General features: G+C 36.7%; 4 protein-coding genes and 1 pseudogene across 14 annotated transcripts; 3 read left to right on the top strand and 2 right to left on the bottom strand.

The window, feature by feature from the left end:
• Positions 1-4,017: 4,017 nt before the first annotated feature.
• LOC121314162 (V-type proton ATPase subunit d 2-like) lies at positions 4,018-13,817 on the top strand. The gene is made up of 8 exons (XM_041247166.1): positions 4,018-4,254; positions 6,452-6,623; positions 7,840-8,018; positions 9,611-9,690; positions 10,162-10,239; positions 10,604-10,780; positions 11,145-11,222; positions 12,857-13,817. The coding sequence occupies exons 1-8, from the start codon at positions 4,125-4,127 to the stop codon at positions 13,016-13,018; spliced, it is 1,056 nt and encodes a 351-aa protein (XP_041103100.1). The 5' UTR covers positions 4,018-4,124; the 3' UTR covers positions 13,019-13,817.
• A 2,200-nt stretch (positions 13,818-16,017) lies between these two features.
• On the top strand, positions 16,018-61,196 carry LOC121314160 (NEDD4-like E3 ubiquitin-protein ligase WWP1). Of its 9 annotated transcripts, XM_041247158.1 has the most exons (26): positions 16,018-16,135; positions 25,848-25,905; positions 31,610-31,700; positions 36,423-36,561; positions 37,653-37,777; positions 40,754-40,891; positions 40,948-41,035; positions 41,783-41,946; positions 43,056-43,139; positions 43,866-44,193; positions 50,990-51,085; positions 51,460-51,634; positions 52,243-52,297; positions 52,386-52,470; positions 52,862-52,990; positions 53,100-53,172; positions 53,275-53,346; positions 53,596-53,684; positions 54,989-55,148; positions 55,658-55,791; positions 55,911-56,051; positions 56,212-56,332; positions 57,668-57,772; positions 57,865-57,961; positions 58,440-58,512; positions 59,150-61,196. In XM_041247158.1, exons 3-26 carry the CDS (start codon positions 31,631-31,633, stop codon positions 59,247-59,249), a joined length of 2,841 nt encoding a protein of 946 aa, XP_041103092.1. In that variant the 5' UTR covers positions 16,018-16,135; positions 25,848-25,905; positions 31,610-31,630; the 3' UTR covers positions 59,250-61,196. The 9 variants fall into 9 exon arrangements, with proteins under 9 accessions (XP_041103092.1, XP_041103097.1, XP_041103096.1 ...); XM_041247163.1 differs by lacking the exon at positions 25,848-25,905 and having other exon boundaries at positions 40,972-41,035; positions 41,786-41,946; XM_041247162.1 differs by lacking the exon at positions 25,848-25,905 and having other exon boundaries at positions 40,972-41,035.
• Positions 61,197-70,401: 9,205 nt separating this feature from the next.
• Positions 70,402-79,278, bottom strand: rmdn1 (regulator of microtubule dynamics 1). Its single transcript, XM_041247156.1, has 11 exons — positions 79,062-79,278; positions 78,192-78,339; positions 77,617-77,725; positions 76,143-76,230; positions 74,207-74,366; positions 73,521-73,610; positions 73,323-73,378; positions 72,767-72,854; positions 72,153-72,183; positions 71,570-71,703; positions 70,402-71,134 (listed from the first exon to the last, which is right to left on the bottom strand). Exons 2-11 carry the CDS (start codon positions 78,324-78,326, stop codon positions 71,090-71,092), a joined length of 936 nt encoding a protein of 311 aa, XP_041103090.1. The 5' UTR covers positions 78,327-78,339; positions 79,062-79,278; the 3' UTR covers positions 70,402-71,089.
• A 219-nt stretch (positions 79,279-79,497) lies between these two features.
• LOC121314158 (copine-3-like) lies at positions 79,498-95,342 on the top strand. Of its 3 annotated transcripts, none has more exons than XM_041247155.1 (17): positions 79,498-79,638; positions 85,027-85,164; positions 85,419-85,598; positions 86,554-86,628; positions 86,808-86,879; positions 87,408-87,488; positions 87,998-88,087; positions 90,817-90,915; positions 91,609-91,695; positions 92,238-92,297; positions 92,502-92,635; positions 92,986-93,040; positions 93,133-93,184; positions 93,493-93,638; positions 93,973-94,209; positions 94,815-94,926; positions 95,096-95,131. In XM_041247155.1, the coding sequence occupies exons 2-16, from the start codon at positions 85,033-85,035 to the stop codon at positions 94,923-94,925; spliced, it is 1,611 nt and encodes a 536-aa protein (XP_041103089.1). In that variant the 5' UTR covers positions 79,498-79,638; positions 85,027-85,032; the 3' UTR covers position 94,926; positions 95,096-95,131. The 3 variants fall into 3 exon arrangements, with proteins under 3 accessions (XP_041103089.1, XP_041103088.1, XP_041103086.1); XM_041247154.1 differs by lacking the exon at positions 94,815-94,926 and adding an exon at positions 84,636-84,723 and having other exon boundaries at positions 79,500-79,638; positions 95,096-95,342; XM_041247152.1 differs by lacking the exon at positions 94,815-94,926 and having other exon boundaries at positions 79,500-79,638; positions 95,096-95,342.
• A 37-nt stretch (positions 95,343-95,379) lies between these two features.
• LOC121313760 lies at positions 95,380-106,159 on the bottom strand (annotated as a pseudogene).
• Positions 106,160-121,176: the final 15,017 nt, after the last annotated feature.

The following is a 121,176-nucleotide window of genomic DNA, read 5'->3' as shown; positions in this document are numbered from 1 at the left end:
GATGACAAGTTGCCTAGCCCTGATCCAATACAGTTACGAATCTCACAATCACTGAGTTATTTTTTATTTGTCACCATATAAATCGGTAAAGATTCTTAAGTTAGTTCTTAAGTCAAGGTTCTGCCTATAGAAAAAAAATTACCTGAATGCCGTTCTGGCACGTTCCGGCTCGACTACACCAGTGCTGCCCACACACTACCCCCTAGGAGCTCTCAGGCTCTCCTTAAGTAGCCCCTAGCTCAACATTACAACAATATATCACATTTTCCCACTCACAATGCCCCAACCCTTGTTTCAGTCCAGGTGTACCCCTAGCGAGGGGTCACCGCTGGTGCAAAGTTGCACCAGTGACTGTGAGGTCAACTGTTTATTGCAGTAATTTATTGCTTTGTTCCAAAATTTAAATTAATGCAACAGTAAATGCCCTTCCCTGATGTTTATACATTCCAGCCTTGAAAAGAGACAGACAGGGTCATTTGTATCTACACAAGAGAAAAGACTCTGAGTTTGTGGAAAGACTGTAAGAGGCTGTTTGATATCACATTTTAAAAGGGGTTGTGAACAGAGTGCTTGCTGTTTGTGTTGTTTATTAGAACTGTTGTGACAGGATTTCTGCCTTCAAGGCAGCTTCACAAGTTTTTTCTGTGGTTAGTTAAAATAGCTCAAGAATGGTCTGTATCGATGTGACAGAGACCGAATGATTCTTGGTGATAAATCTCCCCACCAGCAGTGCTCTTCCTGGACAAACCACGTGCATGCGGGACAGATGTCCCAGGGCTCCTCCCCCTCTTACTGTGGGTGACACGATTGTAGTTGCCGTGGTGGTTGTTATGGCTGCCGATGCTGCTGCCGACTACCCTTTTTCGCCATTTGTTTTTTAGTTTTGTTTTGTTTTTAAACCTACTCACCTTTGGATCTATCAGGCTTGCTCTCTCCTGCTTCTGACACCAAATGTGACAGTCTCAGAGGCAAAATAGAATGTTTTTAGCTGTATTGGTTTTATTTATAACAAAACAAACAATAACACGGCTCACAACACTCTCCTCAAACAGTGCACCTTCCTCCCTTATATATTAGTGATGGACACACACCACTACAGTATATTGCAAACTGGCCCCCATAGTCAGAGATAGACCCATTATTATTGCTAAAATCAGTCAAATATATGAAGAAGCTCAGTGCTGCTCTGTCTCTTGTTCACTGCTCTTTGTTTATCCACATCTTCAAACCCTTAATCCCTGGTTATAACTTCTCTTCTACATCAACAGATAGCTGATCACTGACTCCCCCTGGTGGTGTTGCAAAGTAGGAATGAGCAATTTAAAGCCATGCACTCAATAGAAAGGTTTATCTTCTCATACCGGTAGTAAAATGCTGATGGCGGATGAGATACAGATGGACACAGCAACACAGAGAAAACTGATTTCCAGTGATACCTACTGTATATATTTGACAGATTTCTATATATCGTAAATTCTTCTGTGTATTGAAACTGACAAAGGCTCTAAAAAAACAAATACATGTATTATTATACATAGGTATTATACTAGTGATAGTTTTAAGCAAGTGTTGAAGTTATTATTATTATTATTATTATTATTATTATTATTATTATTATTATTATTATTATTATTACACTATGTAACACAATTTTTGTTCCTGGGTAGTAAGTGTTATTTCCTAATTGCTTATGCCTCAAAAGTATAGAAAATGGCAATTATTCCCCACAAACTTAGCTTTTGTGACCAGGACAGTGATATTTCAAAATATCACTATTTCCAATGGGAAAACGGGCAAATGTGTGTCTTTTCGTTCACATAAAGTCAGAAAAAAACAACATATGAATCCAAATTAACATGTATTTATACTAAAGTAATACAAAAATGACTACAAAAGATTTAGAAGTGAGTAGTTTTTCGAGATTTACGATTACACTGTAAATACAAAAAAAAAAAAAAAAAAAAAAATTGTTACACTGTGTTATTACTCCTACAATAAGCCATGGATTGTGACTATCTTGACTACAACCACTGTTTTGTATTGATTTTGTGAATTAAAGGGTCCTGAAGCAGGGGTGTTCTGTTACAGTGTCAATTTGTCCCAATACTCCCCCTCATTGGATGTTCATCACTAAAAGATTGAACCTGATTCCAGTGCCTTATAATTAGTCATTTTCTCCTTACTCTTAGTGGCATTTCTCCTGTCGTTACTTGCAAAGTCTCAATTGGTGATGATCTTGTTGCTCCTGTATATATTCTTAATGCCAGTGCCTCAATTGCTTCTCAACTCTTTAATTGACTCTTACTTGCTGCCTCTGTAACTTGGCTTCATAATCTATTACACTTCTTATTGTATCTTTATATATCATTAAAAGACTCATTTGATCTGCTCTCAGCAAATGTAATCTTCCTTTACACTTGTCTGTTATAATTTTGATATGTTTATGCCACATCATTTTTTAAAAATCTAAATAAACCCCATAAATATCTGGCCTCATCCACTTCTTTAATTATATGTTGTCCATATTTTATGAACAAAGAAACTGGCTTTTCAGCCTTTTTTTAAAGGTGTGTGGACAGGGTTAATTGATGATCAATTATTCAATTAACACCTGATGCACATTATATCAGTCACACACTTTGTTTTACAAAATTTAAACAAATGTTATTTTTAAACAAAACAAACCCATATTTTCTTTATCAACCCCATCAGCTGTGCATTATTTATAAGGGCAGGCCTCAATCCTGCCACAGGTCCCTAAAAGAAAAGGATGTTTCTTAAAATATTCCCATTTAAACCTTTTTGCAATAACACTAATAGAGATCTGTCCCAAAATATTTCACATGTACAAAATCAGCCAGGTTTGCAGAAAGCCATATAAAGATATTAATCTATATAAGGAGCCATGTTCTATACTCAGAAAAGGTCAGCCCTGTAAAGATAAGGTGACCATATGGCTTCGTGTTCAGCGGGACTGTGGCAGAAGCTCTGCCCTTTTTAAATTATAAATTCCCCTTCAGGTGGCTGGGGTTCAACTCACATTACCAGCGCCCTGCCACCTGATATAAAAGGTGCCTCTGCTTCTGTTTTACCTGGAGCTGAGCCTACAGGTTGGTTTTTTTTTAAGAGGTTCCTTTAGGAAGTTTGAGTTCAGAATGCATTGCTTTTTATCTTTTTGTGTTTAAATTGCTTTGTTTTTGTGCCCTTTCATTTTTATATAAGGAGCCATGTTCCTATATACTCAGAAAAGGTCTTGGCCCCGTAAAGATAAGGTGACCATATGGCTTCGTGTTCAGCGGGACTGTTTGGGATAATTCAGGCTTTTTTTCAACTCACAACCCAATGCCTCTAGTACGTTTTACCCCTGTCAGTGTACCTGTCAGTCCATATAGAGAAGCAGGAACTACTCTTACCAGAATGCAATGGTTGAAAGTTGAAAAGTCTGTCTTGTCAACATGATACATAATTATATATATATATATATATATATATATATATATATATATATATATATATAGATATATATAATATTAATATATATATCTATATATATATCAGATGGCTGGACCCTGGGATGGTTGGTTTTGACAGATTTTATGTTAAAAAAATGTATCCACAGATATTGTTTTGCATGTGATGTCAGAGTGTTAAGAGCTGTCCAGAAAATGATATGAATGATGTTAAAATAACTGGGCTAGCTGTGGCAGTGCTCTAGATTTCCTATAAAGCTTGGTCCTGTATAGGTAATCCCAATTGTTTTTCTCCATCCTTTATTCGATCTTGGATGAAGTTGTGACCCCAGTGTAGTATTCTGCACTCATCTGAGCTATATTTTGTCAATTTATGGTGAAAAAAAATACTTATCTAGAAACATGGTTCACATAACAGTCACAGTTTGGAGTTTAAATACCATAACATGAAAATCTCTCAGTTTACTCAAACAGCAGCTCTGAGTTACATGAATGGGTGGAGACTGTGAGAGTGAGTAAGAAAAGGAGGAGCTGCAATCAGCTGATCTGTCTGTACTGTCTGCGTAATCTTGTGTGATAGGAAAGGGTTCTAAAATCCAGGCAGAGCAAGAGACAAAAACCAGCAGGTGCTGTAGGTAAAGAGGTCACTGCAAGATGACAGGGTACTCAGAATTGTACTTCAATGTGGACAGTGGCTACTTGGAGGGTCTTGTTAGGGGTTTTAAGGCTGGCATCCTCAAACAGATTGACTATCAGAACCTGGTACAGTGTGAAACAATAGAAGGTAAGGAGCTGCTCTTTAAGCTTTCTGTTGTATTGTGTGGGAATAATAAGCACCAAGTCTGTTTTTCTATTTATTGCTACCACAGGGTTATTTTTAACAAAATATAGTGAGCATAATGAACAAGAGTTTTGCAAAAACTGTGGGCGAGTTTTTATGGGATGTTATTTGGATGTTCAAATGCTTTGTGTCAATTGTCTGATCGTTTCAACACATAAATGACTCATATAGTGTTGCTTAAAATGTGTGCAGACAACTAAACAATTGCAACTGAAGGTCACACTATTAGAATTAAAGAAGTGAAACTGTGGGGGGAGGAAACAGCTTTTTCCAACTTGAAACTGGTAAAGGCTGGGGAGATTTAGACTCAGGCAGCACAGTCATACATACACTTTGTACAGTTGAAAAGATAATTAAAGAATTATTGTTCTCAATAGATTTATTATTTAATGTGACAGATAAATCAGAAAATAAATGAAATTAACAAATACCTGTGCTGGGTTGCCACATCTGTTGAAAAGGGTAAAAAAAACAAAAACAAAAAACAATAGCAGCCAGGAACCAAGGGAGTGTATTTTCCAAAATAATCTAATGAAAGAAACCTTTCGTGACTAAATTAAATGATGTCAGCCATTGGTTCATTGGAACACATGTTGAATACTGGAACTGGAACCATGGCAGACCATCTTTAATTACTATATTTCACATGGGGTTCTTTGTCATATTTGCATGTGCTTGGATCTGCAGATGACTAAGTAAGCAAAAAAGAAAGTCGTATTTTTCTGTAATGTGTCTTGAGGACTATAGACTATCAACCAAAATGGAGTACTTTGTATATGGCAATCTAAATCCCTCAGTTACCAGTGTAGCTTTGGCATTGTCTAACTTGTACTATATACTAAACAAGACGTGCTCCGTTTGTTTGCATAAAACATATTTACTCTCATTTGAAACAATTGAAACTGACCATTCTTAGTTCTGGTAAGAGAAATGCAGACTAGCATTAGTCAGTTCAGGTTTTACCCAGTTTCACTCCTGCACCAGAGTAAGTCCTTATGTTTGTATCTGCACATTATGTTATGGGTCAGGTAAAATCAGTGTTTTAGTATACAGACTGTTACATTCTATGCATAATAAACATCGGCTCCAAGAACTGAAATATGCTGTTTAAATGCACGGTGGGACATTTATTGTAATAACAATAGATAGGTTGTAGTTAAAACACTATGGGCAGCAAAGCATTTGCTCCTAAGCAATCATTCTTCATGCTTTGATGGACACTACAAAATGCATTCTAGTCATGTCTTGGGTCACATGCTTATATTATGTAATTTTCCAATTCTAACTACATATAACACATTAAATGATTTACTAAAACTACAGAGCAGGTCTGTGACAGAATTAAGTATGACTTCTGAACGGGGCAGTACATGTTTAGTGAGCTCATCTAGACTTCAGTATCCATGGACCAATGGAGGAGAGAGCTGCTGCTCACCATTGTAGCTGGAAACCAGACTAAACACATTGAATACTACTACACTTTGAGTACATTTCTGATGCTAGATATTTACATCTGTGTTCACTTTGAACATAAATACTTGCCAACATTTGGAAACTGTTCAGCTGGACGCTCATATGGGAGGGGTCATACGTAAAAACCCCTCATTATCATATAATAGATAATAGACGTATCCCCCCAACTCAACACCACAGAACCATCATGGTAGTAAAAATAAACATCATGAAGGGTTTTTAACTTTGTAAAAATTAGTGATCAGCAGATGTGTCAGCCACACGAAGAGCACAGCATGTGTGGTTTTCACTAACTGCTGTGGAGAATAAATGTTTTTTTTTGTCTTCAGGACTTTCTTCCTATGCATCGGGATGCGGGACATTTGCTAGGAAATTGGGACTGTCCCGACCATATAGTGACTGTTGGCATGTATGAGTTATGTTCTCTTGTGACCGCATCTGGAATACATTTTATAGTGCTGTGTATACTGTACAGGTGTAAGAGGATCTAGCTGGCTTTGAACATCATAACACTAAATCCAGGAACATATTGCAGAAGGTACAGTTTCAGTGCTCTTACTTTCTCAAGTTGCTTGGGTAGTGGAGAATTGGTTAATTATGGACTGTGCCAAGTGAAGTTAACTTTAAAAGATATCATTACAAGAACATCTACTATTTATTTTTTCAGATCTGAAGCTACACCTCCAGAGTACAGATTATGGCAACTTTTTAGCAAATGAAACTGGTCCACTTACAGTGACGACAATTGATGACAAGCTGAAGGAGAAACTATTAACTGAGTTTCGATACTTCAGAAACCATTCCTTGGAACCACTGACAACTTTCCTCAACTTTATCACGTAAGTTGAATGAATGCCCTGATTGAATTAAACTGTCTACTTTAACAGTTCGCTTAAGTACTAAACATTTGGAAAAAGTAAGCAGGCTTATTCATGGTCTGATTTTAGTAAGGGTAGGAAAATATTCCTTACAGGGCTAAACAAGTGCGATCAGCTGACATGAGTCATGTGATTAGGTACAGTGTGACATGATTATTCATGTCTCATGACCCTGTATAATTACTGGGCAGCACTTCTGTCCCATAGTCACTGCTTTTCCAGTTGTGATATATAACTTTGAAACTATAGAGGAATTATTTACCATTGAAAAGCTTGCTTAATGTCATGCTTCCTGCTTTGTGGTTTCCAAATATGTTTGTTAACTACTGTTATCTATTCAAAGTGATTTCTCCTGTTTGTTGTGCAATGCATGCATTTACAAAACTGCTGGGGAACCACGAAATTGCCACATTATGTACATTTTTTCAAATCAGTTTTGAGCCAAAAAAACAATTGCAAATGGTTAGATTTTAGAAACACAATTTGCCAGAATAGTAACCTTTAAGCAGCTCTAAATCCTCTATGTATAGAAGTCTTAAGGCCTCTACACACCGGATGCCACATCATACCACGCCATGACAAAAAAAAACTCAAACGTATGCAGTTCACACTGGCTGCGATGCGACGGGCGGCACTGAAGTGACACTAAAGAGATGCGACAAAAAATAGGATTGGTGTCTATTTGTGCGATTTTGGTGGCTAGGGAACTGACCAATGACGATCAGCTTCCCTTGTGCGCCTTCAGTAAACAATGGGGGAAGCATCTGGTGTAAAAAGTAGTGTTGCAGCGAAAGTACTGTTTTGTCACAGAACAAATTGCATTGCGTCGGGTATGTGGAGACGTTTATACGAGCCACACTAATTGTTTTGTCTTTCAACATCTCTTTAACTGTTTGTTAGTTTTTTAATTGGTTTGTTATTAGTATTAACACCAAGCACTCCAATTCACTTAAGCCTTGTTTATCTTTAAGGGAAATCATTTTTATGAATTGACCTACCCTAAATATATAAATGATAATAACGCAATATGTGAGAAACCTAGAACCACTCAAAATGACTGCGTACCATACAATAGTAAGGAGAATGTTTTTGTTTTGTTTTTTTAAAAGAAAAAAACAATAAAAATGACATCTGAAGCTACTGCCTTTAACACGTTGTTTGTTGTGGTTTGTTTTAGCTTCAGTTACATGATTGACAATGTGATTCTGCTGATCACGGGCACTCTGCGACAGCGGCCCATAGCTGAGCTGGTTCCAAAATGTCACCCTTTGGGAAGCTTTGACCAGATGGAAGCTGTCAGTATTGCTCAGACTCCTGCTGAGCTCTATAATGCCATACTTGTCGACACACCTCTAGGTAAATATATATATATATATATATATATATATATATATATATATATATATATATATATATATATATATATATACACAGAAACGCAACAGCTGTATCGTGGTGTTTCGACAGCTATCCTATCTTGTGGAGGTAACAAAGAAACCCATACCAATAGAAATAATATGCAATGTGGTTTTCCACCACATACAATAAAAGTAAGATGTGGTTGACTCAAGCTTCTTGTGCCTTTATGGAAAATGTATGACCAAGATCACGTGAGTGAATTTGACTTTCACCTTGAAGATGACGTTCTGGAATCAGAATATTTGAATATTGAGTATTTGAGTGTGAGCACTGTGATGGGCCAAATGTTCTTATGTTCTTATGATGAGCCTGTGTGGCCACTAGGTGCCACTGTTTCTCCAAAGTTGAACCCAAATAGGTTTAGCACATCATTGGATTTAAATGGTTCACCCATTCTTTTAAAGTCAGGATATATATATATATATATATATATATATATATATATATATATATATATATATATATATATATATATATATAATCTTAGATTAGTTTTTACAACAACAGTGGCACAGCCTGATAGACAGGCTAGATAGATAGATAACAATAATCACACTATAATAAATTAAAACGGTTTATCAATTCATCAAATTGCAGTTAAATAAAATATAATAAACACTCACCCTTGGAATAGATTTTAATTCTGACACTGCTATTCTTATTGTGGCTTTTATAAAGTACAGAATCATGTAACTCTGTGCTATTACTGTGTGCTGGTGACTGTAGCTAACAGAACAATGGATTCCATTTTTCTGCCATGCACGTCCATTCACCATAAAGGTCTCAAATGTCAAATGGGAAGCTTTGAATGAAACACATATTTTAGTAAACGTGTCATTTCAAATGAAAACATGCTATCTGGTACATCACTATTATAGGCTTCATGTCTGTTTGCAAGCCATGCTTTCAGATTATCTTGCATTTACCAGGTCAATTAACCTGGAGATCGCATAAATCCCAACTCCTTCAGGGAGCTGCTTCCAACCAGCTGCTTCCCCTAATGACTGACATGCTTTGCAGCCAGTAAGATCATTTAACCACAAAGCCGTCCAGGAAATATAGCAGTAACAGACTTCCTGGAAGGTAATGCAAGAAATCTGACAACTTTCCTTCACATTGAGTAATACCAGCTGTGATGTTTTAAAATGAAAATAAACAGCTCCACATTTGACAGCGACACAGTCAGGACTTATCAAATGATGTTACTGTTGCAGCTGCTTTAATGAGAACACTGCAGAACATGCCAAAGAAAGCACCAGTTATCATCATCAGAGCTGTTATTTGTTTTGTTATTTGGTTCTTTTAAAAGCCACTTTAAGGGTATTGATGCCATAATACACAAATAGTCACCCCTTAATCATGCATTACGAAGTATGAATCTATTTACTGAAACAAATGTCTTTGTTCTGGTATGTAAATGCGTTTATTGTATTGAATATGTTGGGGTTGACAATCATGCACCCACAATGTCACTTGTGGATATGTGAGTAATAGATGAAACCCCCAGAATTGACTGGTTTTCATTTTAGCTCAGTTTTTCCAAGACTGTTTATCTGAGACTGACATGGATGAAATGAATGTTGAGATCATGAGAAATAAGTTGTATAAGGTATGTTGGTGTCTGTTTACTACATCCTTCCATAGCTGAGCTTTTACTCTTCTTTATCAGATAGGAGATCCAGTCATGCCGTCCCCAAAGGTAGTTAAAGAGCCACTATCACTATTTAACCTTCAGTGTTGTACATGGATTATTTTTCCATTACAAACTATTTTACCTTACACTACCACTCAAGCAGACCTGGGGAACTGTTTGTTTTTCTCAGAATGGTGTTCCTGTTGACAGCATTTTCTCAGTATAAAAGGTGGTATGTGTCCATCAGTGTAATCTACTTGTCTTTCAGTACACCTTTCTTGGGCTGTATGAGAATTGTATCAATGTCATTTAAACTTAAACAGTAATAAGACAATTATTGCTTCATATGATATCATACATGATGTATTTTAATTTACTGTATGGTGAACACCACAGTAACATTGACATTAGTAGCATGCAAAATGAAAGTTTTTTTTTTTTTTTTAGTCTTATATAGAATCCTTCCATAAATTCTGTAAAGAACAGGGAGGCGCGACAGAGGAAACAATGTGCCCCATTCTTGAGGTAAGTATAAAGTTTAGTAATGAAGGCAACAGGGCTGGTTTTCAAAGTGTTTATTCCAGCCTGGGATTTACTACTGGTTCTCATTTTGGTACATGAAGATGGATTTATGTCCTTTCAAAAAACAGATTTAATTTACCGACGAGTGCAAGTGCAAACACTTAACTAAAGAGACCTACAATACACGTTTGCAGATTTATAAGGTATAGAGATGACTTTGTTGTTCGCTGTGGCCAGAAGGATATCAAAGGTTCACAGAAAGTAGGGAGCTCTTTCAACACTACAGACAGGTACATTGAAAAAGTCTAGGAAAGATAACATACTTCTTTCAATATCATATTTTCTCTAATCTCTATTGTTAACACAGTTTGAAGCAGACCGACGTGCCTTCATAATCACAGTGAACTCTTTCGGTACGGAACTGAAAAGGGAAGACAGGCAGATGCTCTTCCCAGCTTGTGGAAAGCTTTACCCAGAAGGTTTACGTAGGCTGGCCAATGCAGAAGACTATGAGCATGTGAAGGCCACTGCTGATTACTATGCTGTAAGTCATGTGATTGGCTGCTGTTTGCAGAGATAACTGTAAGAATCAGTAAAAAAAAAAAAAAAAAAAAAAAAAAAATTATACAGTCAGTTTTAAAGAGGTAAAAATCCAGACACTCAGTAGTAGTCTTTCTAATGTTTACCCCAGGAGTGGTTTAGTAAATTCATCAATACAATAAAAACACAGTGAAAAGATGAGCGACTGAGTAGCCTGCCCACTGTCGAGATATTTAACTGACAAAAATCAGGTTCAGTTTACCAAACAAATATTATTAACGGATATTATTAAAAGCATGACGAGGGTCATTTCATGCTATTTATTTATTTTTTTTTATGACTTGATTAAGTTCTGTATTTCCCCACAGGAATACAAATTTCTCTTTGAAGGATCAGGACGAGGTCCTGATGAAAAGACACTAGAAGATAAATTCTTTGAACGTGAGGTAAGCAATGGATATATATATATATATATATATATATATATATATATATATATATATATATATATATATTATCCTTAATATATATATATTCAAGATTCTTGTTAAGTACCATTGCAAGATTCTTCTTGTTAGTTCCTTGCAAGTGCTTTTTGCAGCTTCAATGTGAGACTAAAGAGACTAATTTAATGATTATTCTAACCTTCAACACCTGTGCCACAAAAAACAAAACCCAAACAAGAATTGGAAACCAAATACCATGAATGATATATGGGTGAGAGAATGTACACACTATTTATTTTCTTTTTAACCATCACAAATCAGGGCCAATTAATAGTATGAGGATGGCAACAACAAGGTAATAGTACAGCACATATTTATGATGTTAAACATCTATACAGCATACAGTAAACATGTATACTGTGAAAAACTAAACAGGGTCAAGCACTGATTTAGTTCTTATATTTCTGTTTTCAATCTAAAAGCAGCATGTGTAAAACCGAGAGCTGAGCTACTTGAGAGCCAATGAGAAACATTTTATAAATCAAAGTCGTGCAAAACAAAAAGGATAAGGCTCCTTGAAAAAAAGAGTCTGTATCTCATGGGGCTAAACTGGTGAACAAAATGAAATAACAAATAATAAATGACTAAGCTACAATGACACATGCTTTTACCATATTGTTTTGTCAGATAGTTCCCTCTCAGAGTCCATTTATAACAGAAAAGACTAAATAATTGCATACTAGACTTTTTCCAGTTCAGTGCACTTGTCTTTTCCACTTAAAATGCTTAGACACCATAGATATGCTTCCTCAAAGCACTGACCCAACAGCAAGGCTTGGGTATTGTGGTACATTGAAGTTGTATACATCATACACTCTGCAAAACATATGAGAAATACAAGTGTCTTTGTTATACAGTATATTGGTATTTGTCACAGGGCTACCTCTTACTGATTTAAGAGGACTGTCGCATGCATTCTTTGATGGTAAAGCCTACAAGAACAAAGACAGCAATCTTAAAGGATAAGAGGTTGCCCAGCAACACATATAAACAAATTAAGTTGTGTTGCTGCAAATAGAATTGCTTTTATTTTTTTATTTTATTTTACTGCTGTATGTTCAAATCCATCTATGTCTGAAATTCGACTGTATTGAATCACAGTGCTAATTGAGAACATACAATGATAGAAACATACTGTAAAGAACAGTAAAGGTACTAACACTTGTGTAGAGAATTACCTAAATGAGTGCCACTATAATTGTATTTGTAACTTAAGATAGTGTGACCAAAATGCTCTAGTGCTTTTCCTCAAAACATTCTTATCATAGTAAAAGCATAGCAAAGTTTATTAAAGCATAAAAGCATACTATAACCATGTAGAAACTGCAAAATCACTGTGTAAGTTTGTCATGGTAAACTTTTCTAGGGAAGATGTTGAGTATGGGCTGAAGTGAATGCACACAGTTGGTAATGTTGGGAATGGAGGCATGCTCTTTGTTGTATGTGAGTTCTATCATCGGAACACAGGCTAGGGAAGTGATTGTTGCACATCGGTGAGGAAAATGGGTTTTAAAATTGCTAGCATGCATTTAAAATGGCATTGGTAAATGACCTGTTTCCACTGTCTCTGTCAGGTCAAGCTGAACACTCTAGCCTTCATGAACCAGTTCCACTTCGGAGTGTTCTATGCCTACATCAAGCTGAAGGAGCAAGAGTGCAGGAACATTGTCTGGATTGCTGAATGCATCGCTCAGAGGCACAGAGCCAGGATTGATCATTACATTCCTATTTTCTAGATCAGAAAATCAACGAGCAGAACATCTGGCATGTTAATTTTCATGTGAAATATTTCTAATGAAATAAATATTCATTTAAATACTAATATGGTAACACAAGGAACCTGTGTGTTGTGATCTAGCAGTATAATATTTTGTATTAGCCCTGTGCTTTTATATATGTGGCCAGGTTAAAGTGGCAGTCAGTCATCCAATTTAACCTGGCCACATTCCGTACATGGTTTTCATTCCCCTCTAGTTAGGTCAGGCCTTCCATTGAACGATACACATTTTCACATGTTTGGTTGGCCTGTCCAAATGGAGAAAAACTAAACAGCAACTCACATAGGCACAGGCTTTCCCCCAGCCTGGGCCATCAAAACACATGACAGAAACCACTCACCTTGCCGCACCAATGTTTGTTGGTTCTTTGCTTGTATTCTTTTTTATGTCAATGTGGAATATGTAGAGATTTCAAAGACTGAAATCAGACCATGTGACCAACTGCAATGTTACCAGAGAGCATGGCTTTATCTATAGCATTGTACAATACATTAAATATTTGTATATCCTCAATGTCAAAAAAGAGTAAATCAACATATTCTCAGCATTTGTACAGACAAAACAGACAAAAAAAGATCTTAACCTTTATTGTTATTATCATTATTATTACTTTTACAGTTTGACTATTGACACGTTTCCTATTAAAAGATAATCTATAGCATCTTTCCACTGCTCAAACCCTGTTTTGGAAACAATTGCTAAATAAAACGGAATATCAATCTACAAGTTACTCTATAAATAAACTGGTTGCACATCCTATGTGTTCCTATTGTGCAGATTCTTTATCTTGTATTTTGACTCAGAAGGTCTGGCTGTCCTGGCGGAAGACAGAATAACTGTACTGGCCAGCTGAGTGACACATCTCATCACATGAGCACCAGCATATACAATACTGTAGTGATTCTGCTGTAACAGGTGACCTGGATTGATGTGAAAAGACTCAGTGGACTTTACCCAAGGCAATCCAATAAACACAGAACATAAAACTATAGGGTCTTTCAGGCGATTGCTGATTAAATATACAGTAAATGTACAATCATTGCTACTATGTCACCATGTGATCTAAATGTGCATGATCATGTAAACACTTGTAGCAGTAAGTGCTTAAAAGTACATCTTAAAGCTCTCCCTTATATCACAGGAAAAAGAAACACAAGAGGTGTTTGTGCTATATGATAACTGAGCTGTTACTTTCAAAATGGTTATTATTATGTTAAAATATGGTACAACAAATGTAAAACTTAAAAAAAAAAACTTACAAGAAACTATAACTTTACAGATGCAAAAAAAAAAAAAGCTTACAAACAAACAACACAAATTGATCTTTATACCTTACGAAAACCACATATGACAGAAGATGCAAACATCAGACATTTGAGGATTTTTCAAACTGTGGAGTGAAACAATGTCAGAGCTTTTCTGTTCAGTATATTGGGCTTGTTGGCTGCTATTATAACCACACCAACATTTAATCCCAATGCAGTCGCTAAGGTAGAAACAAACTTATTAGAACTGCAATAGATATTATACAGCAAACAAGGTTTTGTATCATAAGCCAATCAAAGCTACAATGCCAGCTTAAAACAAGCCTTTTTGCATGAAGTTGACCTTATACCATTCTATTCTTACTAATCTTGGCAACAAATTATATATCCTGTCCTAAATGCTTGACACCCCAAATACTCTTGACGGTGTTGCCTGCAACTGGTATTGCAGTGCCTAGTTCAGAAAGTGCAGTTTTTTACATCACTGAACAGAATCTTGAGAGGAACTGTGCCTCGAGCCAACATTGAAATATGATGAACTTTGCTAGTAGCCAGAAGTGTTGAGATTGTGATTCGTGCTTGTATTTAACTGACTGATGTTTTCATATGTTAACATTTTATTAATCTAAACTAATTTAGAAACACAAAATGCTGTAGAAGCTAAAAGCCACACTTTTGCATTTAGAAATGCAAAGAGTGATCTGACTCATACTTTGGCTGCACTAAAACTTTGTGCAAACATGTGATGTTACACAATGAACAAACACTTAAATCTTGAATTATCAATACCGTATATGAAATAATATTAGAAAATGCAAAACACTCAAGTTAGCGACACAGTTAGTTGGCCCATCATAAAAATGTAAGTTGGTTGCCTGGTTATATTGGTGTCAAACCCTAAATGAACCCTGGAAATATATGCTGTAATTATATTTTCTAAACACCTCTCATGGTAGGACACGTTTTGGATATTTAGAACATACATAAAATAGAAATGTCAACATTTCAAATGATGTGCAATACTTATAGTTAAAATTAAACCTGTACTCCTAGTTTGGGAGAATTTATTTAATGTGGATGTAATGTGACTTTTTGGTGCTGCATTGAACTGCTGGGAGCGGATCTGCTTGTAAACAGTTGTATGCTGTGTTCACTTTTATGCTATGTTGTGCATCTGTCTGTCTGTGTAGCTGCTGCAGACTGGTTCCAACCAGGTCCTCTATCCCCCTCCTGATGACTAAATAAGCTGCAGTCTGCTTGTTGTTGAGGGGAGTGTGCTGAGAGTGACAGCAGCAAGATTTAAGGTTATTTGCGAGCTAAAACAATGACACTTACAAGCTCAAATCCAATTCAGCAATAAAAAAGCTGCAGCCACACTATAAATTATAGTTTTTGTTACTACACATTTATCTTCAACACAACTCACCTCGATAATCTCCAACATCACTAATAAAATATTTGTATATATGACAGGAACATCTTATTGTATATGTAACACTTTAAACATCACACTGCAAATGATTTATGTTTGTGTTTTAAACAAAATATAATTTAAATAATCAAATAAATAAATATAACCCTAAGAATGTGACTTTGGTACCAACTGGGCGTGATGACGTCTCCCAGCTGAGCTCTCTGTCTGCTACGTACGGTTCGCTGCGGCGTGCGTCTGCTGCATGTGTGAGATGGCATTCAGAGCTAGAGGCCGCGTTTGTAACTGAGAGAAGCGGGCGGTGAGAGTGCTGCTGTGAGAGTAGCCTCAGACACAGCTAGGGAAAGATCCGCTGGGGGGCTACGGCTGCACACTACGGTAAGGGCCAGGAGACTCCATAAATCACGGGACTAGTCACAATTTAATATTGGTGTAATGTCGATGATCTGAGTTGCATGAGCGCAGATTTTTTTGTGTGTGTTTTACGCTGTCGAACCGGATAATAAGATGGCGGGTGTACTATACTGGTCACTGTTCTGTACACGGCACATTGTTAGCCGTCTCCCGTGTTTATAAGGTTGTTTTTCAGCCTAGGTTTTATACAGTTTGTCCCGAAGCGAATTGTAATAGAATTTTTAGGTGAGAGTTGGATTTGTTTAGTCTTGTCTTGTTAAATTACAGCCTGACAGCTGCCATATCCCATGTGTTTACAAATATTTTATTTTACAAAGTGAACTTTATGACCTGGCTTGCCTCCTCAGCATAGTTGCGGTGCATGCGTTATTGACAGTAATGCATAGCTGTAGGGAACACCGCATGCTTGGTCACTTTAACGTGATTTCACAGTCTGAAAAAGAGTGATTTTGAAGGCGTATAGGTATTTGATACAGAAGTGTCTTAAACATACGCATATTTCTGACATTGCAGAGACGCACCTCGCTTTTACTTAAGCAGTGTGCGTAATGGTTGCCCTAAGGAAGACAAACTTGTTCATTTTGACAAAGCAGGGTTGTAGAGCACATAATTGTTCGTCCGTTGCTTATATCTATATATATATATATATATATATATATATATATATATATATATATATATATATATATATTTATAATAAAATATTAATTTTTTTTCTACATCAGGTAACTTCTTACTGCATTCTGATGCATGATGCGAGAACGAGAGTTCAAACTCTTAATGTGTTTTTGTTGATTTAAACATGCATACCGTTTAATACTGGTGGTGGCAGAGCGATGCAGCTAACAGGGGAATTAGGTATGTATCAGTGTGGTTTTATGCTATTAAGTGCAATCTTTGCAGCACTCAGTAGTCGATTAGTGAACAACAACAGCGTTTGAAGCTCATGTTGGAGATGGATGGCTTTATCATGATGCTGTAAATACAATACTTCGCCCCAGTCAGAGCTCCATATCGCAAAGAATTGTATGGGCAAAAACGGTTACAATTTACCAATTTTTTGCATAATTGTGTGATGACGACCTGGCGTATCGCATTGCAGGAAGTATAATATACAGTAACGCTTTTCGGATCATTACTTTAGTAGTTATCGCATGTTCAATATGCTGTACACTTAAGTAGAAGCCATTTATTGAATCAAATACAATACAAATACAGGGCCTGTTTCACAAACGTCTTGCGATGAGGTTGTCAGGACTCAGAGGTCGGCGCTGCGTGCGTTTCATTAGCACAAGTGCTATTGGTTGCGCTCACTCCTTTGCGATCAGCGATGTGTGAAATAGCAGTTTTTTAAAGGGGAAAAATGATACAGTTATTAAAATTCCTGGTCGACACAAATCTATTCTATATGGCAAGTTTTCTGGAAGTCTTAGTCGCGAAAAAAGTTTCAGATGATCACTGATGCAGTAAACACTATTGGGGAGGAGCAAAGAACAGCAGCCGAAATAAGAAAGAAATGGATAGACCTAGCGAACAGAACGAAAGAAGGGGGGTGAAAAAGCTGTGAAGTTGATTGAGGAAAACCAAAATACCTCACTGTCGACAAGACGTCCGTAGAAAAAGACAGGCTGTACTTTGACGTTCTATACTTACAAAAGGAAAGCGCTGCTGTGTAGGAAAAAATGTCAACGTTGTGCACCAAACGTATTTAAAGAAAAAAAAAAAAGTACTGATCTGTGTTTGCTTTTCTTTCTACACAGCTGAAAATTGGCTTTTTGGACAAAACTTACACAGCTAGCTAAGCACACTCGCTACCTTGACACGGTCTTTAGGGGCATGCCTGATAATCAAGCTGCTTTTAGCCTCATTATTTAATCGTGTGGGGCAGGTAATAACATGGTGGCTGCTGTGCAACAAAGCTGTGTTATTGCTGTGGTGAACTGTAGCCAAGAGGAATTGATGAATTTGTTTGTATTATTGTTGTTGTTGTTGTTATTCACGTAATATTGTGGACGACATTGTCACCGGTTTAAAGCAAGTCATCCTGCCCAATATTGCTATTATCATACTGAATAAATCGGGCCTTTTCTTATATGATTGCATTTAATAAATAAACCGTGTTTATTTTTACAACTTGGCCATGCTTCAGTTAGTTATTTTTCATCCGCATAACTTTGGGTTACATGCCATTTAAATAAAACATTTTGTATATATCCAAATAAATAAATAAATCGTATACGGCTGTTATACCTTTGATTTCAGCCATATATATATATATATATATATATATATATATATATATATATATATATATATATATATATATATATATATATAGATAGAGAGAGAGAGAGAGAGAGAGAGAGAGAGAGAGAGAGAGATTCATATTGTCATCAGAATGTTTTACCTGAGAAATCCGTTCGATAAAGTGTACCGTTCCACAGTGAGCTAGTCAAAAGATCAAATGTTGCTTGTGAGTGACATTTAATGTGTGTTTTATAGTATTCATATATTGTGAAACTGTTTCTGTTAACAGGAAAAAAAAACAAAACACGGTGCGTCAGTGGCGACTGACGAGTCTTCGAAGGTTCAAATCCCTGGCTAGCGAACGGACCTTCAAACACAGTCCTAGTCATTTCATGACAAATCAGGACACTTCAGGGTCATTTTAACACAATTCTGTCACCAGACTGTAGTGAAACTTGTTACCTATGATCCTTTTTTTTTTTTTTAAATCCATCTCAGAATTTTTAGGAGTGCTAAAGAACCTGACTTTTTTTTTGATCAGTCTGCTTGAGTGGTATTTCACAGAGCAAATCCTTACACCTTTGGGTGATGAGTGTCGAAACCGGTGTTCAGGAGTAGGAGAATAAAGTGAATAACTTTAAAATAGGATCATTCACATTCCTGTGTAGAGTACAGTGCCTATAGAAAGTCTACACCCCCTTGAACTTTTTTTCACATGAGGATCTTTTTCCACTTACCTACACACCATACTCCACACTGTTAAGGGGAAAAAAGTTTTTATTGAGAAAAAAAAATATATATTTAAAAATACAAAACTGCAAGGTCATAATTGGATAAGTCTCCACCACCCTGAGTTAATACTTGGTGGAAGCACCTTTGGCAGCAATTACAGCTGTGAGTCTGTTGGGATAGGTCTCTACCAACTTTGCACACCTAGATTTGGCAATATTTGACCATTCTTTACAAAACTGTTCAAGCTCTGTCAAGTTCCTTGGGGAGCGTTGATGGACAGCAATCTTCAAGTCATGCCACACATTTTCAATTGGATTTAGGTCAGGGCTGTGACAGGGCCCCTCAAGGAAATTTACCTTTTTGTTCCTTGGCCACTCCAGTGTAGCTTTGGCTGTGTACTTTGGATCATTGTCATGCTGAAAGGTGAACTTCCATCCCAGTTTCAGCTTTCTTGCAGAGGGCAGCAGGTTTTCCTCAAGGACTTCTCTGTACTTTGCTCCATTCATTTTCCCTTCTAACCTGACAAGTGCCCCAGCCGATAAGAAACATCCCCATAACAAGATGCTGCCACCATCATGCTTCACAGTAGGGATGGTGTTCTTTGGGTGATGCGCTGTGTTAGATTTGCGCTAAACATAACGCTTTGCATTTAGGCCAAAAAGTTCCATTTTAGTTTCGTCAGACCACAAAACTTTTTGCCACGTGGCTACAGAATCTCCTGAATATTTGTTGGCATACTTCAAATGGGATTCAGGGTAGGCTTTCTTGAGTTAAATACAGGGCAGATTTGTGGAGTTTTTATTTTTAATTAATTTTCTACAAATTTCTAGAATGTTCTTTTCACTTGGAAGTTGTGGGGTAGGATGTGAAGATAAATGAAAAAAAACAAAAAAAACTGTTGGAATGCATTTCAATTCCAGGCTATAAGGCAACAAAAGGTGAAAATTTTGAAAGGGGATGTAGACTTTCTGTAGGCACTGTATATGACAGTCATTTGTGATTTGGACTGATTGAGAAGTCAAATTTGCTGATTTCCTCATCAGATTCGTGCACCCCAGTGGAATATCATCCCAGCTTTACTGACCAGAGGATGATGGATGCTGGGTCCCAATGTGACCTCATCATCTACCAGGAAATACAATGTCAGTCAAGCAGACTGATTGAAAACAGTCAGGACAGACAATTCTGAGATGGGTTTGAACCTTTATCATTTTCCGCTGAAGTAATAAAGCAAATTGTGTCTCTAAAAGTGTGTTATTCTTTAGTTAATATGTTCAGCTTTGCTCAGATCGTTTAAAGGTGGGGAATTTAAAGTTTGTTCGGGTTAAAGGCCATTCACTTTCAATGTCATCAATGCTGTATTTTAATTAATAACTTAACTGACCAAGCAATTTCCAACTAAAACCATGTCTGTATCGCAAACAGATCCTGATACAGCAATTTGAATGCCAGTAAGTCTGTTGAAAAAATCAAACTAGGACCCTGTATAACTTTTGAATAGAAAAAGGGGGGGGGGGGTCCCGCCACCAAAAACAAATTTTGGGGATTTGCAGAGGTCTAAAACTGCATATCCTGTTCCTAAATATGTGACTTGCTAGGGACCCAAAATTCAAAATAAGTGTATAACTTTGTTAATTTTTTTTTTTTTTTTTTTTTTTTTTTTTAATTTTAGACGTGGAGATTTAAAGAGCAAATAAAATTTGCTTTTATGTGTCTATTAAAAGTAATTAGAAAGACATTTTTATTAGACTTTTAAAACCACAAACTTGTCTTAGCACACGTAACATTTCAAACTAAGTGAAGTCAACGTATCTGGTTTTTCAGTAATTTATTACACACAGAAAAAAAATTGGTGAAAGAAAGACTAGGGCTGTGTCCGAAGGTTCATTCGCTAGGATTCAAAGATTGTTTTAAACCTTCGAAGGTTCGTCAGACGGGTTCACGCTCAATTCACAGAAACGGTTTGACAATGTGTGAATACTGTAAACCACACATTACATATCACTCACATGCAAAATTTCGATCGTTTGATTTGTGTAATGCATATTACGTGAACAAAAGTTGTAATAAAATCCGCTACCAAATCGTTATACATTAAATACAAATGGAGCAGGGTATAGTATCCAAACCAAAAAACCTCTAGTGGCTGTATTGCTTCAGTAAAATATGTACTGAATACCTAATGTACAAGACAGTGTAAGATGTGTTATGGTAGACTTTGTTTGAAACAAACAAAATATACAATAACACAAATGATTTTAATTTCGAAAACTAAGCACCGTCCATCCCTCCCCCCTCCAGCTCGTGTTATCAGGAGACAAACCTTTAATTTCTTCATTCACCATCTAGACAGCAAAGCACTGTATAGTGTAAGCTACATTTAAAATAATGTCTCGAAACCCCTCTGCTGTTTGGGATTGTATTTGTTAAATGCCCAGACGACCAAAAAGAAAGTTGAGTGCAAACTGTTAATGTCTTGTATCATGGAGGCATAACCAATCTCTGGGGTCACTTGACAAGCGGAGGTTCATATTATTGTTAGTATTATTAATATTTTTAGCAGTAGTAAAATGAGGCTGATAACCTGCTTGGAATGGTGACTGTGAAATAAAACTTTGTCCGCTGCAGTGCTGGTGCAATGCAAGCTTACTGTATAGATCACAAGCAGCATCAATCACGTGTAAATAAGTAACATGGTGATGTCACCAATATATTATGCAAAGGATTACTATTCTATATAATGTATTTTTAAAATCCATTTTGATGTTTTATTCCATTTACATGGCTTACCTGTAAAAATAACAGATTTTCAATAAATATAAAGAAGTAGCTATGGTGATGTCACCAATACATTATGCAAATGAGCACCATCGAAGGTCGAACCTTCCTTCGGTAAGATGCTGAGTATACATACTTCCCCATGGCACCATTTCTCATTAACTACAGAGTCCGAGAATGCGCCATAAAGAAATAAATAATACATTCTAAAAAATGCGCTTGTGAGAACTGCGATTTGGAACACTGTTGATTATACAGTTTTCAGAAGTTCATTTCTGTTGCATTTTCTGTAAACATTAATGCGATTTCTACAGTAAGTTGTATTTATATTTTCTTTCATTTTTTAATCTTTTTTTTTTTTTTATTCTGTTAACTGTTGCTTGATTAAAATAAATACAAATAACATTAAATAATATATTGGCAATTACTTAAACAACGTAGCTTGAAAGTAAATGTCCAGTACATAAATATCAAGTTCAAGGTATATGAAATGGAAACTACTTCAAATGGAAAAGAGTGATGTTGAAACGGAAAATCACTTTGGTCAACAAATTACATTTATACAAATTGTTTTGGATATTTCTTATTAATTTTTATTAGTACAGATTAGCACAAACCAACGTACCACTTCCTTAGGAGATCAGTATGAGCTGCTATAGGAAGTCTGGAGCAGCTTCCCTGTTTGGCTGGTGCTTGCAGTCTGCCACAAAACACTGCAATACACGGATAACTAGCTTTAATTTGTATTAAACTAAAGTACGACTACTTACTGTAGAAATCACATTGATGCTTATGTAGGACCCTGGAAAAGGGTAAAAGTTATTAACGTAGATTATATACACTCTGTTTAAGACTTTCAGTGTTCTACTGTTGCAGCTCAATTTTGCCTGAATGTGTCGCCACAAGAGGCACTCGGATCGATGAGTCGACTGTACAGCTGGTGAGTGCGTAGGGGTAAAAAGTTTCAAAGTGAAAGCAAACGCAGTGTTAACCCCTTCATTAATGCCTACAGTTATTACCCACCCCCACTGTTGCTCTTGCCTAATATAGAATTAAAATCTGTCTGTGTTTTGGGATGTATGGCAAAGTGGTTCGTAGTGCACAGGTGTAGAGGTGATGCAGTGCTTAATAACAATAGTCCAAGAACAGTTCAGTGGTGAAAATGAAGCTTTATTAATTGCTTCTAAGTAATAAGACTGATTATACACAGCTGTAGTGACTTTGGTATACAATATATTTATATATAAATTAGTCCCTAGGCGCACTGTTTAAGAATGACCAAATGTTGATAACTGAGACATACCATAATGGTTCGGTAATATCATGTAGAACTCAGATTCCCTTGACAACAATTGACATCCACACAACGTGTCATAAATATAAAACAATCGTTTATAAGGAAAAAAGGGGTGGACAGCTAGTCTAATATTACAGAAAGGAAAGGCTATTGGTTAGAGATGTGCGTGAATAGTAATATGCAGTTCATTGATTCCATAGTCAATCGATTACAACGACCATAACATCATTAGCATACATGCTTAATATACTTATACTGAATGTGTCTTATCAGACAAAGTGTCTACTTTGCATTAGTATTTTCAATACCCATTTCTCGTTGTAATCAATCATGTAAATATGCACAAGAATTGAATTAAACTTCCCATTCAAAACGGAATCCAACATTCCAGTACCTAATTTAGCAATTTAGTTTAGACATGATGTACCAAACTAATAACATGTTATCAACCTCAGTTGATTATATATTCAAATATGGCAATGATGAAATTCTCTGCATTTACGAGGCAACTCCTTTTGAACTGCACATTTCAAACAAACATAATACATTTCTTACACACTCTAAAACAGGAAGTTATATTCTACTTCTAGAAGAGTTTACACTTAACTTGATAGCATTTGCTTTAGTTACTTTCTTGAGTCATAAAATATTTAACATTAGACTTGTTGAATTTCCATATACAGACGTCAATCTGTGTCTGAATACTGCAGCTTTCCAGATCTGCAGTTCCAATGTAGACGGTATTTTGCAGTATGCATTGTATTGTGTAAGCTCGCAATACAAGTAGTTATTTTCAAATGAAGATCAGCTTGTTGCTCTCCAAGGCTTGCAACATTGTTTTTATTGTTGGCAGTTTTCCCACTGGGAATAGTTCCGTTGATCAGACGGAACTCAGTTCAGCTAATGCGTTGCAATTGAAAAGTTATATCATTTGTAAGTCTTCTTGTGGCGATTCTGTCTGAATCTTCCAAAAACATAACTGACGGCTTTGCTTCAGTTCGTTTCGTGCAGATACATGGAAGCAAAGATCCGCTTTCCGATTAATGCAGGATCCCGCTTACTGATCCAGTCTCGTAGGACAGACGGCAGGGCCCTTCCTCAGAAGATGATTCTAGCCATTATTCAGAACATTGGATCTTCCTTGCCTTCTGTGAATTCGAGCATGTATGCTGCCATGACTGCAACTTTGTTCAGAGCAGTGTAGCATCCATTTCATCCCTCTGAACTTCAAGACAACTCTAGCGGGAGGAAACTACTTGTGCACACTTCCTTTGCGGTCAGCACACATGTCTGGGCGCAGCAGCTCGACTGGAAGCAGCAGCACGCAGCAGAAGCTCGCTCCACTTCGAAAGTCAGCAGGTTTTGTGATTCGCTCTTCAACCCTGTGATTGGCTAGTCAGGTTATTTTGAGCAGTGCCTGAGTCCACGTGAAGTGTCATTCATTGGTTGTTCTTGTATCGATGTCGCCTTGTTCTCCATTGGTCCGCTACTTCGCCCCCTGTCGGCTGGATTTACGACAAGGACTGTTTCTCGTCTTAGTGTCAAGGTACTCAGAATTGTCTGGAAGTTGCCCTCAGCAAAATAAACAAATAATGAACTGTCAAACAATAAACGAACTGTCGAACCATCCAGTCTGGGGCACACTGTTCCTGTTACACCATGCCCTCACTTTGTGTTGTAATGTTGGCAAGTTATAGTACATTGCATGCCTTTATTTTTGTATGTTTGGCTGGATGTTGATTTAGGAAATCAGGGAAAACAACATTTCTGGAACTGTGTCGCTGACAGAAAAAAAGATGTTGCTGATGTACAGGTTAAGTAACTGAGAGATTGGTTAAAACAAAAACCAGCAGCCACAGTAGCTCTCCAGGACCAGGGTTGGAGACCCCTGATCTACACGAATCAGGTTATTGCTGATAACAATGGACATGTGAAATTCGTTAAACATTGTGCACTAAACGTCATATTTTTTAAATTGTTTGGCGAACCATCAGAAACCTTGTCGCTTTCCATATTTGGTTGCGCCTCCCACTTTGGAAACGTTGCTCTAGATTTCATAAGGCCAAGCAAAATAAATGTTGTGGTTCTGGTAACTGTGGACAAAAAGGGTAGATAGGGCCAAAACCTCTTCTGAAAATGGAATACAAAAACTAGGTGAAGCAGGTAACATTAATATTGTTTTAATTATTTAAAAAAAAAATGTGTGGTGGGTTTTTTCTGATTGACTTAAAACTTCACCATACAAGTAACTGAATGAAAAAAAAAAAATCTGTCATTGTGAAACCGTATAATAAAGTGATTTACCTTTTGTTTATAAAGGAACATGAATGTCAGGTTTATTGCACTGTAAATATATATTTCATGTATTGGAATGGTTTTATAATGTTCCGACTGGAAATATTGTTTTTCAGGTGTTAATATTGTGCTGTTAACTAATGGAAAGCTGTTTAGAGTTATTTTCACTATAGTGTCATTGTCATGCAGCTAGTGTTCTTAAGATGAAAGTATAGGAATCCATAAATGGATAATGAACTTATCAGCCCCCCCCCCCATCCTCCCCCACCCCCAAAAGCTAAGGCCTGTTGGAGTGAAACCTCTGATTTTTGTTTAATCTGTTTACAGTAAAATCATGGGCCACAGTGTTGGACTGGGATCATAAAGGCTTTGTAAACACACAATTGTAAGTAACCCTCATGTACATTAATGTACAGTAGTATCACTGGCTTTGTAGAGCCATTACACTATGTAACACGATTTTTGTTCCTGGGTAGTAAGTGTTATTTCCTAATTGCTTATGCCTCAACAGTATAGAAAATGGGTATTATTCACCACAAACTTTGCTTTTGTGACCAGGACAGTGATATTTTGAAATTGACCTATTTCCAATGAGAAAACGGGCGAATGTGTCTTTTCGTTCACATAAAGTCAGAAAAAAACAACATATGACTCCAAATTAACATGTATTTATACTAAAGTAATACAAAAATGACTACAAAAGATTTAGAAGTGAGTAGTTTTTTGAGATTTACGATTATACTGTAAATCACTTTTACGAATCAGCCCCCAAATGTAGTCTCCCATCATGTTCTCGTTATACTGTCCTTGGTAGCGGTGTTCAAAGTCCAGTATATCCTGGTGGAAGCGCTCGCCTTGCTCCTCCGAGTATGCTCCCGTGTTCTTCTTGAATTTATCAAGATGAGCATCAAGGATATGGACTTTGAGGGACATCCTACAGCCCATTGTGCCGTAGTTCTTCACCAGAGTCTCAACCAGCTCCACATAGTTTTCGGCCTTATGATTGCCCAGGAAGCCCGGAGCCACTGCGACAAAGCTGTTCCAAGCGGCTTTCTCCTTACTAGTGAGCTTCTTGGGGAATTCATTGCACTCCAGGATCTTCTTTATCTGTGGTCCAACGAAGACACCGGCTTTGACCTTTGCCTCAGACAGCTTAGGGAAGAAGTCTTGAAGGTACTTGAAGGCTGCCGACTCCTTATCTAGAGCTCTGACAAATTGTTTCATAAGGCCCAATTTGATGTGCAGTGCTGGCATCAGCACCTTCCGGGGGTCTACCAGTGGCTCTCACTTGACGTTGTACCTCCCCACAGAGAACTCGGTCCGCTGTGGCCAGTCCCGCCTGTGGTAGTGCGTCTAGGTGTCCCTGCTGTCACAAAGGCAAAGATAGCAGGGAAACTTGGTAAAGCCACCTTGGAGACCCATCAGGAATGCCACCATTGCAGCCTCTTGATGCCATCTCAGAAAAATGCAGATATGTATCCACTTAGGCATCTGGAACTAAACTGAACTGGTGGGCTTAAGGCCCCTGTATTTATACTACTATTTATATTACTGGAAAGTTCTAGAAGTTACTCCAAGTTTACTCTGCACTGAGTCTATCTGTAATGTTCTGGAAAATAGGTAAAATATCACTGTCCTGGTCACAAAAGCAAAGTTTGTGGGGAGTAATAGCCATTTTCTATACTTTTGAGGCATAAGCAATTAGGAAATAACACTTACTACCCAGGAACCAAAAAAAAATTAAAAATTTGTTACATGGTGTTATCGTTGTGATAGGTGATCGTCATTAATCACAACAATATTGTCAAATATGTTCCGGATGTTCATCTTGTGATATTTCTCCATGAATGTAACCCTTTCCTCTTTCGTAATGTGAACACTATCATCTTGAGGTTCTTTAGCAGACCTAAACATTTTTAACATCATCTTAACATTTGTTGCTTTGTGAGTGTGGTAGTGTACAGCATCTTGTTTGTGTTGCACACTGTATACAACACGTTTCAGAAACAAACACATGCAGTGTTCAATAGCCTGCTGTATCTTTACACATTTAAAAGGGAATTATTTTCATTAATGTTTTCTAAAGAACACTGAAATCTCCCCAAATCTCTCTAATTTTAAACTGTACTGTAAGGAGGCAGGCAAGTCACTTAACCTTGTGCTCCATCCTGCGGATGAGGTGTTAAATCAATGTCCTATTGTAAGTGACAGCATATAATGCACAGTTCACAGCATACCTCTGTAAAGCGCTTTGTGATAGTGATGCACTATGAAGGGTGCTATATAAAAATAAAGATTATTATTATTATTATTATTATTATTGTTGGAAAACATGGATCGAGAATTGATTAGGGGTTTGCTACGCATGTGGACTAGCAGAGCTATACTGGTGTTCTTTTCTGAAAAGAGACTAATATTGCAGATAGCAGACTGTTTGGTTCAAATTGCATGTACTGCTAACCACTGATAGAGACGATGCGTCTACAAACTGCCCAACAATGACTGCAAGCTAATGAGATGACAATGCTGTGGACTAGAAGGGAACAGGTTCTGAGGACTTCAGAGAGATCGAAAGAGATAATGCCACTGGCATCAAAGGGGGTCGCAAGGAGATAACAAAAGGCAGATGTATGGACCTTTTGTCTCCAGGAGTGTGAAGAATGCACTGAGTTCAGAGGTTGTCACACTAGACTACACACACAGACACACACATATTAACACTCACACAATAAATTAAATTACCTTGACAATTGGTTAATGTCAGAGAAAGGGGAGGTGGACCATCTATACAGAAGGGTATTTAATGTCATGCAAACATTGTAATGTTGAGTATTCTGTATGTCCTGTACCTGGGACCAGACTCCCTGCATATTTCAATAAACCTGGCAACTGATTGAAGAAAAGGGCTCTGTGCATTTTCTTGAATCTACTTAATCACCATCTATTTTTTGTAAGTTACTTCAATTATTACGGTATAAATAAAGTTCATAATTTGCTCTCGTCTGCAACCATGGGGACGGTTTGTACTCTGACACAAGTGCACTTTATTTTAGTGCTGTTGTGTTTACTCCTACACCGGTATCAGTGCATGGTGCTGTGTTTACTCCTACACCAGTATCGGTGCATGGTGCTGTGTTTACTCCTACACCAGTATCGGTGCGTGGTGCTGTGTTTACTCCTACACCTGTAGTATCGGTGCGTGGTGCTGTGTTTACTCCTACACCAGTATCGGTGCGTGGTGCTGTGTTTACTCCTACACCAGTATCGGTGCGTGGTGCTGTGTTTACTCCTACACCGGTATCGGTGCGTGGTGCTGTGTTTACTCCTACACCGGTATCGGTGCGTGGTGCTGTGTTTACTCCTACACCGGTATCGGTGCGTGGTGCTGTGTTTACTCCTACACCAGTATCGGTGCGTGGTGCTGTGTTTACTCCTACACCAGTATCGGTGCGTGGTGCTGTGTTTACTCCTACACCAGTATCGGTGCGTGGTGCTGTGTTTACTCCTACACCAGTATCGGTGCGTGGTGCTGTGTTTACTCCTACACCAGTATCGGTGCGTGGTGCTGTGTTTACTCCTACACCAGTATCGGTGCGTGGTGCTGTGTTTACTCCTACACCAGTATCGGTGCGTGGTGCTGTGTTTACTCCTACACCAGTATCGGTGCGTGGTGCTGTGTTTACTCCTACACCAGTATCGGTGCGTGGTGCTGTGTTTACTCCTACACCAGTATCGGTGCGTGGTGCTGTGTTTACTCCTACACCGGTATCGGTGCGTGGTGCTGTGTTTACTCCTACACCAGTATCGGTGCGTGGTGCTGTGTTTACTCCTACACCAGTATCGGTGCGTGGTGCTGTGTTTACTCCTACACCAGTATCGGTGCGTGGTGCTGTGTTTACTCCTACACCAGTATCGGTGCGTGGTGCTGTGTTTACTCCTACACCAGTATCGGTGCGTGGTGCTGTGTTTACTCCTACACCAGTATCGGTGCGTGGTGCTGTGTTTACTCCTACACCAGTATCGGTGCGTGGTGCTGTGTTTACTCCTACACCGGTATCGGTGCGTGGTGCTGTGTTTACTCCTACACCGGTATCGGTGCGTGGTGCTGTGTTTACTCCTACACCAGTATCGGTGCGTGGTGCTGTGTTTACTCCTACACCGGTATCGGTGCGTGGTGCTGTGTTTACTCCTACACCAGTATCGGTGCGTGGTGCTGTGTTTACTCCTACACCAGTATCGGTGCGTGGTGCTGTGTTTACTCCTACACCAGTATCGGTGCGTGGTGCTGTGTTTACTCCTACACCAGTATCGGTGCGTGGTGCTGTGTTTACTCCTACACCAGTATCGGTGCGTGGTGCTGTGTTTACTCCTACACCAGTATCGGTGCGTGGTGCTGTGTTTACTCCTACACCAGTATCGGTGCGTGGTGCTGTGTTTAATCCTACACCGGTATCAGTGCATGGTGCTGTGTATCTACGGTATTCTTTTTTTGTTTCGGTTCCATGAACTTTTCAGTAAAATACCGGTATGCTGCAGTGTGTGATTGTGTTCTTTTTAAATATATTGTATTAAAGTTTATTCAATTAATTTTGTTTCTATTTGTAATGTTTTGCCATACTGTGTTTTGTATGTGTTTCTTTATTGAATGCTGTGTTTATTTGAGCTGGGGCTGGGAAAAAATAATGTACCTGTTTCATTATTGAGAGTGGCATTTATTCAAGGGTGGCATATCTGATATCTGTGTGCGGCACTTTTACAGGGGCGGAGGGAATTCAGTACATATATTTTTTTTTACAACAAAACTACTGTATTTGTAATATTTGAAGATGAGAGAAAAAAAGTAAGTTTGGCAGTAAGTTTGCTGATAAGCGTGTAACTTGCTTAGAATTTGAAATCTAACCATTTTTATTTTATGTATTTAGCAGATGCATTTATCCAAACTGACTTGCACGTGTTACACTGTGATACAAGGTTACAGTTCAATAATTAGTTGTAAACAAAAATAGAACGTAGATACAACAAATGTAACAAGAATAAATATTCAGTTCATTTGCACCTTTGTTCCACGTCCTTGTTTATTTTCAGCTGCCGAACACAGTCTGCTGCTTCTTATAATTGTAGAATTATAAATTTAGAATACAAAGTTAATTCTCAGTACGAAGCTCTAGCCATTCCAGATTTAAGGGGCTCATGGGTATCAACACCCTTCACCCATCTTCAGGTTCAAAACATAATCAGCACTTTGTTAGTATCGCTGATATAAATCATGAAGTTCTCTTCTAGCAGTTTTCAGGATGTAATGCATGTAGGTCATGCGGGAGGGCTCTTAAGTTATTTGCATCCGCACTACTTTCATCATTTCATGAATCATTGCTGCGTTTCCTCTGTTCAGTAACTGTCTGTTTTGATATTACACTGATGGTTCTCCACTATACCTTAAATACCAGGGGTACAGTGTGCAGTAATACCTTTATATTTAATGTACTTTTCATGTGTTAAGCATTATTTGTGAAATTTAACCCAGTTACAGTGTAAAAGGTACCATAGCGAACTGCATCATGAAGGAAGCCATTGTGGTAGCGCTATAACATAGACCAGCAATGCTATCACAGGCCATCAATTTATTATAGATACAAAGTTTGTACTGTAACTTTTACTATTTTGACTTGAATAAATAAGGTAAAGCTTCACATGAAAAAAATGAATACATGAAAGAACATTGCAGTTGTATGCGGTTTATAGAAATGTGAAACTGTAGACTTAATGCTGGTTAGATTTGAAATACATATATAGCAGCCCTTGAAAGACAAAGTCCAGAGTTAATTATAGCATATTTTATCTAGATCTGCTGTACTGATGAATTGCTTGTTTTGTAGTCAGTCGGTTGTATTTTTTAAATGGATACTGTATGTGATGGATTTAGATAAATACATGTGAATATCTTTAACATAATGTAATTATTCAGCCAGAATGTTTATGATGTCTTTAAAGCTGATGAATGATTTGAGAAAACAAAAAACCTGTTTCTACAGCAATGAAGTAAAGCTTACTTTCTTTTCTTCATAATTTTTTTTTTTCCCCTCACTCAGGCTAACACTGCAGCCAGAGACATGGCCACAGCCTCCCCAAGATGTGACAGCATTAATAACCACAATGGGGGATCACTGCTGTATGCGACTGGTATGTGACTAATGCATGTTCCTGGATTCATTTGCTAAACAAGGTGTCTCTAATTAAGGTGCAGTATGAGTCACATATACCTCTCTCACTTGTGGATGTTTGATTTGCACTTAACACTGCATACCTGCATTCAGATCGAGGAAAGATAACTCCACTCAAAAAAATACAAACTAGTTAACTAGGTCAAAATAAAAAGTGTCTGGTTACTTTTGTTTATTTTTCTGTTAGACACTGAAACTACTAAATCCTGCTCTCGGATTGGCTAATGAGCAGTCCAAGCTGTCCGGGTATCTCAGCTCCCCAGGGCATTGAAAGCATGATATCCAACCAGACACACACAGAACTCAACTGAAAAAAATTAAAACACAAACAATGAGTGACACCCCTGACAGTCAGTTTGACATGTAGCAGGCCAAAATGACCTAAAACACAGTAAGAATAAAAAAATACAGAAACACAGTGTATGTGTCTCCATATTTACTGACTGATTAAAAGAAAAAGAAAAAAGTCATATAATCGACCTCAAAACAGTGTCAGCAACTGAATTCAGTACTGTTGTAAAAGACTTCCATGACACTGTTCGCCAGCGTAATAAGTCGGTATGGCATTTCTAGCTTCATCGGCATCAGTGCTGGGTTAAACCATCGCTTGAACAGTACAGGGAGAGCGAGGATATATAATGTCACTGATAAGGACTTACTAGCTGCCATGCTAAAGCAGTTCAGAAAAAACAGTAAGGACAAGTCGTAGCACTATCCACGAATAACAGACGCTAATATAGAAATGAAGGCAGAGCCATGTGTCATCCCCAATTACATCTGTCAGCTTTGTGAGGAAGGTGTGGTTCGATCTTCATTTCTTCCTGGTTAGACGAGATCGAGAATGGCAGAAAGAAATGGAGAAACTGGTTTGTGTTGAAACAAGACAGAAACGCGCTCCTCTATAGCTTTCACATTCAAACAGGAGACTTAAGTCATAAGAACACCATGGGAATGAGTAATGGTAGTCAAGTACAGTAAAACGTTGCAAATCTGAACACCTGTGGGGACTTGCTTTCAGTTTGAAATTTGATTTTTTTTTTTAGTTCTTGTCCAGTATCTAGGTTCTTTCTTGAATAAGTACGGTGTGTTGTATAGAAAATACCAATGTACAGTGCTTATTGGGGGGGGGGGGGGGGGGTAGGTGGTGACTAACGTACTGTAATGCACATTTAAACACTGTTATATAAGTTTAAAACAACAATAACATTGAGTACGTAGTACAGTACTGAAACAGTTTCAGAGTTTAAAGTAGCAGGCTACATCACTCTCAAAAGAAAAGCCTAATGTAGAGTGCTGTACGCTAGAAAAACAACACTACACACATTGTTTTAATGTCCTTGGGTGAAAAAGAGTTACAGTTTTTTGTGTCTGTGACGACATTCTCTTTGATGCTGGGATTCTGCCTACAATAAACACTTCCAGCATTTCCTCTGCCCCTCTGAGTTGGGATTGGCGTATGATGTTGAACGTCACTGGAGTCATCGTTGTTCTCTACGGCTGGCTGTGTAACAGAATTCGCAGTGTTTTCTTCAGTTAAATAAGTGCCATCTAATTTGTTATCTGAGCTTAACCATTCATTAACTTAGGCCGCATCAACATCATTTCCCGCTACAACTCTTGCTAAATCCACAAGGTTTTCACTCTCCTCAGGTGGATCTCTGTCATCATCCTCATTCTTCGTAGCGGGTGCAGGTAGCACGCTCTTCCACGCGTTTGCCAGGCTTGTGGCTTGCTCAAGTGTAGACAACATCACGTATGGTAACACTTAAGCACTGTACACTACTGTCTGGATTGGGCTCTGATCCATTCAAAACTTGAAGCAGAAGTTTGCGTCTGTAGATGGTTTTCAAAGCCTGTCATACCTCCTGGTCAACCAACTGAATTTTACAATTTGTGTTTGGAGGAAGAAACATGCAGCGAATCTTCACATCCTGTGATTGAAGCTCTTCGGGATGTCCTGGGCAGTTCTCTAACAGCAGCACAGCAGTCATTTCCAGTTTTTAGTGAGTTTTGATGAACTGGTACTGCACGCACAAAATCGTTGTGAAACCAGTCCTTAAAAGTTCTTTATTCATCCACATCCTTTTTTGGGCTGCATATCTCTCTGGCGGGTTTGGCATGTTCACGTGTTTAAAACATCCAGGTGATTTGGATTTGCCTGTCAACATCAGAGGTAGTCTGTGTGTTCTAGCAGTTGGCACATGCCAGCAAAATAACACGATCCTTGTACTTTTTGTATCCCCTGACATGCTTTTCATTTTGGGATGCAAGTGTTTTGCGCGGCAAAGTTCTCCAGTACAGTGCTGTTTCATCTGCGTTGTACACTTGCTCCAAAGTTAAGTTATGTTCTTCAATAACTTCAAGTTTTTCCCAGAAAGAATCAATTCCCAACGTGTCAGCAGACAGTTGCTCACCTTCAATGTCTAGCTCCATAATACCGTGACGTTCTTTAAAATGCTTTAGCAAGCCTGGGCTTCCAGTAGAATTCTCAGCATCATTGGGTTTGTTTCCATTCAAAAAAATCCTTGCTTGTTGACAAAGAATTACACCAGAAGTGGAGTGCCACGGGATCGTTCTTGTATAAACGAGGCCCACGTTGCATTTTCCAGGTTTGACACCTGAAGTTTGCACTGATTTTCATTTCATTGCATTCACCCGATCTGCATTGCATAAATGCTTCAGCCTTCTCACAACTTTTATTTAATGCCAGAAACGGTGCTTTTACCAATTCTGAAATTGCCTGCAATCTTGCTTTGACTGTCACCATGATCAGTTTGTTACATTTTGTCTTTCAGTATTAGCTGAATTCTCTTTCGTTTCGATGCAGCCATTGTAATTTAAACCTTGTTTTTATGATACAGTGTGTTTAGTGGCACCAAAATAAAGTAGCTTGACCATTTGCAGTTAATACAGGTACACTATGTTTCGTGGCTATTCTCTGCTGCCACTGATCTTTGGCTGAAGCTACATAAGAACATAAGAAAGTTTACAAACGAGAGGAGGCCATTCGGCCCATCTTGCTCGTTTGGTTGTTAGTAGCTTATTGATCCCAAAATCTCATCAAGCAGCTTCTTGAAGGATCCCAGGGTGTCAGCTTCAACAACATTACTGGGGAGTTGATTCCAGACCCTCACAATTCTCTGTGTAAAAAAGTGTCTCCTATTTTCTGTTCTGAATGCCCCTTTTTCTAAACTCCATTTGTGACCCCTGGTCCTTGTTTCTTTTTTCAGGCTGAAAAAGTCCCTTGGGTCGACACTGTCAATACCTTTTAGAATTTTGAATGCTTGAATTAGGTCGCCACGTAGTCTTCTTTGTTCAAGACTGAACAGATTCAATTCTTTTAGCCTGTCTGCATATGACATGCCTTTTAAGCCCGGAATAATTCTGGTCGCTCTTCTTTGCACTCTTTCTAGAGCAGCAATATCTTTTTTATAGCGAGGTGACCAGAACTGCACACAATATTCAAGATGAGGTCTTACTAGTGCATTGTACAGTTTTAACATTACTTCCCTTGATTTAAATTCAACACTTTTCACAATGTATCCGAGCATCTTGTTAGCCTTTTTTATAGCTTCCCCACATTGTCTAGATGAAGACATTTCTGAGTCAACAAAAACTCCTAGGTCTTTTTCATAGATTCCTTCTCCAATTTCAATATCTCCCATATGATATTTATAATGTACATTTTTATTTCCTGCGTGCAGTACCTTACACTTTTCTCTATTAAATGTCATTTGCCATGTGTCTACATATAGGCCTACAGTACTACGAAATCACGGGACACCAACGTTGTTTGGATTTTTGATCAGTCTGGGTTTATTGATGTCCAGATTTGCAATGTTTTACTGTACCTTGAAAAATCTCTGAAAGATGCAAAGTGTTTTTTCTCTTCTCCCAAAAAGCACATCTTAATTCTTAAGAAATATGGTACAGCCATGAGACAATGCAGCACTGTCCAGTTCAAGCACATGAACAGCTGCCTACTTTCTAACATGTTGCTGGCACCAATAGTAGAACAAACCAAACTGCCTTGCTTGCATCAGTGCACCATCAGTGGAAATACTAATTTTACCATTTGTCAAAATGAAAAGTAAAAAAAAGAATGTAAATTAATGTTTGTATTCAAAGAAAATATCTATTGAAGGTTTTGCTTATTACAGTAAACATTTTGCAGACGCATTAACTTGGAAAGCAGATCTAATGGAACAGGGATTTAATGCTGTCTACCAGCTGATGGAAAGTCTTCCAGAATGGCACAGCAGAACACTGAGGAGGGAACACACTAAGTTACACAGTCTGACTGCAGCATGTATTGTGTGCACAAGTTTGTGTGGTACTCAGTAACACAATGATCTGCAGATATTAAATGCTAGTTATACTGAACAATAATACACTGTTTTTAATAATTTAAGTCATTATATAAACATAGTTGTTATATGGAGTGGAGTGCTTTGCAGAGCAGCTCAGGAATGTAACAGTCTGGCCTAATACTTAATGAATGGCATTACTACTAGGGCCATAGTTTTTTGTATTGCTGTTTGTGGATGATCCGCGGTATGGAGAGAACATAGGGTCAGTTCTGACAGGTCTGCATTACGTTCCTGGTCCAGATGGGTTTAACAGCAGTGTTGTCACGGTTACATAGATTTCTTAATCCCATCTGTTTGGTTTGTTTTAACAGTTTCCTGTGCCAAATTTAAAAGAAAAAAGAATTGGTTTGGAACTGCGATCTATGTTGAAGTAGCAGCTGATGGAGAAGCCAAGAAAACTGCGAAATCCAGCAGTTGTTCTCATCCAAAGTGGGAAGAACGTCTTGCAGTGTAAGAACCACACACCTGTTTACAAACCTTTTGTGCAGACCTTGGTTTGTCCCCCAGACGGCCTATATGCTCCATTGAGTCTTTCACTTTTTGCTGCTCGGACATTGCAGGATGTAAAATAATGACTATCCTATAAGATTATGGAAGTTTTCTTCACAAACAAATAAAATATTTTTCATTCTTTTCCAATCTAACTCGGATCCGGAAGGAAGTCGGCGATGGTTGCTATGTGATGTAATTGCTCGCGCTCGTAGCCTCAAGGTGTCGGCGGGCGTTCCTTCGTTTTTGATTGATAGTTCATCGTTGTCCGTAGTTGCTGTATAAACCTTTTCACAGTGGATTGGCTGAACGTTTGTGTTATGTACATTCTGGTTGAAATGTACTCTTAGAATTGCTGTTGCATTCCTTAAATATGTATTTATCTGGAAAGACATGATTAGGCAATGTTCTAAATGAAAATTAATGTGTGTGTGTGTGTTTTTTTTTTCCTAACACATTTTTGCTGTATGTAAATATTGGTATTTGGTTACGCTTTAATTTTTTGGTCGCTGTCTGTGGTTTTTAAAGAGATTGTCGGTGTCAGTTTGAACCCCTAGTATGCATGCGTTACATAAGAAGAAGAACGACATTGAAAAAGCACAGCATGCTATCTTGTTGTAAATACTGCCTGGTGTTTTTCAATCATAATGCTATTGGAGATAGAGAATGTTCAGTTCTTGACACAGCTTAGTTCCGCCTCCATTCTTGTAAGTTTGCCCCTCTTGTTCCAGCACAATTTGATTGGAATAATAAATCACACTGCATAGTTGCACAAAACTATTTGAAGAGCAATAATTCAGCCTGCTCTTTGTGGTGTGTATTGAGCAGATATGAAGACTTTAAACTATGCAATTCAGTGTGCAGTGTTTCTATCTCAGAAACAATACATTGTGAAATCTTGGAGAGTACAGTGAGTGTTGGCAGACTGCAGTCTACCAACTATATCAAAAGTCATGCAATCAGTGACTTGCAAGGCTATATATGACACATAGGTTAAGGAGCAAGGTAACCCATGTCTAAGGATTAACATCTTGTTTTGTTTTTGTCTGCAGGAATGTAACGCCACACACCAAATTGGAGTTCAAAGTATGGAGCCATCACACTTTAAAAGCAGATGCTTTACTAGGAAAAGCCACTCTAGATATAAGCCAGGCCCTGGAATCGCACAATAGAAAGTGTAGGTTTTCATTTTCTTACTCCTGCTGACATTTCCCGTGTTAACGCTAAATGCAAGCAAAACGTATTTTGCTATCATTGATCTGTTTTAGATTTCTCAAATGTGTACGTTTAGTTCCGCCTTAACTTTAGCACAAGCTTAATAGTCATTTTGAAGACATGACTGATGTCTGCAGAAATGCATTGCAAAAGAAACAGTTATTTTGTTGTTGAAATGTTGTACAAGTGACTGTCTTAGATTCCAATTTAATATATAGGGCAGCTATTGCCATGTTTCCACTGCACATCCCAAACAAGACGTCACGCGAAATGGATTCAAATTGATTTAAACAGCGAAAGCGGTGCACAGGAAAGTGAAGCCTTCTGTTATTGTATATAAAGCGGTACAATGCTACATTTTCATCTCTTCTCTCCTAATAAAACACTGAAGGAAATTGGATATATTTAGATTGCATTTTGTTTATCTTTAAAAGTATTAGATTTATAGTTAACCTCTTCAATTTAACACATTCATTTTTTGGACATTTATTTATTTATTTATTAAATAAGCACTCCTCTGTCTTGACCCTCTCGGGGCCATTTTAATTTACTCGAGTGCAGTTGGCATTTGCATTGAAAGTTAGTCATATAACTGCATTACGGAGCAAAGTACTAAAAGGGAAGAACTTGTGTATGGGAAGCTTATTATAAAATAACTTTCTGATGTATCTCCTGTCTAATTGAGTTTCAGTAACGCAAACGTAGGCTACATCTAATCTGAAAAACACACTTTCACATCTCAAAATACTTTCTAGCAACAACACAACAAAGAAACCTGTCAGTTTTGACAGAGTACAGTTTTTCTTTTTTTATAAATTCGGGATTGCTCAATGTTGTGTTTTTTTTTTTCAAACGGCAATGAAAAACATCAGTAAAGGATACCCTTTTAAAAGAAAAGTATCATCAGTAATAATACAAACTTAAATGAGACGGATGCAGTAATTGTATCAGTTAAATATGGGATAAACCAAGATTAAGTATGACAAGATTTAGAATGATAAAGATAATCGCAAGATTAATCAAATTATATTTTTTATTGCATGACTGTGTGTGTGTGTGTGTGTGTGTGTGTGTGTATATATATATATATATATATATATATATATATATACAGTACTGTGCAAAAGTTTTAGGCAGGTGTGAAAAAATTCTGTAAAGTAAGAATTCTTTCACAAGTAGACATGTTGATTATTTCTATTTATCAATTAACAAAATGCAAAGTGAGTGAACAGAAGAAAAATCTACATCAAATCAATGTTTGATGTGACCACCCTTTGCCTTCATAACAGCATCAGTTCTTCTAGGTACACTTGCACACAGTTTTTGAAGGCTCGGCAGGTAGGTTGGCCCAAACATCTTGGAGAACTAACCACAGTTCTTCTGTGGATTTAGGCAGCCTCAGTTGCTTCTCTCTCTTCATGTAATCCCAGACAGACTCGATGATGTTGAGATCAGGGCTCTGTGGGGGCCATACCATCACTTCCAGGACTCCTTGTTCTTCTTTACGCTGAAGATAGTTCTTAATGACTTTCGCTGTATGTTTGGGGTCGTTGTCATGCTGCAGAATACATTTGGGGCCAATCAGATGCCTCCCTGATGGTGTTGCATGATGGATAAGTGTCTGCCTGTACTTCTCAGCATTGAGGAGACCATTAATTCTGACCAAATCCCCAACTCCATTTGCCGAAATGCAGCCCTAAACTTGCAAGGAACCTCCACCATGCTTCACTGTTGCCTGCAGACACTCATTCGTGTACCGCTCTCCAGCCCTTCGGAGAACAAACTGCCTTCTGCTACAGCCAAATATTTCAAATTTTGACTCATCAGTCCAGAGCACCTGCTGCCATTTTTCTGCACCCCAGTTCCTCTGTTTTTGTGCACAGTTGAGTCGCTTGGCCTTGTTTCCACGTCGGGGGTATGGCTTTTTGGTCGCAAGTCTTCCATGAAGGCCACTTCTGACCAGACTTCTCCGGACAGTAGATGGGTGTACCAGGGTCCCACTGTTTTCTGCCAATTCTGAGCTGATGGCATTGCTGGACATCTTCCAATTGCGAAGGGAAGTAAGCATGATGTGTCTTTCATCTGCTGCAGTAAGTTTCCTTGGCCGACCACTGCGTCTACGGTCCTCAACGTTGCCCGTTTCTTTGTGCTTCTTCAAAAGAGCTTGGACAGCACATCTGGAAACCCCTGTCTGCCTTGAAATTTCTGCCTGGGAGAGACCTTGCTGATGCAGTATAACTACCTTGTGTCTTGTTGCTGTGCTCGGTCTTGCCATGGTGTATGACTTTTGACAGTAAACTGTCTTCAGCAACCTCACCTTGTTAGCTGAGTTTGGCTGTTCCTCACCCAGTTTTATTCCTCCTACACAGCTGTTTCTGTTTCAGTTAATGATTGTGTTTCAACCTACGTATTGAATTGATGATCATTAGCACCTGTTTGGTATAATTGTTTAATCATACACCTGACTATATGCCTACAAAATCCCTGACTTTGTGCAAGTATACCTAGAAGAATTGATGCTGTTTTGAAGGCAAAGGGTGGTCACACCAAATATGGATTTGATTTAGATTTTTCTTCTGTTCACTCACTTTGTATTGTTAATTGATAAATATAATCTATTAACATGTCTATTTTTGAAAGCATTCTTATTTTGCAGTATTTTTTCACACCTGCCTAAAACTTTTGCACAGTACTGTGTGTGTGTGTGTGTGTGTGTGTATATATATATATATATATATATATATATATATATATATATATAAAATGTATTTTTTCCCCCAAGCCCATGGAGTAAATATATATTTAATCCCTCTACACAATGTTGTCTATACACAGTGACAGTGCTTTTTACATTTCTTAACAATTGTTTAGTGGTACAACAGCCCCTGGTGATGTTCTCTTTGTGTTTTTGTTTTTTTTTTGCTCATTTCTATTATAGTGGAGAATGTGAAAGAAGTATTAAAACTCACTTTAGAAAACAAGAATGGGCTTGTACAAACAGGGGAGTTGACTGTTGTACTTGATGGCTTGACTGTTGATCAGGAATCGCTACCAAATGGCACTGCACCAGCAACCAGTAAGTAGTTTGTGTCCAGTGGACAAATTAGGCAGATTTATTAAAAACTGAAAAAGTAATAATGTTCTGTTCTCTAGAAGTTCAGCAGAATGGGGATGCTATTCATGAAAACAGCGGTGAATCTTCTACAGGGGGTAGAACAAGGTAAAAAAAAAAAAAAAACTTTTTTTTTTTTTGTTTCTTTAAAATATATTGTTTTTGCCTTGCAGAAGTTTGCCAAAATCATAAAGATGTGAGAAGGCTGGGACAGCATGTCTGACCTAAAGCCCTGAAGCTTTATCACTTCCTGTGCTCAACCGCATATCATGCCATCCTTTTAAGATGTTGTCCCTTTGAACATTGTCATAGGAACTTGTCTTTTCAATTTACTGGGTGTTACAGGACACCCTGCAAAGTTTACAAGAAACAAATAGCATTAACTTTTTCTGGGTCCTTTGTTGTCTGTATCAGTGTTATATATTTTTTTAAACATATTTAAACTTTTGACATTTTTAATCACGCATCATGCGTCATAAATCAACTGGGAAATACATTTCTCAACAATTATTTGGGAGTTAGCCAGGAGAAAAAAGAACAAGAAGTATTGCAGGATCGCAGTGTATCCCCCTGCAACAATGCTGGCTTTCTGTTCCCACATGGCACTCATTACATCAGAACAGAAGCATTGTTGCAGGAGACAGCATGAACTGGATACACTGTGTTGTTTAGAAGAAAAGTTCTTTCTCCTGGCAAATGTTTTCAAGTAAAATGTTGGGGAAAAATGTAAATCCTAGTTGATTTACCAATTTTCTGTAACAAAAAAGGAAATTGCTATGATATGGGTTACTGCAAAGTTAAAGATCAATGTGCTGAATTTGCTTTTACTGATTTGATTAATTTCAAATCCACTAGCAGTGCTTCCAATGGAATTGAGTGTCAGGCAGCATCAGCGTCTTCAGGGCTGAGTGAGTTGAGTGCTGCTCTTGTAAATGGGGACGGCACACCATCTCCCTCTCATGTCGCTGCTAGACCTGATGCAGCACTGTCTCCAAAACCACCCCATAACCACAGTGCTGGTAAGTATTTGTAATGCTGCGTGGTAATATAGGTGCTAGCATGTTCCAACAGATTTGTGATTTGGGAGAAATCATTTTAAAATGTTATATGACACGATGGCTTTTAGTAATATCAGACCCGGAAGAGTCGGGACACAGAGTGGCAAGTGAAATGCACTCTTGCACCAGTTTATTAAATAAAAGATTTAAACAAAACAAAACACAGAGACACGTTGGCCAAAACAAACAGGCACTAAACAAACACGTGACAACGAAAAACAAGTAACCTGCTGATTTAAAGTCAGCACAATAGCAATTGTGATTATCTTCCTGTACCCCCCCCCCCCCCCCCCCCCCCCCCGACTCTCATTCTCTCCTCACTGAACACCCAACCCCGAGTGAGTGATTCGTACATCTATATATATATATAGAGCTGTGCCGGGATTCATTTGCTAATTAATCATTCACTTGGAACCCCGGCATGTGAACTCATTTGTGCAATCCCCGTGCCCACATACTACTTCACATTATATCTGCACGTTAAATGATTGTGCAATCTCTATGCCTAAATACATATACACATTTTAAATCGCTCTGGCTACACAGCCCACCTCATACCCCGTAAATAAATGCATACACGACAACAATAACACCCCATGTAAAACATTAGTTATGCACAGGGGCGGGGCACCCCGCCACACTTATTACTATAACTTTTTAAATCCTCTCTTGGAGTTGAATTTGTTTCTGATTCTGTTGATTGTCATTTTTTAATACCAGCAGTCATTGTCATTGTGTACAGTTTCCTCTTCTATTATATCGGTTAACACTGGAAGCATATTTCTGCCGGCAGATCATTGTATACACTACTGTATTAAAGTTGCAGCAGTTGGGACTTATCTGACCTCACCCTGCAACTAAAATAATAAAATCCTCACCCCTGATCTTTAGGAGGAGTAATTATCCGTGTTGAACTTTTTGATTTATGTATATTTATGTATTATGTATGTATGTATGTATCTTTATCCACAATTCATTTTTAAATACAGGGTCAGTGTGCAGCTGAGTAATTGATTTTGGGAATTACTTGCCAATCCCTGTAATAGTTTTTTTTTTTTTTTAAACCCTAGATGATCCCACCAGTGATCCCCAACTGAAGGAGGAACCGCTCACTCTCAAGGAAATAGCACAGGCTGCCACGGCATTGCATCGTGGTAAGGCCCTGTGTCTTCATGGGTTTGCTATAATTAAGCTTTTCTTTGCTTAGTAGAAAAGCAGATATCCTTTTGCTTGTGCCCTATCTCTGTCCTATTACCCTTAAATGTAGTTTTTGCTAAATCTGCATCTGCATGTGTGCTGTATTTCTGATCCTAGGACTATTTGGTTTGCAAAGCTGCTGCCATTGCTCTGTCAATTACACTGGGTAGTATACAGCATTATATTACCGCTGTACTGTTTAAAAGTGGCCTCACGTTCTGTAGTAGGAAATTCAACATTATTCTTATAGCCAGTCTAAAGTTTGAAAATTGGAATTCACAAGGTTCATTCTTTTTTTTGCACTTTTGTGATTGCATCCTCATTTGCTTACTTAATTTGATCTTACTGACATTATTTGAATGCACAGGTTTTTAAGATCGCAGCATTCCTTCATATTAGTGGGATTACACTTACACTTTATTTATGTGTATATATAAATTGTGGGTGTAATACTGGCTGCTGACTGTTCCTCAGATGTCTTAAAAAAACAAAACAAAATGTGCATTTTGTTACCAGGCTTGCTTTAAAAAGAAGCCATGCAGGTCATGGATGTAGTGGGTAACTGCAGTGTTTAACAGTAGAAAGACACAGTATGCAGAAGGAGTTTCTGCAACCTGTTGTTGATTGTTTGAATCATGCTTATAAATGATAACGCACGCCCTAAAGACTACTTTTTGTTGCAGTAAACAGAGAGCCCTCATCCCCGGCGTTTACCACAGAAGCTGTTGAGTCCACCAGTGGTGCTTCTGCAGAGTCTTCTGAAACTTGCACCCCCAGCCTTTCCACAAGTGCTGCTGCAACATCTGCATCCACTGTGCCAGCTGCAAGTGTGTCAGAAGGATCCCCGGCTGCAGCAAGCAGTACTGCTTCCCCTTCAAGTACAACAACTACAACCAGTGGAGCGGCATCATCAACAGATTCCATGGTCAGCACAGCAGTGGATGGGGCAAAACCCAGACAGCAGCAGCAGCAGCAGCCTAACAACTCCAGCGCAGAGCCGCTGCCGTCTGGGTGAGTGCAGTGTCTTGTAATCGCTGTGGCTCTTCTCGACATCGTCACAGAGTTTATTTCAGCCCCCCCCCCCCGTGTAAAACGCCATCAGAATCCACCTTAAGTTGCAGTAATATTGATGTATTTTTTAAAAAATTTTAAACCATGCAAAGAAACGTAAGTCTACAGACGAACAAATTAAAGATTATTAACATTCCTTTAGGCAGAGATGTGAGCTTGTAAATACTTGTGCTTTGTCTCTCTGGCTCAACCAACTCTGTCTGGAATGCAAGCATCTGCTTATAACAACATTTCATTCTCACCATCGCTTATCTAGTCCAGTACTGAAATGAATAAATACAAAGTATCGGCTTCTTGGGGCAGAACTCACTTTTCACAGTACTGATAACCTTTTTATTTCTTCAGGTGTATTTTTATGCAGAAGCAGTACTAAGACATTTAATTTGGAAGGAATTAATATGTTACCGATCACCCTTCAAAGCTGAGAAGGAACGCATTACTTTTGCTGTGTTCCGTATGGCAAAGGTTATATTTAAGATGTTGCCAACTCCTTTGAGATCATAAATCAACCGGGCAATACATTTTTCAACATTCACTCGCCAGGAGAAAGAGAGGAAAAAAAAAATTGTAAGCATTGCACTATATTCTGATCTTGCATTGTTGCAGGAGGGAGCAACTTGATCCTAGCAACAGTTCCCAAGTAAAACGTTGGAAAAATGTGTATCCCGTGTTCATAAAAATATTAAATCGAGAATATATTATAACAAAATGCTTCGATACGGACAACACGGGATACAGCAATGGTAATGAATTTCTTGTAAACTCTGCAGGGGATCTGTAGGTTAGCCGAGGGTTGATGATGTACCTAGACCAGATAGCTGGCAGACAACACGCAGGCAGTTACTCGGGTGAAAGGCACGTCCTTGCGCCGTTATTGATGTTAAAAATAAAATAAACAATTTGAAGAAAAAACAGTTCTGACAGAGCAAAGTAAAAGTGTAAACAGGAACACACAAAACTGACACCAATTAAACAGTACGCTGCTGAGGCTTCCCGCACCCGTAGCAACTGCTTCCTTCCTTTCGATTTTGTTTTGATTCGATTTCTTAGCTGCAGGTTTTTATACACCTGACCATCTCCGGATTAAAAATAAATGAATCAGTCTGGAGATGGTCACATTCTGCACGTTTCGTGGATGGGCTTTTAACCCCCTCAACGCTGCCACACAAATAACAAACAAACACTTGTATTTTTAAACACAAAACCACACATTTTTAAATAACACAAAATGCATTTAAACCATTCACTACCAAAACATATTCGTTTTAAATAAACATAAAACACTGCGTAGTACAATACGTTTCCTTTTTAAATAATAATAAGAAACACAATGTATTTAATCAGAAGGACCTTTCTCCTGCCCTGCTACATGATTCTAGAACACTTTTTAAGCAAAGTACTAAGTTTAAATAAATGCTTGGTGTATATTTTATTTATTTATTTATTTATTTATTCACATTTATATAGCACCTTATGTCACACAGACCCCAAGGTGCTTTTACACAAAGTTAAAAATCAATCCATTGTAATGACAGTTAAATACAAAATTTAGTAACAGAAGAAAGCCAGTTCATATAAATAATAAAAACAACATAGTAGGAACATTAATACAATTTTAAATTAGAAAGGACAGTAATGAAGCAGTTATTATGTAATGCAGAGATGCCAACTGCTACGATTTGGCCGGAGCAGCTACTATTTTTGAGGTTCTGCTACGGCGAAGAGGTATTAATACTACGAGTTTTATGATGGTTGGATATGATGGATACTGCCTGAACATTTATGAAATATTATTTCAATACCATGTGTCTGTTTTCCTGTTTAATTTTTTTTAAACTAATGGCTCTTAAATAATAGTGTATTTCACAGTTTATTGTGACATTTTAACTAACATACTAAAAGCTCTGAGGCAGGTCGCTTAGTAACCAGTTTAGGGGTCCCTCAGAAACCGCTGCTCAAATGTCGCTTTGTTATCATTATCAATCACAAGTTTACTTTGGTTGCTTGTCAGTAAGGCTGTGGTGGACACGGATGCCGTGATTTTAGTAGAGAACACTGAACTTTATCAACACAACTTTCAATTCCACCTTAAACAAACAAAAAAAACCCTCTTTCACGGTTTAGCCAATGATGTTGAACGAGCTTAGTTGCTTTGCTTTGCAATATAGCTGTTCACGTTCAAGTTTTTTCCAGCTCTGTCAGTTGATTTAAACACGTACAGGTGCAACTCTACTGTCCAGTTTTGTCAACCTGCAGCTGCATTTTTCAATGCCAAAATCAAGCAAAGTATCTCAGCGTAGCTGAGAAAGCAGTGCAAAGAGGCCTAGATAGAGGTAATATGTTCACTCTTTCAGGTTTTAGTTGGTATTCTTGCGGCAGCATTTTGGACGAGCTGTACGTGAGATCCCAAACATTTTGGAATCCCAGAGAAAGTTCATTCCAACAGTCAATTCTTGAGGAAACAAAGGCATGCATTAGCATCTCTGCATCAGGCACAGAAATTCTCATTTCCAGTTTTAATTCTGTTAATTCAGTTTTAGGACTGTTAATGTCTCAGTCGAAATTTTTTAGTTGGTGCTGAGAGCCCACAAGAATGATCTCTGTTTTATCAGAATTCAATATTATGACGTTCTGTGACATCCGACACTTGATGTCAACGAATCAATCGGCTAATAGCACCCCAGGGGAAGAATTGGCTAGATTTAAAGACAAGTGTAGCTGAGTGTCATCTGTGTCTTTAATCTGCTGTAAGCTTCAACATTGTGTTTGTCTCACTAGGATAGGGCAGGTACTGTGATAAACTTGGAAAACAGCCCTGTAAAAGATACAATTGTACAAATGAACTGTATTTAAAGGGCTGCCGCAGAATTCGAGAATTTGATGCAGAAATCGGAGCTTTGGCACAGAATGCGTAAACAGAAATCGGAGCCCTGGCTTTTCACAGGAAACTATTGTTTGAATGATTTAAATGGTGGTGGATCATTAACTATATAAGACATTAGAAAATTGCAGTTTCATCATGTAACCTTTGGCAAAGTCTCTAGAAAGGCAATATCTTGATTTGAATTTCACTTTTAGTAAAGTGCACTGCAACAGTTTGATGGGCGTCGCACACTGTTCTTACAGCAGGGTCCCGTGAGATCAGGGATCTTTTTGTCTTGTTGTTCAGACAGCTTAGTCAGCTGCATGCAGGCTCAGTCACTTTTATGTCTTACTGTTTTTTGTTTGATCTGCATGGAGCAGAAGTAGCTGCATTTCCACATGGTAATAAACAGGACTTGCAATTGCTTTTTATTTGTTGGCATATCTTTACATAAACGTATAGTAAACCAAGTGCCCATGGTTCTTGAAGATTTTACAAAATAATTAGCAAATACAAATAATAATAAAAAGGTACTGCAACGTAGGTGGTTCACATTTATGCTTGCTAATGGAATAATGTACATTGTGTGAGTAGTATTTAATGTGCCTTTTAACACTGATTTTTCATGCTGGTTTTATTTAGGAAATGTCCCTACATTGTTCTGTGAAGATACCCTTTTTGAACTATTGTCCTACCCCAACTTTAAGAGAGAGAAAGAATAAAACAATGTATTACAAAACCTGGAGATATGGAAAAGGCCATGCATATTTACTTTTGTCTTATTCCAACTCTACTGTCCCAACAAAATCCAGTGTCTAAAGATGATAAATGAAGAATAGTAATAATTCATAAATCATATATTATTCAAACCGTACAACCAAATAGCCTCTTCATCCATCATTTCAACCAGTCCTGCAGTGAAAGTTACACCATAACTTGATTTGTTTTTAGCTTAATTTTCTTTTTACCTTGGCTTATCAATAAAAAAAAATACTAACACAGAACAGCTTTGGAGGTGGCAAAGTACCAAACCTGTGTAGAAAAAGAAGTTGCGTGAGAAATTAGAGGAGTCATACAGAGCTAGGGTTCTACTGTTCAACAATTAAAGCAGCTTTGAGTAACAGAAAGCAGACCTGGCTTCAGTTATAGTTATAATTACAGCAAATTGTTTGCTGAAATTGCAGCTACAGTGCTATTTTATTAAATTACATTTAGTTACAATTATACTGCAGCAATTGCAATTATAATTACAATTACCCTGCAAAGTAACATAAATAGCTACACCCATGAACATGTTTTCTACCATATATATATATATATAACACACACACACACACAGTACTATGCAGAAGTTTTAGTCAGGTGTGAAAAAATGCTGTAAAGTAAGAATGCTTTCAAAAAACACAAACTACTTACTGGTTGCTGGTGCAGTGCCATTTGGTAGCGATTCCTGATCAACAGTCAAGCCATCAAGTACAACAGTCAACTCCCCTGTTTGTACAAGCCCATTCTTGTTTTCTAAAGTGAGTTTTAATACTTCTTTCACATTCTCCACTATAATAGAAATGAGCAAAAAAAAAACAAAAACACAAAGAGAACATCACCAGGGGCTGTTGTACCACTAAACAATTGTTAAGAAATGTAAAAAGCACTGTCACTGTGTATAGACAACATTGTGTAGAGGGATTAAATATATATTTACTCCATGGGCTTGGGGGAAAAAATACATTTTATATATATATATATATATATATATATATATATATATATATATATATATATATATATATATATATATATATATATATATATATATGACACACACACACACACACACACAGTACTGTGCAAAAGTTTTAGGCAGGTGTGAAAAAATGCTGTAAAGTAAGAATGCTTTCAAAAATAGACATGTTAATATTTTATATTTATCAATTAACAAAATGCAAAGTGAGTGAACAGAAGAAAAATCTAAATCAAATCCATATTTGGTGTGACCACCCTTTGCCTTCAAAACAGCATCAATTCTTCTAGGTACACTTGCACAAAGTCAGGGATTTTGTAGGCATATAGTCAGGTGTATGATTAAACAATTATACCAAACAGGTGCTAATGATCATCAATTCAATATGTAGGTTGAAACACAATCATTAACTGAAACAGAAACAGCTGTGTAGGTGGAATAAAACTGGTGAGGAACAGCCAAACTCAGCTAACAAGGTGAGGTTGCTGAAGACAGTTTACTGTCAAAAGTCATACACCATGGCAAGACCGAGCACAGCAACAAGACACAAGGTAGTTATACTGCATCAGCAAGGTCTCTCCCAGGCAGAAATTTCAAGGCAGACAGGGGTTTCCAGATGTGCTGTCCAAGCTCTTTTGAAGAAGCAAAGAAACGGGCAACGTTGAGGACCGTAGACGCAGTGGTCGGCCAAGGAAACTTACTGCAGCAGATGAAAGACACATCATGCTTACTTCCCTTCGCAATTGGAAGATGTCCAGCAATGCCATCAGCTCAGAATTGGCAGAAAACAGTGGCACCCTGGTACACCCATCTACTGTCCGGAGAAGCCTGGTCAGAAGTGGCCTTCATGGAAGACTTGCGACCAAAAAGCCATACCTCCGACGTGGAAACAAGGCCAAGCGACTCAACTGTGCACAAAAACACAGGAACTGGGGTGCAGAAAAATGGCAGCAGGTGCTCTGGACTGATGAGTCAAAATTTGAAATATTTGGCTGTAGCAGAAGGCAGTTTGTTTGCCGAAGGGCTGGAGAGCGGTACACGAAAGAGCGTCTGCAGGCAACAGTGAAGCATGATGGAGGTTCCTTGCAAGTTTGGGGCTGCATTTCTGCAAATGGAGTGGGGGATATGGTCAAAATTAATGGTCTCCTCAATGATGAGAAGTACAGGCAGATACTTATCAATCATGCAATACCATCAGGGAGGCATCTAATTGGCCCCAAATGTATTCTGCAGCATGACAATGTCCCCAAACATACAGCAAAAATCATTAAGAACTATCTTCAGCGTAAAGAAGAACAAGGAGTCCTGGAAGTGATGGTATGGCCCCCACAGCCTGGGATTACATGAAGAGAAAGAAGCAACTGAGGCTGCCTAAAGCCACAAAAGAACTGTGGTTAGTTCTCCCAGATGTTTGGGCCAACCTACCTGCCGAGTTCCTTCAAAAACTGTGTGCAACTGTGTACCTAGAAGAATTGATGCTGTTTTGAAGGCAAAGGGTGGTCTCTCCAAATATTGATTTTATGTAGATTTTTGTTCTGTTCACTCACTTTGCATTTTGTTAATTGATAAATATAATCTTTTAACATGTCTATTTTTTAAAGCATTCTTACTTTACAGCATTTTTTCACACCTGCCTAAAACTTTTGCACAATACTGTATATATAAAGATATGCAATTGTTGTATATCAACATGGAAGAAAGCTAATGCTAGAAATATCAGATTGAAACCAATATGATTATTTATGTAATGGTTTTATTTATTGAGGACTGAATGTTACAAACATGTTTATAAATATGAACAAAGGCAATAACTTTTGAAAAGGCTTCTCTTCAAATCGGTCTGATTTTTTGTAACAAAGCCACATAAAATCTTTTTGCAAAGATTTTATCATCAATGGGGAACTTTATGGGAAATGTAACAGATTATATTGTAATCATTGTGCCAGTAAAAACTCATGGAATAGCTGTGCCATGTTTTGTTTTGCATGTGTTACACGAATCTGTTTGATTTGTGGGTGATTTTTGAACATTCTTATTGTGTTGTAATTTTGAGCACTTTCAGCTGAATCAGCTTTCTGTTATTATTCTTATATGTCAACAGTCTAACTGATTTGAAATATTTAATTTGAAAGGTGGGAGCAGAGGAAGGATATGCATGGTAGGACCTATTATGTCGATCACAACACCAGGACGACAACCTGGGAGAGACCGCAGCCATTACCACCTGGGTAAGTGCATGGCAGCTTCGATCTGCAGTATCCTGTCCAATACAAAGAGGTGCTATTCTAATTCTTTCAATTTGTGATGAAACATAAGAACTTTCTTTAGCACAAGTTATTGATAGTATCGTAAGTTAGGTTATTGTCACATTTGCCTTTTTAGGCCAAGTGCATGTACCTGACAAACTTGTGTAGTCTATTTAAAGAATCAATGTCATTTGTGACATATGGCTGTCATCCTATGTCAGGATTATTTGTTAAAGATTCTGTGGAGGGTGGATGGAGGGGGAATGAAATTGGCCCTTACGATTCTCTGGTAACTACATCTAGCTACAAAACTTTGTATTAAGACATCCTGAACTTTTTTTTTTTCTCTTCTCCAGCTGGGAAAGACGTGTTGATGATCGAGGCAGGATTTACTATGTGGATCACAATACCAGAACGACCACTTGGCAACGACCCACGATGGAATCTGTGAGGAATTTTGAACAATGGCAGTCGCAGCGCAGTCAGCTACAGGGAGCTATGCAGCAGTTTAACCAGCGATACCTCTATTCGGTAACTGTACAGTTAAACTTCTGAGTTGTGATTGTGGTGATGAATCTGGTTAGATGCATGTTATTCAAACTTCACCTGAGTTGTAGTTATCACTGGCATCTAAGGCAGTTGAGAAGGTATGCACTGTTAAAATATGTTTTTAGGGCACGACTAAGGTTAATAATCAGTATTTCCCAAAATGCATAAGATTTCCTTTACGGTATATTGAAAACACTGATAGGCACTTTGTATGCCTTAAATAATGAATCTTTTGGAATGTGTATTCAGTAGTTGTCTGTAATATTAGAAAAGCCTGTGTTGTTTTCCTGGTTTCTTGGTGTATCTTCATCTTACCAGACATGTTTTGAACTGGCAGAAGTAACAGACAAGGTTTGCTGCCAATAAGATCAGATTATATAGACTAGAAATGGTTTATAATGTGTTGGAGTTTTTAAAATAAATATTTTTATTTCCTTGGGGTTATTCTGCTGGAAGGACTGCCACAGAAGCACTAGCATTGGCACAGAAGTGTCGTACCACTATGGTAGAAAGATTATCTTGCAAACACAAACAAAATATCACTTCCATGCTTTTTCTGTAATATTATATCTTTCTTCTCTTCTGAACAGGCTTCAATGATGTCAGCAGAAAATGACCCACTTGGACCTTTACCACCTGGATGGGGTGTGTGGTTCATTCAGAATCTCTTCTGTATTGATCAGAGTTCACATATGTACCATTTCTGCGCTAAAGTGGTAACTCTCCTTTTCAGAAAGACGGGTAGATTCTAACGACCGGGTATACTTTGTGAACCACAGCACAAAAACCACACAGTGGGAGGATCCACGTACACAAGGGTAGGTGGTTATTGATTTATTGTTAGATTCACAGTGGCTTTGTTTTGAGTAAATTAATTGCTTTCTGTCTCCTGTGCTCTATGTACTCTTGCATTAGGACATCTGCAATAACAGCGGTGAAGGTCCAACACTTTTAGAGCAGCTCTGTGCTTCATGTTAGTCTGCAGACATCAGACAAATACAGGTGGTCTGCTTTAGGGTTACTTTACTCGCAGGTCCCACACAGCAAAGAGTGCAAGAGAAATACGTCCTCAGCTAGATCAGCCCCCTAACACTTCCAAACGTGCATTCACTGACTTTCTGCCACTCTCTTTAATTAGACGTCATCTGACATTTTTAGGTATGGGAGTACAATGTTTGTGAGTTACTTAAAAATTGTAAAACTTTGCAGCTTACAAAATGAAGATCCACTTCCTGAAGGCTGGGAAATCAGATACACAAGAGAGGGTGTCCGATACTTTGTGGATCACAACACAAGAACCACGACTTTCAGTGATCCGCGCACTGGCAAGTCAACAGTGTAAGTGTAAAGCAAAGACATGGTAGTATTGCTCAATATCAAATGGTTTCCAGTACATTTATTTGTGGACTGTTCATACTTTCGTTTTGTTTGTATTTGATTTTTGTAGTACAAAAGGCCCACAGATTGCATATGAGCGTAGCTTTAGGTGGAAGCTAGCTCATTTCCGGTATCTATGCCAGGTAACTATTAAGCATTATTGTACATTCTATCTCTTGATAGACTTTCTGGTATTCCTGTTCCAGCAGCACATACATGTTTGTAATATTTATTTTTGTTTTCAGTCGAATGCACTTCCCAGCCATGTCAAGATCACTGTATCCCGACAGACATTGTTTGAGGATTCTTTCCAGCAGGTAAGGGCAATTCAACAATAATACAATAAAGTGTAAAGTTATTTGCTGTGTGTTCAGTGCATGTGCCGTTCAAATGTAAGGGATTGATACTTTTTATTGCTTTTATTAGTTACCTGGTTTTGCATTTTTAGTTAATTATTTTGTTTTGTTTTAAGCAGTAATTATTTTACTTTAAAGTTTGTAATGCTGTGCTAAATAATGAACAATGTACTGTGTTGGAACTATATGCATTTTTATAAAAATTCTCAGATCATGGCTTTAAAACCATATGACCTGAGGAGAAGACTGTATGTAATATTCCGAGGAGAGGAAGGGTTAGACTATGGTGGGCTAGCAAGGTAAGAGGATTGCTTTGTGTTTTGTTTAACTGTAATCTTGCTGATTTTTATATTGACTACGTTACTTTGAACAATACGTTGCCCCTCAGTGGTGTGAGCCCCTTATTTTGTGAATTTGCTCAATATGACAGTTAGTCGGTTTATTACTAATACTTTTAATAATAAACATCAAAATCAGCATGCAATACGAAAAAAACACTTTATGCACATAATTACTAATGTTGGGGGATGAAGGAGTGTGCAATCCTCATTCCTCAGGTCCAACAAATAAGCCTTTTTATACTGAACCTGTGGTTACATCATTCTTTAACAATTTTTGTAACAGTTTCGCAGTGTAGCTTAATATCTTTTCAATACCCTCAATACATTTTCTAACCTTTTTCCATTACAGTGGTGTATCCCCTTGGTCCTTCTGATAGACATACTCATATTTGACACACATACCCTGCTGATAAGACCTATTGCTACATGTGATTACAACAGAAGAGTACCAGACACCAACAACTTCTGTACCCAGATAAACAATGTGTCCTTATCAGTAACTTGCCTTTACATATAAAATAGAAAAATATTACAAAAACCCAGTGGTCCATCTTATATTACAGTGATTCCAAACATGTGTCTGTGATCGGGATGCAGACACCCTTCCAACAAGAAGGGTCTGTAAAAGTCTGGCTAAACCTGGCTTCAGGTCAGAGTTTTGATCCAGCAATGGCAAGATTAATATTATTTCCATGAAACAACTGGGTGTGAAGTGGGAGCAGGAGCATTATCACTCACTATCATTGAATTGCAGGAATGCTGGTAGAGGCGTGGTATGCAAAACGTAAATACAAAAAGAATAAAATAAAATAACACCCATTTGTGAATTTCTAGTTTTTGGTCTTATCTTTCAATGCAAAGTTCAGATAAGCACCTGTTGCTAGTTTATCTGCCTCGGTATCTTCTTCCTTCATCAAAGGTCATTTTTGCACTTTTACATTTTACTGGAAGTGGCTTGGATGCTAGTTAGCTGTGAAACTGAATAAATATCCCACTAATGTGGTAACCAGTGACCATTAATCTTTTCTGTCTGCTTTGAACTACACAGCGGACAGATCCTGTGGCCAGTGCAAGCTTCTATAACGTGTGAAATGCATGTGGTTATTATACAAACCAGCAGTTTCTAACATTAAGCAGAGGGGATGTCTCATTATCTAAAACAAAGAAAATGTACATTGTGCAGTGTTTAAATACTATAATTATGCCAAGTGCAGTTAATCTTCCTTCTTCCCCAAGTAATATAATCCATGACTCTCTTTTAGAGAATGGTTCTTTCTGCTTTCCCACGAAGTGTTAAACCCCATGTACTGTCTATTTGAGTACGCTGGCAAAAGCAACTACTGTCTGCAGATCAATCCAGCCTCCACCATCAACCCAGATCACCTCTCCTATTTCTGTTTCATTGGGCGCTTCATTGCTATGGCAAGTATCTTGATTTTTCCCCAGTCATTTCTCTCAATTCTTTATTTTGTTGAACCTGTATAGTTCTATATATATATATATATATATATATATATATATATATATATATATATATATATATATATATATATATATATATATATATATTATATATCTATGTTTTTTCATGGCCTGATCATGTGTACTTTAAGCAATGTTAGGTGACATGTTACTCTTAATGTATAACATTTAACTGACAAATATGGGACCTTCCGGCCTGGTGGCATCAGCTACATTCTGCTCAGTCACTGCTTTTTAGGTACCAGAGTGCAGGCTGCTGTGCATATGCCAGTTTATATCTTAAAAACAACTTGTCTAATTCCATTTAAACTTGGATAATATACTTAAATTTGTGCTAAAGAATTTGAATAAACAGAATCGCTCACCCTTTGTCTACTACCCATAAGGTGCAGTTTAAGTATTTCCAAACTTGCCCTAACTTGTCCTTTCTTTCTTTCTTTCTTGATCAGGCTCTCTTTCATGGCAAGTTTATAGACACTGGGTTTTCACTACCATTCTATAAGCGCATGCTAAACAAGAAGCTTACAATCAAAGATTTGGAGTCTATCGATCCAGAATTCTACAACTCCCTAATCTGGATAAGGTTTGCACTGTTTGTTTTTTGTGTTTTTCATTTAAATCCTAGACCAGCTGCCTTTTTTTTCTACTGCAAATAAATTGGTAAAAAAACAAACAAAAAAAAAAAACAATTGTTTGTTCCAGGGATAACAACATTGAAGAGTGTGGTTTGGAAATGTACTTTTCAGTCGACATGGAAATTCTAGGAAAAGTTACCTCACATGATTTGAAGCTGGATGGTACTAACCTGTTAGTAACTGAAGAAAACAAGGAAGAATATATAGGGTAAGAAACTTTAGTTTTTTTTTTATCCAAGCTAATGTCAAAAAAGCAAAAAATCCATGCATTACATGTGATGGACACTTCTGTTCCAGATTGTTAGGGTCATTTCTGTTGAAATGTGGTGTTACAAGTTGAAGTTAAAGTCTTGTATTATTTGTTTCAGCCTAATGGCAGAATGGAGGTTTTCTCGGGGAGTGGGAGAACAAACCAAAGCTTTTCTTGATGGCTTTAATGAAGTCGTTCCTCTTCAGTGGCTCCAGTACTTTGATGAAAAAGAGCTGGAGGTAAATTATAATCCGCTCCCCCGTCCCAGTTTAACTATCATGTTGGATACAATGTGTTCTGTCCAGTTGTAAGGGGGAAAATGCACTGAACAGCAAACTGTACTAGGGTTATTGATTTGCCATGTTTAAACAATTGTGTGTTAATCAGATCACAACCCCCTTGGTCCCAATTAGTGAATGGATCATGGAAACACTCTTATTCTCTGTTCCTGGCTGAAGTGTCACTCCTGCTTCTTCATTTGCATTACATGGATTATATTTAGGGCTTGCGATTTTCAGTTTTAACCAATAAAGCATCCCCGATTTACAAAGAAAATTAAATCTGTGTATAACCAATAAAGACCAAAGAGCACCGGGAAAGCAGTGCAAATGGTTACTCAATTCACGTTGATCACCCCTTTTCCTTTTAAAAAATGAAATACCTTTCCCAGTGTATCTATCATTGATTCTTTCTGAATATTTTAAACCTACCAACTACTGAGTGACAGCTCACCCCTACATTTCTATTGGAGACTCTGCTTGCAAGATTTAAAACAAGATTACAATTAGGAATGGATGCTTGTTAGCAGGATTTAAAGCTGTATCACAGTTAAGATACAGAGGATTTTAAAACAGAATTGTAAATTGTGGCGAAATGTAAAAAAATGCCTACACACTAAAACCCCAGAAGAATGTGCCCGTGACCACAAGGATTTCTTTGTGGAAGACAGCAAAGGAAAGAAGCTCAATTTAAGTGTGCAAGTACTATTGAGTTACTACTATACGTATTTTAACAGAAAAAAATGCCCAAGCATTTTGGAAATTAACCAAAAACAATAATTTCATACAGTATATAAAAAGCGAAAGCCCTGAAAAAAGATTTTACGTAAAACTCAAAAATAGCTAGAAATAAGTACCGAAAAATGAAATTAAGAAAAACAGAAGCCCTAATTATATTGGTGAATAATTTGATATTGCTGAGCTTGTTAATCTTATTAATTAATCAGCACATATACATTGTGAAGTTTTTTTGCTGATAGACACTTGCCAGTTTATTTGATTGGTTGTTTTGTTTGATAACTTGTACCTTAATACAATTTACACATGGTTTACAATTTCGACGGCAATTAAACATTTATTTCACGCAACTGAATGTCATATATAAAACAGTGTTTAGTCATTTTCAGGGTGTCTGAATAGGTTTTGGTGGCACAATGTATATTCCTTGTATAGCTAAAATATAAGTGGTTTTGAAACACCCTAATGAAAGAAGGGTTGGCAGTCCTGAAATCTACATCAAGGTAATAAACCTCTGGTGCTTCATACTTTCTAACAGAGTCTCTTTGTGATTTCAAGGTTATGCTGTGTGGCATGCAGGAAGTTGACCTCCAGGACTGGCAAAGGAACACAGTGTACCGCCATTACACAAGAAACAGCAAGCAAATCATTTGGTTCTGGCAGGTGTGGGCCTATTTCTTGTTACACTTTGCCCAACCCTGTTGCCTTTTTAGTTAATGTAAACTTTTTTTTTTTTTTTTTTTTTTTTTATTCAGTTTGTGAGAGAGATGGACAACGAGGTCCGTCTCCGGTTAATGCAGTTTGTTACTGGAACGTGTAGATTACCACTTGGAGGCTTTGCTGAGCTCATGGGTATGTTTTTATTCAACGGATGTGTTCATGGTTTAAATTTCATAGTAAACAGCCATTACTGGTATGAAATGTATAGGCACCCACATGATTCTGAGCTTTTTGCAATGAAATGCAAGGTATTTACTTTCTTGCATACAAGCTGTCTTGTATACTGTAGGAGTCTAAGTGCAGCATATACTAAGTCTGCTGGATGGCGGACAGTGGAGGTGGTGGTTTAGAAGAGTGAAATGCATGGTATATTTTGGTGTATTGCAGGTGAAGTTTGTGACCTGTCTATTGAGGCATCCCTGTGAGGGGAGCTTGTATGTTTTTATAAATCTGCCTCCACCACTCAACAGCTCGTATCTCGTAAAGCATTTCAAATGGTGACTTCATATTTTCATTGTTATGGAACTCCTTGGGCATGTCAACGATACAGGTCTTTTTCACATACCTGATTAGCCATACCCCTTACATCATGCTGTTTTATTTTGAATAGGAAGCAATGGTCCTCAAAAGTTCTGCATTGAAAAGGTTGGTAAAGAAACATGGCTACCAAGAAGTCATACATGGTAAGACCACATATATTTCTAATCTCTCATTATTCAGCAGGTTTCATTCAACTTTATGGAGCAAAATTAGTTCATTCTATAGGGTAATGCAAAACTTTTGGCCATAGCTGGTATATATGCCAAATTACTCTTAAATAAAAAAAAGTTTTTCAAAAATAAATGTAAAAATTTATCAACTGTTCCCAACAAGTTTTGGACATTGATTTGCCGTGCTTTTATTTTAAAGTCTATACTGCTAAACTAATGCCACTGGTATGCCGAATAATATCGTGCGTACCTGAAAGTTGGTGCGGATCATGTCCACACCACAGTAATACATATCAGGGCGCTACAATCCAGTTGAGGATCTGTGGAAGGAACCTGAACCACTCACTCATTTGTCGCAATCCTCCACCTGCTTTATTGACCTAGATGTGAGCCATATCACTGCAGGAACGGCACACAGTCCTGCAAGACTCCTGTTCAGGCTTCTGGTGGAGACTATGCCACACGTTAAATCTCATTTTTGGATTATTGCTTTGTTTGAAAATAACCTCTGTACTGGTTTGGTAAATCCATAATTGGAAGTTGTTCAGCTGCTATGAAAGAATATCTACTCAGTTGTCACTGACTGTCGTTCCTTTTCCCCCTTTTTTAGTTTTAACCGATTGGATCTGCCACCATACAAAAGCTATGAACAGCTGAAAGAAAAACTGTTGTTTGCCATTGAAGAAACTGAGGGATTTGGACAGGAGTAAAAGGAGCACTTTGCCTTGTCTACAAAAAATGGATCTCATGAGAACAAAACTTCTCTCCTAATATAACCAGCCAAGTAAAAAATTGCACAGATACCTATTAGTGTACATAACATACTTCTTGTTTGAAAGCATTTGGTTTCTGAAACTAGAGAGCAAATGCAGTACATTCTTCCACATATATATGCAAAACCTGTTAAGCTGTTTAACTGTTTCCCCTGAGCAGTAGAGGGAGAAGTATTACCTTTGGCTGGTTTTGGAAGCAGAGAAATGTTTTTATAGATTAAATACATAAAGCTCTAGTTTTATAGAGCTTCTTGAAGCTATATGGTAGGCAGTTTGATAGGCCAAGCCTAAGATGTTGACCTTGATGCACACTTCCAGAAAACTGTGGGTGCTCCCCATTTCCACTGATGCAACTTCACCTCAACCCGAGGTTATTGCTTGCATGTCTTTTAAACTATTTAAGGCTAAAGCCAAACTGTATTTTTGAGTATCTAAAAAATATATGCTGCTGGCTTTTCTGAGATGAGAATGAGCAAACCCCTTGACAAAGTGTTTGAAGTTTTCACAAGTAGTTTCAATTATCAGTCATTCCTTGTTACGTCAAACAACCGCAGTAGCAGGGTAATCTTTTAACTACAGTATACAAGAGTAGTATGTTGCGGAATGAATTCCAGGCACCTTATTTCCAAGCTACTAAACCCACAAAAAACTTGGGCAAGTATCAGCAATGTTTGCCAGCTCAGAATGCACTTCTGTTTGAAAGAAGACAATGTCACTAAAGAGCTAAACTGAGGGGGCAATACTGCTCAACTTAACAGTTCCAGTGTGGGACCACCTGATTTGCAACTTGGGATGTTTGCAGACATTCATGGCCTCCACTGTTTATCCACTTCTTAAACAGCTGATTGTATTCACTCCTGAGACACCTGGACAATAACAGTTCCATGATTTAAAAAATTGCAAGGGAAAAAAATGTATTTACAGTAAAGTGTTTCAACTGCTTATTAAAATTGCAATTATAAAACAGATTAATACTAATATAAACATTTGAATTGTGTACAGAGTACAACTGTTGAAGTTAATTTGGTTAAAAAAAAATGTCTGGAGGTGGATTTAATGACATCATTTTAAACCTTTATTGAAGTCATGTGACATGTTGTTTAAAATGCTCTTCCCCATTCTGGCTGCTGCATTAGCACTTCTCTTGGTCCTCTTCCACCACTGTGTTGCTGGCCCATGTATTGCTGGAGCTTAACATTGTGATGGTAAAATCGATTAGTTAAGTGCTTGAGGTTCAGATTTCTACCAATAAACTGCAAACACAAGGACAAATGTGAACAACCTCTCACTGTGTACTCCAACTATTGCCTCTGTGGCTTTTTTTTTTTTTTTTTTTTTTTTTTTTTTTTTAGCGAGTGTACCAGGAATTCAAAGCCCAATTTGATTAGCAGGTAATATGCTTTCAACATTATCTGGAATGGTGTGTGATTAGTATTTGTATGGCAGTATTTAGCTGCATCATTATAATTACATTGGTTTTCATTTCTGAATTGGCTTTATTCTTGTAGATATTCCCCAAGTTTGTTCTTTTTTAACATGCAAATGTTCTATATGTAATTTCAAATATATGTACAAAAATAAATATTTAAATTACACTAGTGTTGAAGGGATTTACAGTACTTCTAAAACAGTAATGTGAATGAAATTGCAAATACTACTTTTAGAAAATTGTGCTTCCTCACAAATAGAATATTTGAATTGTAAAATGTACTGTTTATAGCAATTGAATATTCAGTGTATAATTACATTACATTTTATTAAGTTTTCTAAACCCATTGCATTGTTCTTTTTGGAGTTGTCATATGTTATTCCCATAATTGATAAATACTGTAATATATAGGGTGTAGTCAATACTGTTTATATATATATATATATACACACACACACACACACACACACACACACACACACACACACAAAATACACAAATGTACAAAAAATGTGATTGTTTTTACCTGATCTCATCTTATTAATTGGTTTGTCACTAATTCTCCCTCTTGAAGTAAAATGTAGTTTTTAGGTTACAAATTCTACCTTTTGCTTAAGATTTTTTTTTTCTCCCTGTGGTTAGAACTTGCCTGTGGAAAGTTACCATTCAATAAATGTACCTGACCACCTTTTGAACTTTGTTTTTCAGATGACCTTTGTGTAAGTGATTACTATTTCTGAAATGCTGAGATGGCTGCAAGTTCCAATTTCACCAGCTGTGCTTTAAATTCAGTCCAATAAATTTGTACTGGGTTACTATTTAATTTACTGTTTGTATTTGGATGAGTGGCTAAGCTTAGCAAGCCAAATTATGTGTTCTCTTCCTTAATGCTCTTTTTTGTAACACACTTCATTTTTTTAAAAATTTTATAAAGTGTGATTTAAAAGGGTGTTGGCTGTTTTGGCTTGATAAACCGCATACTGTACAATTCATATGGTAGTGATAACTTGAAAATAATCTTGACATGACTGGCAAGAACACAAAAAAATCTTAATTCCAAACATCTGTGACTTGTCTAAAAAGTGCAGGCACATGGCAAGGTGATTTTAGTTATTTACTTCTGAGATAGATATATTATTTTTTATTATGTTTGTTGTAAGCCCACCTGATAACATTTTAAATTTACTTACATTATAGTCTGTCAAAGATAGGACAGTGGTGTACCAGTACCGTTTTATCTGTTGTAAAAATAGCCAGTGTATGGGAACAATGTTATGTAATTCTCACACAAGTTTATATGTATATTGCTACAGATTATGTTATATAATATGTGTACATCTGCACTGTGTGATATTAATATGTGCTAATGAAACAAACTAAATTATCAATTAGGAATTAATATTTTAATATTTCATACAAAAATTTGAATTCAGGCATAGAAAACAAACTTCTGTGAAGGAGAAATGTGCATAGACGTCGACACGGGTATCAATTATTAATTTAAGAATTTAAAGAAAATGTAGAAAATATGACAATGCAGTTGTAAGCGTGGGTCTCTTGGCCAGCGTAATAGACAACGTTAAAACAAGCTTTGCATTAACTAAGCCTTTTCTTAACTGACAGGATATGAAGATTTTAAAGAAAACAATAAAACACCGCGGCAAGTTCACCTCAGTATTAACAGCGGTGACTATTCTTCTCAGGAACCAAATCGGAAAGAAAACGGCATCCTGTTGGGTTTGTGCCAGTGATAACTCTGTGATCCATTAATAATAACCGTGTGGCTTCCAATACGGAATGCTATATCTGCAATTATTATGCAGATATAGTTTCTTGCGAAAAATTGTCAAATAAGTAGCCTTTATTTAAAAATAAATAAAATAAAAAGTATTGTGAGCGGTGTACCCCAGAAAACAGACTCAAAACCAGAAACTGTATTTATTTATTTATTTAAATGAAGTGGATTATCAAAGGAAAATCAGACTCACTCCAAAAGAGAAAAACATTACTCACACACTTATGAAACGCTGACCTACTAAAAATTATATATATATATATATATATATATATATATATATATATATATATATATATATATATATATATAAGTGTGCTTCATTTTAAATGAAATATTTCCTTGGCAAAGTTTGCAAATTCCGCTTTCTCTTTGATAAAGAAATTCCACACACGGCTGCTTTGCTGGATGCCATGTTTTAAAACAACAACAGCGGAAAGTGGCCAATAGATGGTGCAAAGAATCCCACAGCTTGAATTGCATTTAATATTAATAACTATTTAAACCAATATATTTTTATATTATTTCAAGGTTTCCAGAAGGTTACACAAGTCTACAGATCTGAAGGGACTACATGTATGTGTACCTTATAGCATTTAAATATGTATTATGCACTTAAAAATTCGTTTTTGCTCTTTATATGCTTAAACCCTTGTTATCTACATAAAAGTGGTTTACCTCCCTCTATCTCAGTGTTTCTCGATGGGGACGGTTCCGCCTCCCAAAGGGCGTTCTGAAGCCAAAGAGGGGAGTTTGCATCCAAGAGGGGGGTGTTTTAGCTAAAAACTGGGGGCGTTGTGTTTTCTTATTTAAAATTAAGGAATTTTTTATTTCAAAATGTTGATTAACTACTTGCACACAATGTGCCAGTGATGCACTCACTGACGTGCACTATAAGATCGTGTACACATCAAGTCAGGAACGTTTGTTGCTGCGCAGCAACATCACTGCCTTTTGTGCTATCCGGTTTGTCATACAAATGTAGTATGGTTCAATCAGAACGAAGCAGCCATTCCATTTATGCTTGTTGCCATGTTACGTTATACGTCTGAATTTCAGTTTGTTCTTATTGTTATCTAGTGATGTTCATTTGTGGAGATTTTTGAAATCTGTTCCAATTCAGTTATTTCGATTCTGGTTCCAAAACTATTTAGAAAAAAATGTCTGTATGGCAATGTGTGAGCAGAAGTTCCAACAATATTGTGCAATCTATGAAATCGCCCTGTAAATTAAAGTAATCAAAATAATCAATCTTTGCACAGTAACAGTTTTATTACAATAGCAAAAGCCATTGTGTGCTTGTATCTGAATCTTGTGAATTGCAAATTTCACAAAGCTTATGCAGCAATCTCGGTTCCTGCAGGCAGGTGCATCACAGGGCGAGGCAATCCACACACAGGCAGAGGGCAGACGCGAACCCGGGACCTCTCACACTAAAGCATAGCTTGCCGATACCGCTGTACAAAAGAGCCGTCTCCTTGGCAAGGAGCTTATATCAGGCTTATGTCTTCATGTGTGATTACGTCACCTACCAGCCCTGCTGCTGCCTTCCCCAGTGCACGCTACATCTCCCTGTGTCGAGTCTGCCCTGGACTTGCTTACCAGGGTACAGTCCGATGAGTGCGTGCTGGGGTACCTGCGTCCACTTGTGACACTAATTTAGCGATCCTGGTTAACGAAGGCAGGCACATCACACAGGGCGAGGCAATCCACACACGGTGAGGTTGGCGTGAACCCAGGACCTCTCGCACTAAAGCATAGCGCCGTTACCACTGTACAGAAGAGCCAGCTAGGAGTTTATATCAGGCTTACATCTTCGTGTGTGATAACGTCATCTATCAGCCCTGCTGCTGCCTCCCCCTGTGCACGCTACACTTACAATTAAAAAAATCTTTAACAACATGGTATGTCAAAAAGGGTCAGTGTATGTTAGGATCAGAAGCCGAAGTACAACCCCATCGGCTTGGGGTTAAATTACTTTTTTAGGTAGCTGAAATCATGTCGTGTTTGGCTTGGGGTTGTCTTGTGAATGATCCCCTCGAGGTGCAGAAGTTTCACTTTACCCAAAAGCGTTTTTATCACTTCATGTAAAAGTGAGACTGAATTATTCTCAAGGGAAATACATATAATTATAAATAAATAACCCTCCCTGTTATTGCTGAAATAAATAATTTTGCAGACCTTTTTTCCTAAGTGTGAACACGTCAACTATAGTTATCAAATGTATTTGACAGAAATTAATATTTTAATAATCAGTTTTACTAAAAACATAACAGTAACCAGATCCCTAATCAGTCCCAAAGCAGGAACCGGGTACCCAGTTTTCAAAGGAACTGCTTCGCATATCTCTATTGCTATCCACAGCATGGCGCAGGCAAAGAAGATATGTTGGCAATACTCTGTAATAGTAAGCCTTTTATGTATGTATCTACATTGTAGCAATCCTAGGGGGGAGGGGGAGAGAATCAGGATAGTGTGTGGGTGTGGGTGTGGAGGATTGGGTGGTGCAGGTTTGGCGTGAAACGGGAGAGGATATAAGGGAGTGCGGGGGAAAAGACCAGGAGGTGTAGAGAAAGCCAGAGTGGCAGAAGGGGGGTGTGTGTGTGTGGAGTGATACAGATAAAGAAAAGGGAGTTATATAAAACACATGCTACAATCCTTTATTTTCGTTTAGACTCCCAGTTCCCTTTCCCTCACATCATTTTATTTGGTGATTAATTACTGTAAATAATAAACTGCTTGACATTCACTACTCACGCTTTTGGTCTCGTTTCTGTCCCAGAAGAACCCCACAATGCTACATGTTGATTATACCAGTGACTGGGGTTTAATTATTTTTGTTTTATGAATTATTTCTCGGAACTAGTGGAATTAATAATTTATGTTAATTAAATGGCATTGTTAAATCGACTTTTTTTTTCTGTGGCAAGGGGGTGATGACTAAGCTCAGCTGATCCTTAGGGGGCGGTGTTATGAAAAAGGTTGAGAAACACTGCTCTCTTATTTTTTTAAAAAAAGCACAAATATGTTGTGCAATAACATTGTATCAGCCCTTCCCATAATCCTTAGTGCAAAACCATTGTATCTAGACAAAATGGCTTCTCAGGGAAAAAAAACAAAAAAAAACCCCACTCAGCTCAAGCCTTAGAGCCAATTGCTGAAGGCTTTGATTGAAAGTACTATTATTGATTAATTTGGATTACAGGGTTATGTGAAACTTTCACTTATTTTTTATTGTAATTTTAGTTTCGAATTTTGGTTACAACTACTTTATTACCGTGGTAGTGTTTGTCTAAACTAGGTCTAAATGCAGCCTGCTGTATGTTGTAGGCCTCAGATTTATAAATACAGTATGAAGTTATTTGTAACTTCAACAAATTTAATCAAAATGTGTTATTTATGAATGACTGGACTTCATTACACCTTATCTATTTTAACAATCACATTATAACCACAATTTTTTTTTTTTTTTTCTCTCCACACAATACAGCAAATGTATGAGTCTGGGTAATAATTGTCAACAATGTGTTTAGGTTATAGGCAGCTGGGGAATGAGGATGAATGTGAAGCCAGAAAGTGCCAGTGAAGCAGTTAATGAGAACGATGGTTCAGACAGAGTAAAGCAGCAGTCAGGAAGTTTAAACAGTTCGAGGGAAGGCATTGAGACAGATAATGTACCAGGGAATGAGTCATTCAGAAGAAATAGGGGTCAAAAGTGTAGCTGATCAGGAGTCATCTAGAGGTACTAGTGAAGGAAGCAGAAGTGAGGATGAGAATATAGAGCATACAGGAATAAAAAGAGAATCCCAAAATAGGAAGCAATATGAACGTAATTGGAAGTGCTCTGTACATAGTAAACAATACAATTCTGGTAAGATTAGGCAATTTAAAATGCAGAAGCGGTAAAGTTATATGAAAGGGACATGTCAAAAGAGCTGTCTAAGACACACATAAATTCAGATGAGCAAGTATAGATTCATAAGACCTTTTGGGTTCTTGGCAACCAGAAACGAAGAGCTAATTTTGTTGCTGCATGTGTCCGGAAAATCCATAGCATGCAGCAGAGCTGAAAACAGCTGCAAGAAGAATAACATTTTTTACAATCTTCCTAAAAATGGAGAAAGAGTTCAGGTCTGCAAGTCATAATATCCGCACAGCAAGACAAACACCACAAGAAGGAAATGTTACTGCAACGTTTGATCTTCAGCAAGTGGGCTGTGCTCCAAAGCTCCATGTAGGAAGTGCATTATTACCTGCGCAAACTCAATGTTTTCAGCCTGACAGTGTTTGAACTTGACAAATCAGGAAAGTGCTACGTGTGGTCCGAGGATCAAGGGGGCCGAGGTGGAAACGAAATTGCTTCCGCTGTCTCACTTTGGCTGAAGGAAAAAGAGGCACAGGGTATAGAGCATGCTGTCCTCTATAGTGACATTTGTGGTGGACAGAACCAGAGAATGAGTTCCATGATCACTGTGGCTTTGAGCAAGAGCACCAACCTCAAACTGGATGAACAGAAGTTTTTTGAAAGTGGTCATTCTTTAATGGAATGTGACACAGAAACAAGGAAACTGGCCGACTTGAACCCTTCCAAACCTGACTCTGCCATTCTTTCTTTGCCCTCTGCTAATTCCCAGCCAAAGACAGCAACTGAAAATTATTAACAATACATTTTTTTACCTGAAACGTAAACCAGTCAATGTGCAAGACAATTAGTGGCAAAGACCGTTTTTAAATAGTCATTTTATTGTTACAAGTTTATTTCATTACCAGCAAAAAGACTATTAATGAAGGAGTAATGTGTCTGTGGTTGGCACTTGTTTTATATCCGTAATTGAATTCTAATGATTTATAATTATATCTGAATGACAACTGTTTGTGGATAATCACTGGGTATGTGTTTTAATAATTCAATTAATATGAATTTTGATGTAGACTATAAACATTAATGTTTAAAATTTTGAATGTTGGATCATACCATGGTTTGTTCGTTGCAGTCGTACTTTTTTGCGCAAAAAAATTGTATTAACCTTTTTTGGTGTTTAACATAACGTTACAAAACAAAATGATTTATTAAGTCCTTTAAAAGTTATTTCATTTGACATGCATAAGATAAACAAACATGCTCTGATTTTATGAAAACATTCAAATATTTGATGCTCAATATCTCAAAAGTAGATGGAATGGAGATACAAGGGTTTTGTGCTCGACCAACCACATATAGTTATACAGTCAAACCTGCTCATGTGTCCACCTTTATTTAGCGATCACCTGGTCTAAGCGACCACTTTAAATTCCTCCCAATTACATTTTTTTATTTAACTATATTAAGCGACCACCTGTCTAACACGACTACAATTCTCTACCCAGCAACAGACTCAAACTTGTATTAAGCACCCTTACGCAGGGCTATTGTTATAAGAAAAATATGGTTTTGAATGGTACATCCTAAATTCAAAGCAATATGGTAACCATTTCAGCAGTCTTATCAGTAATCAATAAAACAACAGCGCTGTCTTATAAAGGAAGAAAACGTGGAGAAACAAAAGGTCCTCCCGAGCTGACAGAATTAAAAGTTATTAAACTTGTAAAGACAGTAAGTGCCTGAAAAACTGCTGAACAATTCAGCACTAGAAGACGCAGATACATATTTTGAAACTGAAAGAACTAGGGCTTGAAGTTTTAGTTTTTTTATTTTTATTCACGTGACCGTGTTTTGAGCTGATTCAATATCTTAATTAAACTGTTAATTACTAAACAAAATCTCTTCTTTTTACCTTGATGTCCTGATTGTCTTGCTGATTCTATTTCACCACCTTCATTATTCGAGCACAAGAGCAAGCAGTGTCATTAATCACTTCCCACAGATGCTACTTTAACTTGCATTTCGTTCTCACAAACTTGCCTGGGAACTAGACCGCTTCCAATGTGTCTGTTTCATGTTGTGTTATTCTTTCCCGCTAATTTAACAGAATGTTCTCAGTATTAGGATGCAGCGGCTTAAGACTTGAAGGCAAACCGTTAAAAGAAAAATAAACACAGACATATTCAAGCCATACTTAAGAGTATGAAAACAATGTGTGTGTTAATTGAAAAAGATCTTCTGCTGGCGCTGGTTTCAGGATGCAATGAATCAACACGTACCTGAAAGGCAGACGCAGGCACTGAAATTTGCAAAGGATTTAAAACATTTTGTGTGACCTGAGACAGGCAAGCATTCATTACTTTCACAAAATAATTTGTTTTGTAAATACATTATCTAAATCAAGGGTTCCCACAGTTTTGGTAATGGGCCAGTTTCCGGAGGCTGCCTGGGATGGGGGGCTGCACAAGAGAATGTACCACTCAAACCCAAATATTTCCCAAATCATACTTTTTTTTTTTTTTTTTTTTTAATTTCCTATGCATTTTTGTATTTAAATTAGGAATGTATATTACTACCACTGCAACACCAGCAGCATTGAATGCATCTTGACTTGTACAACTAACCACTTCACTGAGAGCTGAATATATGTACAGTGAACTGTGCTTAATTCGAATCTCTGTGGACAATTAGTTTGAAATGTGCAAAATTCGAAATCAACAAATTATGTAAATTGTCCCATGGTGTGGACATTTAGAGCTACTTCCATAGTAAATGTGCATGCAGTCTTATTCAGAAACACTACAAAAAAATTAATGTAATAGTAACAGTTTTAAACTGTAGCTGGGTACTGTTACTACAGTAGTACATTCCCTAACAAAAGATCCAAATTGAACACCAAAACTAAAATACTGTACAATGGTACCTTCACGTCTTGATAGCAGTCTTTGAGCATCTTCCCCCGTGGAAAGCGACAGGAGATGACAAAATAATAAATTTAAGAAAAGAAGAAGCGCTTTTTCTTTTCTTAGGAGGTTCCATGTTTTTTTCCTTCCGCGCGGCAAATCTACTGTGAACTTTTTTTTAAAGGGCCAGTGCACATATAATCAGCGTACAACTTAATGAATAAAATTGGCTTGAGAGGGTCCAGATTTGATCCAAAGCATGTATGTTAGGGAATTTTTGCGAACTTTGATTGCTATGTATTATAAATTTCCCCCAAATTACATGCGCAAGTTTTTATGAAAATTTTCAGAAAATGTAATAATGTAAATGGTCAGAAAGTGGGGGGGGTTTGGGGGGGTTTGGGGGGGCCGCACTTTGGGAACCCCTGATCCAAATTAATGTTATTAAATTACATACTTCCTTTTGTTAATATCATCTTCTGGTTTTTACAGTATATGTCAGAGACAAATAGAAAATGCTTAAGTTATGGGCCCTTTTAGAGACCAGTTGTGTTAAGAGGCCACTATTAGACTGTCCCTTGAGTGGTCTCTTAATAGAAGTTTGACTGTATATAGTATGTTTTTGCTCAAAAGTGCCAACTTCCCAACATTTCAGTATGTTTATATAACTTTGTCAAGGGAAAGTGTTTGAAAACAAACAGTGGAGGCACTTACAGGGTGCGTTAAATAAAAGAGTGGCTCAGTAAAAGAATCGACTTGCTCAGTTCCGAACTCAGTGAGGTACAGCAGGGGACAGTAACTCCACACAGGGCCATTTCATGTACCATCACCACAGAAACACAAACAAGCAAGAATTATTATTCTCCATTTTTAACTTTCGCTCAGCACTCTCGTGGGGCAGAGCGTTACGTCATTTAAATGAGTTCAGTGTGCATCTGAGCGGCTCACTTAACGCACCCACAGGCTTTGGATGTTATAGCAACTACACTCTATTTCTATTTAAATCTATTAATGTGACTGTGATGTCATTCACCACATACTGTAGTTGATGATGTAATGATCTACTATTCCCTTCTATTTAAACCTTCAGGCATCCTGGTTTATTCATCCATTTATTTTCTTTTAGTCTTCTATATTGTACATTGTCTATGACTTAATTTATTATTTTGTAAAAGTATGAATTTTAGGTCATTTGTGTTATGATTGAACCACTGGTTCATTAATTTATTTTATTAATGAATTCATTAATTGCATTTCTTATGTTTGATTGTTGATTCTGGATGTGTTTGTATAATGTTGTACCTGTCTCTCCTACATATTTAATTTTATTACATTTTGGGCAAAATATACCATAAACAAGGTTGCTAGTTTTACATGACGGATATTTTATGAATTAATTTATATATCTCAAAGACATTAATACTTTTCAATAGAAATAAGTGAGTGTAATTGTTATGGCATCAAAAGTTCTTAAGTACCTCCAATGTTTATTTTCAAACACACTTTCTATTGACAGAGGTATGTTAAACATACTGAAACACTGGGAAGTTGGCTTCTTATTTTAATACATGATTATTATAGGAATCCTACTGTACATTCACAGTAGTATGCCTATAACTAACTGACTTAAGATTAGTGTCTTCTGAAACACAATGTTTAATCTCTATTGTGTTTAGTACATGTATGTGTTGCTTTATCTATACATCTGTTGATGGGAATAAAATGATCTACTCAACATGTGTATGGATAGCAGATAGAAGTTGCATGATTGCGCTTGGTCACATGGTTTTAACCACCAAGTGTTTTGAGAAGTTCCACCGCTTCTTTATGAATCTACAAAAAAAGAAAAAAAAGCTCAGTTTAGTTTTTACTGATTAAGGAGTTTGTTGTCATAGAAGACCAAAATATCAGCACCGTGTCTTTTAATAAACACAATTGGGAAGAGCCAAAACTTTAGGGGAAAGGAGCTTTCAACAAATAGTATAAATTGAACAGGATTTTTGGACACTGCTACATTAAGGTACATAACAGTATTCAACAGCATCGAATAGATGACCAGTAGTTGGCAGATTTTTTATATTTAATGCAGTTATAAATCTAGAAATACTAAAAGAAACTTAATAAATGCAATGACATACATTTTGACTACAAGGCTTTCTCAATGTCTTCAACAAGGATGATTTGTAGATTTCTCTTTTCCCCTGCAGGGCAAAACCATTTCATTATTCTGGAACAGGGTTCAGTTGCAATGCAGCTCCAGTATCATACCTGTTTATCCTCCTCTGTGTGAACTGGGTAGTCCTTAGCTTTGCTGAGCCACAAGACAGAGGACTTCTGGTCCTTCAGCATCATGTAGCTTTTTCCCAGCATTAGCAAGTTTTTACTATAAAAATTGGCGTCAACTGCGAATGAAACGGCAGAGAACTGTTCAATTACAGCAAAACATATAAACAGTTTGGTTTCAAGCGCTTTGAGATACTGGGATGAAAGGCGACATATAAATACATTTAATTGAATCAGTAAGGCTACGCATTAAAATTCTTTCATTAAGCACGTTAATAGAAATCAACCAATTAATCTTAAAAACGTGGTTTTGGCACGTAGTGAAACTCAAAGCAGCAAAGAGTATCAAAATTAGAAAAAACTGTTAATATTTATTAACATGTTTAACATTCATACCCACCACAGCAGTAAATACAATATTAGAGCAATGAGGACCATGAAAACAAAATGAACTATCATGACCTACGTCCACTGTGTGTACATATAGACATGTAACAACTTGACAATGCAATTTAAAATAGATCCAATTGCATAGACTGTAAACCTCATTCAATCTGTGACTTCATACCTTCTTCAGCCTTGAGAAAGTAGCCAAGAGCCTGAAAGAATACACAAGGTGTTATTGTTTTCAGCATGCTGAGTGAATGAGTAACAGTTTGTCATAGTTAATATTTGGAGACCTCAACTAAGCCTACTGTGAATATTAATGTTTTCAGTCCCTCTCCGAGAGACAGCATGGACTATCAGTAGTTACTCAGAACAAGAATTATGTACACTTGCATATTTTTCATGTTTTCCTTGAGAAACTAGTAAAAGGAAAAAATGATGTAAAATTACTGATTTAAAAAAATAAAGTGACTTAAATCAACTTGATTTAAAAAAATCAGTCAACCTCGTAAGTTTGAGGTCATGATCGTTTTTCTCTCTTGCTATTCAAAATGTACAGGAATATTAAAATACAAAAAGTTGCCAAGGTGCACAAAGAGATTTAGAGGCAGAGTAGTAGATTGCAATGCCTTTAGTTCTACTACTACATTAATACTGAAGTGTTCCAGATTGTGTTAGATGGTATCGAGTGCACAACCCTGATCTTGCACGCAAAACTTGCCCACAGGCACAGCTTTAACGACCACTGGTGAGCTAGCTGCATCTAAAAACGGCCTTTCTGTAATTCTTCATTACCTCTTCATACGTTGAACTTGGTGGCGATGCAAACAGCATGGCAGCTATTTTGCGCTGGTACCAAGGTAGTTCCGCAAAGGCAAAGCACCTAGATGAAAACAGTAAAAACACAAAAACAAACATTCACACAGCAACACAGGTGCATACCACACCCCTGAATTGCAACCCTAGCTTCATTCAGCTCAATGTTACTTAAAGTGTCTGGTATGCACTGTCCAAAATATACAAGTAATATTAATGAAGAACAATGAGCTGCAGGTCTGGTCAGAAGAGCTTTTATAAAGCAAGTGTGAGAATGGCCCTGTTCATCGACCACTCTTATCAAGATTCACATTTCATTCAATTTTTAAAAAAGAATATATATATATATATATATATATATATATATATATATTTATATATATATATATATATATATATATATATATATATATATATAAAATAAAAACACACAAGCACAATACAGTTCCCACATTTATTATAACTACCAATATAAAAATGTGTAGACATCTACATATTTAAGATTTTAAAAAACTCCTGCGCTATACGTACTCACCAGAGGCCCAAGATGTGGATTGCAGTAGCATCTTTTGGATTTAGTTCAACAGCTCTCTGAAAACAGTTAGAAAGTGAACTAACAAAGTAAAACACAACAGTAAAGTACTTAATCAACAAAACAAGTTGGATCTTTCACAATTAGTCTAAAGTCAAAGGCATGAAGTTTTTTTTTTTTTTTTTTTTTAACAAAACTTACCTGTAAATGTTCTTTTACTATATAAGCATTTCCAATTTTTATTTTAGTTCCTTCATAGTCTCCAATGTCACTGATACAAATAGCATACCACTATATAAAACAAAAAAAAAAAAAAAAGAGGAAAGTAAGTTAAATTCTGTATAATGTCTTTTTTAAAAAAAATTAAATTTAGTTGTCTCCAATTTTTTACCCCGGGTTTCTCCCCAATTTAGTGTTTCCAATTATTATCTGAATTCCTGGGTGTTTCACCACTCGCTTGGAAACCCCCTTTGCCGACTCAGGCTGGAGTACGAGTCCTCTGAAACGTGCTCCTGCCAATCCTTCATTTTTCGCACCGTGGATCCACAGCGAGGCCACCAGACAGATCTGGAGGCTCCACTGCAGAACCATGGGCGCCCTATTGGCCACAGAGGTTGCTGATGTGCGGTGAGCCGTGGATTCCCCTGCTGACTTAGGCCCTCCCTACCCGGGCAGCGCTCGGCCAACTGTGTGCCACCCCTTAGGAACTCCCGGACAAGGTAGGCTGTGGCATAACCTGGACTAGAACCTGTGATCCCCAGACTATAGGGCATACCCTGCGCTCGACGTGGAGCATGTTTGCTGGATGCTCCACTCGGGAGCCCCCAGTATAATGTCATTTTAAAAGATCGGAAACATATTTTTACCAAACACTATAAATAACTCACCTTGTGTGCTGCAGAACTAGATTCATTTTTCTCTAGTGCATTCCTTGAATAATCAAAGGCTTCATACATCAGTCTTTTCTTGTCTTCTGCAGATGTGCTGCTTAGAAGAGCCAGATCCCGCGAAGCCCGAGCTAGTCGCCACAGAAACTCAGCATTGTCACTGCAACCAAACACAGCTTTAACATCAGCATTGTCACGGCAACCAAACACAGCTTTAATATCAGCATTGTCATGGCAACCAAACAGCTTTAATATCAGAGAGTTCATCCACAACTTCAAAAACAGTCATAGATTACAAGGTCACATTCAAAATAAACTAAGGGGTTGATTTGACTAATTTGGGTAGCAACAAGATTTCATTAAAGCAACAGAGAATCCCCTTAGATTGCAGGCAATCTAGGGGAATTATCCGGCCCTGTAAAATGCTTCTGCAGCTCTCCCTGGTGGTGTTTGACAGTTGTTTCCCTACTCAGTGTTCTTAAATGTTTTTATTATGGATTTCAAACGCACCTCAAACTTGTAATCAACCTCACCCCAAATGCTATTTCCAAAGACTTCAGTTTTAATACATTTCAATGAATTCAAGTTATGTAGTGGTTCCTTTTATTTATTTTTCGATAAAACTAGATATAGGTGTCCAAACAGACACAACAGGGTCTTCACTGAGATTGTGGCATCTTAACTGGCATGTGATATTTTATTCATACATTTTAGATGTAATGTCCAAAATGCCAAATAAAATGCTTATAGTTGTATTTGCCATATTAAAATATACACCTTAATTATAATAATAATAATATGTATTTTACATGAATATTTATTTTCACGTAAAAAACATTTCCCTCCACATTTCAAAATTGATTGTTGGTTAGGACATTAAAGCAAAACAGATAAAAATTGAAAATTAGTGTAAAAAATCATGTAACTTCAAAAAGCAACATAAGACAATGTGTTTTAAAGCAAGTTTTATTCATCTAGCTACAAAAATACCAGAAATACGTTTGACCACAAATGGTGTTTCGGTGAAGACATTTTGCTAGAAAAAAACGTATTCAAATCTATTAAAAAGGAATTTTAAGGATCCCTTTTTAAAGAATATAAAACTTTAGGTTGTGATCATAAAGATATTTTTTAAACTATCTGAAAAAAAGGAGGTACTGGTGTATGAATGAAGACAGGTTAAATTAAATACCCCGTTTATTTAATGAATTTGTCTTTTCCAAACCCCCATTTTCTTAGGTGAAAGCTATTGGATTTGGGGCCGTAATCTTTTCATCCGTCCTTCGGGTGAGACGTAAAACAGAGGTCCTATTGTAAGTGAGCAGCAGCAATCGTGATGCATAGTTCACCTCCAAGTCTCTGTGTAAGTCACGCTGGATAAAAGCGTCTGTTAAATAACTAAATAATACTAATACTTTCTTCCCTTAAGCATACAAGACGCTTCTGTTTCAATGATGAAGTATCTGCAAGGAGGGATTGATACATTTTCACTAACATTATATTATAAAAATCAAATACACGTTTGCCATTGAGTGTGCATTTTATATATAAGAAAACCTGAGACCTACAAATAATGGCGATATATATTAGGCAACATTTACTGGAATTATTTTGTTAGAACCCATTTTAACCTTTAGAAGTAAATTTATCTCCGCTATCTGTTATCTGTACTTATTCCTGGCCATGAGCAAAGTTCAAATGCAACAAGCCATGCACAAACAATGACAGATTTTAAAAAGAGGTTAATGCACTTATGCATATTTTTTTTTTTTTTTTTAATATAAACACTAATTCAAAATGTCCCCCCCCCCCCCCCCCCCAGTAATTCATTTTTGCAAGAATCTTCTTAGACTGTGTTGCCAATTAAGTAAATAAACATGCAAATAAAAGCAGCTGAAACCAATCTGCAACAGTGTTAAAAAAATCTCTATAGTACCTATCTTTGTACTTTACTAATAGATGATAAAGCTTTTCTGTTTCTCCAGTGCCATAAAGATAATCAGCTTGTTCGATGACTTCTTCAACTAGAATAAAAAAAAAGAATAAAAAGGTGGTCTTAAAGGCTTAAACATTTTCTTACTTTTAAGTACACACACACACATACTGTATATACAGTGCCGTGAAAGTATTTGCCCCGTCCGATTTCTTATATTTTTGCACATTTTTCACATTGAATTTGGTCAGATCTTTTTGTGGGATGTCATAGTATATAGAGGGAGTCTGAGAGAAAAAAAAAAAAACACCAGTTTGGTGCTTCTTTCATTTGTTTGGTGTGCAAGGTAATCAAACATGCAATCTTCAGGTGTGAAAAAGTTATTGCCCCAAGGCACAAGGCATTGACCATGCAAGTGTATTCGTGATGCTTTTGACTTTGCTGTAGAGTTAATCCAGTTATTTAAGGTTTTGCCAAAAAGACAAGTGTTGTTTGAGCAGGCAGAGATAAGTGACACACCTGGTTTGAACCACTCTGTCCAACAAGATGGACAGTTGGGACAGGAGCCATAAGCGCAACTGTAGAAAACTAGGACAGCCTGCATAAAACTCTGGCTACATACCAGTGAGAGCAGTGAGGAGTACACCCCAAGACCAGATGGTCTTCTTGCCATGCTGGAAAAGTACCACACCTACTTTGGACTAAAACTGGCTCTACTGGTTTTCTCTGCAACTGGGCAGCTCTTACCCTCCAAGGCAAATCGACATCTCTGCAGCAGAGTCATGCAAGAATTACTGAGTGTCAAACTGAAGCAGTGTTTGATCAACTTTACAGTGGTGTTGTAAATCAAAATGAATGTCTGATCCACCTGTGCTACCATGCTACGAACATATCCACCATAAGCTAGGTTCTGAAAATCACAAACAGGTAAAAGTCTATTATCGGCAACAGTATTATGAGGTTCTGGACAGTGTAACAGGAGTATAATCCACGTAGCTGAATCAGTTAACCAAAGCATCCATCTAATAGTCTAGTGTTCATTTCCAAGTGCACAAACTTTAAAGAATACTGTTTAACAAACTGTGTCATAAACAAATCATTACAGACTTCCATGATATTATACTGCACTAAACAGTGTTCCATATGTTATGGTGTGTATACAACTAAATGCAACTTTAACATAGTATTAGATAGCTGCATAGTTATGTACAGTAATCTACATCCCACCTATCCAATATGCATATATCCATAGAAAGTAAATAACATGTTATTGCATATGAGACTGGTGCCCAAGAAAATTAATCTAGTAAACAAAATTCCTGTATTCAGGGAAGTGGAGTGTAAGTAGTACTTACCTAAATATCACCTGATAACATAGATAATATATCAAATCAAATAATCTACAGAAGAAAACCATTACCAGTACTTGGTGTGGACAGGGCCTCCCCTCCCCCCTCTCACGTGTTACAGTTTTTACCATTACACTGTGCATGAACCACTCCTGCATAGCTCATGTGTCTGTATGCTTCATATCCAAGATAAGGCAAAACTGGAAAGGTGAACAAAAACCCAGTATTCCCAGATGCCTGAAAATGGTAGAAAAAAAGCAATGAGGTGAATACAAGTTGGTCTATTTGCCAAGAAGAAACCAATATACAAATCCCCATTATAGGCATAATCATAAAAACACAATTAAAAAGACAGTTTTATTAAGTGAGGATTTACTCAAAAGTACTGAACAAAGTGAATAGACAACTTCGACTGAGAAAGCTTGTCAGAAATAGTTTTTTGTACTGTCACTGCATGGATATTAAATTCCCACCAACAAAATTTATTTGAACGTGTCACTAAAATGCTCAAAACGCAATCATGTCAGAAGAATAATATCCATCGTATACTGAATCAAAAAATACTATTTCAGATGCATTTCGTGAACACACGAAATTATAAGGTTTGAAACATCTGTAAAATCTGTCGAAAAATGAACAATACTGACTATATGATGTGTAAAAACTGTTATGTATGATGATGAACAAGTGTAAAACAACTTACCTTTCTCTGTATATAGTTGCTGTAGCTCCTCCAGTGAAGTCCGGGTGCTCCCTTCGTCATGACATGCTTGCTCCTTGACAATAATATTGAGCCGAGATCGAGAACCAAAGACAATGTTTTCCTTAATGCTCCCATGTCCTTCAGCAACCTAGGTGAGTAACACTGCGGTCAAACTTACATGCAGTGGAGTATCTCTCGAAGGGGTTTATAAACATTGCTGCCATAGATAGGACTCGCCTATGCAAACTTCCTACCAGCAGTATGCAAATCGGTCGGCCATATTGCCTAGGTAAAGAAGTACATTCCTTATAAGATAGAAAAGAGGTGTTTAGTTGTTGTTTAAACTTTGATTTGTATCAGTAATACATTAACATTACTAATATTATATGCGTTTTTTGATCGTTAAATAAAAGCCCATGCTGTCATTTAAATTACATTATATTTATTATTATTGTACCTTGTCAGACATAAATCGCTTTTGAAAGCGTGCTTTTATATTATACGTACTGATTATTTCAACGCTGCCCTCACGATTGACGTTTATTTATGGGCACAAACACCAATACTTTGTAAGTGTAACTGCTATATAGGCGATTATTCTATTGATGAATACAGACAGAGTGATTTCCAAAAAGTCACATGTTTACCTTACTAATGTCATAAGAAACGTCACTTTTTAATTACCCCATGCTAGATATTGTATTTAAGGGAATATAGAAAGAAATGTAAAACCATTTTAAAAAATGCATAATTTTAAAAGTATAGCAGATTTTAAAAGACGAATAAGATCACGAATAAGATGCATAGTATTGTATTGTATTGTAAGCAAAAAAAAAAAAAAAAAAAAAAAATACAATTGAATACAATTACCACTTGATCCGATCTTCATTCTGTAAAACATTTATAGCAGTAAGCAAGCACCATTATTTATAAATGAAAAATAAAATCTATATTCCTGTAGTTGCTGCGTAAAATCCCCCCGTTTCTAAATGCTGGCAAGTATAAGTAACCCCTTCAGGCGCGAATCGGCTCAGGTAGTGTTTCTTGTGTACTGTAGTTATTGGTATAGCTTTATGTGCATGTGATTGATTTTTTATATATATATATATATATATATATATATATATATATATATATATATATATATATATAGAGAGAGAGAGAGAGAGAGAGAGAGAGAGAGAGAGAGAGAGAGAGAGAGAGAGAGAGCATGTGTATAATCTAACCTTTGTACAAATGGTGTCTATGGTTTTAACTTAACCCAGCTGTCAACATACGTCATTACAGTGCGTGCTCATTGAGTCTGTGTGGGCAGGGCAGTAATAATTTCCACCAGTCAAACTCGGTTGCACCTTGGTTTCGGACAACTAAATACAGTACGATCTGAATTGCTTAGTCTGGATTACATTGCATTCCTTAAAAAACAGTCGGCAATCTGTCTACTCGGGTAAGCAATAACAATGTATATATATATATATATATATATATATATATATATATATATATATATATATATATATATATATATATATATATATATATATATATAATTCGTAAAACTGTCATACAAACGTAGCTATCAAGGAAGAGTTCAGACAAATGCACCTTAATGGAAATGGTTTTGTGTAATTTTAGATTTATAATTTCTAAAGTTTAATTTCAGATTTAACACGGTTATGTAAAATATTGGTTAATAAGTGTTTGGGTATAGCACGTTGCTGTGTGTTGCAAACCGTGATTACTGCGGTCGTAGGTTTTAATCAGGAAATACTAAAAGTTTCACAACATTACTAAATGTATTTGTGTCTGTTGGATTATCCAGATTTATGACATTAGATATGGGATGAATGGAGTGAGTATACAACATGTGCAAACTGTATCATTTTATTTGAGTACTGGTTTGCAGCTGTAAAAGGTATAATTCAAATCAAGAGGTTATCACATGCTGAACTACAAACAACGAATAAAAGCAAGAAAAAACGGACACACCTTTTTTATTATAGGGGAAGTAGGATATAGTGGCGGCGCTATGATTTACTGGGCCTGATGCAAAACTGTGAAATAGACTGTACCGCTGCTGCAACATCTAATTCAGTCAAACTTTTATTTTTCTTCAACAAAACCTATTCTAACAGGAGAGTAATCAATCAAGTACCAGTATATCCCAATATTTTAATAAGTCCATTATGTAATTTGAAAAGCACTTTTGCCTATCTCCACTCCCTTTTCGGTTTAGAGTTAATGTCGTTTTGTTTTGCACTTCAGGGCCACCGTACTTTTTATATGTAAGAAAATGGCGTCTTTTACACAATGTTGTGCTTTCATATGACTTAATTTTATAGTCGGTGGCAATTACCTCTAAATACGATGGAACTTGTTTTCAGCAGAATATATATATATATATATATATATATATATATATATATATATATATATATATATATATATATATATATATATATAGTGCCTTGCAAAAGTATTTAGTCCCTTCCTATGGTGTCCCATTTTGTGAAATTACAAAATGATGCATACACTTTTTTGTAAACTTAATATTTTATTCAAAACTTGAATGCTTAAACTGATGACTTCTAAGGGTAAGATAAGTTACGGTAAATGTCAGCAAAAACTAAAGAGAGTATTCAAAAATATTCAGACCCGTCAGCTCAATATTTGGTGGAAGCAACTTTGGCAGCAATTACAGCCGCAAGTCTTTTTGGGCAAGTCTCTACCAACTTTGCACACTGGCTTGGTGCAATTTGTGCCCATTCTTCTTGGCAGATTTGCTCAAGCTCTTTGAAGTTGCTTAGGGAAAGCTTATGGACAGCAGTTTTCAACTCTTTCCACAGATTCTGAAAGGATTCAAGTCAGGACTATGACTGGGCCACTCAAGGACATTAAATTTCTTATTCTTAAGCCACTCCAGTGTAGCTTTGGCCTTGTGCTTTGGATCATTGTCCTGCTGAAAGGTGAATTTTATTCCCAGTTTTAAGTCTTTAGCAGACTGAAACAGGTTTTCCTCTAGTATTTGCCTGTACTTTGCTCCATCTATTTTTCCGTCAATCCTAACAAGCTTTCCAGTCCCTGCTGAGGAGAAGCATCCCCATAGCATGATGCTGCCACCATCATGCTTGACTGTAGGGATGGTGTTGACTTGGAGATATGGTGTGTTGGGTCTGCACAAAACGTAACGCTTGGCATTTGGACCAAAATGTTCCAATTTGGTCTTGTCTGACCACAACACCTTTTGCCACATTTTTGCAGGATTACTTAGGTGTTTTGTTGCAAACTCCATGCAGGCTTTGAGATGGCTTATTTTTAGTAATGGCTTTCTTCTTGCCACTCTGCCATACAGGCTACTTTTGTGAAGTGTTCTGGATATTGTTGACTGATGCACATTTTCTGGCATCTCAGCCGTTGAACTCTGTAGCTCTTTCAAAGTTGTCGTTGGCCTCACAGTGGCATCCCTCGCCAGTTTCCTCCTTGCCAGGCTGCTCGGTTTGGAGGGACAGTCTGATCTAGGCAGTGTAGGGGTGGCACAATGCACCTTCCATTTCTTGATGATTGAGTAGACTGTGCTCAGGAATATTCAGAGACTTCAATATTTTTTTTTTTTAACCCTTCTCTTGATCTGTGCTTTTCAATGACTTTATCCCAGACTTGCTTTGAATGCTCCTTGGTCTTCATGGTTCACTCTTTGCTTGAAATTCACTACCTGACCAAGGAACCTCACAGACAGAGGTGTTTGTATTCTGAAATCATGAGAACCACTAATAGTGCACAGACAGAGACCATTAAACTAATTGTGTGGCTCGTTAAGGTCATTATGTGCACCTGAATTAATTTAGGTTTGCCACAGCAAATGGTTTGAATACTTATGCAATCCTGACTTTTACATTTTTATTTTATATTAATTATCTATTTACTTCCTTTTTCTTTTTCTTTTTCTTTGAAAGTGCGGAGTAGGTTGTGTATGTTAATTCCTACTTCAAAGTGTTATGACTGCAAGCTTTAAAGCAACAAAATGCAAAAACTGTGAGAGGGTCTGAATACTTTTGCAAGGCACTGTGTGTGTGTGTGTGTGTGTGTGTGTGTGTGTGTGTGTGTATATATATATATATAGCTGATATATATATATATATATATAATAATATATATATATATAATATATATTATAATTATATATTTATAAATTTTAAACAATGCTGTAGCATTATTAACTGTGTATTAGCCTCTTATGCACATTGGACTTGTAAAAAAAGGAATTTAGCAGCCATTTAACATATAATGGACATAAGATCCAAAGTATCGTGATAGTATTGAATATCATGATACTGTGCATGGTATCGTATTGAAACTCCCTAGATGAGCTATTGCAGAACACTATGTGTTAGGGGTGTGTAACTTTTAGTTTGACAACGATACGATATGGACCTTGTATACAACTAATAAAGCACAAATGTTGTTTATCAATATAATCCAGTAATGCAAACTGCAAAAACTCGCAATCCTGAATAATTGTAATATTAATGAAACATTTATTATTCAATCTCATTAACTGTGTTCCCGAAACAAGTGTAAATAACCATTTTTACAACTCGGAGCAAGGACAGAGCAAACATACCCATTGTTCAATAAAGAAATAGGTCGATACCAAACAATATATTCATATTGACAATAAGGCATCAAAACAAATAAGGGGCACTACCTTTTTTAAACCAAAAGTGAGTTTTTTTTTTTTTTTTTTTTTTTTTTTTTTCTGTGTATACATGAAATGCCTACAGCCCTGAAATGTCCAACATATGTTTATAATAAGTAACCTTCTAAAATATATTAAAAAAAATAAAATAAAAATTGCATGGGACACAATACTTTATGCAACATGGCATTGTGGTCTGCTTTGCAAATGGCAAGTACACCTACAGCAGGCGTGCCCAACTCTGGTCCTAGATAGCTGTAGCCTAGTCAGTTTTATAGGACTCTAAATCTCCAGCTGCTTAAAAGTAAGATACAAGGGTTACATTTGTTCAGTTAAGCAAATAATTAATTCAATTAGGCAATTAAGGGCTCAGATGGAATGAAAACCAGAAACCTTCCGGCCCTCCACTCTTTCTGATGGCACGCTGGTGTCAGGTATACACAAAAAGTGCTTTACTAGGTTTGCTAGCAGTGGAGGTTCTTTTTCTTTATATTTTGTAACTTCCTCATTGGCTCGCTCTCTGGACGATTTCAGTCCTAGTTTCAGTATGATGACGTCTCTAAGTAGCTCACTTAGAGCCTTCATCTTTTTTGGAGGAGAGATTTCATCGGAAACTGCAAATGTACAGTTTTACATCAAGGCATTAGTTTGTATTATTTATCCACAAGTAATTTATTAATCTTTTGAAAGGGTAAATTAAAAGTTGCACCTCCTGCCTCTTGATGGCTTTTGGGGACTCCTTGCTAATCCGTGACATTATGTGGAGTCTAATCTCTCCATGCATCTGGCAATGTATCAATGCACCAAGAAAATAGGCACAACTGTAAAAGCGGTGGAGGTCAAGGTTGCCTCTCGTTTCTACTAACTTGACTTGTGTTTTTAGGCACAATAAAAGCGGATTGAACTTGCTAGTGTAAATCGCTTTCAAAATGTAGAGCTGCACGTAGAGTACTCACTGGAACCGGATATTTGTATCCAGATCGTCGGTTCCAAAGCAGTTCCTATAAGCAGTCGGTTCATATAAGCTTTGTGAAATTTGCAATTAACATGGTTCATATACAAGCACACAATGACTTTCGCTGTTGTGATAAAACTCTTACTGTGCAAATTGAATATTATTAATTATTTTGTTAATTTTAATTGTACAGTGTGATTTCATAGATTGCACAATATTTTCTGAGCATTGCAAAAGTTGCATCGTTTATGGATCATATCTTATATGTACAGTGTCAAATATTTTTCCTTTGCAAAACATATTTTGGAGCGGGCGTTGGAGTAGGAGTGGTGCCAGAGGCTTTTTGCACTCACGCTCCGCTCAGGCACTTTACCCACTCCACGCTTCTAGCAAAATGGTCCTGCTCCGCTCCGCTCACATGCTCTGATTCAGCATGAGATATTGAGAATATTTCCAGAATCTGATATACAGGGGTGCCTGTCTGTATGTTCTTATCTGTTGCATTCTGTTCATACTGTTGATATGCAGTATGTCATGACCAGCAGCGTACATCATGCTGCTGTCACTCATTTTGAATTTACAGCTGGGGAGGGTTGTGTAGTGCTGGCATGCTTGTTGATTTTAGAACATACATCATTTGAAACATACACTGAATGGTTTTGCTGTTGCAATAGTTGTAAAAGCTGGCAAAGTTTTTTTTTATTCATGTCCCTCAATCAGGATTGTTCACTGAAATATATACACTAATAAATTGGTTATTACACTTTTTGAGAAAGCTCCTTTTTACTTGTAGGGACTGATGTTGAACTCTCCCCTGTTTGCTGTACGTTGTGAACATTTAGAAAACTGGAAAGAATGCCAAGTGCCTCCCTCCTCTTAAGGTGTGTTGGTGCTTTATGTAGTGAAAGCACAAAGCAGTACTGTAATTAAACACATAATTTATTTTACTCCTCTGTGAAGGAGTGGAGGCAAGTGGTACATACTGTTCAGTATTTATGTTATTTCTGTTTTTGATAATATCTGAAGAACCGAACATCCAGTTGTTATTGACAATATTAGATTCTGGGGGCATAGTACAGAGGGGTGTCTGTCTGTTCATCACACTGATGGAGTTTTGAATTTGCAGCAATAGCGGTGGTTGTATGTTACTGATTTACTGAACTGTGTGTTTTGCTTCTTTGCAGTCCCAGATGGCAGCACAGTGTGTAACAAAGGTGGAGCTGAGTGTCTCCTGTGACAACCTCCTGGATAAAGATGTCGGCTCCAAGTCTGACCCTCTGTGTGTGCTCCTCATGAACACGTCAGGAACGCAGTGGTTTGAGGTGAGGGGGGCAGCCTTCAAAACGTATTGTAGGTTTAAAATACAACATGGTTTTGGCACATGACTGCTTTCTTATATTTCTTTTTTTTTTTATTAAAAAGGTTTTAAAACATAAGACCATTAGAGCTTAAGAATTCTGAACGAGAGGAGAAGACCATTTGGCCAATCCATGCTCTTCTGTGTCGTAGTTGCTGATTGATCCCAAGGAGATCGCAGCAATGTAATGTTTTCCATTTTGTTGTTTTATCTTCCCAGGTGGGCCGCACAGAACAAGTTAAAAACTGTCTTAACCCACAGTTTGCCAAGAAGTTTGTCATTGATTATTACTTTGAGTTGGTGCAGAAATTGAAGTTTGGTGTTTATGACATTGACAATAAAACGATTGACCTCAGCGATGATGACTTTCTTGGAGAAATTGAATGTACTGTAGGACAGGTAAGTAAATTGACCTGTACTTTACTTGCTGTGATGAACAGCAAGGGGAATGGATCTGTATTATTATCTTTCGCTTCCTAAAAAGGCATGACACTACTTTGGAGGCCTTGTGTGTGGTCTTTCCTGTTAAATTACTTTCTCATCTAAGCTAAAGCGAAGGCAGTTACAGTACAAACAAAAATGTGTTCTTGAAACATTTCAGCTAGGGTCAGACTGTAAACCTGCTCCCTGTGTGTCAATGGTATACATTTTTCTGTGCTGCAATAATAATAGAAAAATACAATGACCTTAAAAGAATATTGTTGCAGACTACAAAGCTGAATTTGTTTTGCATGACTATATGTACACACAGAAATATCAACAGAGGAAAGTGGGAAAATACTGACTGGAGTACAAGTTTCATTATGATTAAATGTTATGATATGTTGCTTACAGGACCTGTGGAGTAAACCGAGTTATATTGTTTATCTCAATCAGTTTACTGCACAGGTTTGTGGCTTGTTGGGCCTAACGAACCGGAATTGGTGGTAGTTGCTGGGTTACCATAGCTTTATTTATTGTTGTGCCTCGATTTATCTAGATGAAAACTGAAAACAAACAGATGTTCAGAAAGTAAACTTCAGCTATTCTACCAAATCAGGACAAATCCTCATTCTTCAAAAATAAAATTTCTTGTTATATAAACTCTCAGAATATGTAAAACAACATGTGCTGGAAAACATTTAAGGATAGTTGTGTTTTATGACATTACTTGACAGATATAAAAATGACATGTTTTTGTTATTTAACTCCCCACTTCCATGACCCCTGACACAGCTGTAATATGTTGCTATTACATTGTATATTGTCTTTACTGTACTATATCTTTACTGTACTATTTCGCAATAATACTAAAGATACTCTGTTGTATAATACTGTCCTTAATTGAGTTTTACTATTCTTTTTCCTCTGTTAGATTGTGTCAAGCAAGAAACTGACTCGACCACTTGTTTTAAAGAATCAGAAGCCTGCAGGGAAAGGAACCATTTCGGTAAGCTTTCCTAATTGCTGACATTGGCAGCAGTATGTGCTGGTAATGTTTGCTGTGTATCTAATCATTAGGAATGTCTGAGTTACACATTTACCAAATACCCTTATATATTACTTTTGGTGAATTGGTGCATTGATTCAGGTTGTCTTAACATGTCTGTGTATTTTATCTTTCCCCAGATTACTGCAGAGGAAATAAAGGACAACAGAGTGGTCAATTTCGAGATGGAAGCCAGAAAACTTGATAATAAGGTCAACAAAAAAAGTTATTATTTTAGATAAAGGTATTGTCTTGAGGCGGCCGCATGCTTATTGCAAGGATTCCCATATACAAATGCAAAAGCATTACATCCCAGAAGACTAGTATACGGACGGTTGCACCTCTTAGCTGCTGTGCCATACTGAGGTACTGTAAGATGATTTGTTCAAAATACAGTGCTCCCGTTTTGTGACGCTGTAGTCGGCAGCCATAGTTAAGGGACTGTGCTGTTTGTGTTCTGCCTTATAACGAGAATACTAGTGTTAGTGTAATGGTATTATGGGGCAAATGGGAGCTGTAACTATACCGCCTTATAGCCTGTTCCACAGTATAAAGGGCCGCATTATAAAGGGGGAATGCTTTTTTTTTTTTTTTATTTTGAAATGTGATTATTATTGGTCATGTGCAGATGAACATCTACTGAGCCACCAGCTTCTGGTTTTGTGCAGCACGTTTTTTGCTAGTAATCAAGATTTAACATTATCATATTCTGTTCTAATAAAACTTTATGTAATGTTTAGGATTTCTTCGGCAAATCAGACCCTTACTTGGAGTTCTACAAGCAAACTGACAGAGGATGGCAGCTGGCACACAGAACAGAAGTAAGGTTTCTCTTCTTTAACTGATAAAGATAGGCAGAGGTTACTGCAACTTTAAGAAGGACAACACTCAAGTGGATTTAGACAAAGTTTAAAATACAGGATGCCTCATGGAGACCATTGCAATCACCTGCCTGGTAGGCACCACACAAGAGAAAAGTCAGTGTTGTATGCAGCTATACACCCTCCAGACTTTATGTCAAGTGACCAAGCTTTCCACCAAGTTTTTCCTTAACAGATTTCTTATGCAACAATTTTGGAAATTTCAATATATAGCTAAAACAAAAAGTATATGATTTTTTTTTAAATGACAAATATAAACAGGCCATATTCTCTGGGAAAGGTTATTTAACAATTCTGACTACATTCTGCAATTTATCTTCATTGTTATGGTCCAGGTTTTAACTATGATTTTCTTCAGTCAATGTAGTGTAATTTTATTTTATTTATTTATTGATTTATTTTAAATAGCTAGTGTAGGCTTCTCCTTATATATTGTGTTCATTTTGCAGGTCATCAAAAACAACTTGAACCCTGTTTGGAAACCATTCAAAATACCTCTGCAGTCTCTTTGCAATGGCGACTTGGAGAAGCCCATCAAGGTTCACCCCATACGTCTATTAAATTCTTATTTATTTTGTAGAGTGTCTGGATTGACTGCAATGCCTTGGAATCTTGTACTTGCATGGCCACTTCTGTAGGGTTTGCCTCTTTTAACTCAAAAATTTAAGTAGGATTTTTTAATACAGAAAAGAGTTATTTTATAGACTTTGAGTAACTACCCATGTTTAGTTCTGTAACTAGTGTGGGAAAACATGGAAGGACAGGTGATGTTGGAGAAAGCAATATACTAAACAAAAAGCCTAATCTTCCAGGGGAATGTAGCGATTTCTACTTTAGTTTTTGTCAGTAGATGTAGCATGAAAAGCTAACAACCAAACATGTAGTAGTACTGAAATAAACTTACAGAATTTTATGAAAAACGTTTCACATCAGTGTAGACCAAGTCGCACCTTTGCAAGCTGGATGTCCGCAGGTGTGATAACCAGCATACTGTTGTTGCTCTAAATGGGGGCCATTGAGACCACACCAGACCATTGTCATAAGAATGGGTCTTGTTATTCTTTAATAAGTTCTGAATACGATGAAGTACTGCCAAGGTTGATGATAACAACAAACTATTCAGGCTGTCTGTATTACAGCTTATTATGAGCACGCATCAGTACATGACTGAGTGTCTGTCATTACGACTCTGTTAAGACAATAATGCAGCATAAACATGATTTACTAAATAATGATTTTCACTTTTATGAAACACTTTTCTTATAAACAAGCTGCGATCCCCAAATAACAAGTGAGTTTCTATATGTGAGTGCCACCCACATCCGATGGATGCTGTGAAGGAGAAGGAGTTCAGTTGTAACGAGACAGCCCACACCAGACAAAGAGGGCTGTGTCAGTACAACCGCATGCCTTCAAGTGTGTTATAATACTTATAAAACAGAATATCAATTAATAATGAGATCCGGACATTTGTGGTGAGACAATAGCACCGGTTGGAATTCTTTCCAGCCATTAAAGTATACAGAGCTAACAAAATTGCCATCGTTACTTAGAGCATACGTTTCCCTATGTTAAAGGTGAATTAGATTGAAAAAAAAAAAAAATGTCATGATATTTATTTTTCTAAGCTATTAGTGAAGAGAAATGATTGATCACTCTGTGCTACATGCTGCACTTCTTTCTCACTGTAATCTACTTCAGGGGTTTTCAACCTTTGTTTGACACTGTACCCCTTCTGTCGGGAGGGTTTGTTTGTATATATATATATATATATATATATATATATATATATATATATATATATATATATATATATATATATATATTTATTTATTTATTTTCAAATTTACCTGCACATGTTCAATGTCGACTGTGATTCTTTGTGACAAAGTGCAGCGTTGAAAAGATGTTCAGTTGTTTTTTTCACTCGTAGATATGAAAATAATCTAGTAAGTCATGGTACTATATTTACTGTGCAACAGTCAACCTTTGACCAAAAGGCCAACACAGTATTCCCAAAATCAGAATATGTTACTACCATAAACCCATAATATTGTAAAAGGTTTACGGCAGAAAGGCATATTGAAGGCAAAAACAGGATTGCTAGCTTCGTTGATTGCAAAACATTTACATTTCCAAACCACATGCAAGCAGCACACATAACTTTGATCCTTGTTACCTGAGTAATTTTGTAACCACCTGTAAACCAGGTGAACATCGAACAGGTTTGGAAAAGAAATAGAGTGCTTGAGGCACAGCTAAGAACCACAAAGGAAAAGAAAATGTTAGCATGACAGCTTCAGCTCTCCCACAACGTATCAGTGTGCACATAGATACAATAAAGCAATGGCTCTCAGGCAATACAAAACAATGTCTTGTAAAACTATTCTCAAAAAATAGTCCAACAGCAAAAAAAAAAAAAAAAGTTGAAAAATTGGTGTTTGTAGTCCAACCCAGGAAAAACAAAAATATCCAAGGAACCAAGAAAAAAATGTTTAAAACCACAAACAAAAAGCTAGATAAACATATTAGACTCCTAACTTAATGCAGTTGTACATTAGAACATAATCTGCTTAGCAAACCTGTACACATATTAAATATCCTGCAGCAAACACAAGCAGAAAGAACTCCCAACAGGAAAAGGTGCCGTTCCATAGTGCATAAGTGCAGGGTTTAAAAAGCACAAGGTCCCCCAATACATTTAACGGGGCAACGTTTCCTCAAACCAGCTCTTAAAAGGGGAAGAGCAAACTTACATTTAACTCTTGTTTTTTATTTTATTTTAAACAACGAATTTTGAATGTCTGGCCAGGCTAAAAGTGGTGCGCTCCTGTGTACAACTAAATATTCATTTTGTGTGACAGGTGTCACAACTGGAATTGTTTTGTTAGCTCTATGTACTTTTAAGAGGTTTTTTATTTTGTCCAGGCTATGTTAGAAGTGTCTAATCCCTCTTATACTGTACTTATCATAATACTGTCATTTATTGTGAAAAAAAAAATCTGTTAATATGCATTGTCAAAACGTTGCATTTAACGACATCACTTTAAGAACATTTCAGTCTGAATCTGTGTGCCGTGTGTGTTTGTGTTTTAAACAGTGTTATTATCTTTAGCTAATCATCACATTGTATGTGCACGGCACCCATAGTGTAACAGGTACATAAGCATGTGAAAGCATGCAATTGTCATTTGCTGCATATACATTTCTGTAAAGATGCATCTTTTTTTTTTTTTTTTTTCCCTAACTAAAAGTCTGTGCTTTCCAGGTAGAGTGCTATGATTATGATGATGATGGCTCACATGATCTGATTGGAATTTTTGAGACTAACCTATCAAAACTGCAAGAAGCTTCACGAACTACACCAGTAAGTCTGCAATCGCCACAGATGCAGTTTTGTCCAATTTATTTAATTTGAGATAGCCTGCCCTGATACGTCATCCAGCTGCGGAAATTAGTAACTTTCCTGAAGTGTTGCATAAAAAAGAATTGCGTAACTAGCATTTACAAGGACTTAAATAGCAAAGCAATTAAAAACCTCTGCACTGTACAGTGCTCTTATATAGTAAAGTAATTAGAAACCTATGTGCTGTACAGTGCTTTTAAATATTAAATAAATTATAAACCCTTGCGCTGTACAGTGCTCTTTAAAAACAAAGTAATTAGAAACCCTTGCTCTGTACAGTGCTGTTAAATATGCAACAGTACTGTGTGTCTTCACCATATCAGTGTTGTCTATGTTATTTGTATGCCCAGGGAATACAGCTAACTTTTTCAAAAAGTCACAGTCTGTAGAGTATAATAACTGAACCAGAAACTTTGAACACATACCCACATGTATCAATTGGTAGTTTTAGATTGTCACTGACAGGCGTGGTAGCACTTTGACTTTCCCATGTCGCTGATGAATGCCTAATCTTAATGCAACCGTTTGACCTTCTACTAGTGCCGATGTGTTACTTCAATCTTCTCTTTGTCTTTTAAGCTATTTGAATTGTACCACAAACCCTTTGTTAAACCTTGCTGTTGATGACCAATTGATTTACATTTTTTTATGCAGGCTGAATTTGAATGTATTAACATGAAGAAGAAGCAGAAGAAGAAACACTACAAAAATTCTGGAGTTGTGATTGTGAAATCTTGCCAGGTGTGTACATGACAGCGGATTGTTTTCCTTTTGTCCTTAATTCCACCCTGGAGTCATTGAAATGAATACGTTCTTCAAGAGCGTACAAACAGAGCCACTAAGCCAGTGGCTGGTTATATCTCAGGGTCTGCTGGTTTTACTTTAGTTTTTTTACTCGTTTTGGTAGTGTGGGGAATAACTGGTGATTAAAGACCCCAGACACTATTGATACTGTAAGACCAGGTCAGAAGACCCGGACACCCTGAATTCTTTCCATAATCTTTGGAAAGGAAATAATGTATTTCTTGTTGCAGTGTTTCTTATAGATAATGTCTCTTTGTTCTGTCTTTGGTTCTATCATATATAAGTATGTGTATAACATTGTGCTGTAATATTTAATCACAAGTTTCATAACTGGTTGCTGAATGGTTTGTTATACTTTCGTTATCTTAGCAGTGAACTCATAAGATCAGTGCAGTCTTATAATTAAGTTAATGCAAAATGTTAAAATAAAATGATGATAATTGTGTTCCTGTTGCTTAAAATACCCTAATCTTTTACAGGTTGTGAAGGAGTATACATTCTTGGATTACATCATGGGTGGATGCCAGATTAATTTTACCGTGAGTACCGATTTTAAATAGATGAATATTTAAACCAATGAATTTGCATCTGTAGTGTGTTTTTGTTTTGTTTTTTACTGAAAAGTATAATTTACCATTTGAACAAAATTAAAAGCAGCATACTTTCGATAAATGAATACTGCAACATATTACCATTAAAGATGCTTTGTGTATTTCAGAGCAAATGTTATTTTTGTTTGTCAGGTTGGAATAGATTTCACTGGGTCTAATGGAGACCCTCAGTCACCACAGTCCCTTCACTACATTAGTCCTCAGGGGTTTAATGAATATCTCATGGCTATCTGGTCTGTTGGGTTGGTGATTCAGGATTATGACAGGTAAGTACATACATTACTGCTCTGACATTTACTGTATTTGTAGGTCTTCTTTTCTTTTCTTTTATCCCCTTAATAATGTCACTAAATAGAGCTTGTTTAAAGCCTAACTGTCAATATACACCGTTTATATGAAAAATGAGATTAAAGTATTCATGCTAAGTTTTCCCGTAGCACCCTCTGCTGGAAGTTATCAGGAAATGCTTCCCTGTCGCAAACTGTATTGCTCGTCTTTAACAGTGGTTCAATTAAATGTGTTAATGTACTGTGTTGCATATATAGTCATTTATTTACGTCTATTAGCAATTAAAAAATATATATAATACAGTGTATACAAATTATTCTTTTAATAGTGACAAAATGTTCCCGGCTTTTGGGTTTGGTGCCCAGATACCACCATCTTGGCAGGTAAATGTATATCATTTTACACTTCCTCTGTATTATTTAGTGTTTTGTGTTTTATCTGCTGATATTTATTTGCCACTGTGGATTGTTTGCAGGTATCACATGAGTTTCCATTAAACTTCAATCCAGCCAACCCATTCTGTGCAGGTAGGAGTATAATATTTGTACCAATGTGCATTTATTTAAAAAAGAAAAAGAAAAAAAGAAAAGAAAAGAAATTCACGGTGGTTTCTAAATGTTATTTTATGTTAAAATTTGTCTGTTTTTACTACATTCTTCCATAATTCAGCCTTTGTACAATCTACTTCATGTACATTTACTCAAATTTGCTTTAGTTATTCAGACACACAGTACTTTCAGCTTCTTCCACCACATAACCCAATGACCATACTTCCTGCACACCTTGCAGCCTCTTAGACGGACACCTTGTTAAATTCTTTTTTCTTTCAATCTAGGGATACAGGGAGTAGTGGACGCTTACAGAGTCTGCCTTCCTCAAGTGAAGCTGTATGGACCAACTAATTTCTCTCCAATAATAAACCACGTTGCCAAGTTTGCTACAGAAGCAGCACAGCAGAACTCTGCAGCCAAGGCTGCCACTGTAAGTATCTGCTGTATTGTAGCTATTGCAAACTTACTAGTGCATGGAATTATAGGAAACTAATTTTGTGTATTTAAGGTTTTTTACCCTACTTTTACCCTCAGCGCATCAATAGGTTAGCAGTGGGGACGTAGTTTATTAGACACCTTGCTGTATTGGTTAGATATGTGTTAGCTAGTGAGGACGTGGACGCACAGGCATTATTTTAAGCTCTGGCATTCTGTTATCACACAGTTAATGTCATACACCTCTGCTGGTTCTTATCATTGTAATGTACTGTATTCAAAACTACAGTCATTTACTTGTTTTTTTTTATTATTTTTCCTACACATAGCAATATTTTGTCCTCCTGATCATTACTGATGGTGTAATAACAGACTTGGATGAAACCAGGAATGCTATTGTAAACGCTTCGAGGCTTCCTATGTCAGTCATCATTGTTGGTGTGGGAGGAGCAGACTTCAGTGCCATGGAGTTTCTGGATGGAGACGACGGGACTCTCAGATCACCCACTGGCCAACCAGCTATCAGAGATATAGTGCAGTTTGTGCCTTTCCGGAAATTCCAAAATGTGAGTACTAAAATAATCACTGAGCTGTCATTCATTGAAGTTTCATCTACCTTACCTTCTGCTTCCTTTTATAGGATCAGGAAAAACCGGTGTTACACTGGTCTGATATAGTATCTCCAGAAATCGATCTTGTATTCTACACATAAGCATAAATGTGGCTATTCCAAGTAATACATGTCATTTTATTTAAACTTATGATGACGTCACTGTAAATGAATAGTACCAAAAAAAAAATGTAAGCATATTATAATACGACCACTAATACCAGAATTTAGATATGCATAAGAATGAACTTTGTTAAGTACACCAGAATTCTACTGAGTCAAAGCCACAGCTGGGGGGGGTAATTTAGCAATTTGGCAGTTCTTTGCCCACAGCGTCATTTTAGTAATGTGTAGGGCTACTGCAACAGTATGCAAAGATTTGATTTTAGTGTCAAAAACTTTTCACCCCACCCACGAGTTAGCATGTTTGAAACAATTATTTCAGAATATTTGCGTGCCGCACATTACATCAAAATATGTCCATAGATGATCTTTATAGGTCATAGAAATCATTTGTATTTTTAAAGCTTCAGTTTTCGTTATGTTTGGATGTTATTGCAGGCCCCTAAAGAAGCTCTTGCCCAGTGTGTATTGGCAGAATTGCCTCAGCAAGTAACATCCTACTTCAGCATGACTAAACTGCAGCCTCCTAATGACCCCAATCCAGCATGATGTACGGGGAAACATTACTTTTTATAAACAGTCAATGCAGGATTGCAAACTTACAGCATGCTAAATCACAGAAGTCTACTAACTCATTGTAAAGACCATGGTTAACTGAAAACCATGCACGTTTACAATGAGTGACAAAGCTCGCTACAAGTGTTTGTATTCCATTGCAGGCTCCGAAAGAAGCTCTTGCTCAATGCGTGTTAGCAGAAGTGCCTCAGCAAGTGATGTCCTATTTCAACATGTGTAACCTCCGTCCTCCCAATAACCCGACCCCTGCTGCAAGTTCATGAGGAAGCATGACTTTTATGCCCTGCAGAGAAAACAAACACATATTCGTAACAAGTATGGCTGTTTTTCTGAGTACGAATAATACACAACTCATTTTCTTATTACTGGTAAATGAGGGGGGGGGGGGGGGGGGGGGGGGGGGGGGGGGGGGGGGGGGGATATCATCTACTGGTTCCAATAGGATAGTGACGACTGCCAATCTCAAGTCTGGAGCCAATCCTGGGGGGAAGGAGGAGAGAAATTAGCACGCAGTCGAAGTGCTTGAATTCGTTCATACATACTCCTTTCAAAAAACAGATTATTTTAAAATATATATATTTTATTTAGTTCATGTTAGGTTTATTTAACCCTTGTTTAAACCCATGTGTAACAAAAGTAAAACTGACACATTAGAACTTGAAAACGATAAACAAAAACAAAGTTCAATAAACAGTAAAACACAGTATATGGTCCCTTTCTGAGTAAAGATCAGGACACATAAATGGATTTAATGAACATTGTTAGCCCTGCCCACTTGCGCAGATGTCACGCAAGTGTCTGAGTAAGTATTGGTTTTTGAGTACGATTGCCAGTACTGTAATGGGTTTTTTGCACACACATGATTCATAGTGTAATCCACGTTTAAGAATCAAAAACATGCGTTCAACTTTGTTGTTTATTTGTGATAGTTTTGTTTTAAGATTTAAACTGCATATTTTGTATGTTATGTGTTTTAAGTGCCAATTAGTATAGAAAACTACTTTGTAATGCTTAAGGGTGGTTTGTGATTAGATATTCATCTCTGCAAAACCTGCTTGCATAGTATGCCAATTTCCTTTACAGAAACAAATGGAAACACCTTTAAAAATACATTATATTTCAGTGAAGTGTCATGAAAATAAAATCATGTAATAGTCTTTCATAAACATTTAATATTTAAGTAAAGTGCCATGACTTTCTCTCCTGCTGATGCAAACCGTGTCATTCAGTTTAAAGGTGTTATGTTCTTTTGTCAAATAAAACAAATCCGTTTGCTTCAATAATTTTGTTCACACACTGTGTTGTTTACAAGAATTATTGCGACCTAGGTTTTAGGTTCACTTAGAAAAATGTAGGGTCTCCAAACTCTCTAATGGACAACCAGACTTTCTTGACTAGTGGTCCGATTGCCATTGCCTCAAAAAGAAACCCTTTTTAACCCTGACACTCAATCCATGTATGATTTGAAAGCAAAAGAGATGTAAACTTGTGTGGTGGTTTATTTCAATTTGTACTGTTTGTACTGTAAATAATTTGTTATACAGGATAATCACTTTTAGGACCAGAAACGGATGACTAAATAAATGTTCTCGTCATTGATGCAAACGTTAGTTTTTACACAGTTGTGTTTCATTATGTTTTGTACTGGCTTGTATGTTTTAGAGACAGTCAGAATATCTTGGCAGGGATGTAGTGGATACAATATATCACACTTGAGATTTTTACATTCAGTGGCAGGGCCATTAGTGATAGCATTTAGAGGGGCTTGTCATTCTGTTTTTCTGCATGCATTATATATGCATGTCACACTGCCAATTCTACATATATCTACTGATTTAACCACTTATCTAATAATGATTCAAAAGGAGAGTGCAGCTGCTCTCACAGGGTGAGAATAAGCATGTATATTACAGCACCCTGTTCTAGATTCATCCGTCTAGCTCCTCTTAATGTGACATCACATATATCCCATCTACATTTTGACACATGTATATGATATAAGTTGGTCCACAGTGATCTACGTTTTCAATTTGTAGAACATCACTGCAGTGTATAAACTGATTAGAGCTATTCATATCTCTTTGTATTAAAGCATTATATAACACATCCAGTAGACCTCATGTTTGCCTAAGTTGTCCAAAATGAACTATTTACATTGTCTGTACTACAGTAATGTTCAACAACTATTGATGATGATAACACCCTTTCCAGTTAAGAATGTTTGCAACAAGGGTTGTCGGGACAAAAGAAAACTCCACAAAAACACCAATTGGACAATGTTTTATTGTACGTGTTTGTAATTCAAATGTTATAATAAACTAAGTGAAATTGCCCATTGGATATACTGCATAGTATACAGTATATACTGTCATTCTTATTAGGTTAAGAGCTGTCCATGTTACACTCCCAGATTTTCTATGATCGTGATATGAATTCATCTTGAACAGACATTTCAATTAGAGTTGCAACATGCAGTACTAAAACATTTCTCCAGTTCCTGTTCATATTGTTACCACTTAGAATTGTGGATTTTATGTACTATACTGTACTATACTATATGATAATGCTCGACTCTTAGTTACTTGACTATGTAAATAAAACATCTGAATTTGAGACAATCGAGTGAAATAGAAGTGTCCAAAAATTACTTATTCCTTTCAGTTTTTCACATGTATTTGAAGGTTTTATCTTTCCAAGCATAGTTACACATTACATAGTAATGTTTTCAAATATAACATTTTTATTGTTTTTAATTTTTTTTTGTATTCATATTTTGCTTTGGATTCAAATTCAATTATTTCACACAATTGAAAGCTACAGATGTTAAGTGCCAGTATGGATTTAGCTTTTTGTATTGAAGTAATGGGATGGTGTGTGGGATCTGTATGTTGCATTTACTATGTCAGATAAAAACTATGACAAATGAACAATGAGCGCATAATAGTTTACACATGCAATATGTGTTCAAAATAACAAGGCTTTGCTGCATTTTATTACATGGTGAATATGCTTATACTGTATCGCTGCACATTATTATAAATATTACTGCACTTGCTCAAACAAATAAAATCTAATTACAAACTTGCTTTTATCTCATGTGTTGGGAAGTGTATTGATTTGCATATCTTAACTTAATAAGATTATTTTTGTACCATAATGTACACATTTTTGGCTTTCACTGTTACTTCAGATTGTCTGTCAGTTGTGATTTCAGGGATGGTGCAGGGTGAATCGTAAAATCAGGACAATGCAGTTTCCCTAACCCACAGGAGCACCAGAGGCAATGCAAGAATCCTTGTTATGACTCGTTAGTCACTCACACCTCTTCAATCTTTACCAGGTGAGCCCCTCGGGGACCATGGATACTCACTTCAACCATTTAAATATGAGACCATTCCTTCAATTAAAATGAAAGAAGAAAGCACCCCCCAGCCCCTTTTGCAGACATGAATGCACAGAAGAGCTTGGGGGTCTCTGGCTTGATGCTGAACAGGGTGGCGAGTCCTCTAGTTCTTTCCTGTGGACCACCACTGTCCTTTTTACCCTTGTCCTTCATTAGTTTCCTTAATAAGGGGGAAAAAAAGGACAAACTTAATTGTATGCTGCTAATCCATGGTTATAATCTTGCAGAACACCTAAATGCAACGTGCTAACTTGATTATTAGCACCTTTCACCAAATTCAGTGTTTGAAAACGTACATAGAACCGAACCCATAGTAGCTAACGGGGATCTGATACACAATAAATACAGCTTTATATACGTTGTGGTATCTTACTTTCCTTTCCTTGCCAGGACCTTCTGTGAGTCAGGATGGTGCACTAAAATGTCATTGAGCTTTTTTTTTATCTAAGATGAACAGGTTTGCAAACCCATGAGCAACAACATTTGCAGTTCTTCTGTTTCTTCCACTTGCTGCCAGCAGGCTAAAATACAAATCGATACTCTATTACAGTATTTAGTAAAAGAAAAAAAAAAAGTAATCCTAAAAACTGTTATGTATTTACACCACTCCTAATTTGGATACTTTCCAGCAAACTGGGATTATATGTATTCCAGTAACCCTATTTCTGCCAATTACACATTGTTCTTTACTGTAGGCATTAATGAGAAAAAAGTTTGATTACAATTAATAGCTGGTGCTACGAATGCCATGCTTATGTAAGGGTGCAGTGTTGTTACAGACTCTGTCCCCTGTCTGTGTGATGAGATGAGGATAAAGCTCTAAAACCATGAATTTACAGATGTTATCCATTCATCTACCATCAACTGAGGTATTCAAAGCATAACAGGATATCTTCTGGGAGCTCTTTGCTGTTATTAAAACAAACACTGCAATGATTCTTAAAGGCTTTTAAAAGAAAAATCTGTTTATTCCTCACACAATTTAATATTTATGATCCCTGAACAAAAATGACACAAATGACCTGATATCTCCAAAGACAGCCCCGGCTCTCAGAGTGACCAGAACGACGGTGCCATCAGCTCCACCAAGTACCTGAACTTCTCCTTGCTTTATAATGTACATTTCTCTGCCAATTTCTCCCTGCAGATACAGACCAAAATATATGCCATCAGAACTTCAGTCAGAAAGCAATCTCCCTTTCAACAAGTCTCCTGTTGTACATTCAAAATCACACAAATGGCTTGGTGGTGATGTGTCCCTATTCCAAACCAGCTATTCTGAAAAAAAAAAAAAAAAAACCTGCAGAGCTTCTGTAGATCCCCCCAGTTTCAAGAACAAGCAGCATAGCAATTAATATACAGTTTTTATATTGTCAGACAAAAATATATATATATATATATATATATATATATATATATATATATATATATATATATATATATATATATAGTTATTATATGCACATGTGTTTCAAATAATAACAATAATCACTATTTTATCATAGCTTCAAGATCATTTAGACATACTGAATACTGAATGGCAATATATAGTTATCATCAGGCCACTTATTCTGCTAAAAGTGTATAATTACCTTTTTGCAGAAGTTATCTCCTGGTAAATATACAGTAGATTTAAGCCTCAGCAACATGTCGCAAATCATCTGGTTATCACAGCCCTATGAAGAAAACACATGAAGGAAGAGTGCTATTAAATGAATCAGCTATAGTAATTACTGTTTATGATTTGCATAAAAAATAGATATTGTGACACGACTGGGTTGCTTTAGTGGAAAATATTTCTCCTATGTGTCCCTGAACATTATGAAACCCAACATTATGGTGTGTTTCATTCTGGGTTCATCAATGAAATGGATTCAGTGGCTGAGTTCAGATATCAAGAGGAAATGGTTAATATCACAGTTAATGTTACAGAACTGTATGTAACAGAAAACGCAATGAACTCACTTTACAAAGTTCAACATTGCTGACGATGGAGTAGTTCACATCTACTGCAATAGCCAGGTGCATACTTACTGGCAACTCCTCCAGTAATTCAGACTCATCTGAAGAAACAGGAAACAGTTTAATAACAGCTTGAAAAGGCAATTGCAAGCCTCCTCTTTTTTTTTATGATCTTTACTGGTACTTTTTAATACAAGCTCACAAGTTATTTCGGCTTTAATATCTAGTCACAAAGTTTTCAAATTGACATCATCACAGTTTTCCAGAACTGACAGAACTGACATCATGAGCACAGAACACCCAGAATTTCTTGTTTTATTTGTTCCAGCTATAGATTAGACTGTCGGATTATGCACAGCCTGATCCTGAAGATGTAGGGAGTGGTGCTATGCAGTGTTATACAACAGCCAGACACTGCCCTCCAATTGTTTTCTATGGAGGTCAGACACGTAAGCTAAATATCTTTTAAAAAGTTGTACAATAGTGATAATGGCATTGCTGTGGTGTGTTTCTATTTAAGCGTGGAATTCCTCTTGCTTTGCTCTTACTTTACTTGTAACTAATAATGTATTTTCAGACCATATGACTATCAGTATTTTATTTTTCAAGGTGATACATAATCAATAGAAAAATAAAATATCAATACTATCATGTAAAAATATAGCCTATAGACCCTGGAAATTAAGGAAACTAAAGGATGCCTTGAACATGAAAGGAGTGGGTGAATCATTTCTATTGCTATGCTGCACTCTAGTGGTGTACACTGAAAAAAATACAAAGCTATGAGAATATTAGTACAACATAAACACTCAGAGACAATAGTCTGATACATAATATTTGTACAATGTCTGCCAAACAATTGACTGTACTTTGTAATGTAATAGGATTAAGAGAAGAAAAAAAAGGGAAAGCAGTAAACAAATTCACTATTAGCCAAGATAAACTGTAAATACCCAACATGCCTTGGGATGCCCAGGTATAGTTATACCAGGTGCTCACCCTGTTCTGTACAATCTTGGTTATCTTATAAGTGTTCATGTAAGACACAGTATTATCCATTGAACTCTGAAAGAAAGGTTGTCCAGCAGTGGCTGCCCCAATGACATCTCTCATCTGCAAGACACACCTGTTACAATAATACCTATGCCAGTACATGTAATATAATAGGAAGTTATTTGGAACAACCCCACCACCATCAAACAAAGGTGATCACAGTATTGCCCTGTAAACCCAAACATTGTTATTTTGGGTTAAGTTGCTAATGTGGCCCTTTACAAAATAATTTTACCAACTGAATCACACCCTTTAATTGCACTCTTAAATCCTACAAAGTGTTGGCTCATAAAGTAATGGTTGGGTTTGTTTTGCAGTCAAATGTCACAATGAGAATGTGATAATGTAACTGTGCATGTATTGAGTGCTCAGCTGTAGGGCCCACACTGAGACAAGATGTAGGTAAGTCTGCTTGCTCCATCAGACACCTACAGATTTACTCTAAGTAGAAACCAAAGGGGTGGGGAGGGGGTGGGGGGTGGGGAGGAGGCGGGGAGAAGGTGGCTCATCTACCTGGGTCTACGATGCAACACAGGAAATCTGCTACTCTAAAAAAAAATATCATCGAATGAATTCACTGGCATTTAGCAGTGATTCATTACATTTTTTTTTTTATTTACCTGACCGATCAAGCTGGAGAATACAAAGACACCTGAGAAATAATTTAACAACTGAAACACGATCTCAAAGACAGTCACTGGCTCTGGAAGGCCACCAATAGTAATCAGAGTACGGGCTGCAAAATAGTAACATCTCAGGTACCTGAGGATAGAGAATTCATAGGCTAAAACAGCATCATCATCATCATCATCCTCCTGACTTGCACAACATACAACAGTTTATATATATGTGTGCTCATGAATGTACATATATATTATATATATATATATATATATGACATTACCAGTTTGTATTTCCCTTTTGAAAAAAAAAGTTCACATTTAGCACTGCAGAAGCGGGAATCTTGCCCAAAGATTTCTAGCACTGTGTGGTAAATGGACTGTTTTGTGTATTATATGACCAACTCATATTAGGTGCTGTATACACTTTAATACAGTAAAGGAAAAGGCAGAGTGGAAGGTGATTATGCAAAGTGAAAAGCCGTACTTGTTTCCTTCTCCATCGTAAACCCATTTGGTGCTGCCAATACCTTCATATTCAGAGGCCCAGTAGTATATACATGCATTAATGTGAAGGCTAAACAGCAGGTACCCTGTTGTTCAGAAGACTCTGTTAAAAAAAAATGTATAGATAGATAGATAGATAGATAGATAGATAGATAACAAAGCAAATAAAGCATGATAACAGAAAAAATAGCATCCAGTCTTTCATTAACTTCTAAGAATTCAAAGAATGACTCATACTGAGAATGAAAGAAAAAATAAAACAAATAAAACCATTGCTTGTTCATAGATTCCTGATTCATACTTCACTGTGCTACTATCTTTCCTTTATACTTACTGTTAGCATCTAAAACAAGTTTAATGCATGTTAAAATAATGATTTAAAAAACAATGCTTTCAAATTACAAAATTAGACGCTTTTACATTATAAATGTAGATATATTATTCAAGTTTAAAATATGTTACATGTTTTTCATGGTTTATCCAGCTATTACCATGGCAAAACCATACCACAGTCAACCATTAACTAGTAATGACTTTACTACAAAGTTTTCAGTAGTATGACTTGTATTAGGATGACATATTGTCATTAAATTAACTTTATAACTACACTGAGCACATAGCTGACTCCAGGTACTGGGTGATTACATACTTGAAATCACATACAACAGCAGTGTCAATGAACTACTTATGCTTATTAAAGTTTACCGTAGCACAGGCATAGCAAAGTGTGATTAAGCATAGTGAAAGCTTGGTAAAGCATAGGTAAGAATTGTAAAGAATAGTGAGGGATGGTAAAGCATATTAATAAACATGGCAAACCAGGGTAAATTTTGGTAAATGCATAATGTAACTACTGTACATAGCCTGTTTAGCTCAAGCATAGTTGATTGTTTTTTTAATAATAATAATAATAATAATAATAATAATAATAAATAATAATATTTACCTTCATTAAACGGTTTGCTCTGAACACTGATTTATTCCTAAACTTTAAGTAAAGCACCTCAAATGACAGGAGACAGATCAGATCAAGCTGTGGAAAAGAAAAATAGACTCTTAAACTTAAAAAAGAAAAAAAGAATGACTCCCTCAAAATTTCAAAATGCATATCCTGGATCAGCACTTACCCTAAATCTTAAGTAGGCTCTGTAATGTTTCTTAATTTCTGCCCTATCATACTGAGAAATAAAATGAACAAGGAAAATGATTTTTAGCAGTACTCAAAGGTGATATATATATATATATATATATATATATATATATATATATATATATATATATATATATATATATATATATATATATGGTGTGTGTGTGTGTGTGTGTGTGTGTGTGTGTGTGTGTGTGTATATATATTTATATATAAAATCATGAATTAAATTTCTCTTATTGGTTCAAATCAAGTCACACAATTGGTATTTCAGTTGGCATTATGAGTTTAAATAAGGATATTTTTCATTGTGAAACTGTGGCTGTTGTTAGGAATGCAGTGTGGTGAATGTATGCTTCCTGGGTGTTATATTTAACAACAACACCATTGTTTCAATACACTTGGTACTATCAGTAGTGTTTAGAGATACAAACTTACAATGATATCTCCACCCTTCACAAACTGCATCCGAGGCTGAAACACCAGCATATCCACCAGGTAAATGAGGTCACAAAAGCAGTCCAGCATGAACCAGTAGAGGTTGTTCTCTGGAGTCTGGTAAGGGAAAGCACAGCGCAGTGGGATGAACCAGCAGTTCCAGTTAAAAGCCAGAGTCAATAAAAACAGCCACAATATATATCTGCGGTCTGGGAAGAAAAAAAAAAAAAATCAGTTGACAAAACACAACCTAAACACAACCTAAGTTTCTTCAGTGTTCACTGTGTGTGTATATTAGTTAGCAAAATACTATACTTCTTCTACCTTTGCCTCGTCCTTCTTCTCATCCTTCTTCTCATCCTTCTTTGGGCGTTTCTTTTTGACAGGAGCTAAGGAGAGGTACAGTGGTAAGATTATTACACACAATGGAATAAGGAGAAATAAGACTTTGTTTTGTACAGAACAAAAGGAAACATGACCGTGCTAGTATGTGAACAGCTAATTTGCTTCCAGTTGTATTAGCTCCCATCAATGTCAGGTGAGCCAGTCTAGTTAGAACACGATTGTAAGCCATTGTTTAATCTATAATATGCCTAAATAGAGCAGCTTGATGCCATCATGAGGACTCTAAACTGTGAATCCCTTCCACTCAACATTTTTTTTTCATTAACACAATAACATTTAAACAAAAGGTTATAATTGCACTAGTGTAAAAGATACATAAAAATGTATCTTAATCAAATGTTATAGTGTTACAAAGTCCCCTGCAGTGCTCTGATTGAAGTGAGTGGTGCATTGTTGGAGGAGGGAGCATGATCTGGACGCACTGCAATCTTTAGAAAGGATTTGTTTTCTCCTGGTAAATGCTCCAGAGTAAATGTTGAGAAATGTATTGTTCAGTTGACTTACGACCTATTATGTGTGATTAACATTTTTAAAAGAGGCGGCAATATGTTAAAAAATATAATGCTGCAATAAGATTAACACAGAACACTGCAACTGTATGTAATACAGTATTGTCATTAAGCTATGTCATTAGGTTAATTAAGTATGAGCTGCTTTCAATCAAGATTTCAAAATTTACTGGCACAGATCCTGCCATATTAAATCAATACATGGGCAAAAGGCCCTCTCCTTAGAATTACGCTTTATTATACAAACCCATTACATTCACTCAGACTCAATATGTGAGTTGAGGATTTCTCCCTGTTTTAAATTCTGGATGATAGGAGAATACATATGTTTTCAGTCTATAAATTTAGTCAATAAAAATAGGAAAATGTTTAATAGACTGTGAAGTTCTGAAGAAGAGGGAATCTGCAGGTTTTGAAAATTACTGTATTTCAAATCCTACCAAGATGCTGTGTCCAAGCTAATATGCAGTATTCCTATTGTATTGCACTAGGATTAAGTACCTTTGGTAATGGCCTCTATCTCCTGATTTAGGCCTTACATCCCTTACAAATACTGTTTTATTGTATCAGTAATCAAATAAATGTGTCTTTCTTTCAATAAAGTGTATTAGAAACAAAAAAGAAACCTACAATTCTATATTGAACCTATAAAAACGATATATTTACTGTAAATTTGGAATGGAAATATTTACATGTATGCAAATTAAGACTAGGAAATAATGCCGAACCTGACCACATCACCCCTGTTTGAGGTTTTAAAGGTCTTTCCTTAGCTAGTTTGTGTATTTATTTACAAAAAAAAAAAAAAAAACAACAACAAAAAAAGCAACTTTACCGTCCAAGACTATTGTTTATTGTGAGTGTTCAATTACAGTACATTTTTACATGATGTGTACCAAACCCTACACAGGAGTAAGATTATATCCTGAAAACAATATCCACCACAGATATCCCTCTTTTATATGAAGCCTATTATATAACAATATAAAGACATCACAATATAAAGACAACACAAAGCGTTTTCTTTTTGTTAAAGTTATCATTAAAATGCAGCTTGTTTGTCAGCATGAACTCCAATGCAGAGTGCAGTTTACCTCTTTTGAAGGCTCTGTTCTTTCTGGAGCTGGTGTTGCTTGTGGCACAGGCTTCTCGGGAGCCATTGGTTCATCTTGTTGTCGAGGTGTTACTTTGCCAAAACCTGATTTTAGTTTACTAAACATGTTTGAATGGGGACGTTACAGTGGTTCCTGTTCTAAAAACAACAAACCCCATATGTTGCTCTTCTCCCGCACACTCCTTAAACACACGCTGTGATGTAATTAGCTTTTAGTCTGGTTAATACCTCTGTGGAACGCCCACTTAAAGATCTATTCTAGTGCAGAGAGCTAATTTTATCTTCATTTGTTTTTATCTGAAATTGCCTGCCTGCTTAAAGGTTTAAGGATCTTCTTTAATGGACCCCATTCAATTTTTTTTATTTTTATTGTTTTTTAAATATATTGCAAACGAAAGTTACACACAAGCATTATAAAGTATGTGACACAGTGAGAATGTCTTCTTGAACTATGCCTTTATTTTTATCTTCTGCTGTTCTCGCAAAGATCACTTAGTTAATTGAACTTTGGAATCTGCTGCTAAGTAAGAAGATTAATGTTCCTGCAGCAGCCTGGGAGTCAGTATCCTTTTAGCTTCTTAGAGTCTTCTTACATTTGCTTGCTAATTGTTTGATGATGCATTCTACACACATCAAGATATGATAAGTAGAACGTATGAAATCTAACGTAGCAACGTCACCATTAGACTTTTACTTCCATGAAGGTAACTGCAGAGGAGATTCAGAAATTATCAAGTACCGTACCCATGCATAGCATCTTGGTATATAATCTATATATATATATATATATATATATATATTACATGTTAATCACAACTTAAATATATAGATTACAATACTACAATGGAACAGTTTAAAAAAAAAATGCATTTAATCATTTAACCAGGAATGTAATCAACTGGGTTTGAAGTTTCATTTTGAAGAGGTCATGGAAGCATTACTGCAATAATGCAATAAATATGTACATAAATAAACAATAATTTAGCACTTGTGACATAACATTGCATGGTGTCACTTCCATGCATCCCAAACATAAGTTTTAAAATGTTTCTATCTTCATGGTAATTGGTAATCAAAATACCATTCTCCTATCTGCTTGTGGAACCTAGGTAAGTTAAAAATATCCTGAGATTGCAACCTACAGCCAGTATGTAGGTTATTAATTAGCAATGCATTCCAATGAGATGGAGCAAGACCCTTCATTTCTTTAGACACAAAGCAGTACTAAAGAAAGAGGCTACCTGCATTAATGGTAACTATTCCAAATGATCTTGCTGCAAGGAATGGCAAGTCAATGGAGAACAGGCTAATGTAAATCTTACACCAGGTGTAGTATCTCTAACAAGACCTACATTTGGAGAATGTATACCTACCAGGCAAGTGGGTCCAAAGACATATTCTTCAAAAGCTCACAACCTTTATTGTAATTTTGTGCCACTGCAACGTTATGCAAAGCGAAGTCATGTGGGTTGTTTCTTCGTGGGATTACGAGTCATGAATGTTTGAATTTTAGGTAGTCCAAGATTAGTGCTAATCAGCGGCTGTGAAAGTACCCTTCAAGTAAAATTTTAATCTTAGATTACAGTAGTTGCCATACACATACACGCATGGCAAATCACAGATGAGTTATGGTTAAGGGTGGTAAATGCATAGTGCTAACATGTCAAACGCATACTGCAAAATGATCATGGTCACCCCCAACATCCATAATGACAAATAACCCTTATATTGTGTATGTGCCATCTCTCTCTCTCTCTCTCTCTCTCTCTCTCTCTCTCTCTCTCTCTCTCTGTAATATAATATATAGCTGAAGACATCACCATTGGGATCACGGTGCCAGGAACAAATTTTGCTCATAAACAAAGGGAATGAAACAAAGGAACTTTGGAACCACTTGGAACGAACATTCTATTCTGACATCATCCACACAATTCTTGAAATACAGCCTTTCATAGGGATAGACTATTGTCAGCTTGAAGCTACATGTCAAATGAATGGGTTCCAAAGCAAGTAAGGACAAGTTTTATTTGTCTTTTAAAAGAACCTGCAACGTGGCATCCTGTGTTGACTACATAGCAAAGTCACAAAGCATTGTGAAGCAATATTAAAGCACAGGCAAGCATGTGAAACCATAGTTAATAATAGTAAGCATGGAAAACACCATATGTAATATATAAGCATGTATATAGAACCTGATTTTGCATAGCAGTTTGCTACTGTACTGCTTCTGTGCTTCAAGAATAGAGCAAAGATTTCTAGATCCCCTGGCCTGAGTATATGATATTTTTCAAAGCCTTTTTAGGCCAAAACCTTTTTTTTTGCTCACTTAGCTCTTTGAACATGGCTCTTTTATTGACTTTCACAAGTTTTTGTTGTTTTCTTCATTAATTTGTATTTATTACAGAGCCCTTCCCTTAACTTTTGATCAAAGATCTATACCAGACCACAGCTCAGCTGTACAATACAAACACTGGCTAATCCTCAGTTCATTTAATGCTTGAGTGGGAATCCCACTTTAGTGAAAACACACACTTTAAAAAAATGTATGTAAAAAAGTATTTCTTTCAATTGTGCTGTGATGCAAAGAGAATGCTCATTAGAAAAATCCATTTTTTCACCCCTCATTTGACTCCAGTACAAAACTCTGACAGACCTTTACTCAAACCACTCATCCATAAACTTCCATATTTACTGTTTACTGTGCCTAATCCATAATGTTGACAATATTATTTTGTTTTAGAATTAATGGAGTTATTGTTCTTGCATTAGTTGAGGAAGGAAACGGTTTTAGAAATGCTGTTGTTCATATTGTCCAAAGGATTCTGTTTAGTTATTGATTTACACCAAGCTAATAATTAAATGTAATATCTCTTATCATTGCTATGTAGGAAATCTACATTAGATGTGTAGGATAATATTTTTAAGCAAAAGTTTCCTAGTTGTAAAACATTATAGGAATCACATATGTCTTGTTTCAACAACAATAAAACAAATTGTTAAAAATGATTTAACAAAATGAGCAGATCGGCTGCATTAATCACTGCTTGACTGAGTGTGTCAGCTGGAATTCTGTAAAGACCTAGAGTAGGGGCTCATGTATTGCAAATCATAAATGAATTACCATCGAATAGAATAGCGCTGGGAGATAAGGGAGGCCACTGGAGACACCCTTTAATGACTGCATGCTCATATAACAACACAATGAGGCCTGTCACCTCCAATGAAATAATGCTAGAGAGCTATGCACTTTTTGTGTTATTTGGTAATAAGTATATTGAAGAACATGCAGTAACAGATCAGCTAACTTCTTGTGCTTCTCCTCTCTCCTCTCTACTGTATTCTATTATTATTATTATTATTATTATTATTATTATTATTATTATTATTATTATTATTATTTATTCAGTTGTTGCAGGGCAGTACAGTATTACAATGCACTATTAATATTTAAATACAGTATAGTTTACAGTAAATGCAAATAATACAAAAGTACAATATGAACTAAAGAGCAACAAGTAAGGATTACAGCAAGTTATATCTACAAAGACACGAGTTGTGCAATTGTGCAAGGGTGGTGCATTAGCTGAGGATCCAGTAGCATGGTGCTTTGGTCAGGCAAGTCCAGTGCATAGTAGACACTTTAAACAGGTGGGTTTTGAGGAGGTGGATGGAAAGCAGTGAGAGACGGAGCAGTCCTCGGGTTCTCTGGTAGCTGGTTCCACCACAGAGGGGCTAAGGAAGAGAAGGACTGTGCAATGGAGAGGCATGACCAGGTGACCAGTAGAGGAGGAACGGAAAGTGCGAGAAGGGTGGAGGGAGACACATGGGATTGGTGGTAGGAGGGGCAGGGTGGTGAAGAGAGGGGTAGGCAAGAACCTATATTTCAGAATATGTACCTTTTTATTTATTTTAGAGTAATATCAAAATGAAATCATGATGTAACTGAAGATTCCCATGACATCCGCATTCACCTGGAAAAGCTACAGAGGAGGCGAAAGGCTGTGGACCTTGCCTTTGTGTACAGAAACCAGATCAGCTGCCTCTTAAAGATAGTCAAAAAGATGTAAGTCAAATTCAACTTTTTACTATTATTTTTTCTGTCCAGCTGTTTCTACAGAGAGGCCAGGTAATGGAATACAGTACTGTAATACCCCCGAAGCTACTTCTGGACTGTGAAAGCCTTGCATCTTTGGTCACATCTCAGCAGTGTTATATTAAAATAATATCAAAATAACTGAAAATCTAATTTTGAAAATGTTAGAACCCTAAAACCCCCACTGCACTCTGGCATCAATGGAAACTCTTAATACTTTTCATTTGTGTATCTGAGTTAAAGGCCTTTGCAATAGACTACACTCCCTGTTGGGACTTCTATTTCTAAAGATAACATTTCTGAGTAAAGATGCAGGCTTTCTGTCAGTGCTGAGGTATATGTGCTCTTCCTATATAAAAACAGGGATATTACAGTACTGTATTCCACCATAAAGGTTAAACATACATTTAGCTTAATTCCACAAAGGGGTTGTAGTTTATTAGCAACATTTGTGTTACTGATTTGTTACAGAATATACAGACTTTGTGACTTCATTATAACCTGTTCAGGTGTTACACTATGAACTGTGACTATTATTTTTCAATGATTGCTTGTTGAAACTGACTACTATAGCAACCTCTCAGGACTCTTGTTACAGAATAAGCATACATTATTCATTGCAGGTTGCTACATAACACATTTTCCAACAACACTCCCACTAAATATATCTTTATTATTTCTATCAATTAAAACAAACTAAAAAGATATATTGCATTTGTTTTTTATTTAAATGCTCTAAAATAAATATGTCGACATGTTCTGGATTTAAGTCATACTGAAAGATAAATAAACATATCCTGGAAAAGCTAAGCTTTTATGTTCACTAAACTAAAAACTAAAAGCTATCCATAATATTGTCACTAGAGGGCAGTGTATTCTATACATAAAACAATATTATTTAAACGACAGTAGTGAGTGCATTTTGTATTTTATTATTGAAAGATACATTGCGTTTCTTTGTGTTACAGTATAGTAAGTTGCATACTGCAGAATTGCTTTTCATGAGTGATGTATTGCTCAAAAGCCATCCACTGCACAGCACAGCCAAATGATCGATTAAACTGAAATCAGACTCAGGGCAGAATTGAAAAATATAAATATAGGACCTTAAAAAAATGAAATAGCAAAACTGTTGCTGTGTTGGTTGGAGATCTGCAGGGTGCATATAGTGTACTTGGAGACAGCATTTTCCTTCACTAGTTTAACATGTTAGATTACTTTGTCATTGCACACTCGATACTGCCTGTAGTTATTACTTTAATACATATTTGTCATTCCCAGAGATCACAACACACTCTAGCTGGTGTTAATATCAGTGTTTCTCAAATGTATTGTTCTTTTAATCATAAATTCATATTATTAGTAAATAATGAACTTTAAATTGGACGTCCAGTCATTATATACTGTATGTAGGCACAGCTGGCAAGTTCACTTTGTATTCCTTTGCATCACCTTATGGCAGCCAATACCAAAACAATACAGTGTTATACATCACATGTACTGTAACAGCATTATGACTTCACCCCCAATCCTCATGGTATGAACAACCTTTAAACATACAGCCCACTTTATTTTAACGTACTGTAGTACAGCAATAAAGTTACTGTTCTTTTTTTCTATTAGATTTTCTTTATGTATTTACATTTCCTTTCATTTTGCAAGATGATTTTCCTTGAAAGTCCCTGCTATAATATATATATATATGCTTGTTTTTGAAAGACACATGGTTAGATGTACTGTACAACAGATGATAATACCCTTTGATCTCCTGCCATAGCACTGTGGTGAGTGATGATCTTGTTGATTTTTTTTTTCCACAAAGGAAAGGGAATTGGAATGGTTTAGTGTTAACATAGACTTCCTGCTCAAGCGTGGCATTCCCGTGAGATTGTGAGCACTTGCCAGCAGAGACATGCTCACTAGTGAAAGGAAGTACTTTGCTTACTTTAACGCTAGCCTTTCTAATGACAAGAAAGAGGCAACTTAGTGGAATAGGAACCCCTGACGCAAACTCCAGCGGAAAGCATCTGTTTGTTTTATGAAGGAAGCACACTGTAGGATTGCTTTGTCTGCAGTTTTTTTTTGTTGTTGTTGTTTGTTTTTCAATTAAAATGGAAATCTGAAGGTTTTCGCTGTCAGAGTCATAAAGGCAGATGGAACTGTGTTCATAGTGCTCTTTCTGTTTTGTCCTTTGTGTTGACTGTTCAACCCGTTCACTTTCGTGTGATTAATAGAATGTGTGTGGGTTTAAACATGAACTGTGCCACATGAAAAGATAATTCCTGGGTGTGTGTGCTGTCATGGGTATGTTTTTGCATGAAACAATGACATCAGCCCATAAATGAAGTCCTCATTTCAAAATATAAAGATTGTCCTTGATGAACAAGGTATAAATTTGGTCGTCCAGTGATCTCACGTCAGTGATGAAAAGAGCTGATGCAGCGGTAGTGTGGATCTAAAATTACCTTCATTTTGCAGTTCAGATTGACACAATCAAACCCTGCAACTAGTTTTGTATTGCAGGATTGTTTTTGAGGGATACAACATTTGTAATGTTTATAAAAAAAAATAAATAAAAAAAAAATCCTATAACAACAACCATAACTTTGTGTGTTATCATGACCTAGACCAGCGTTTCTCAAACTGGGGGGTCCCAACTCAAAAGGGGGTCGTATGGCTATTGCAGAGGGGTCGCATGATCACAAAATACTGTCCTAACCTTAAAATCCTGGCATTTCATTACAGCGCATATACACCTGCTAATCCCTAACAGTAAAATATGTATTATGAAGCCAGCCCTCACTCCGTGTTTTAGTGGTCAGCTAATTAAGTTTTTTTGTTTTTGTTTTGTTTTACTCGACCACCTTAACAACATCACCTCTCCCCGCCCACCTCGCACTGCAAGCATTTTAAGAACATAAGAAGAACATAAGAAAGTTTACAAACGAGAGGAGGCCATTCGGCCCATCTTGCTCGTTTGGTTGTTAGTAGCTTATTGATCCCAAAATCTCATCAAGCAGCTTCTTGAAGGATCCCAGGGTGTCAGCTTCAACAACATTACTGGGGAGTTGATTCCAGACCCTCACAATTCTCTGTGTAAAAAAGTGTCTCCTATTTTCTGTTCTGAATGCCCCTTTTTCTAAACTCCATTTGTGACCCCTGGTCCTTGTTTCTTTTTTCAGGCTGAAAAAGTCCCTTGGGTCGACACTGTCAATACCTTTTAGAATTGTGAATGCTTGAATTAGGTCGCCACGTAGTCTTCTTTGTTCAAGACTGAACAGATTCAATTCTTTTAGCCTGTCTGCATATGACATGCCTTTTAAGCCAGGAATAATTCTGGTCGCTCTTCTTTGCACTCTTTCTAGAGCAGCAATATCTTTTTTATAGCGAGGTGACCAGAACTGCACACAATATTCAAGATGAGGTCTTACTAGTGCATTGTACAGTTTTAACATTACTTCCCTTGATTTAAATTCAACACTTTTCACAATGTATCCGAGCATCTTGTTAGCCTTTTTTATAGCTTCCCCACATTGTCTAGATGAAGACATTTCTGAGTCAACAAAAACTCCTAGGTCTTTTTCATATATTCCTTCTCCAATTTCAATATCTCCCATATGATATTTATAATGTACATTTTTATTTCCTGCGTGCAGTACCTACCTTTTGAGTGACAAGTTTCGAAACAAATGTGTTTGGTGGGGAGGTGAGTGGAAGTGAACAGTCAGTATAAAAATCATATGTGTTATAAAAGTAATTTATTTTTTACAAACCCAGTCAGGAACTTACCATGTTTGTTTAAACCACAAATACCTTATCGTATTTAACCAGAAAAAGCTTTAAAAAATAATACGGATAAACAGAAAAACGTTTATCGGTCTGTAGTTTTTATTTTATTTATTTTGCACGCTTTCTTACTAAGCCGCACGCACTGTGACACAGACTAGATATATATATATATATATATATATATATATAATATATATATAATTTGCTTTAATCTTTTGAGAGTGGGTCGCGCATGATTGACTGGTGTCAATGTATGCATGTCATTGAATTTTAACATCATCCTGTTCCGACTGGTTCAACTAAGAAAAACTAGAACTACGAAAAAAAAAAAAAAAAAAATACAACAACTAGAACTACTAAAAAAATATATAAAAAAACAGTAATTTGTATAAACACCAACACTCCCTCCCTCTGAAATGGACTGGGCTTGTTTTAGTTTTTTCTTGCGAGACGGCAACACTGTTGGCACTAGCAGTCTATTTTGGTTTGGTAGATTAAACGCAATAATCTCTTTACTTGGTTTTTCCAAACAAACATGTAAAAGTGTGGCTGTTTTGATCCACTGGGCTGGCGGATAATTTGCATTTTTTGTAGTTGAGTAAATGTGTCCGAGACGAGTCAGTAAATCAAAACACTTCTGAAATTAGTGTTAATTTAGGTAAGGGACTGGGCGTCTAGAATTGGCAATAGGGTGAAACGAGGAAGGTTTTTTTTTTTTTTTTTTTTTTGTAATTTCTCTCTCCTTTGTCGAAGTACTATAAAGAGGTAGCTACTGTACAAAATGTGTGTGTGTGTGTGTGTGTGTGTGTGTGTGTGTGTGTGTGTGTGTGTATATATATATATATATATATATATATATATATATATATATATATATATATATATATATATATATATATCAATATATGATATTATTTTAGAAAATCTTTTTGAATTATTATTTACCGCTAGTTTAATTCAAGTAAGTTAGCATATGGTATAGATGCACTTGGGGTCTCCGTTCAGTTCTTGCTCACAATATATTACGTTTGCGGTTTATTAAGAGAAAAATATGGTTGTCGGTCATTTTAAATCATTAATTATGTGTTTACAGCGTTCATATTTCATATGTGCTTCTGTAGTCAGTCAGCTTCTCCAATCTCACCCAGCATTTAATGTCAGTATTTTTTTTAAATGTCATTTATATATTTATTTTACTCTATACCAGTGTTATTAACCATCATCAAAAAATCTCCATCTACCCCCAAACAAAATCCTGGCTACACCACTGGTCCAGGTTAATACTAAAACGATGGGGGTTCAAGACACTTAAGAATTTGCTAAGTTGCTGGAAGGTACACAGGTGTGTGTGTGTGTGTGTGTGTGTGTGTGTGTGTGTGGTTTAGAACCCTTGAGTGCCCTTCCATAATTAAATTGGGGCCCCCTTTTAAAACAAATACAAAAAACCTCAAACAATGGAAAGAGTATAAGTAGATAAGCTGAAGCATAATATATAATTTATTTCTCATTTGATAGATGTTTTGAGGCCCAGAAAACCTGATGTTGCAGGCTGTACTGTGATTCTATTGTCTCCAAACCCTGTAGAATTCGCTAAGATAAAAATGCCAGTAGTCTGGTAAGCCAATTCAATACCAAAGTAAATGATAAATGATGAATAACAATTTATTTAGCAAAAATATGTCAATGAAATTTGAAACTAATAAGACACTATCAATGAAAAGTAAAGAAAGCAAAGAAAATCTGGCATTCATATTGATGTTTAGATTGATTAATCAATGTGGTTGTAAAAACAGAAAGGAAAATGAATTTAGATCTGGCTATTGTAAAATCAATACAGGAAAGCTATTTGGAATCCAATAGTGGCTGAATCACTCCAGATGCCCAATGGTGTCAAGAATCAATACCAAGGTCATAGTGCCGCTGCATGGTGTATGACCATGCATGATACATGACATTTATAAAGACCTCTTCTTTGTAGTAATTAGGTTTTTGGTCATCTTTTCTGACCACTATAGAAAAATGTGAACTGGTATTATAAAATGTACCAAACCTTTAAAGGATGCAGTCCTCACATGACAAATTACAAGCAAGTCTACTGCTTAGAAGAAGGAATCCCTGATCATTACCTTCAGTACATAATGCCTACTGTCAGGAATAATTCTCCCACCAGATATCGAGTCATCCTGGCATGGTTCCAGTGCAAGTGATTACATTAAAAAAAAATACACCACACCTAAAAGAACTATTGTACTTCCTCATATATTTATCTTTCATACAAATGTCCCCCCATGAAGCATACTGCTGGCTCTTGGAGCTATATATATATATATATATATATATATATATATATATAAAGTGAGGTGCTGGCCAAAAGGTACTTAATGTTGAAATGAGTGTCTCTGTGTTAGCGGGATTTGTTCAGCAGCAGGATAATTATCAATAAACTTACTGTAGCCCACAGAAATCCCTTGAAAAAACCAAACAGTGAATACTTGCAGTCAACCATTTCATTTTTTCATACCATGAGCAATTAAAAAGGAATTTTGTTTTGGACCTCTCTGTTGAAGAAGGTCTAATTTAGACTTTGGATGACCTTTATTGTTATTTATTTATTCTTATTTATTCTTCAGTTGAAAGCAAGGAAAATGGCATATGAATTAAAAAAATGTACAACGCACTGTGTGGAAATCGAAACTTAAGTGAGTAGACACACCCATAACCTGCCTGACAAGCTTGTATTGTGTAGCCAATACAAATACAACTAGAATTGAAGTTTCTGGGGAAACTTCGTCTGCGTTGTAAAATGCAAGCATTGATGTTGTTTGCCTATTCAACTGGTCACTTTAAAGTGTATTACAAGTGAATTCAAAGGCCATAATCAAGTTTTTTTTAAGGAATTATAAGCTGTCAAAACAGTCACTCATCGATTTGAGGTCAAAGTCCAAAACATTTTAGAAAGTTCTTAGTTGGTTTCCTATACGTGTTCAATAATAAATATGAGTGCAGTTTTTAAAGAGATTAAAGCTATTATAGAAAATATGAAAACCAGATATCAAAAACCAAGATAATAAAAAGCGACAGTTCAAACTGGTTATATTTTTTATTTCTAGTCATAAGGCTGTCACAGTTGAGGTTTTGCACTGTTAAAAACACCATTCCAGTTAACTAAGTTTGTTTCTAAAACTTTTCTTTATAAAAGGTCACATTGAATCAATACATTTATTTTTTTATAGCTGATATTTGTTCAATCCTGCCATTTGTCTTCAAACAATATGTCAAACAATATCCATATCATTTTCCAATGGCTTGTTTTCCCACCATTCTTGTACCAGTGCAACATTACCAGTCGTTTGCAGTCCTCTTTTGCATATACAGTGAAATGACATCCTGAACATGAAATATTACTGGACATACTGTTCTTAAATGAGTTAAGCTGATAAAATAATACTGTATCACTTTAAATACTGTACATACCTTTTAAAGTTTACAAGAAGATGTACTTTTTCAAGAGATTTTATTTAAGGTTGTCTCCTACAAAGCTATTTCCCTTGACTGCCTTCCTACCTGCCTGCATAAATGAAGAATGACAAATTACATTCCAAGATACCATTGAAGCCTGCAGTAGATATTTTAAAGATTGTACAGCCTTCTAAAGCATAGATATAGCCTACTGTACTGCATGTAAATGGCCTGTTACTAAGACAAAAGTGCACCCTTTATGTTTTTGTACAATATTAGTATGACAAAAATCATACCATCCCTATTAGTATTACTTCTAATAATAGTAAATATGGTTAATACTACATGTAGGCATACTCATACATAGATGTTAGGCTACAGTAATTGAGGTAAAGAAGTATTACTGTAAAATGTGGAGATTTTGCTTTAAAAACAATGACTTAATATACTAGCACAGAATCTCTGCAAAAAACAATTTGTTTTCTATCTTATTCGTTTACATGGCACTAGCATTCCTTATCTTGTGGTGCAGTGTGAAATGCTATTTAAAATAGATTGGTTCATTGTTTAGTGAAATGTGCATCTATTAAAATGTATTTTTTCAGTTCCGTAGTGAGCCTGCGCATGGGTGCTTGTGTGTGTGGGTGTCTGGTGATGGAAATTGGGTTTAATCGGGTGATTGTTGTGTGTCTGATAGAAAAGTGTGCAATGTGGCCAGGTGGTAATGGAATGATTGGTTGTGTTTGTGTGTCACTGTTTCAAGCAGGTCCAGTATGCTCACTGGAACCGAAGATATTGTGCTTGTTACAACAGTTTTGTGTTACCGGTAATTAGCTAGATGGCCGGTGTTTAGTCAGGCCAAGTTAGTTTAGTTATATATATATATATATATATATATATATATATATATATATATATATATATATATATATATATATATATATATATATATGTATCTTTAGCCATGTGTATTTATGTTATTTCTGACCATCTGAAGAGCGAAGGCTAACATAACTTGTTCTGTTTTGGACCTGAAATGACTATTCATGCAGAGGTGTGCTTTTTGTTTATGTGGAAAACAATTACTTTATGGTATTTCAATGTAGAAGTATATTACAAGCATTTGAAAATGGATGTGGAAAGTAAAAATGTACACATACATACATTATTGACACTTGATAAGGTTGTACAATATGACCTGTCAGAGCTGAAATATTCTCTGTTTTAATTATACAAGCTTTAAAGCCACAAGTAAATGTCATCACACAAACTTACATACACTAAAGAAATAAAAAGTAACTGATGTTTTTGCCTTACAATTTGTTGTTGCTTCTACAGACAGTTATAAAGGCTAGAGAAATGTACTGCCCTTTTCACATTTACAGTTGTCACATTCATGGCTTCATTTGAAGTAACTTTGGCAAAAGGTTTGCTGTATGCTTGTAGACATCAACTCCACAACAAGAGATTTGATGCAGCTGGTTGCCAGCTGAATTTTACCACAGTGGAATAATACTTACATTTCAGGTTGCATTAGGCTGTAACAGTAAACAATGTATTCAAGTGTGTTTTAACTTCCAGGTACTGTGTGATTATTACACTATTTTAGGACCCTCTGCATATGTGTGCTCTGGTTAGAAGAGAGTAGCTCTGTGGAAAAAGGGCCTACTTCTGAAACATGTATTGGTTATCCATAATTGAAACTGTAATTTTCTGTTAAAAGATTAAAACATCTTTTCATTTTATTTATTTATTTATTATTATTTATTTTTTAGATTTGCTTAGGCTACCAGTGTTATGGTTTCATTTTGGGAATCAGTGTGATCCAGTGGTTAAAGTCCAGGACTTTTAACCAGAAGGTCACCGGTTCAAATGCCACCTCTGCCACTGACTGACTCACTGTGTGACCCTGAGCAAGTCACTTAACCACCTTGTGCTCCATCCTGCGGATGAGATGTTAAGTCAGTGTCCTATTGTAAGTGTCTCTGCATATAATGCACGGTTCACAGCCTACCTCTGTAAAGCGCTTTGTGATGGTGGTCCACTGTGAAAGGTGCTATATAAAAATAAAGATATTATTGTTATTATTATTTGGAACCTCTTCTGTATTATCAACAAGCATCTGTGGGATACCATTTTTAAAATGACTGACATCAACAAAATCAACTTGACAAGATATTACAATACTGGCCAAGGTAACGTGCCATCCCATGGGTTAGATTTTCAGGGATGCAGGCAATTAAGAAACCACCACATTAATTATTATTATTGATGTTGAATTTTTGTAAGTGGTATAAATTTTGTCTTTGGGGAAAATGACAAGGTTAATTGTTGGTGAGCATTTAAATGGAAACACAACCAGTGATTAATGAACCCAGCTTTCATTGTTTACACAGCCGTGCCACATACGAAGGCTGTAAAGAAACCCCTTAGTCAAAATTCCATCCATTGTAATGTGTTGTCCACCCATTGGAATGTGTTTGTGATGCTATGAATATAGACTTGCCAGATCAGTTCTCATTTTTAATTGTTGGTACATTGCTCACAACAACATACACTGAAGAGAGCAGAGGAAGTACATGCCTGCCAGTGGCAGGAAAGTTCCGAGAGCAAGAAATCTAATTTGCCAGCTGTCTCATGAGTGCTGTCAGATTTGCAGATGTTCCTCGCTGGGTGACAGTACCTCATTAGAATAATCTGTTCATCTTAACTGGCTCAAAATAGACTGACATGGAAGGTAATTAACTGAATACATAGGTGTTCAAGCCATTTATGTATGTGTTTATGTACTTTTGGAGACTTGACAGTATATCTGGTTCTGGAAAAATAACAGGGTCAATCCTGTTTATTTGAAGAGAGGGAGCCTGTAACAGGGCTAGGGTGCAGGGCAAAGTCCTGCTCCTATAAACTATAAGTATACCCTAACCCCAACCCTAACCCTTGCAAAAAATAACAGGGTCAATCCTGTTTATTTGAAGAGAGGGAGCCTGTAACAGGGCTAGGGTGCAGGGCAAAATCCTGCTCCTATAAACTATAAATATACCCTAACCATAACCCTAACCCTAACCCTAACCCTATATATATATATACCATAACCCTAACCCTAACCTTACCCCTAACCCTATATATATATATATATATATATATATATATATATATATATATATATATACAGTGCCTTGCAAAAGTATTCAGACCCCTGGCCAATTCTCTCATATTACCAAATTACAAGTGGTACACTGAAATTTTGTTCTGTTTGATATTTTATTTTTAAACACTGAAACTCAGAATCAATTATTGTAAGGTGACATTGGTTTTGTGTTGGGAAATATTTTTAAGAACTGGGCATCTTGTTACAATTGAAGGAAGAATGGATAAAATACAGGAAAATACTACAAGAGAATTTTCTTCAGTCTGCTAAAAAACTGAAGTTTGGGAGGAAATTCACCTTTCAGCAGGACAATGATCCCGAGCACAAGGCCAAAGCAACATTGGAGTGGCTCAAAAACAAAAAGGTGAATGTCCTACATGGCCCAGTCAAAGTCCTGCTCTCAATCTCACTGAGAATCTGTGGCATACTACCAATGTCACCAACAATAATTGATTTTGAGTTTAAGTGTTTTAAAAAAAAATATCGAACAGAACGAAATTTCAATGTACCATTTGTAATTCAGTAATATGAGAGAATTGGTCAGGGGTCTAAATACTTTTGCAAGGCACTG

This window comes from Polyodon spathula, chromosome 4 (genome assembly GCF_017654505.1).
Source record: "Polyodon spathula isolate WHYD16114869_AA chromosome 4, ASM1765450v1, whole genome shotgun sequence".
NCBI classification, from domain to species: Eukaryota; Metazoa; Chordata; class Actinopteri; order Acipenseriformes; family Polyodontidae; genus Polyodon; species Polyodon spathula.
Note: the sequence above shows the minus strand (reverse complement) of the source record. Positions and strands in the feature narration are given on the sequence as shown.

Coding starts and splice junctions, on each gene's coding strand:
- LOC121314158 (XM_041247152.1), top strand. CDS start 85,033: ATGGCAGCACAGTGTGTAACAAAGGTGGAGCTGAGTGTCTCCTGTGAC. Junction 86,629..86,807: donor CAGGGAAAGGAACCATTTCG/GTAAGCTTTCCT, acceptor ATCTTTCCCCAG/ATTACTGCAGAGGAAATAAA. Junction 87,489..87,997: donor AGCTGGCACACAGAACAGAA/GTAAGGTTTCTC, acceptor TTCATTTTGCAG/GTCATCAAAAACAACTTGAA.
- rmdn1 (XM_041247156.1), bottom strand. CDS start 78,326: ATGGGAGCATTAAGGAAAACATTGTCTTTGGTTCTCGATCTCGGCTCA. Junction 73,611..74,206: donor CTAGTTCTGCAGCACACAAG/GTGAGTTATTTA, acceptor TGTTTTATATAG/TGGTATGCTATTTGTATCAG. Junction 72,855..73,322: donor ATCCACATCTTGGGCCTCTG/GTGAGTACGTAT, acceptor GTTTTCATCTAG/GTGCTTTGCCTTTGCGGAAC.
- LOC121314160 (XM_041247157.1), top strand. CDS start 31,631: ATGGCCACAGCCTCCCCAAGATGTGACAGCATTAATAACCACAATGGG. Junction 40,892..40,947: donor TGGCACTGCACCAGCAACCA/GTAAGTAGTTTG, acceptor AAACTGAAAAAG/TAATAATGTTCTGTTCTCTA. Junction 43,140..43,865: donor TGCCACGGCATTGCATCGTG/GTAAGGCCCTGT, acceptor TTTTTGTTGCAG/TAAACAGAGAGCCCTCATCC.
- LOC121314162 (XM_041247166.1), top strand. CDS start 4,125: ATGACAGGGTACTCAGAATTGTACTTCAATGTGGACAGTGGCTACTTG. Junction 4,255..6,451: donor ACAGTGTGAAACAATAGAAG/GTAAGGAGCTGC, acceptor TTATTTTTTCAG/ATCTGAAGCTACACCTCCAG. Junction 10,240..10,603: donor CAATGTGCCCCATTCTTGAG/GTAAGTATAAAG, acceptor TTGTTAACACAG/TTTGAAGCAGACCGACGTGC.